General features: G+C 40.9%; 6 protein-coding genes, 1 long non-coding RNA gene and 3 other non-coding genes across 13 annotated transcripts; 6 read left to right on the top strand and 4 right to left on the bottom strand.

Moving 5' to 3' along the window:
- The first annotated feature begins 2,328 nt into the window (after positions 1-2,328).
- Positions 2,329-28,928, top strand: fam124a (family with sequence similarity 124 member A). Of its 2 annotated transcripts, none has more exons than XM_030757621.1 (4): positions 2,329-2,607; positions 6,854-6,885; positions 17,438-18,204; positions 27,876-28,928. In XM_030757621.1, exons 1-4 carry the CDS (start codon positions 2,552-2,554, stop codon positions 28,683-28,685), a joined length of 1,665 nt encoding a protein of 554 aa, XP_030613481.1. In that variant the 5' UTR covers positions 2,329-2,551; the 3' UTR covers positions 28,686-28,928. The 2 variants fall into 2 exon arrangements, with proteins under 2 accessions (XP_030613481.1, XP_030613480.1); XM_030757620.1 differs by having other exon boundaries at positions 2,330-2,607; positions 17,432-18,204.
- Positions 28,929-38,642: 9,714 nt separating this feature from the next.
- On the top strand, positions 38,643-44,380 carry serpine3 (serpin peptidase inhibitor, clade E (nexin, plasminogen activator inhibitor type 1), member 3). The gene is made up of 9 exons (XM_030758744.1): positions 38,643-38,970; positions 39,572-39,901; positions 40,966-41,166; positions 41,864-42,106; positions 42,524-42,722; positions 42,837-42,937; positions 43,048-43,134; positions 43,209-43,292; positions 44,164-44,380. Exons 1-9 carry the CDS (start codon positions 38,907-38,909, stop codon positions 44,214-44,216), a joined length of 1,362 nt encoding a protein of 453 aa, XP_030614604.1. The 5' UTR covers positions 38,643-38,906; the 3' UTR covers positions 44,217-44,380.
- A 100-nt stretch (positions 44,381-44,480) lies between these two features.
- Positions 44,481-64,772, bottom strand: ints6 (integrator complex subunit 6). 2 transcript variants are annotated; one of them, XM_030758755.1, is made up of 18 exons: positions 64,352-64,772; positions 64,135-64,212; positions 63,391-63,540; positions 58,872-58,961; positions 57,727-57,910; positions 54,420-54,545; positions 53,926-54,077; positions 52,513-52,665; positions 51,636-51,768; positions 51,177-51,271; positions 50,938-51,048; positions 49,006-49,221; positions 48,529-48,655; positions 48,251-48,393; positions 47,960-48,146; positions 47,167-47,538; positions 46,561-46,654; positions 44,481-46,206 (listed from the first exon to the last, which is right to left on the bottom strand). In XM_030758755.1, the coding sequence occupies exons 1-18, from the start codon at positions 64,460-64,462 to the stop codon at positions 46,113-46,115; spliced, it is 2,616 nt and encodes an 871-aa protein (XP_030614615.1). In that variant the 5' UTR covers positions 64,463-64,772; the 3' UTR covers positions 44,481-46,112. The 2 variants fall into 2 exon arrangements, with proteins under 2 accessions (XP_030614615.1, XP_030614616.1); XM_030758756.1 differs by lacking the exons at positions 44,481-46,206; positions 46,561-46,654; positions 47,167-47,538; ... (8 more) ...; positions 53,926-54,077; positions 54,420-54,545 and having other exon boundaries at positions 57,737-57,910; positions 58,838-58,961.
- Positions 64,773-67,736: 2,964 nt separating this feature from the next.
- wdfy2 (WD repeat and FYVE domain containing 2) lies at positions 67,737-90,237 on the top strand. Its single transcript, XM_030757807.1, has 12 exons — positions 67,737-68,016; positions 70,134-70,201; positions 75,666-75,739; positions 76,853-76,907; positions 77,925-78,075; positions 79,707-79,819; positions 81,728-81,854; positions 82,223-82,328; positions 83,362-83,463; positions 86,170-86,300; positions 86,402-86,510; positions 87,385-90,237. Exons 1-12 carry the CDS (start codon positions 67,880-67,882, stop codon positions 87,412-87,414), a joined length of 1,203 nt encoding a protein of 400 aa, XP_030613667.1. The 5' UTR covers positions 67,737-67,879; the 3' UTR covers positions 87,415-90,237.
- Positions 90,238-90,754: 517 nt separating this feature from the next.
- On the bottom strand, positions 90,755-94,859 carry dhrs12 (dehydrogenase/reductase (SDR family) member 12). The gene is made up of 10 exons (XM_030758299.1): positions 94,535-94,859; positions 93,634-93,767; positions 93,414-93,496; positions 93,240-93,332; positions 93,068-93,149; positions 92,534-92,595; positions 92,326-92,430; positions 92,146-92,236; positions 91,918-92,055; positions 90,755-90,904 (listed from the first exon to the last, which is right to left on the bottom strand). The coding sequence occupies exons 1-10, from the start codon at positions 94,588-94,590 to the stop codon at positions 90,792-90,794; spliced, it is 957 nt and encodes a 318-aa protein (XP_030614159.1). The 5' UTR covers positions 94,591-94,859; the 3' UTR covers positions 90,755-90,791.
- Positions 94,860-94,964: 105 nt separating this feature from the next.
- On the top strand, positions 94,965-95,073 carry trnal-caa (transfer RNA leucine (anticodon CAA)). Its single transcript has 2 exons — positions 94,965-95,002; positions 95,028-95,073. It is a non-coding gene; the product is annotated as a tRNA-Leu (tRNA).
- Positions 95,074-95,799: 726 nt separating this feature from the next.
- LOC115801315 (5S ribosomal RNA) lies at positions 95,800-95,918 on the bottom strand. The gene has a single exon (XR_004021736.1). It is a non-coding gene; the product is annotated as a 5S ribosomal RNA (ribosomal RNA).
- Positions 95,919-96,235: 317 nt separating this feature from the next.
- trnal-caa (transfer RNA leucine (anticodon CAA)) lies at positions 96,236-96,345 on the top strand. The gene is made up of 2 exons: positions 96,236-96,273; positions 96,300-96,345. It is a non-coding gene; the product is annotated as a tRNA-Leu (tRNA).
- A 7,636-nt stretch (positions 96,346-103,981) lies between these two features.
- LOC115801133 (girdin-like) lies at positions 103,982-105,753 on the bottom strand. Its single transcript, XM_030758853.1, has one exon. The coding sequence runs from the start codon at positions 105,593-105,595 to the stop codon at positions 104,324-104,326; it is 1,272 nt and encodes a 423-aa protein (XP_030614713.1). The 5' UTR covers positions 105,596-105,753; the 3' UTR covers positions 103,982-104,323.
- A 541-nt stretch (positions 105,754-106,294) lies between these two features.
- On the top strand, positions 106,295-109,168 carry LOC115801115 (uncharacterized). Of its 2 annotated transcripts, none has more exons than XR_004021712.1 (7): positions 106,295-106,409; positions 106,750-106,965; positions 107,164-107,349; positions 107,453-107,546; positions 107,892-108,021; positions 108,334-108,533; positions 108,616-109,168. It is a non-coding gene; the product is annotated as an uncharacterized LOC115801115 (long non-coding RNA). The 2 variants fall into 2 exon arrangements; XR_004021711.1 differs by having other exon boundaries at positions 106,750-107,005.
- Positions 109,169-134,083: the final 24,915 nt, after the last annotated feature.

Genomic DNA, 134,083 nt, shown 5'->3' with positions numbered 1-134,083 from the left:
TATTAAAATAAATATAGCGTCCCTACTTTTCACTTATCGCGGGTGGTCCTGGAACGTAACACCCGCGATAAGTGAGGGATTACTGTACTGCAGGCCGGTGAACCAGAGGTTGAGAGGTCACTGATTTCTTTACAACGGCTCCACCTGGAAGAAAGGACTCATTGCATTTCTCCATCCCCTCTGCTGATGGAGCCAAAGCAGCGCTTTTGTTGCTGTTGCCTTTGGGTGCTGCTCGAAAATGCTATGCAGGAGCAGCCTTACCAGCCCCACGTGGATCGTTCATCCTGTGGCAGAGTTTGGGATTTTAGCACTAATAACTAAATAACGACAATGTAAATACACCAATCTGTGATTGATATTTCAGCTTGATATTTCTGACATGAAATTAAAGATTGGGGAGCAGTAGTTTGAAATCTCAATTAAGTCAGAAAATATATCCACCCCCTCATGTCTTTATATTTTGCTTCCAAGCAGCCAGACTTTCTTGAGGTTTTTGCAAAGTGGTCTTGAGCAATAGTTCTTCAGGCTTTGTGAAGGCCTTTCAAAGTTTTTCTTTTGACATTGACTGCTTTTTTACTCACCTGAGCATTTTCAGAGGAATGATTTTCTTGTTAAGCCACTTAACACTGACCTATGAATTATTCAAACACCTAACTCAAGGCCCTTTGTTACTAGCAGCCTGTTGTAGAAACACAATTTGTTTCCATTTCTTTAGTTGAATCTATGAAAAATGGCATTAAAATGGTATTTTTACACCATCAAGATGCTTCTCAAAGAACGATTAGCTGAAAAAAAGTTGGTATATCTTGGCATGGTGCACAGTATATCCTTAAAAATTTGAGATAACTGGACAAGTGGAGAATTAAAGAAGAAGTGGCAAGCCAAATAAACTATCTACAGCAGATAAACAGTATCTGAAAGTAATATCTTTAAGCAATAAGAAAAGAAAAATCCAGTAAATACCCGGCACAGGACCTGATAAATACATCTGGCCTTACCGGGTCTTATGGAGTGATGAATGCAAATTTGAAATTTTTGGTTCAAAGGAGAGGCCAGCAGTGAGTGTCTGCAGCCTTCTGTAAAAGACAGAGGAGGCTCTGTCATGGTTTGAGGCTGCATTTCAACCAGTGCAGTTGGAGATCTTCTCTAAACTGATGGGATTGTGAATACACCAAAGTACAGTCAGATTTTGATCTGCCGTGCAGTACCATCTGGAAAGAATCTGATTGGCTTCATTATTCAGCATGCCAATGCAGCAAAAACATACCTGGATAGAAGAAAAACACACAAAGGAAGACTATCAGTCATGGATCAGCTTCCCCAGAGTCCAGACCTCAACAATATTGAGGCAGTGTGGGATCATCTTGACAGAGAACAGAACAAAAGGCAGAAACATCCAAAGAAGAGCTTTGAATGTCCTTCAAAAAGTCTGGAGAACTATTCCTGAAGACTACTGAAAGAAAGAAGAAAGCTGCCTCAGAGAGTTCAGACTGTGCTGAAGAATAAAGGTGGTCACATGTTAATTTTCAAGCTCAGTAGAATTGTAAAAACTCTGTTTTGGCCTTATATACGGTATTTCTATGTATATTTGCACATATTTCAATAAATTGCTGGGCCCAGGAGTCGCTCAAGACTTTTGGACAGTACTGTAGGACTTAGACTGTGAACAATCAAAAATCTGTCTAACCTTCATAACACTGTTTTCTAGTTACAATCCAGCATTCTGACTTGTTTTCTAGGTAAGACAGAAATTGGTGCATATCTGGATTCAGTGGCCATAAAACTAGTAACAGTGTGATATTTGAATCAGGAGCACAAATTTAGCTTATAACCACGTTATTGCGAGTACTATCATAACTTAACTTACAGTATCATGAAATATTCTAATAATTCTCCAACTCCAAGGCTTTTCCTAACGTTTTAGTTTCTTAATAATGAAGGATTAAAATGTGAGCAAGTGAAAGAACAATCTGCTTTTTTAAAGTTTTTTTAACAGAATCCAGAACTTTTTATTTTAGCAATAAGTGTCCGAATCAAATAAAGTGGGACAAGCTGTAATTTTCTCGCTACACAGCCTGTGTGCATTTTTTTTTCTTGTTTTAGGAAACAATACTTTAAGGGCTCAATTAAAGACAAAAATAAATAAAAATCACTAGTAAGATTTATATTTTTACAACATGTGAAACTGGCATATGCATGACGCAGCAGAAAACGGACACAAGTGAGGAAAATCCAACCTCCTAAAATGTTTTACAAGTTTGCATACTGCGAATTCGTCTGTCTCCTGTCTACACTTGTAGTTGGCAAATTTCCCACGGCCGCTGAAGGCATCCCGTCAGCGCGCAGCTGACGCAGGAAAGTCAGCCTGTTGCTCCAAAAAGTTAAACCCCCTCAGGTCGTGTGTGGACTCAGATACCGGCGGGGATTCAGACCGCTTTCTGTTCGTCTGTCTCGGCGTGTTCTCTCCGAGCGTTGCCGTGTTTTTGAATGCTCGCTTTTACGGCTTTCACTGAAACAATGCAGCTAACCGCTCCGCAGCCCACCCTCTGAGATGGAGAAACCCCTGACAGAAGATGACTGCGTGGATTCAGGAGCCGAGACTGGAGGGTGAGTGAAGCAGAAATAATAGATGCAGAATATTTTAGTTTTTTTTATTATTGTTATTATTATTATTGTGCATTCTCGGTTTTATTAAAGATATGAGATAGCCCACATTTTAAATTAGGTTTGGCCGCCCAACTCACAGCCGCTGCAAGGGAAGCCCCAGTTTGAGTTTTTGTTTTTCAAAATTCATATATCACACAGGCTACTGACACAGGCTTAAGCGCAAGACAATATTCAGAAATGTTGTGTTATTATTATTTCTAGTGGAAGGTTAAATCTTGAAATACCTAACTCGAAGGTGTTCGTCAGGAAAGCGAGTTAAATTAACGCTGTTTACTCCTTTGCAGCCAATAAACAAAGATGTGCCTCGGTATCTCCTGCGGTATGTCACCGATGGATGTTGTGCTATAGTGAAGGCTTTACTAGTGTGTTTCTCTATGTGTGTCTGTGTGAGTCTCTAAGTTAAAAGCCAGGTTAACGGGTTTTTAAAAGTCTGTTTTAATACCATAAACGTGACCGTCATTTCTTCAAAATCTTCAGCTGATCTTTGGGATCCAGTCTTACAAAAAAAATGTATTTGTCCAGGATCATTAGCAGATTAAAATTCTTACTGGCTGTGGTGAGTGTGTGAAGTCTGCCTTCAGGGTTTTCCAGAAAGGCTTTCTGATAGAAGCGTTTATCAGCTTGATGAAGTGAGAGGGCAAAAAAACATATGGAGAAAGCAGGATAAATGCTGGATAAATGGACCAAAATACAGGACTTTAACCCAGGAGACGGAGGTTAGAGTCCTGCTGGTTTTTCTTTAAAAAAAAAAAAAAGATGAAGTTAAAGTGTCTTCAGCTATTTTTGTTTTGTTTTGTTTTTTTTCTCCACTTTTCATTTGCAGCTTGGTTAGTTTCAGGAAAGATAACTCTTTGGGTTGGAGTAAACCCTTTCACAGAAAGCCTTTGTGCCTGGAAACCCTGAAGTCAATCTTACATGTGTAGAACAAACCAGAGGAATGATTGCAGCAGCATGAAGACTTGGAATAAAAACGTGACTATGTCCAGTCCTAAAGCTTTTAAGGACGTCATCAGAGCCAAGAGTTTGTCGTTTTTCACAGCAATTAGCCACAGGGCTGACTGCACTGCACATATGTTACTGAGCATCCAGATTACGCCTCAGATTACTGTTTAAATGCACATTTGGGCCAGTTTCTGTTTCTTTTCGCCCTCTCCATTGTATTAACCATGTCCATACATATCCTTGATGTGATCCCTCGAGCAGATATGTGGAATAAAGAAAAGACTAAAAGTCTGGTATGCAATCAGGCCAATCAGCATGTACTCTGCATATTTTTTATTACAGGATTTTATTATAGAGATAGCAGAGCAGTGTCACTTCTTAAATAAAGTAGTTCAATGGTGCGAGCACGAGTTTTTCTTTGATTGTGTAACTGCAGATATTTAAGAAAATATAAGCCAATCATGTCAATGAGTCTAGCTGAAATTTTAAAATTAATGGTTGCCACTGTCCCCGGGCTCTTAGTTTCTCATAATTTAGCCTGTAATGTTTGTTTGTCTTAAACTGACCACCTGTGCAGTTAATATGAATATGTAGCTTTCATATCGCAAAAATTGTTTCATTAATTCACACATAAATGTGCCAGACTGCAGTGAAAAAGTGCATTTTCCTGTGTTGTTAATAGTTAAAGACACCATGACAAAATAAAGACAACATTGTTAGAATTACAGCAGTAAAAGTACATAATTATATATGTGGACTAAGTATGAAAACCATCTTTGGTAAAATGTTATGTAACAAACTCCTAAAAAGTTAAGAAGACAGCAAAATATAGTTTCATTAGGACCAAATGTTATAATCTGTAAGAGAGCATCTCTTTCATTTGGGGAGTAAAAAAAAAAATATCATGGACACCCTGGAAAGTGCTGATGTGAAAGGAAAGCAGGGCCATCCACCTTCACCTGGTCACACACCCCCCCCCCCACCTCCCATGCCTCATTCCACTTCCTGTTCATCCACTCAGTGTAGAGCTTCTGCACACCACCAGTCCAGCTGAATAACATGAATAAATATTTTGTTGGTCATGTCCACCTTAACCTCCCTACATGAAAACTAATACAACTCGGTCATGTTGGTTGTGTAAAATAGGCCACTGTCCTGGGGGAAGTAAGACGATAATGTTATCATCTTATTGGATGCAGACTTTCCATCTACCATCAATCATCTCTGATTTCTTTTAGGATTCTTCATATAACCAGAGCCCAGCTTTAGAGGTGATAGGCCATAAAATGCTCATATGAGTCACTGGAAGTCAAACATATGACGATTCATTGCTTTGTGTTTAGCTTCTTTGCACCTTCATCCCTTTGTTGTCATCTGCTGCCCCTTTTCATCTCTCCCTCTGCGGGTCAAACAAGCTTTTTATACTCACTTTGGAGTGCATCAGGTCACCCTGCGCTCACGTGTGCGTATGACTGGGCTGCTGCCTGTCTTCGCTGCACTTTGTGTTTATTGTTTTTGGGCGCAGATGAAGAGAGTCAGCGCAGCCAGACTGGGAACCGCAGGCGGGATGCTAGCCGGCACTGTTGGGGTAGTCCTGCCAAATGCTCACACCCAAAGGAACCATCAAAATAAACCCACTGGTGTGCAGCTGCACACACTACTACCTCCAGCTCTATTTCAAAGAGTCATAAACCTTTAAAAATAAAAAAATGAAAAAGTGGAGGGAAATTTTTTTTCCAGAGATGACAGTCTGACTCTGTGTCCTTTTGCTGCAAGCTTCAGCTTGTTTATATTATTCATTATATCCATCTTTCTATCTACGGCAACAGTTTTGTGTCTTCAAGTCCATCATCTTCTTACCTCTGCGTCCTCACCCCTGCTTTTCCCCTCACTCACACCCATTCCTTTCTCTGCACCACTAATGCCCAGTAGTTAGATTGATAACCTCCTGCTGCAGGAAACAGACTTCTCTCTCTTCTCTTCTGTTTCCTGCAGCTCCAGAGACCTTATTAGTTTAGAGATGGACACACAGTGTGTGTGTCTATGTGTGTGTTTGTGTGGAAGAACAGTGCTCTCTGTCTGTCAGAGGACTCCTGTGGGACTAATATTCTCAAGTTGCGATGCATATATGTGAACCTGGGTTACACAGCGGTTTCACCAAATTGTTAAGCGTAGGATGTGCCGTAGCTCCTCTGTCAGTCTTATTATATGTGAGCAAACATGTCTTAGATGTAAGTAATTACATAAAATGTCAGAATTTGACTCTAATGTCTGGTGATCAGATTAGCTGAATCTAATTCTCCATCTCCTCTCTGAAGTTTGAGAGTGGATAAATCTCCAGAAGGTGATGAACCAAGACCCTTTACTTCAACAGATACATTTCCCAAATGCACTTATTTCCTTTCTTATAAAGAGCTCTGCTTAAAAATGGATGCTAACAAAAACACTGGAGCCTGGACATGGTTAGTGCTGCATATTGCAAAGATCAGAAGACCAGATTATCTTGACTTGGCCTTACTTACATTATTTCCACCAGCCTTGTAGCCACTTAATTTATGTACCAGTTTTTGCAGTCATTCATATTTGGTTTGGCTAGAAAAACCAAACTAGTAAGTTTTTAAGTTAGTTTAATCAACTGTATGACTGTTAACATTATTTCTATTTACATATAGTAACTACCAGTGAATGTTTTCAGTAGTTGTGTAGCTCTTTTCGTAAGATGTATTATTATAATTCCCAATATGTGTGAGCATATTTTCCACATTAGTTGTTTGTATTTGTCATTATTTGAAGTTATATGACTCAAACACAGCGTATAACTTCAGCGGTAGAGCGCGATCATTGTAACTTTTAAAAACAGGGGGGTTTTTATCCAATCTGTTAATTGATTAGAAACATGCAGTAGTCAGTACTCAAGTAGAATACAAGTGGCTAGAAACTGTACTGGATCACAGTAGTGGAAGTAGTACTTGAGCAAATGTCTGTGTTTTATCCCTTCCACTAGAAACCACTCTGAAATATGTGTGTGCATTTTTGCTGACCTTCCAGCTGGACCTCTCCTACTGTTTAGCCAGATGTCAGCACTTCATTTGAAATAGGAGCGTGTCATTCTGTAAATCATGTAGATTGCTGTTCGTACTGTAATATAAACTTCTGTCTCCTCTCTCTGTGTTTTGTCCTCTCTTTCTCTCTGTCCACATGTGCTCTGTCTTTTTTTTTTTCTGTTTTCTTTTGTCCTCTGCAGGTCTGATTACAGTCCCTTGTCCTCAACCAGCAGTAAGTAAAATTAACAGTGACACGAAGTATAGCTAACAGACGCACACACGCACACAGGCATGCACACAAAGGCACAGCTCAGGCTGTGTCAGGCGGGGCTTTATCTCCCTAATGTACACTGACTAAATAAATCCACTCACAGGCGAGGATTGTGTTTGTGTTTGTGTCTATGTGTTTAGCACGATCCACAGCAGATTTTAGTCTTTGTATAGCAGCAAGCTGCTTGATTGAGTTTTTCTTCCTTCATCGCCCTCAGTGTGCATAGTAGGCATTACATATGACACAGTAGATATACTAATGTTAGCAGCCACAGGGTCAAATTAAACATTTGTATTGGTGGGGTAAGAAAAAGTAAAAGATAAAATGGGGGGGGGGGGGGGGGCTTTGGAAGGAAGATGATAAAAATCTTAATGTGATACTAAAAAGGGGGGAAACAAATTGCACACAGTTGCATGAGATAAACAATGCAGTGATTTTCCAGGATAAACAGCTGCACCCAACAGGTCCAGCTGTTCACATATGACAAGAGGCACATCTAACCAAACTGAGTAATTTCAGCTAACTATTACATTTGTAACACATTTCTACAGTTGGATAATTTTCTTATTTTTTATATTAATATTTGGATCTTGTTTTGGTAGATTTGGCCATATTTTTCATTCATTATGACAGAGAGAGAGAGAGAGAGAGAGAGAGCTTGTAAAGCAATCAGGTCATTGATCCAGTCACAAATTTATTTACGCGTACACACAAAGTTGGCTATGTGAACACACTTTGCCTGAGCACTGAAATCAGTCCTCACACTGAGGTTTTGCAGACACATGATCACTCACCACATGATGTTAACTTTGTCCACCATTTTGGGCCTGTGACATTGTAGGGTCGAGCGAATAAGGCTCAAGTCACACAGGCTCCTGGCAGCCCACGAGGGGGGGCGAACTGCAAATGTTCTCCATTTCCAGTTTGCATCGTACTTTTTCAAGCTTCACTACAGTTTGCCTAGTAGCAAGCAAGTGTTTGGAGACAAGTCAGTGTGTTCTATGCAAACTGTGGGTGACAGCAGAAATCTGGTAGTGACCAAAGCAATCCCACAGAGGTGTTTGGTGCAGCTCCTTCTTTGCGACCGATTTCACCTAGCATTAGCCGGTAACCTCCAGGAACCACTAGCCAACCAACAGGGCGCACATGACATGCAAGAAACTTCTGTATTTAGCATTTGGTGATTTCCTAATAATGAGGTGATCCGGATAATAATAATTTACACAGTCTGGTTAACCAGTTGTTTTCCATACAAGCTGTTTGATCATCTCAGTGCCAGTGTTTCTTACTCCATTGGATTTTAAACAATGTCACCGCTTTACCAAATCTCAGAAATAGCAGTGAATTATAATAAATTGTAGATATTATTAGATAATAATTCAGCATTTGGACAGAATCATCTGTGGTGGCTTTTAAGTTGTATCTTTGTAAGAATGATATTGAAATATCACTGATATTGAAATTACACCTTGGTATTGATGATTGTGATTGAGGTTAAGTGGCTACTTGCCCATCTTGTACATTTGTACACAGTGTGAGTGTCTGCGTAGTTTTCTTTGAAAGAGTTTGATTGTGAAGGTCTGTGTTTGCAGAGGTCACGGCCTGCCCTCGGGCTGCTTGCCAGGTCTCCAGGCTTTTTTACAATGGGAAGATTATAGCCAATATTAGCCCATTAATCTGGTCTACAGGAAGCTGCGTTATCCCACTCACACCACACCCGTAAGCCAGGAAGCAGTGAAACACACACATACACACCCACAGTGATCCAGCAGAGAGTGTCTGGTTTGGTTTTCCCCTGTTGTTTCCTGTGTCATCACTGTGTCAGATGAGCTTCTGCCCACCATTGTCATTACTGGAGGTCAGAGCTGGAACAAAATGTGCACTGGCGCACTGTCCGAAAACACAAGAACTTTAAATACATGCTGTAGGAGAGAGTGTAGCCACATTCACAAAGGCACTGCTGGACCAGAGCTACCAGTGAGTGCACATACACCCTGCATGTGTTCATAGATGGATATACAAGCAGAGGAGCTTTTTCAAAGGAAAATTATTTCTACTATTTGCCCAAGAAGACATTTGTTTCTGATTGGCTGACAGCTGTCTGATTACTTTGTCTAATAGGACATGATATATAGTTCTGTTTAAAACAGGCTGTTTTGCAGTAATTCCAACAAATGTGGTGATCAAGAATCCTTTATCCTTTCTGTCTGGTACTCATCTTTAGCATGCATGATAAAATTTTGCATGCAGCATCACTGTAACAGTGCAAGGAGTAGGGATACTACAATAAAAGCTGATATCTTGTAATAGAATCTACTCCTAAGACACTATCAAGGTAGCCATCTTCTACTGCAGTGTGACTGACTGTATGTTAAGCCTTTATCGTGCTCCAGAGATGATGTTTTGCATAAGGTTTGTAGGCAGTGTGGATTTTCAAGCTGAGGTTTTGCAGAAATCAAAGTGTTGAAAATTGTGTCCAGTCTGTCTGGATGGCTGTAATCATGGGAATGAACAGATCGGCTGCAGAAACTACAGAGAGAAAAATAAAGTTAAAAAAACAAAACTCCCAGCTGCTGATAACAGCTGACAGAGTGGCACTGCATGCATATGGTCTACATGCCTGAGTCTCCTCTTTGTGTTTTGCCTCCACAGAAGTATATTTAGTTTCTCCTACAGAACTTTCTCATGTTTTAAGTTGGGTCTTAACCCCTGACCTTTGACCTCAGCTAGCCATAAAGCCCTTGGAGATAGATTGATTTCATGCTAAACCACAAAATCAATATGACTGAGTATTTTTCTTTTTTTTACAGTAAGATCTTATGAAACAGAAACTAGAACTTCAGCTGGCAGGGTCTTGAAATGGAAGCTTTTAAAAATATTCAGATTTAAATTTAATCATAATAAAAGTTGCCAGTTGTGAATGAGAGTGAGTCAGTTGGTTGTAGAAAGAAAAATGAGGGGTTACATTAAAAAAAAAAAAAAAATCTTAAGTAGTTTTTAGAAACTGTAGTGATGAGTTTCAGTGCTAAAAGGACAACTCCAGCTGAGGCAAATCTTTCAAGAAGTTTTTACAGAAAATTAATAAATAATGGCAATTAAATCAATTAACATTGAGAACATTGAGAATTAAAATGTAGTTTAAGATTAAATATTATCTCAGCCAATCTGGAAAATAGTGTCAGCACCCACCTCTCCCTCGCTGCAGCCATGCCGGTAATCATGCATAACTGTAAGCCTTCATAAAATTAAGTCAAGACCAAAGTGGTTTCATGCACCAGGCTGTAAACATGTTTATTCCTGTTTTAACGTTGTGTATTTCAGCACCGACTCACTTCTGGAACGTTGCTGCTCAACTGTAATGACTGAAATGTTATATGAATTATTTTAAACTTTCAATATCAGAATCAGCTTTAAACATCCAAATGTGAGCTCTCTGTCACACTGTATGCTTTTGTAATGGAGAATGTGGTGTTTGCTGCTTCATTGCCTTTAATCTGCATCATCTTGGATTCACACTCAAACACTGGGGAAGATGATTCACCGCTCTGTGCGAGTATCCTTTTACACAGCAAACCACTTACAGCCAAAACGCTTTCAACACAGTCAGTTTGAATAGCACCTGATGGGTCAAGGACCACCCATAACAGATCAGCTTATAACACACACACACACATATATATACACACTCACACACAAAATTGTGGTGGTTTCTCCCTGGCTGAATGTGTGAAATCCAGGCTGCGCTTTAAGGCAGCTTGGATTAAGTGTTACCAAATGTGCATCCTCCAGAACGAGAGTTTAACCACGAGGCCAAGATCACCTCTGAATATGCTGCAGTCGGCTTTTTGTTAATGGTTTAATTGAAGCAGTTCTGTCTGTCGGCCTTGTTGTGATAATGAATGGGTGAGCGTGTGTTGATTGAGTGCGCAGTGAAGTAGGACAGTTATTATTGGGTACTAGCTGTCCGACGAGACAGAATGAGAACAAATACAACTGTAGTCAGTTTGTGATGATGTTAAGCATGAGTCAGCTTCATTATGTTGCCTCTGGTACAAGGTCAAATATATTTAACAGTTAAAAAATATGTTTTCTGTGGTGTAATTTGGGGCTTGTGAAAACCGGGACAATGGCCTGTTTTTTGTTGTTGTTGTTTTTTTAAAAGTCTTTCCAGTGAACCACATCAGGTCTAATTCTCCCCAGATCCTTGAAACTGAAAGATTTAAGTTGGTTTTCCATGGATCCCTTTTGGATCACGTCCACCATTTTGAACCTATGAAAACGCAGGTTGCGGTGACCATATTCAGCATTTAATATGCTGCATAATCTACATAACTGTTAAGATTTAAAATCGCATATTCCTGGGTCATCGGCACGGACTGTGATCTGTTCTCTTCATGTCAGGCTAACTGCACGCATTTGTCAATCTCAGAATAAATGGAGAAGATTTCATGTAACACATATTAGTCACTGTTTTTCAGATTAAACTTTTAATGCAGAAACCAGTGCTGGAGAAGTAGCTGTTTTTGAACATGGACTGAGAGTACTTTGGTTTTACCTTGTGATGCAACCGTCTTTCCTCTGGTTTTTATAAGACTGTCGCACCACTAATGTTGCAATCCGAAAATTCCCAGTTGCCTTGTTTTTGTGCCTCTTGTATGAGAAACTCGTTGTCTATAAAATTCAGTAAACCACTAAAACAAATGTCGCTGTCCACACACAAAGTGATGATGTGCTTGTGTTTGAGTGAAACAGACATCATTCATGTCACATCACTTCGTTGCCTGTTACGCCCTCCTAAGCCAATCTGCCTTCTTCCAGGTCTGTTGAGACAGTGAAGGTCACACGACGGTCATGACCCTGGCTGTGGTCTCTTCACTAAGCTCCTCTTCTAAACTTTGCCTACATCAGTCTATTGTAACACATCTAATCTATCTTCTTAAGTCTGAATCTAACAGCAGTTTTAAGCCAAGAATAGTGTCTCTGCATTTTGGTCTAATGGCTTTTATCTTCTGTGAAACTTCAGGGTTGGCTGCTTTCACATATAGAGCCCTTTGTATATTCCGCTCTGGGAAAGGAAGTCGGCAATTCCCTTTATTTTCAGGTCCTTTGCTTATGTTGCACTTTAGAAGTGATATAGCCATGTCCTTTTGTGTCTTCGAGACAACAGAGCAAACAAGCTTGTTTTCTTTCTCACTGCATCAACTCATGCAGTTTAATTTAATTATGTGAAGAAATGCAGACTTGCAGTTTTCTCTCATGTATATCAGACCAGAGTGTGAGATCAGCTGACGAGCAGAGATCCAAACAGAAGCTCGAGCTCTTATCTCAGAGGACAGCAATATATCACATTAACCCAGTCTTTTTATGAGAACTGCTTACGTGATTGCGGGTGGGGTTATTGACATTTTTTTCTGGCAGAAAGTCGCATGAAAAGACCAATCGGTTTCAAAAACGCTTCCATATGTTTTATTAGTTTATTTTTAAAGGCTGAAACACCCGGGCGCCGTAGCTTTTAGCAGCCATGAACACAAGTAAACAGTGCTGTCACTGGGAACTGTTCTCTGCTTCAAATTTGGCTCTCTGCATCCGTTACATTAGAGGAGACTGCCCTTTGCTTTCTACATCTCATTGGTGCCCACTGTATAACTTTAATTTAAAGGGGTTTGGCCGTCACACGCATACTCAGCGTGGTTCAGACACGATCAAATAAGCCTGGACTTAGAAAATTAGAGACAGGAGCGAGTGAGATGAAAAGAGAGCTCAGCGAAGTGGGCAAGGCTGAGAAAATGTAAGTAAACTACTACGAACTACTTGTTAAGTGAAAACAAAATTGGTTCTCAGCAGGTTTCATGAAGGTTTAACTTCCTCCTGAGCTGGCTTATTGATGTTGTACTTTAATGAAAAAAATGTCTAAACTGTTGTTGGGACATGACAGATCATAATGACTGATGATGTGAAAATGCAGTATCAACTAATAAGCACAAAAATTGCTGTGACCAGCATATCCAGTCAAGTCATTTCATATAATTTTCTTGTGGCCCATTAGGAAGTTTTTCGAGGCTCATCACACACCAGTGAGAACACTGTATGAGGATTCAGAGTCACAGGAAACATGGCTGGTGCGATACATTCATTGTTGATTTTTGGCATTTTCATGTTTTTCATCAGCAGTAAGAAAAATTAAAGAATATAACCAGACTGGATCCTGGGTCCTATCTTTAAAACAAAAAAAAAAAAAAAGGGAGGGAAATTTTATCTCCTCTTCCTTTAAGTCAGCTTTCTTTTCATTGGCTGCTGCTTGCAAACACGAGGCTGAAATAGTGAGTGGGTTTTGCTGAGAACTGAGATGTATGCCTGAGATGACCGTATTGATATACGCAGGATGTGCGCTCTCTTTGACGTCATGCAGGTGGAGAGCTGAAAAATTGTTAGACAGCTTATAGACTAGTCTGACGCCTGAGAATCCGGCTCACAGTGCTTCTGTTAACACTGACCTCGTTATTTAAAATGAGCATCCACCACTGTAACTGTACAATACTCTATGTTTAACAGAAAATGGGGGGGGGGGGGGGGGGCAAATATGAGACTTTAAAAAGGATATTTGCCACAATCTGAATGTGAGAACAGCTTCTCTGTGTGAGTGACACTTTAAAATGACAGAAAATAATAAGTAAAGATTTTACTAAACTGAAAATGTTTACGTTAGTGTGAAGACCTTAACATTTATAATGTTTTGGCAGCAGTCAGTCAAGTGATGTATGAGTCTTGGAACTTGCATCTCCCTCTTTTCTCTTTTTTCTTTTTTACCAGACGACAAAAAGGGGCCCACAGCTTGAATTTCCAAGTTCAGTTGTTTTGTTTTACACTGAAGGCCCAGCTAGCTAAAGCTGTGACTGGGGTTCGTGTGCACATGCACACACAGAAACACACACCAAGGCGAGGTTGAGTTTTTGCTGCTAATCACTCTCATATGTGGAGGGGCCGCTGGAAGGCGTGTTGTTTTATCTCACATCGTCATCTGCGGGTACGGCAGCAAGCATGTGTTCCTGGTTAATATGTATGCACAGAGAGAAGGTAAGAGTTTCTGAGAATTAGACAAGACAGGCTCCTCTATAAATGTGTGTGTGTGTGTGTGTGTTTGTGTGTGTTTTGTGGATGTTATGCGCATGCATGAGTTGTATGTAGTCAATCGAGTCAGTTAGCTTGAAGACTCAAGTGGATTAAGAGCTTAGAGACACACTTCTCCAGAGCTTTACCCACAAACACCCTACATTCCCTTCACAGGATTGGGGAGACTTAATCTCTGATTTATTCTCCTGTGTTCCAGCTCCCCATTAACCCTGATTGCCAAGAAAAGTACTGCTTTGTACAAAATGTTGGAATTTTATGTTTAAGAAAAGTGGTCCCAAAAAAAAAATGCACCTTGTCTGTGAACTTGCCAAGTTATATTTCAGTTGTATTCAAGATGGAGACATCTGTGAATCTAATGAATTAGATTTTTAAATTTACCTCGACACCGGACAAGACACAGTAAACAGCTCCTCTCATTGGTCAGAGCTGTCTCCATTAATACAGTTGAATCAACCCTCTCAGTGTCAGCCTCACCAAAACTTGAACAGTACAATCTCTGTCAGGATTGTTGCATCCTGACCACACCACCTCAAAAACAATACCTTTTAAAAAAAAAAAAACCTCACATTAGCTAAAGCTGCAGAAGTAAAAGGAACACAGCAGGTTGGCAGCACTGTTGACTTTTTTCCATCGTCCTCTGTGGCAGCACCGTTAATGCGCCACAACTTTTTAATTTTGATCAGTCACTGCTACAGATACAAGTCAGCTGGTGCCCAAAGTGAACATGCATGTGTGCCTTTTAATGCCTGACAGAATAGTTGAAGGCAGAGAGAGACGGATGAATTCATTTGAGATTCGAGTGTCTGTGTAGGATTTCAAACATCCATTTGTAGCTGAGTCATAAAGTGTTTCAAACAGCAGTTTCAGTTAGCTGCCAAGGAGACAGACACTGTTTCTAATACGATCAGACAGAAATAAGCAGGGTGTCTGGCACTCAGTGTGTGTAGGAGACTAAATTGATGCGTCATTCTGTTTGTGGCCTCCTAAGAGCTTTGGGTACATGACAAAGTATAAGATGAAGCTGTGTTCACATATGCACTGGAGCCTGAACTTTTCCAGGACTTACCAAACAGAAGCAAGTCCGATGTGACCTGCCAGCTCCCCAGTATAAAGTGTCTGCTTGGTTGTGCCTGTGTGAGAGAGAGCAGTTAATATTTCAGTTAATATTCCATTCACTGCGTGCACGTCGGGGTGTGCTCCCTCCCGCATGCTTTATCCAGGCAGCTCCCTCACCTAAACCACATGCAGTATTTCCATTAGTGAGAACACGGCCGAGCCATGCTGTTTCCTGCTGTGTGCTACATGTGAGAAAGGAAAACTGTGGAAAATATCCCGACCTGAATCTCCCAAAATTGTCCTCTGCGAAAGTGTGTGTGTGTGTGTGTGTGTGTGTGGTGGCAGTGGTGGTAGGGGCTTAAATTTTCAAGTTACAATAAATGACTTTTTTTTTTTGAAAACAAGATGAAATTGTTGACACTTTTCTGTTTTACTGTACTTTTTCTAATGAGGCAGACAGGATAATTAGGACAAAGGTTTTTTTTCCCTGATTTGCTCAATTTAGTTTGGACTCATGAAAACTGATACTGTGAGAGGTGTGTGTGGCAGGATGTAAAGTGTAAAGAAGTCAAGCTGTCTGTGTGACAGTGCAAAGTGCTGCAAATAGCCTTAAAGATCCCTGTCATCCATGTGTTTGATGTCTTGATGCCAGCTACATGTTAACAGTGATTGTAATGGGATCAGGCTGATGGTAATGACCGCAGTGGTGTCTTTCTTTCTGTGTGTGTGTGTGTGTGTGTGTGTGTGTGTGTGTGGTGTGTGTGTGTGTGTGTGTGTGTGGGTGTGTGTGTGTGTGTGTGTGTGTGTGCGCGCGCGCTCCGCTTAAACCTGCAGAGGAACATTCTTGATCCGGATGTCATTACCTCTTTAGACAAACGGAGCTATTTAAGGACACTTTGGGTCAGAGTTGAGGTTTGATGCCATTTTATCAAATCTAAATTTGCTATCAAATCTGCTTATAGAATCTTATTCCTTTTTAAATACCCTGAATGATCATTTTTGGTTTGTTCCAAACTGCCGTTTTCAACATTTGTGTGACAAATGCAGCAGAAATAGCCATTCCAAGCAGCTCACTACCTGACATTGGTAGAGAGGCAGGGTAAACCAGAGATAGGTTGCCAGTCTAACACAGAGAGACAGGCAGCTGTTCACTCATATCTTACGGCCACTTAGAATCACCAGTTTCCAAGTCTGTGGACTGTGGTAAACCAGAGCACAGAGGGGGAAAAAAATGAATGAAATATGCCTGAATTTATAGGAAACACTTGCCATCATATCTTACTTTTACTGAAGCTATTAATATTTGATAACAACATGTCATTACACCTCTAATGGACACCTTTTAGGAGTGTTTCATTGTAACCACAGAGTGACATTTAGAAAATGTTACCTCTTTGGTCAAGTTGAAACTGTCCTTTTACAAAGGCCAGCGGGACTCGAAAGACAAAACCTGTCCCCGTTTGGCCTCTCAGTTTCATGGAGGGTTTTGGCAATGGCAAAACAGTACGTTGTGTCGGGGACAAGCAGACTGTGTGTCCTTTCCCAAAGCACAAACAAAATGGGACAAGCCCCCTGAGAACTCTGATTAAAGACTGTAGCGAAAGTTCTCTGAAAACAAAGAGTGAGTGTACATGGAGATAACAGGCAGTAGTGTGAGTTTGTACATGTAACATACAAGAAAAAAAAAAAAAAAAAGCTAAGTTAAATGTATCAGCAACAAGGAGATGTGGGTTTGCAGCACCTGTGTCTTGGTGCCAAGCTTTTCCAGGTCAGAGGTTCAGGGAGAGGCTGCACCTGAATGCATCGCTCCTGCTGTGGTCTGGAACATTCCTCTGGGTTTCAGTAATGACTCCTAATGGCACTAATGAGCCTCCACAGAGGAGCCCTACTCCACATGAGTGTGGTAGAAAGGAGGGAGGGTGAGAGAGGGGAGAAAGGTAAACATCAGAATTGTAAGAAAGATGGAGTTGGATGTGGATGAGTGAAATGGAGAGCTGGGATCTAGAGATCTGTGGCAATAGTGAAAGGGAGAGAGAAAATATGTGAAAACTTAAACAAAGAGGTAAACAAAGGAAAGAGGGAATGTGTTGCAGGAAAAATAGTCCCAGTGTCCAAGGGAAAGATGGCTGTGGCGGTTTGGGGGTTTTGTTTACAGGCAACATAATCCTGTTATTTAAGCAGTCACATTGTTTTAACTTTTTTATTGCTGTGTCTGTAATAATGAAAACTTTAAAAATATTAATGTTATCTCATCTTCTTCCTGTTTTCCACACCCCATTTTGCTTCCCTGTTTCTTCTACTTTTTCTTGCATATGTGCTGGTGGAGGTGAGTTATCCATGGGTGAACTCCAGGATCCCTTCCTCGTCAGCGTCCACCTCATTGCTGACCCCGGCGAGGGCAAGTTCTTGCAGCGTGCTGCCGATGCCGTGCTGGCGTGGGTTCACCCTGAACTGCAGCTCTTCAGAGTCTCAGAGCGGGCCTCCGTGTCTCAGCGATCTCGGTCGAAGCGGCATCAAAACGGAAGTCCAGCTTCAGCCTGCCAGCCAGCCCTGGCGGTCATCCTATTCCTCCAGGAGGCATACGGCGGTGATGAGCACATACTGATGCTGCATCGCGCTCTGCAGAGGCCGCCTTGGCACTACCACCACACTGAAAAAGTCAGCAATGGCCGGCGGATGCTACCTCTGACCCCATGCAGTCAGGACTTTTTCACTCTATCTCCTGGCACGCCACTCTGGGCCGTGCGGCAGGTTCACTATGGGAGGGAAATTGTGCGATTTACAGTGTATTGCCGGCATGAAAATTATGTTGACATGGTGCGGCTGTACAAGCTGCTGCTTCAGCGGAGGGTAGCACAGAAGAAGGATGACTTTTGCTTCTTTGTGGTGTACTCCAACCCTGATATGGAGATCCAGCTGTCCTTTAAGAGGCTCCCACGAGGCCACAGTCCCATAGTGTTGGACTCAGCAGTAATGGAGGTGAGGGTCCGGGATGTTGGAGTACTGGTGCCCCTGCTGCCACACCCCTGCAGCCCAATCAGTGAGGTGCGCTGGCAGACGGAGGACTATGATGGAAATAAGATCCTACTGCAGGTAAGAGTTTGTTTTTGTTTTGTTTTGTTTTTTTAAAGATCTGTGCCTTAAAAATCTCAATGCCTCATCTTAATACCTGCCTGCATTAGCCTACGTACCCATTTAGCTATCTCATACACGCCGTGCTTTAGTATGCCCACAGTTGCTGCACATCTGCAAGACACATTGCAGCCCACCTCCATTTAAGGCTTTTTTTTGTCACACATTGGAGTTAATAATTGTCATATCTATTTGTTAGTGATGCCTGCTGTGTTCTGCATTGGGGGTCTTCTTGCTGCTGGGTCCATCTCCACTACATATGTATGTGGACAGGTGGGAATGTGTCAGAAAAGAGACATGCTGACAAATGTAAATAACTGCAGATGGAAACATTAGTCTTCTTTTGAAAATAGTGGCTCTGACTGAACTCTAACTGTTGCATAGGAAAACTACAACTCAGTGCATAGTGTGATTTATTTATTTTTTTAACAGTAAAGAATGTGTGTGACATGTTTTTATACCTGCAGATATACGAAAAACTACGTGAGTGATTTCAATTAAATCTGATGAGATGATGCAAATTTATAATTAGCTGGTCTCGTGTAAAGGATTCATATCGTTGCTCAACTCTTGAAACATGATACTAAAGAGTGATTCACAAGTCCTTCCTTGTGTAAGACTGTTTGCTATTTAAAAAGTAAAAAAATGGGCTGGGCTTGCAGTGTTGGAGTCTGCGTTTAATTGTATAAAAGAAAAGCAGACAAGAGTGGCAGTTTTATAGGTGGAAGAAAAAGAAGAAAAGTTCAAACCAATTCTCAATCCAGAAATAACAAGCTCATACAGCCAACAGAGAAGCATTAAATGCTTCTCTGTTGGCTGTATAGATGGATTAAATTAATGGCCCTACATTAAAATAACTAAATTTTAGTTATTTTAATGTAGGGCCATTAATTTAATCCATCTATCCTTCCATACGAACGGTGTGGGAAAAGCTCGTGCGTTTGAATATAGATGTTCACACAAAGACTGACATGCACCACACGGTCCTTGTTGGAAGGGTATCAGTTATCAGGGGATATGTGTTCAGGCGGTGGGAGATAAGAAGTGTTGAAAGTTCAAGCCGATTAAGCTGCAGTCCATTACTGGGATTGGAAAAGCACTGAGAGAAACAATCAGCTAATAAATCATGACAATGGACCATATGCATGATGCTTAACTGCCACCTGGAATGAAGTCATGTAGACCTTCACGTAGTAAAATTTACTTTGTATTACATTATTCATTTTATATTCCCAAAATTATTCACTCACCCATCCACATTATTGAATTCAGGTGTTCCAGTCACTTCTATGGCTACAGGCGTATAAACGAAGCACCTAGGCATGCAGACTGCTTCTACACACATTTGTGAAAGAATGGGTCGTTCTCAGGAGCTCAGTAAATTCCAGTGTGGTACCGTGATAGGATGCCACCTGTGCAACAGGTCCAGTCATGAAATTTCCTCACTACTAAATATTCCACAGTCAGCTGTTAGTGGGATTATAACAAAGTGGAAGCGATTGGGAACGACAGCAACTCAACTATGAAGTGGTAGGCCACGTAAAATCACAGAGTGGGGTCAGTGGATGCTGAGGTGCACAGTCTGCAGAGGTCACCAACTTTCTGCAGAGTCAATCGCTAGATTAGCTCAAGAACAGCACACAGAGAGCTTCATGGAATGTGTTTCCATGGCTGAGCAGCTGCATCCAAGCCTTACATCACCAAGTACAATGCAAAATGTTGGCTGCAGTGGTGTAAAACACGCCACTCCTGGACTTAAGATCATTGGAGACGTGTCCTGTGGAGTGACAAATCATGCTTCTCTGTCTGGGTTTGGTGGTTGCCAGGAGAACGGTACTTGGATTATGGTGTGGAGTTTTCAGGAGTTGGGCTCGGCCCCTTAGATCCAGTGAAAGGAACTCTTAATGCTTCAGCATACCAAGACATTTTGGACAATTTGATGCTCCCAACTTTGTGGGAACAGTTTGTGGATGTCCCCTTCCTGTTTCAACATGGCTGCACACCAGTGCACAAAGCAGGTCCATAAAACATGGATGAGCAAGTTTGGTGTGGAAGAACTTGACTGGCCTGCACCTGTCCTGACCTCAACCTGACAGAACACCTTTGGGATGAATTAGAGTGGAGACTGTGAGCCAGGCCTTCTCCTCCAACATCAGTGTCTGACCTCACAAATGTGCTTCTGGAAGAATGGTCAAAGATTACCATAAGCACTCCTAAACCTTGTGGAAAACCTTCCCAGAAGAGTTGAAGCTGTTATAGCTGCAAAGGTGGGCCGACATCATATTAAACCCTCTGGATTAAGAATGGGATGTTACTCAAGTTCATACGTGTGTGAAGGCAGATGAGCAATACTTTTGGTAATATAGTGTACATGTTTCAGTCTGAAAATTGTTTTACATCTGATTCTGAGTTGATTTATAAAACAAGTCTCTCATGTCAGCATCATTAACATGAAACTATGACAGACTAGCCTGTCTTAGCATAAAGGCGCGGGGGGGGGGGGGGGGGGGGGGGGGGGGTATTAAATATGAAACTAGAGGCCAATCAAACAGCGGTAAAATGATATGAACAGAATAAATAATCTTCCAAAACATCAAATGGATTCTGTAAAAATACTCATACTGATATACAGATTGGACTCTTTAATTTAAAAAGCTGTTCTACACCTTAAACACATGTGCAAAATGCATATTTTGACAGACTGGCCTGTGATAATGGCATCACCCAGCTCTTTAAACCAGAAAGCTTTAGCCTCTTGGAAACCTGGTGCAACAGATGCAGCTGTAACATTTCAGGATAAAACATTCTGACATGTTAAAGTAACGCTGGAACTCTGTCAGACTTAATCCTGCCTGCTTTTGAAGTGCTCGGTGCAGTCTGCGTGGTGGTTTTTACTTGTCTTTTCCCTCTAATAAATATTGAAACATACATACAGTACTGTGCAAAATTCTCGAGCCATCCGGATTAATTGAAATGTATAAAAACATGGAAATGTAGAATATAAGGCAAAAACAGAGTTTGTGAATATACAAGAATAATTCTCCAGGCTTCTTGAAGTGCATTCAAAGCTCTTCTTTGGATGTTGGCTGCCTGTTGCTCTGTTCTCTGTCAGGATGATCTCGTAATGCTCGGGGGAGGCCAGTCCATTACATGATAGGCTTCCAGTGTATGTTTTTCCATCCAGGTATGCTTTTGCCACACTGGCTTTATACTGTTACTATAAATACTATTTTTGAAGCAACAATTTTGTTTTATTCCTGTCAAACTTTGTTTTCTTTGGCATTTTCATATATTCAACTCCAGAAATGGGCACAAATTATGTGTTTTTGTGACAGGCTGCTAGTAACAAAGTGCATAAGATACAATTTAAAATTAGTTCTGCTAAGTTGTCTGTTATATCTAGACACAGCAGGTCTAGATGTGGTTCATTCACTGTCTTTTTTAATGCTTGAATCACTCATAGGTCAGTATTAATTGGCTTAAAAAACAAACAAACAAATAAAAATTTGTCTGAAAATGTTCAAGTACAAGTACTGGAGGGAAAATGAGTGAAAAAGCAGTCGATGTGCAAAGAACAGCTTTGAAGGACCTTCAGAAAGCCTGGCTCCTTGGAAGCAGAATATAAAGAAATGAGGGCTGGGTCAAGACTTTTGCACAGTACTGTGTTTCTTTGTTGATTTGTATCCATGTGTTGCAGTGCATCTTTGTTGCTGCACCTGCGCTTGCCACATGTTATTATTCAGTGTCTCCAGTACCTATGACTGCTATAGGAACTTAAATACATTCGATACTTTAAAATCATCAGGTTTTTATAATTTTGGGATTCACTTGTTATGAATACAGCCTGATTCTACGATTAGTGAAAGGATATTTCATAGCACAAAGTGCTTCTTAGGAGATGCTTTTCCCTGCTTAATGTGTTTTTATATTTAGAGTTTTTATTAAAGGAACATATTCTCCTGCTCAGTCGTTAAACGTTTGTGTTGATGACCCACCAAAAGTTTTCATAATCATGCGAACTTTAAAAATGCTCCATGCAGCATTTTCAGAATTCTGCATGTCTGGGAAAAGAAATCTTCCGGCCTTATTATCCAGTTCTGTTTTCTTTAGGCTCTGAGGAACAGGATCATGAAATGAAAGTCTGTTTCATAATCTAGAGCATTGTTAAGCCATACATTTCTTTGAAAACCACGGTCACGCTACCACACACGAGCAAAATGCTGATCATGTGAAGAATTATGTTTATAAACTTTAAATACGGTCCAAATTTGATGCTTTCCACAGCATTGTTGAGAATTAGTATTCTGTTGTCATAGTTTTGCTTTGGCCAGATATCCGGCTGACCTGGCTTATCCTCAGATAGCTAAAGCTTACAAGTGTAAGGGTCTGATAATCACCATGTCACCAGTCTCATTACCCAGCACCCCCTGCTGTGTCTCCTCACCAGCATTGTGGCATTTTGTCCTCACAGAAAACCGGACTCGTGCTGTCATGTATTAATAGTAGACAGAGATGCAGGCTTTCGCCCAAACAGGCACAAAAAAAAAATGTTTTAGTAAATAACGAATGTGTGCAGCTGTTTGGCACAAGCCTCAAATGAAGAATGAGCAACTGCTGGGAGATGTACATTTTTATTTACTTCTTAGAGCCTCTTGTTTATCATTGAAATGTGTCAGCAATGAGAGAATCACACCAAATGAGCCAGTAGAATACGTTGGAAACGCTAAACCTGTCCCAACAATAAGATTAGTGTTAGTATTAACACATTGTGCAGCTAGTGAAGCTAATATTACCCTTTTTATTGTATGCCCACAGACCAGAAATATATCAGAACTGTAATACTGAGGGAAAACAGAAATTATGGAGGCTTTGAGACCAATGTGAACCTATTAAAAACAGAGAGTCTAAATTATTGTGTTTCTATGTCACCTTTTATACTACAGTGCAGTCTAAACTCTTTTATTGTCAGCGTTCACTGATGATACCCATCTCTTCACAAAGTTTTATAAACTTCAGCTTGGTAGATTATGCTCACAGACAGAGAAATGTAGCTGGAAGGAAAAAAAAACTGCTCCACCTTTGTCTCATTTAGTGCTTTATTGAAGGAATGAATGGTCATAATGCAAGGAAAATGTGACGCCACTGCTTGAGAGCAGAAGCAGAACACGAAAGACAAAGAAAAGAAGAGTAAGAAAAAGATAAACAGGATGAAGTGACTGTAGCAGAGAGCAGGATGGAGACAAGGGGGAAACATGGTTTATAAAAGAGTCAACTTTGAGACACTGAGCAGGGAGAGAGGAAAACACCGGGGGCTTGTTACACTCTTTTACTCTTTTTACTTACACACACGCACTTGCACTTGTGAGGACCCTCTTTGGCATGAAACGGTCTCAAAGCCCTAGCTCCAATTCAACCATAACCCTTTAAAGCTGAAGGATCAGAAAGGGATTGCCCTAGCTTTGTGAAAATCTCATACAGAGTTTCAGTGTAAAATCCTTCCTCAGTTCAAAATAGTGATTTACCAAATTGAGGTGCATCAGTAAAACTCCTGAAATGTTACTGCTAATGAAGTCTGCAGTGATTAGTGCTAGAAAAACAATTCTCTCCAGTCTACAGCCATGCAAACAGGATGCCACTGTTGTGAAGCATATGTTGCTTCCAGAAATTACAGTTTCAGACGTGCAAAATAGAGATGCTCATGTTTCATAACTGTAATTATTGTTTTATTGTATAAAGAAATGCTGCCTGCATGCTTAGAACTGTGTCGTATTTTTGTGGTCTGTTTGCATTTAATTATGTTGAGTTAGTATTTACTGAATTAATCAAATCTCAGTTTCAGTTTTTAAAAACTATTTACAGCTATGTTAAGGTTCTTTCATGAATGAAGCATAAAATCAAATTGAAGTTTTACTTCTTCACAAAACAGTATTTAACAAGTTAGATTACACTCCTGTTACTCACCCGTTTCTTTGTAAACACAATACATCAGCTTACATTAACTTTGTCACTTTGTTGTGACAAAACATATTTTTTATAATAAACTACAGTACACATTCAGTCGCCAGTTCTAACCAAATGATATTTCATATAATGCAATGCTGTATATTACAATCAACAAGAAAACCATAATATTGCACTAATTATTTGTTCAACTTTCTCATATTTGAAAATTTCAATAAAAATTTCCTAAAACTTAAAAGAACATTTTCCAGTTATTTGTTTATTTTAACCGAACAACATATTATGTATATTATGTCTTATACACTGCTCCAAAAAATAAAGGGAACACTTAAACAACACAATATAACTCCAAGTAAATCAAACTTCTGTGAAATCAAACTGTCCACTTAGGAAGCAACACTGATTGACAATCAATTTCACATGCTGTTGTGCAAATGGAATAGACAACAGGTGGAAATTATTGGCAATTAGCAAGACACACTCAATAAAGGAGTGGTTCTGCAGGTGGGGACCACAGACCACTTCTCAGTACCTATGCTTTCTGGCTGATGTTTTGGTCACTTTTGAATGTTGGTGGTACTTTCACACTCGTGGTAGCATGAGACAGACTCTACAACCCACACAAGTGGCTCAGGTAGTGCAGCTCATCCAGGATGACACATCAATGCGAGCTGTGGCAAGAAGGTTTGCTGTGTCTGTCAGCGTAGTGTCCAGAGGCTGGAGGTGCTACCAGGAGACAGGCCAGTACACCAGGAGACTTGGAGGAGGCCGTAGGAGGGCAACAACCCAGCAGCAGGACCGCTACCTCCGCCTTTGTGCAAGGAGGAACAGGAGGAGCACTGCCAGAGCCCTGCAAAATGACCTCCAGCAGGCCACAAATGTGCATGTGTCTGCACAAACGGTTAGAAACCAACTCCATGAGGATGGTATGAGGGCCCGATGTCCACAGATGGGGGTTGTGCTCACAGCCCAACACCATGCAGAACGCTTGGCATTTGTCAGAGAACACCAGGATTGGCAAATTTGCCACTGGCGCCCTGTGCTCTTCAGAGATGAAAGCATGTTCACACTGAGCACATGTGACAGAGTCTGGAGACACCGTGGAGAGCGATCTACTGCCTGCAACATCCTTCAGCATGACCAGTTTGGCAGTGGGTCAGTAATGGTGTGGGGTGGCATTTCTTTGGAGGGCTGCACAGCCCTCCATGTGCTCACCAGAGGTAGCATGACTGCCATTAGGTACCAAGATGAGATCCTCAGACCCCTTGTGAGACCATATGCTGGTGCGGTTGGCCCTGGGTTCCTCCCAATGCAGGACAATGCTAGACCTCATGTGGCTGGAGTGTGTCAGCAGTTCCTGCAAGATGAAGGCATTGAGGCTATGGACTGGCCCGCCCATTCCACAGACCTGAATCCGATTGAGCACATCTGGGACATCATGTCTCGCTCCATCCACCAACGTCACGTTGCACCACAGACTGTCCAGGAGTTGGCGGAGGCTTTAGTCCAAGTCTGGGAGGAGATCCCTCAGGAGACCATCCGTCACCTCATCAGGAGCATGCCCAGGTGTTGTAGGGAGGACATACAGGCACGTAGAGGCCACACACAATACTGAGCCTCATTTTGACTTGTTTTAAGGACATTACATCAAAGTTGGATCAGTCTGTAGTGTGTTTTTCCACTTTAATTTTGTGTGTGACTCCAAATCTAGGCCTCCATTAGTTAATAAATTTGATTTCCATTGATGATTTTTGTGATTTTGTTGTCAGCACATTCAACTTTGTACAGAACAAAGTATTCAATGAGAATATTTCATTCATTCAGATCTAGGATGTGTTATTTGAGTGTTCCCTTTAGTTTTTTGAGCAGTGTATAAAAAGCAACATTGCCGTACATTTGAATCCTTGTGTATATAAACAAAAGTCCCTCAAATGATGAATTAACAATCATTTTCTGTCAACTGATAACTGATAATTTCAGTCTTAGACTAAGATACGCTTAACAAACACTTTATGAGGTACACCTTACTGGGTTGGATCCCCTGTTGCCTTCAGAACTGTGTTATTTCTTCATGGCATAGATTCAAGAAGCTGCTGGAAAGATTCCTCAGAGATTTTGGTCCATACTGACATGGCATCACACAGTTGCAGCACATTCCACCACATCCCAAAATGCTCTAAAGGATTGAAATCTGGTGACTGTGGAGGTCATTTTAGTACAGAGAACTCATTGTGATGTTTAAGAAACCAGTTTGAGATTATTTGAGCTTTGTGACATGGTGCGTTATCCCGCTGGAAGCAGCAATCAGAAGAAATCCAGAGGTGCTCTTCTGCATACCTTTGTCATAACGAGTGGTTATTTGAGTTACTGTTGCCTTCCTATCAGTTTGACGACGTCTGGCCATTTTCCTCTGACCTCTGACATTAACAAGGCATTTTCTGACAACTCTCTGTAAACCTTAGAGATGGTTGTGTGGGAAAATCTCAGATCACCAGTTTCTCAAATACTTCGACTTGCCTGTTCAAAGTTACTTAAACCTTAAATTTTCTTTCCCATTCTGATGGTCTGTTTGAACTTTAGCAGGTTGCCTTGACCATGTCTGCATGCCTAAATGCACTGAGTTGCTGCCGTGTGATTGACTGATTAGATATTTGCAATAACAAGCAGTTGAATACCTCAACCTAATAAAGTGGCAATTGAGTTTATATGTGGTGGATTCAAGCCATCGTTATCAGACAGAATATTTATTAATGTTAAAAATAGAGACTTAGTGATTTCCTGCACAGACTGTAGTTTGTTGTGAGGAAGCGGTAAATCACAGTCAACCTCATCATATTTATTGTTCAACATATGGAAATCTGCAGACTCCCTTCGATCCCTGTGCTGTTTCAGAAAATTGTCTTGGGGCTGCTGTGTGGAAAGTTATTGCTTCTGCCTGTATTGTCTGGTTGGAAAGCTGGATGACAGAGCTGACAGGAGATCAGAAACATGGAGAAACTATCAACCAACCTGCGGATTTCAATATATACAGAGGAGGAAATCATAGATGAAACCTGAACAGACAAAGCAATGAAATGAATACTGCAGCAGCTGCCTTACATGTTTAAGACAGCGTTTATGTCAGAACAGGGGAATGTTGCATCACGTGTTTTCCTGCTTCTATGTGGATTATAATTGCCTTTTAGATTTGTAATATTTTTTCTAAACAGCACTCTCTGATTTTAGGATTTTTTTGCTCCATGAATTGACATATGTACACGTGGGACTCCTCTGGATGCTGATGACTTCTCCAGCTGTTGATGTGATTCACAAAGTGGCCAGGCTGAGAACAGGGGGGGGGGGGCTTTTGGAAACCCCGGGTTTCCCCTTGTACTTCTCCCTCCTTCACTTTACTGCCTCTATGTTGTGTGAGGAGTGTCTCATTGCAGAGTAGCTCCCTACAGAGGGAAGTTAATAGTCTTGAACCCACATATCTCATGTGAACAAATATCTCACCACATGTACAGAGCATACAGATAGTCTGGTATCACAGTAGGTAGGTAAAGGGAGGCTGTTCATATACTATAACTTGTTTTGCTGAGCTACCTATCCCACATGGTGATATGAGCCTTGACCCAAAATGGAATTTCTGAACCTGTATTTTTACTGATTTTTCTTTTCCTTCTTCTCAGGTCCAGGGTGCATACTGCAAACATAGACGCGATCCCTGTTACATATCCACTGTCACTGAATCAACCTCAGCTCCATCCACCTTCGCCCGCAGCGCCACCTCTCACAGGAACCGGCGTTACCATCAGCGGGTGACATCCCGTCCAAGAGTCCAGCCATCCTCCCACTACTCCATCCCTCTGGCATGTGAGGAGCCAGAGGAGCAGGAGCAGTGGCCGGACCAGCACCATCTTGACAGCTGGAGGTCCCAGTGGAGGGGCCATCGATCCGGATCCCTCTTCTCTCTACCCAACCTGGGCTCAGCCAGCTCCCGCTCTGCCTGTTCCTCTCCAGGGCCTTGTCCCAGTCCCCATTACAGGAGCCACTCCCTTCACCGGAGTTCTTCACTTATCCCACCCTTCCGGCTCAATGTGGATGCTCTGATCGGGGCAGAGGAGACAGATGTGGATACAGGGAACAAAGTAAATCCAGGTAGCAGTGTGGACCTCACAGTTGTGTCTGCATACGTCAAATCAAGCCTTCCACAGACTCCACGGCCATTATCGGCCCCACCAGAAGACATCGGACCCCGCCTCTCTCCTGTCATCCCAGAGGGCGGCTACAAATCAGCCACACTGGGCTGGACTCCAAAGAGCTTCTCCATCAAAAGCTCTCAATCTGCCTTGCAGTTGTCATGTCCCCAAAGCATCAGTGCGAACACCCTGTCCTCAAGTGTGGCGTCAGTAAACCAGTCAGACGGCTGCAGCATAATTAATGCACCAGCTGAAGAGAAGGACACGGCAGAAGAAGAAGAGCAAGAATTCTACATCTGATCTTTTGCTAAAGGCTGAGCGGACTCACTCCGGCCAGTAATGTCAAATCTTAGTGCTGAGACAGACAGCTCTACTCTGCTCCCTGGTGTTTGATAGTAAAACAACAACAAACTGAAGCCACATTTTTGTGCATGTAGATATAAACTCTGTAAATGCTATTTCACATGTAATTCCACACATTTAATGGAGCAGTCACATATCTGTGTACAGAAACACTATTCAATAAAATATTTCATCCCTTTCGAATGTGCTGCTTGCCACTACATAAAAGTTAGGGTGTCACATTTTCTACATCACTGGACCTAACCAAGTACTTTGGTTGCATAGACCTGTACCACATGACAATAGAAAAACTAATATAAGGTTAAAGAAGGCTTCTGCCACTAATGCTTTCACCTGGGAGTGTAGGGCTTTAATCCTGTGTGAAGACAGACCTTTTTGGCCTATGAATCTGCCTGTTTGTCTGGTTCAGTTTGAACATAAAGAGTAAGGGTAAATGTGTCCAGATGTGTGAGTATAAAAAAAGATGTTCAGGAGATCATGTGCAACTAAAAAACTGCTTTTACAAAAAAAGAAAGTTAAATAAAATATATTGTTCGCAAATCTAAAATGTAGAAGAGGTACAAAAACTGCACTAGAGAATATCACATACATTTCAGAAGTGTATAAAGAACCCATTTTAAAACTAACAAAAAATTAACAAAAACTTTTTGACCTCCACGATATTCTTTAAGAAGATTTTCTTGGACTATCCCAGTGGTTCTCAAATCCAGGCTTCGTGGCCCAGTGTCCTGCAGGTTTTAGATGTGTCCCTGATCAACACACCTGAATCAAATGGCTGAATTACCTTCTCGGTATGCAGTCAAGTTCTCCAGAGTCCTGCTAATGACTTCTAGATTTGACTCTGGTGTGGAAGCAGAGACACATCTAAAGCCTGCAGGACACTGGGCCACGAGGCCTGGATTTGAGAACCACTGGACTATCCCAACTGTAATAAAGCATTTTAATACAATCCAATGCTGCCCTCTTGTGCTGAACTTTGAGGTTAAAGATATAATTTGAATGCAAGAAATTCACTTCTAGTCATTACCATTTAAGAGCTGTGTCTTGGCTTTTAACTAATCTCTACATGAGTAAATTCAGCTAATCCCTCCACAGGTTTTCCAGGACTCACTGAAACAGTATCTGCGTGCATCAGAGCCGTTTTCGCTGAGGTCTGTAACTCTCGTCTGCATCTTGGGAAATCTTTAATGGGCTCTTGTTTCAGCTCGAACTGTGAAACCTGTTTCTCTGCACTGTTGGACCGCTTAAGCAGGTGTGAGCCTGCCTGTGTGGTCCACAGTCTGAAGAGGAGAAGCCAATAAGAGTGGAACATTGGTTGTCATGGTGAAATCTTGCAACCCTGAAGAGGTGATGTCATCATCCACCAATCAACACAGGGATTTGTATGATGTATTACTGCTTCAGTGCATGGAGAAGGCTGGAAAACAGATCAGTGTGCAAGCTGAGATCCTGAGGTTCCTGACAGAGCGTGGCGCTGGGTTAGATTTACAAATGTCAAAAGTGGCACAAACTGAAGGAAATTTTTTTTTTGATTATTAGGATAAAATAAATCTTCAGTAGTTATAATACTGGGACCTTAAGGGCTCTGCAAGATCTAAAAACCAAAACAGAACAATCTGAAAGTTACTGAAGTATAAAGAAGACACGATGCTGAGGCAGGATAAGGAAGACCGAAAACGGACACTGGATTTTTAAATTGGGTCATAAATATAAAAACCTGATTATAGGTCTGACTGACTATCGATTACCCCATTGAAATGTTATCACTTAACTGAATGGACGTCATCTCTGGTAAGCAGCCGCATAGATATGGGTTAGAAGGGCCCTTCTACAACTACTAGCAGGTTATAATGTATTAACAAGTATCCTTCATTACAGTATTTTTAATAAAGCTAATACCATAAAGGACACATAGCATCATTTTCATTAAGTTTGTATTCATTACTATGTTAATTATACACTTTATTAGGCACACGTATTCATCTGCTCATTCGTGCAAATATCTAACAGCCAACACTGAAACCAAGCATCCGAATGGGGAAGGAAGGTGATTTAAGTGACTTTGAACGTGGCGTGGTTGTTGGTGCCAGATGGGATGATCCACTGGGATTTTACCACACAGCTATCTCAACGTTTTACAGAAAACGGTCTGAAAAATATCCAGTGAGCAGCAGTTCTCTGGGTGGAAATGGTTTGTTGATGCCAGAGGTAAAAGGAGAATGGCCGGACTGCTTTGAGCTGACAGGAATGCAACATTAACTCAAACTTGATACAACCAAGGTATGCAAAAGAGGATGTCTGAATGCACAACACAAGCAGATGAGCTAAAGCAGCAGAAGACCACACCGGGTGCCACTCCTGTCTCGATGTCTGCTGTGACATTTAGATGTTCGTGTCAGAATTTGGCATAAACAACATGAACGCGTGGATTTATGTTGCTTTATACCGTAAGTTCAGGCTGGTGGCAGTGGTGGTGTAATGGTGTTGGGGTTATTGTCTTGGCACACTTTGGCCCCCCTTTGTACCAGCTGAGCATTGTTTAAACAGCACAACCTATCTGAGTTGCTGACCATGTCCATCTTTTTATTAGCACAGTGGCTGCTTCCACCAGGCTAACGCACCATGTCACAAAATTCAGATCAGCTCACAATGGTTTCTTGAACATCACAAGGAGTTCACAACCAGATCTCAGTCTAAAAGAGCACCTTTGGGATGTGCTGGAACGGGAGATTCACATCAGGAATGTGCAGCTAACAAATCTGCAGTAACTGTGTGATGCTATCATGGCAATATGGACCAAAATCTCTAAGGATTTTTTTGGCACCTTGTATTCTGAAGGCAAACATGACTTTACAACCTTGAGAAGAGCTTGTATTAACTGGCAGCAGATGGTGCTGTAGTGAAACACAAACCGGTTTTAAAAGTTAAAACTACAATTGCTTTTAGTTCATTTATTGTTTCTTAAAAGCCTCACAAATGATCCATGTCGTGCACGCTTTATTTCTCTGTTGCAACATAGAATATTTCCTTAAACATTTGTGGTATGCCCAGTTTCCTACGTAGTATCTGCTGTTTCCACACTCAATTTAAATTTTTTGAGCTTCAAATAAAAAAATACTGAGATTTTTTTTCCCATGGTGCTCCATGCTCGCTTCCACGATGCTCACATGGGACACATCCCCTCACGTCGCCTCTCTCCCAGTGCCAGCACTAGTGGCTCTAATCCGCCGTGGCGTACCTGGCAGATCGCTCTGGCGACACCGGCATTGTTGCAACCTGGCCCGGTCCCACACACCCGTATCCCCTAATCCTAATGAACTGCCCAACGGCCCCAGGGCCTGAAGGGAAGTAGGCCACTGGAGGTGAAGCAGAGTGAGGGAGTCAGTCAAATCATTTATACAGCTGTATAAGCCGCTTTCTCTCATTCCTTTGTTGTCCTTGGTCATCCTCATTTTTGTCTTCTTTTTCTCTCCTCTGTAAGAAGCTTTGGTGTTCATTTGTCAGCTCTGCACATCTTCCTTTAGTCTGTTTTTGTTCTGTTGCTCTGTGTCTGTTGTTGTACTACATGTTCTTCCTCTGCTGTTATTATTTTTCTACTTTCTACACTGTGACCTCAGATCACTTTTATTTTCCCTGCAAGGGCAAAGGTCATTGGGTGGAGAGGGGACTGCAGTGAAGGATATGAATGGAGAGCCTGGGGATAGTTTCCGCTAGTTAGGGATTAAGTTGCTGCCATGTGGAGGAAGGTGGAGACATCACAGAGTTGCACAAACACTCATCAATGAATGTAGCTGCTTTTGGATGGAAAAACCTTCACAGAATAATTCTAAGCTCTTGGAAACACAGGCTGAAATACATGTGCACATGCGCGTTAGTGTCACTGGGCATTATTACTGCCATGGACGACTTACTGAACAAGCCAACTAGGTATGTGCCCAGGGGCCCAAGGGAGCATATCTTACATATTGAACTTATTATATATTATATAATATAATATAATTTATGTGCAGGCAAGTGTCAGGTGGATCTGCTGCAAATGATGGCTTTAGACAGGAATCAAGCAGCTTCTCTTCATCTCTAGTTTTAACTACATGTAGAAATTCAGCTGCAATTTTTTAATCAGTAGCACTACTTTTGAGTTCTGCATAAATAGGTGACCAACAACCACAAAGAACTATAAAATGACCACAAAGAAACCAAAAATGACTGCAAAGTGTGCGTTTGTGTGTGTGGATAAATAAGAAGCCAGCTGTAAAACATTTCTCTAATAATGTGGAATAATGTGATCCAAAAGCTGAGGTTTCAGAAGGCTCAGTTTCCAACAGTTTATTCTATTCTTAGAGATCTATGAGGTCAAAGAGAGGGGATAGCCTTACTATGGCCCTCTCAGACACACAAACTGTCATGTCTGCAGTGTGAGAGGTGGAGATGGACCCAAAATGCAGGACTCTGGATAAAGATGTTACTAAAAAGGTGTTTAATGAGAAGGGAACGAAACAAAGAAATAACAAAAATCCTTCTGAGTAGTTGGATGAAGAGTAGAAAACCAAAAACAAAGCAAAGGAGCCAAAAACCACACAGGCACATCAACAACACGACAACAAGCAGCGAAAACACAGGACTTAAAAATATCACAGGATAACAAGGGAAAGTGGAAACAGCAGGTAACACAGCTGAACACAATGACACTGAGGAGACAAGGGGAAGCAAAACCAAATAACTACACAAGAAACAAGACATACCAAAATAAAACAGGAAGTGGGACAAGGGCACAGAGATGAAGACTTGACACCAAACATAACTAGAAATGAACCACAGACCAAAAACAAAAGAACAAGAAAACACTGGGCCACCGGCCCAGGACCATGGCACAAACCCAGCTGTGAGCACAGCAGCAGGTCACCTTCTGTTCAAACCAGAGACTGCATTCAAAAAAGGGCCATAGCCACTGTGACTTCACAAATTTGTTTTGGTGAGGTGAGAAAAAGTGAAGATACTGCAGAAGTGCCTTAAATCTGCGTTCTTTTTAAAGGCCACAGGGGGCAATATTTGTGATTGCAAGAAGACTTCTAGTCTTATAGAAGCCTATAGAGGAAATGGCCTTCAGCCGTGACCTGAGTAAACACTTTCCTGCTGAGTTTATGGTCTAAGTCACTCATTTTGGGTCACACTGTAGAAAACATTAAGCCCATTTTGTAAATTTTGGTCATTCTGTATCAGAAAGGAGGATTATCTAAGATATGACCACTGGCTAATGACTTGTGACTGACAAGTTGTTAGTAAACAGTTTGGGGCATATTTTGAAGCATCTGGATTTGAGTTTTGGCCAACGCCATGTTGTTTTTTTCACCACCGTCGGTCTCTTGTTGCTTGTGCATGGTTCCTGTCTGACATACGGTCATGGTTTCTGGGTTGCTAAAACTGAGTTTTATATTTTGGACTCCTAAGCCTTGTTTAGTTATCTTAAGGCTGCCCTGGCACTGTCTGCGAGCTACAGCATTAAGCCCGACCTTTGAGTTCATCCTTCGTCTCCTGCATTTGGGTCCTAATCCTGCCTTCACCACTGCCGAACTGGGACACATATTGGGTGTTTTCATTGGCTGATCTCAGTTATAATGACACGGTTTTAACTGCAAAATGTTTAAATATGATGTCACTGTGATGGATAACTTTGATGTTCATATGTGAGCACTGGTCACTACACTGCAGTAACACTGTAGAGTAAGTTGACCTGCATCTTGAACTCTGAGTGGAGCAGCAGCTTGCTTTGCAGCTTGTCCAGGGATCAGAAATGGAGAGCACAAACCATTATTTCTACTTCACAAATGTGAACTTCTAACATAATGTTCCTCCAAAGGCCCCTTGTCTGCCAAGATGAAAGCTACTGTTTATGGTGGCATCTTTTCAAATAATTGTCTTTGGTCAGTCACTGTGCTGTCTCATGTTCTACAACAAAGTGCTTAAAATTCCAAATTCCTGCCTTCAGAGTCGGAGAGTTGGGTTTTAAAGAATGTGGTGACTCTGGTTAATGAAGCCAAGCCATGGCTTCACTAATTAGTCAAGTCCAGTAATGGCTGGAATCCACTGTTAGACAAAGCAGCCAAATACCTGATGGCTACCAATCATGCTCTGTCTTCATGGGAAAAATACCCACAATTTATTTTGCTGACTCTCATTTCTCCAATTAAGAGGGACAGTTGAGGGGTAGATCACTCCAGAGCAGACTGATTTTAGGTGAAATAAAGGGCATACCACGATCAAATATTTGCAGTTCTTCATGTTTTGTTTTTTTTTTTAATTCAAATGGAATAATAGTGCAATGGTGGATGTTATTAATAAGACAAATATTTTAAGCGTGTGTAGTCTGTACTGCAGTGGTAATGTGTATGTGTAAGGTTGTGTAAGAATCTGTTTTATAACACTAAGACACCTTTAAGCTGACATTTGCAGTTTTAAGTGAAAAATGATTAATTACCATTGAACTTTTGGCAGGATTTGGGTTCAATTAAGGAAAAAACATTCTTGGTTTAAAGCAATAATGTTTTGTCTTCTAGTTTGGTGGATGATTAAATACCTGCAAAACTAGTAACATTTCCCTAATCAAGATAGATCAATATTTGTACAGATATGGCCATTTATGTTTTTTGACTATAATATGTTTAACCAATTAAATGGAAGTAACCCAGTTTGGAAATAAAAGAAATCCAAAAAAACACATAATGTTTCTTGAAGGCTGAGGTGCTGTTATCCATCACACATTGGAGCAGCAGCACTTCCACATTCCACAGAGTGATACCAATTAGAAATGCTGACGCAGTAGCGTGACGCTAAAGGAAAAAAGTCTTTTAATCATCACAACAAAAGGCCAAAAGACTTGTATAACAGAATGGATGTCTTATTGAGTGTGTCTCTGTAGCCTCAAACAAAACAAAACAAAAAAAGCAGGAAGATATTATAACTCCAAGATAGATATTGTATGATTTAGTGATAGTATAATGTGTAGTACTGTGCATGGAAAATGAGAAATAGGTGCAGCGATATATGAAACATGGCAAACACACATGGAAATACAGCATATGAGGCAAAAACAGAGTTTGTGCAATTCTAAAGAGCTTGAAAGTCAATATTTGGTGTGACCACCTTTATTCTTCAGCACAGTCTGAACTCTCTGAGGCAGCTTTCTTATAATAATTTCTTTAAGCACTCTTCAGGAATAATTCTCCAGGCTTCTTGAAGGACATTCAAAGCTCTTCTTTGGATATGTGTTAACATGATCCCACACTGCTTCAATATTGTTGAGGTGCAGGTTCTGGGGAGGCCAATCCATGACTGATAGTGTTCCACTGTGTGTTTTTTCTATCTAGGTATGCTTTTACTGCACTAGCAGTATATTTGGGATCATTGCCATGCTTAAAAATTGAAGCCATGTCCAGCCACATGCTTTCCATTTTATGATGAATTAAAATCTAATGATATTTTTCTGCATTCATAATTCCATCAATTTTGACAAGATCTTCAACATCGCTGGCTTAAATGCAGCCCCAAACCATGACAGAGCCTCCACCGTGTTCTACAAATGGCTGCAGACCCTCACCGTTGTACCTTCCTCCTGACCTCCTCTGTACATGCTGTATATTGATGACCATTTGAGCCAAAAATTTCAAATTTCATCACTCCATCAGACCTGTTGTCACTGATTTTCAGTCCAGCTCTTGTGTGATGCTGCATACCTCAGCCTTTTTTCCCTGCTTCACTTCCTTGAGAATGACTTCTTGACAGCCACCCTTCCACTGAGACCATTTCTGATGAGGCTTCAGTGAGCAACTGAAGGTCCAGATGCCTTTCTCAGGTCCTGTGTCAGGTCTTTGCTGGATTTTTTCCTGTTTTTTAAAGATGTGACTTTCAGATATTGTTCATTTGCTGTAGATATTTTTTGGGCCTTCCACTTCTTTTGTTCTCTATTTGTCCTGTTTCCTCAAAACTTTCAAGGACATATGCTGAGATATGCCAAGTTTTCAAATAATAGTTCTTTGGGAATCACCTTGTTGGTGCAAAAATATTATTTTATTCCTGTCAGACTGTGTTATCTTTGGCTTTTTTTTTTTCATAGATTCAACTCCAGAAATGGGAACAAATGATGTGCTTTTGTGACAAGCTGCTAATAAAAAAGTGCCCAAAGATATAATTTTGAAATTATTCTTTGCTAAGCTTTCTGTTATGTATAGATACAACACTGGTTCGTCTCTTGTGTTAGGTGCCTTTAGGTGCCATAGGTCAATGTTAAGTGGCTTAACATTCCACTCAGACTGATCAGATATAAGGACTAGATTGAAAAAGGGTGAAAAAGCAGCAACTGTCCAAAGAAAAACTTTAAAAGACCATCAGAAAGCTGGGAGAACTATTGCTCGACACCACTTTAAGATAAAGAAATGAGGGCTGGCTCAAGGCTTTTGAACACTACTGCAAATTGGGCAATTTGGTTTGTAAATGAGCTAAAATTATTTAAGTAGTAAAATAATCTTTGGCTTTAAGTTTTACTTTTTTACCTGGCTGGCCCACCTGTTTTGTAAAAGGGCTCTGTGTCAAAATTCAAGCACAGTTCAATCAGCTCTGTTGAGCCGAGCATTTCATGAATTTCTTCACAAGTAAAAATTTTAACCTGCAGCTTTTGATACTGTTGACCTTCATTTTTATGTTTATTTTATATTACAGAGATTAGAGCATGCCATAGGTATTAAGGGTACTGTGCTGCAGTGGTTTGAATCATATCTATCAAACAGACTCCAATTTGTTCATGTAAATGGGGAGTCTTCTTCATGCCCTTAATTATGGAGTTCCACAGGGTTCTGTGCTAGGACAAACTCTATTTCCATTATACATGCTTCCCTTAGACAGTATTATTAGAAGGTGTAGCATACATTTTTCATTGCTGTGCAGATGATACCCAGCTTTTTCTACCCATGAAGCCAGATGACACATATCGATTAGTTAAATTGCAGGAATGTCATAAAGGCCGGGATGACCTCCAATTTCCTGCTTCTAAATCCAGAAAAACTGAGGTTATTGTATTTGGCTCTACAAATCTTAGAACCATGGTCTAACCAGATATTTACTCTGGATAAGGCAACTGTTTGTTGTGATTTGTCTGGTCTTACTTTAATTTTCTCTCTTTTCCTTTAGTTTGTGTTATTGTGTGTGTGTGTGTGTCCCCCCCCCCCCCCCTTGTGTCCCCCCCCCCCCCCCCCTTTTTTTTTTTTTTTAACCTGTTATGATGTCAAACTTTCTTTTGGAACTCGCGGAAATCACTATTCTTCCAGGGTTTCTTGAAGAATGGTCAAAAATTCCCATAAACACTCCTAAACCTTGTGGAAAGACTTCCCAGAAGAGTTGAAGCTGTTATAACTGCAAAGGCTGGGCCGACATCATATTAAATGCTGTGGCTTAAGAATGGGATGTAACTCAAATTCACAGATGAGCAAACAAACAAAAAAACTGACCCTACTGAATCAGGAAGCTAAGGTGAAACAGAACGAAGTATATATTCATAACACTTTAAAGTTTTCGTGTACATTAAACCGTAATGATGAGCATAAATGGTTGCTAGTAGGCAGTTTTTTTACTTTTGGACAGAGCAAGGCTAGATGTTCAGATATCCCACCAATTATGCTAAGCTAAGACAGATACTTCAAACTTGTTATAATAATGCTGCCTCGATCCCCGACTTATTTATGATCATTTCGAAACTATCCTTCAAATTACTATGTGCATTTTGACCTTTAATATTAGTAACCAATTAGGAGGCTCTACAGTTACATTTTCAGATGCATGTCTGTGCAGTGCACTCGTGTGTGGGTGTTCTTTCCCCTCTCTGCCTGGTTTGGGATTTGCTGGTCGGAGACATGCCTCCCTCCGCCTGGCTCCTTATAGCCCCGCGGAGGTAGGAATCCCGGACGAGTGGTACGGACATCGCCGACGGAGACCGCAAATACGGAGCGGAGCGTTCCCCTTTAAACACGGTCTCATGACTACAGACCGCTTCAGACTGAACCAGAGGCTGACAGCCCAGAACAGAAGAGGGGTTACTCAGTGACAGGAAGCCGGGCACACAGTGACTGACAGCCGGGGAAAGACGGGACACAGCTCCACTACAGAGGCTGAATGGTTGGTGTCCAGCCAGAGAGAACAGCTGGAGTTAAACGGATACTACCTCACCTGTCCGCAGGTAAACAGCTGCACCGATAATTATTATCAGAGCCATCACATTAAATGCATTCAATCACCCAAAGGTGTAACATTGAACTGGTTAGAGAAAGAAGAAATGCAACATCTTGGTCTTCTAATGAAAGGAATTTCCTGTATTAGTGTAAATCTTATATTAACAAAATATACCTTTATTAGATTATTTCTAGTCATGCATTGACATGTGAAAATAATTTTAATGTGGCAGTTTGCCAGAAATGAACCCTAACTACTAACATGGTTAAAACAACTTTTCACTCATGCTTGCCCTTACATGGGTAGTGCTACAGTGAGCATCATATGGCAAAGTAATAAGATTAATAAATCTTCCCTATTTGAGTAGTGCAGGACTACCTACCTGTATACCAGCTCTGCACAGGCTGCCGCATATATAACTGAGTGAACCAAGCAGGATGGAGAACTAATAAATTCTCATCCCAGCCTGATCAATGTGGATCCATCTGGTCTGGGGTTTGGAAATCCCCCTTAGAGCGATTAAAATGTGCACCACTCATATTGTTCGATTTATTGCTTTATTGCTTTTTTTTTTTTTTTTTTAATAATCCTCCCTTTTCCTTTCACAGGATTGAGTTTTTTTGGGCCACGTGTTGCACCCTGTGGACGCTTCCTCTCCTGCAGCACTGAGGAGATGTGTCGCCTGCCAGTGGCTTCACTTGTCATTTGCTTCTGGTTGGTGGAGAGAAGCTACTGCAACAGCAGCCTTCAGGACAGCATGAGAGAGCTGCACGCCAGGTTCGCCGTCAGCCTCTACCAGACACTCACAGAGACGGAGAACAACTCCAACTTGATCATGTCACCAGTTAGTGTCTCCTTGTCTCTTGCGCTGCTGCAGCTCGGTGCCAGGGGAAATACGCTTGCTCAGCTGGAGGGAACACTGGGGTACAACGTGAATGGTAGGGTTCACCATTTAAAAAAAAAAAATTAAATATGAGTGGAAGGATTTATTCAGGTAGCATTAGTGGTGCCTTATGCTGTGAGAATGAGGCTGGAGAGGGTGGCCCTCAGTGCTGTTGGTACCAGGTGGTGTGGTGCAGTGCTCCTGCTGCTGTTCACCCTGCAGAGCATAGTGGTGTCTGGAGCCATAATGCCTGCCTCTACACCAGCTCTAATCTCATTAACGACTTCTTCAGCACGGCCTTTTGGTCAAGAGGTCAGGTGTTCAATTACAAACAAAATGAGAGTTACAACTGGTGATTAATTTACCTCCAAGATCAATTCCTATGACTTTAGGCTTAAATTTAGCGAGAAAATTAACGCAAGACCAGGCTACAGTTGTCTACCTCTGTCAAAGAAAGCCAAAACCACCAGAGAATCCTGAACTGAAATCTATGTGAGAACTCTGCAAGAAAGCACAGATGCCAATAGAGATATATAATTATAATATTCTATGCGTGCATATTTTCATGTCCTGGTGACTGTTACAGTGAAAGTTCATTCAGGTAATGCTTCAGCAGTAGGTACCCAAATAAAGCATTTTGAGATCAAGTGGTGAGACTCGTTTCTATTTACAGTAAGGGCTGAAAAACTATGTTTGACTTGTGCATAGATCAGTTTAAGTACAAATGTTGTGGTTGTATTAGCTGAGAACGTCCCAGTAGTGTGCGGTGCTCACCAGACTGAAAGAACAGGCAAATTTCAGAATTAAGTCAAACAAGCATTGATTTGTACAAAGTCCTGCAGTTTGTTAACAAGTCTGTTAAAATGTTGTTAGAGGGGTTTCACTGTAGCTTGCTATCAGTTTTTAGCATGGCATGAATGACAATGAATTAAATAACACTGGATGTTAACAGTGTAGCAAAGAAATGCAAATAGCTGATAGCTATTGAAGCTCTGCAACAATGTTATCCAGATAAACAGCTAACAAAGTGGATCTGTTGAGAGCCTTTCTTGTACTGCTTTTCTTGCACAGACTGCTCAACTCGAAGCATAAACATCTCCGTGTCTTCCTTCTCCGCAGATGCCCAGGTACAGGACTTCCTGTTGCACTCCCAGGGCAACATGAACAACAGCAGCCAGGGCATGTGGCTGCAGCAGGCCTGCACATTATTCGTCCAGAGTGGTGTCCAGCTCCTGCCCGAGTTCACACAGCATGCAGCAGCGTGGGCCAACACCAGCGTGGTCCGAGCCAACTTAAGCCAGCCCAATCAGACCCACCAGGGTAATCCAGACAGGGCTCCACTAAGTATTACTTTCATACTGACATTGATTACAATAGCATGGAACCTCCAGTAGAATAACCATCGTTATGGAGCTTTTCGGACTGTTTTGGTTTAATGCACATTTCCTGTATGGTTCACTCTGCAGCAGGCATTTCATTTGTGAAAGCAGTGTGCAAACTCATTGCACACTGACCGTGCAACAGCAAACACACAAAGTGTGAGAATGCTTGGTGAACAGCAATGAATATTTAAAAGATAAGCAAACAGAACAAGCTAAAATTCAACTCCAGTGAGATGATAATGGTCCTGCTTCTGCTGCATGTGACGGCTTCCCCATATGTCTGCAATAAAGTCTTAAGTGTGATATTATTTTAGGTTGTAGAGTTCCTCTGCCCCCTGGTGACAGAAAGTCTGTTAACAAAACTGTAACTTCCCTGATTCTAATTATCAGAGCAGTGGTTTCAAACTGTTTTGGCTTTATGAGCCCTTACAAGAAAAACAAATTTCAACTCTTTCAACTAAAGACATTTAAATCAAATATTTGTAACTACAGTGTATCAGTTCACCTGTAATAATATTTTATGGTAATCAGTTCTTTTATTTACACACGTTATCCTCTTTTCAGTCCTCCAGACCCTGTGAGTTAACTTCTAAGAGATGGCTTGTATATTGACCTTTCCTTGCATCTTTTTTCAGATGAGTCTTGGCATCTGCAGGCGGGAAGCGTCAGTGGCGACCTGTCCGGCTCAGGCGAGGCCCAGGCAGAGGCTCTGTGGTGGGGACACCGGCTGCAGGTGGCGCTGGTCAACACAGTGGCCTTCAAGGGCGTCTGGCAGAAGCAGTTCCTGTTCACCAACACCCAGAACCTGCCCTTTGTCCTCTCCGATGGGAATGTGATCAAGGTGCCCATGATGCATCAGGCCGCAGAGGTTAGCTTTGGTAAGAGGCGACATTTCATCAGCACTTAAATGTTTTCGATCCCTCTCGGTTCTCCTATCCTACCTTGTTTCCAGGTGCTACAGGAAACAATTCTTAGTGGCAAAACAGACACAATGAATGACCATCTGGTGACCATAACAAAGCTTTTAAAAGACGTGAAGAACTTTGAACCATTCCTTCTTTATCAAAAAAAAAAAAAAAATGCTATCACAGTAATGTACTTGTTCTTTCAGATCCAACATAATCAATAAAGTTTTAGTTCAAGACTAAAAGAGTTAACATTAAATAGAGGTTTGTAAAATCAGGTGGAATTAGGCCCAAAACAGCAGCCAAGTGAAGGAGCTAAACACAGCACGTAATGGCAGTAAGAACTGGTGGATAAAGTTGTACCTGTGAATTTGTTAACCTGTCTGGCAGGTCAGTTTAGGACGGCATCAGAACAGCGCTACACCGTGTTGGAGATGCCGTACCTGGGCCGCTCCCTGTGCCTGCAGGTGGTCCTGCCCAGTGAGAGGAAGACAACGCTGTCCTCCCTCGAGTCCCAGCTCACCGCACGCCAGCTGGCATCCTGGGACAGTGGCCTGCGGAGAACCAAGATGGACATTTTCCTGCCAAGGTGAAGCAGATCATTCGTGCGGATTACAGATTTGTTTGCTTGAAAGCTTCTTTAGGTTTCGTTTGGAATAAATAAAATATGGTGAATTACAAAGTCTGCGTCTGCCTTTTACAGATTTAAAATGCAAAACAAATTCAACCTGAGGTCGGTGCTCCCCGCTATGGGCATCAGTGACGCCTTTAACCCGACAGCAGCTGACTTCACTGGAATATCAGGTCAGTTTGCACGTTCAGAATATCTGTTTTAAAAAGCTGTTTTTGTATGTTTCGGTGCAAATGATTGCTGCGGCTCAACAGCTCAACTTTTATTCTTTTACATCCTGCAGTTGAGGAGGGTCTTTATGTGTCCGATGCCTTCCATGAAGTAAGAATAGAAGTCACAGAGGAGGGGACAAAGGCAGCTGCTGCGACCGGTGAGCAAAGTCTGTTGCAATAATGAAACAAAACTGAGCTGAGTGATTTTAAAATGAATTTTTTACTCCTACAGCTATGGTGCTACTCAAAAGATCCCGTGCTCCCGTTTTCAAGGCGGACCGGCCGTTCTTATTTCTGGTTCGACAGATTAAAACAGGTATTTATTCTTGGGGTTTTTTTTTTTTTTGCACATTTTCGCAAAACACAAATAATTCACACAGTATTGCAAATCAGATTGTTTCTGTAATCTCCAACAAAAGCACTATTTACTCATGCTTGAGCAACATTTTCTTTTAAACAAGCATGGCTGACAAACAAAAGCCATAACCTGGGGTCCAATCTGGCCCGATGGATGGCTTTGCAAAGTGGGAAAATTGCAGACAATTAATTAATAATTCAAAATTTTCAATAAAATGCACTCTTACTCTTTTTTGTGGTGATGCCAGCGTTACTGCAGTGGAAGCGTTTTCAACGTTAGAAGCTTTTTTAAGGACTTGGCAAGTTTAAATCATGAAGTAGTAAAAAAAAAAAACTTGTATACATGTGGAGGTTTTGTGCTGTGCTGCAGTGCAGTCGCACTCAGTTTCTTAGACATGTTCATCATCGGTTTGTAAAGATCATGAAACGTGAACGTGTAAACACTGCTTATACTATTTACACTAAAAGAAAGGGCAGATTTATTATGAGCTCAGGATGCAGTAGTTTTACTGGTCCAGCCCCCTTGAGATCAGATTGGCACTGTATATAGCCCAAGTGAACTAAAGAGTTTGGCAGGATAGAGAAAATTTGTATCTCAATCCAGTCTTGCTGTCTGCATAATAATACAAATGTGATTTGAATATATTTGATATGGCAACCTCTAGTGGTAGTATCAAAAAACACACAGCTTAAGGCTAACAAACTACAGAGGCTGCATCAGTGCAGTTTAACCAGATATCTTTTTAATTATTATGAATGTATAACATTCCACAGGATCCTTTCCATCAGCGAGCCTTTAATGCAAAATATTCCTTTGTTCTCCAATTCAGGATCCATCCTCTTTATGGGCCGAGTAATGAACCCAGCAGACCAATCATCTTAAGGCTGTTCTACTTAAACCACCACTCGTGTTCACATCCACTTCTACAGCAGCCCGTTTCACTACCGGTATTTATTTGTGGACCAAAAGGAGGCTCCACGGACACTTCAGGAAGAGGGACGTTATTTTTTGTACATATCTGTAAATAAAATTTTAATGTTTTTACACTTTGGGTGTTTCGATCCTTGTTTTTGAAGCCTCGTTCCATCTGACACGCCGTTACCGAGATGACCAACGCGTGTAAATGAAACCACGCAGAGTCAGAGCTTTACAGAACACTTTATTTACATGGCCCTTCACAGTGTAAAATAGAAACTTTATTCATGGAAATACTTACAAAAAGGCCATTTTCCACTGAACATTCTCTTTAAATAGTACTCTAGGGTTATTTACATCTTTACAGTGTATTCAAAATACTCTTTTGGTAGCGGCCTCTTCACAAACAAAGACAAGTATGGCAGATTTTGGTCCCTGTCCAAGGAGGGAGGGAACGGAAGAGGGCTGCCCTCTGAATCTGAAATCAGCTCCTGACCTCTTGATATTATTTGAGTAAATTTGAGAACATTAAACAAATCTGGCACAAAAAAAAAAAAAAAGAAATTGGGTTTAAAGGCTGTATTTTCTTTTAACTTACATAAATAAAAATTCTCAAATGTACACAAGTGCATTCATGTTTAAGTGGCAAGAAGTTGCTTTGAGATCCATGGCGGAAAGAGGGAGTTTGGGGGTGGTCGGTTAAGTTATTTGGCAGCAGCCAGCATGTTGGGAGCTGGCATCCAAGACCTCGGTTCATCTACACTCCAGCAGACAGCCGTTTGTGTTGCATATCAGCTGTTTCAGGCTAAAATAAAGAGAAAGGGCAGAGAGGAGGGCGCCAATGTTATTGCTGATTGTGATGCATTAATGTCAGTTCCTGAGTTTTTTTTTTTTTTCCCCTCGCCCCACGTCGATCGTTTTACTTTGCAAAAGACAGTTTTTTTTTAGTGTACTGCCTCCAGATGTAACGAGCACAGTGGATCTGTTTTCTTCCCTCAGAGGGAACAGGAACTGTTCGTTTAGTCCAAAAGTTAAGCTACTACTCAATCGTGTCAGTCTGTTAGGAAGACCACGTTATCAGATTCACTGTCCGAGCTCAATCGTTCTGATTCAAGCACAGCAGTGGAGTTCTCCATTTAGTGGAAAGTCGAAGGTCAAAAAGGTTTAACAATCAGAGAGAATGCCAGACTCTCATCCTCCACAAATCAGAAATAACACGAAGGGAAAAATGAGTCACGAGTTGAGCAAAGAGTTTCATGAGCATCTCTGCTGGATCCCATTTGACCCTGAGTTGTCAGAAAACACAACCACACACATGTGCTGAACCCTTCCTACACTATCAGCCCATTGCACTGACTCACTTGTATCACATCCAGGCACAAGCTGTCACCTGACCCATCTCCAGAAAAGTCCTTGTTTACTTCAGCCCCCTGTTTGAGAGATAATCACTCTCATTTATTTAAAAAAAAAAAAGAAAATCTGATTTTTGGGTGACTTATTAAAGGGCAAGATCTGAGATGGGTTCAGAAAGCATTCATGTACACACTGTCTACACAACAAACATCTCATTGCATAGGCCGACACTTATATGCCTCCTCGCTACCTTTTTTTGGAAGTCTGAAAAATGCTCCTGCATTATTCAGGGTCAGTACGGTCTTTAAGTATGATCGTGTAAACAACAACCATCACTAATGTCAATTAAATGAATGAAAGAGTCCACAGAAGAAGTGATGGTTTGAGAGCTGGAGGCTGCCTTGTCTCATCTTTGCAGGGGCCCTGGTACAGTAGGAGGGGTGGTTTTAGAGGGACGTGGAGGGTCGTCTGGTTCGTTACCAGTAAGTTCAGTTTGGGAATGAGTTTGTATTAGAGCGTGTCCACGTGGTTCATGTTAGTGGCTCTGTTGTGGATCTCTTCGAGGAAGTTTTCCAGCTGTTCGATGAGGACGCGCTTCTTGAACCTTTGCAGAGAAGCAACAAAACAAACAAACAAACAAACAAACAAAAAAAAAAAAACGTTAACGTTTGTATTTTAAAACTCACTGTTGCTAAGGAGACAACAAACAGAAAATTGAGATCTTTTTTGTTTCTTTGCACTTCGTTTGGTTCATGAAACTGCAGATGTTTTAAATGGGGACTCCTGGTGCTAGGATACGATTGCCTTTTACTTTAAGAGAGCTGATAGAGAACGACAGCACCCCGACACTTGTTTCTCTCTTTCTGTTTGCAGCTCATTTATAGAAAGAAAAAAATAAATAAATCAGGGGAGCGATAAGAACGCTGTGACATCAGAGGACGAGGGCTGAACTTTGTACCTGGCCGCCTCTTTGATTATGTTTTGGAGGAAGATGAGCCGGGTGTCCAGAGTGCCCTGGATCTGTTTCAAGAGGAGGAAAATCTTCTCATAGTCTGAAACAGAAAGAGCAAAGCAAACAGGGATCAGTCAATTCATTACTGCATCGTTTCAAGGAGAGCACGTCCTTATTGAAATTCTTTATATGTACAGCTGAATGTTAAAAAAAAAAAAGGTAAAAGGCTGTTGTTCTTCCTCAGAAAAAAAAAATAAAAATCTGGTGATCAAGGTGACTTATTTTTACATAATCGTTTAATCTATGAAGGAAAGTAGAAACAAATTCTACTGCAAGTTTCCAAAGTTTGGGGTGACATCCTCAAATCACGTTTGGTCACATCAACAAGAGAAATATTATTAAAAAAAAAAAACAACTGAAAAGCTTCAAACCATCTCATCTGAGAGGCTGGAGTCAGGTAACATTAAAAGTCTTTATCCCTAAATTACTTACATTATTTTGAGTGAATTTTTTGTGTTAGTGAATTGCAGCTGATATTAATTTATTCCAGTCACAGTGATATTTGTGTATGCACTGCCTTTGTGAGCATCCTCAGTTTGCTTGGATACATACGTCTGCCAGGTTTTCTGATCTCCTTGGTGATGAGCGCCCTCAGCTCATTGTTGACCTTCGTCGTCTCCGTGTGAATGTGCTTCTTCAGAGCTGAAGGTGAAAGGTAGTGCTGCACCTGGTCGTCCATCTGCACCATCTCCGCTCTCCCCTCGCTGCCCAGCGGCGGCTCACCAGGACCGGGTCGCCCGTTCTCGTCCTCATCCCTGTGCCTGAGGACCTGGGGATCCGCAGCCGGGTGGTTCTCCTGAAGGTCGGAGGGACTCGACGGATCATCCACGTCCGAGTCTGAATTCCCGTCTGAGCCGTAGTGGTTCTGATTCACGTGGTTGATGATCAGGTCTGGTTCTGAAGTGCCGTCGTTAATGTCCATGTCTAAAGGGTGATTACATTTGCAAAAGAAAGAAAAAGTACTCATTTAAATTCTTCACCTGATAAGTGACACTCTCATCCAGATGGGCTGTGTATGTATTTGCATGAATATGATTTGGATACTGAAGGTATCTTCTAGCTGGAAACTGGCATTTACTGTGTAACTCCCAGTTCAGTGTGATTCAGCTTTAATATGATGCTTTTCCTGCCTTAAGTTTTATCTTCTGTGTGTATTTATGTTGAATAATTCCCCTAAATTTATGAAAAAAACGCTTTTTTTCTTAAGCTCCTGTAAACTGAATCACTATCAGGCGAAGAGGCTTAGTTTTACGCTCAGCAATGAAACCATGTCATCAGTCAATGACAGAAAACTGAGCAGCTACACAGTTTTTAACGGGTGTCTCAGTCTTGATACAGATCTTACCTGCTGCGTGTCGAGGGCTCGCAGAGGGGGACACCGGAGGGGTGTAGGCTCTACCCAAACGCAGCAGAGGCGACATGCAGCGGCCGTCTCTTGGACCCCCACCCGGCAGGTTGTTGCTGTCACCTGGTCTCTTGCCCTTGTTCTGAGGGCCGGTCACAAACTCATCGGCCTCGTCGATCATCATGCCCTGTAAAGAAAGTGAGGAAGATGGTGAAGTTACGCGTTTCTCAGTTATTTTTCATTTGTCATTGTTAGTAATTAAAAAAAAAAAAAAAAAAGAATCAGGCTTGCCTTCTTGTCTAGTTTGAAGGGGTTGCCGAATGTGTGCAGCCGTTTGGGCTGTTCAGGGTCTGCGTCTCGAAGGGGCTGGGGAGCAGCTTTGAGGAAGTCTTGGTAGTTTCCCATCTGGGCGATTGGCACACTGTGGAGCTGGTCTGGAAGAGAAACGGATTTGTCAAAATGAAGAAAGCAAGCTCAAAAAAAGCAATTCATAACCAGCTGAAAATCATTTTAGCAGGTACAACATAGCACATCCAAGTGTGGGGAAAATGATTTGCGTAGGGACTTACCTGAGTCGTGCCCTCTGAGGGTGCAGACGCTGGTGTTGAGAAGGTTTCTCCTCATTCGGCTGAGCTGGTCGAGCAGGTGGCTGCGGGGGATGTCGTACGGATTCCTAAAACTCTGAGGCTTCAGGCTCTGAGGACGACAAGACAGATGGAACTTTTTCGGGTGATATATTGCTGTAGTTTCGACATAGTGGATATACAGATGCATTCTGAGAGTGTGCACCATTTTTCAAAAGCGGAAGCCCTCGAGCACTCAAACCAACTACATAAAACACAGCAATGCTATAACCCTCAGGAGGGATGCTGGAGAGAAGCCAGAAAAATCTGTGCAGAAAGTGAGATTTCAAGAAGGAGCTGCTCTCAAGTTGAAAACCTAAATAGTCACTCAGCAGCGATGCTAACGTGTGCAATCATGACAGAACAACTCCGGCTGATAAAAGTGATTACGCTGAAGAAATGTGGATAATAATCCACCCTTACCTTGTTGAGCAGTGCCAGGTGGAAGCCTTGAAACTCTTTGGGGTTAAGCTCCATGGGCAGAGCTGGGGCCTCTCCCGTGAGACTCTGCAGCTGCTGGATGAAGTCCCTGCGCTGGGCTAGAGAAATACTTCCACCTCGCCATCGCACCTTGAGCCCAGGCTCTGGTGCCTGCTTCTTTCCAATCAAGCCGATCAGACGGTCATACTCGATTTTTGTCTGGAAAAGTGGGGAAATTAGGAGTTCTGGTTAGAAATGCTTTCCTATTTCATCTGGCATCTTGATTAATGCAGCAGGAAAAGGGGGAAACACTCGTTTACTATTTATAAGCAACACATAAAACTGAAAAAGATTTAAAACATGCTATAATGGAGCTATAAAGCACTCTGTGTTTATGCTTTGGGCACTTCTACGTTGAGCGAGTGTGTAACAGAAAATGACTGATGCAGTAAAACATGCTTGTGTAAAATAAGTGACGCCTAATAAAAAATTAAAATGTAACAATTTAAAATGTCTCTATAGTCACTTAAAATAACAACATATTAAATTATAAATTGAGGGTGTCATGATATAGTTTATAGACAATAACTGAAACAACAACTGAGATCCACCCCAACAAACTAAATATGTTCTTCTTCCTTCATAAAATTTCGTCTTTGGAGCTGAATCAGCTGATTGCTCCAACAAATAAGTGTAACTGTTATTTTTGTGCCTTTCTCACTGTTATGGTTACAGACACTCTCTGCAGCTCTTCTGAGTGTAATTCAAAACACGGAGTAAATAAAGTTAAAGATGTTTTTTTTTTTGGGGGGGGGGGGGGGGGGTATGATATCATGACAGCCCTATTATAAACCATTTGTGACATATTTTTATACTTACAAATGCTACAGAGGACCTAAGTTAAACTCTTAGACAATACAAATACTTTCTTATGTATACACTCACCGGCCACTTTATTAGGTATAGCTTGCTTATACAGGGTTGGACTGCATTTCCTTCAGAACTACCTTAATTCTCTGCAGCACAGATTCAACAAGGTGCTGGAAACACTCCTCAGAGAATTACCACATCCTGAACCTACCATCCAAATGGAGACGCAGACGTCGAGACTCCTCAAACCAGGTAATGTTTTTCCAATCTTCTATTGTCCAGTTTTAGTGAGCCTGTGTGAGCTGTAAGCCTCAGTTTCCTGTTCTGAACTCTGCTGGTCATCTGGTTAAAGTTTGGCCTGCTGTGCATTCAGAGACGCTATTGTTCACATCTCGGTCCTAACGAGTGGTTACTGTTGCCTTCCTATCGGCCTGAAGCAGTCTGACCAGTCACCTCTGACCTCTGGCATCAACAAGGCATTTTTGATTTTTCTCTTTTTGCATCATTCTCTGTAAACGCTAGAGATGTGTGCAAAAGTCCCAGCAGATCAGCAGTCTCTGAAATACTTAGACCAGTCTGCCTGGCACCAGCATCCATACCATAATCAAAATCACTTAAACCCCCTTTCTTCCCCATTCTGATGCTCAGTTTGAACTTCAGCAGGTTGCCTTGACCACGTCTGCATGCCTAAATGCACTTATGTGCCGTTTTGTGATTGGCTGATTAGATATTTGCATTAACCAACAGTTGAACAGGTGTCCCTAACAAAGTGGCCGGTGAGCGTATAAGTGTCAATAATGACTTATTTCAACCTAAATGTTCATTCAGATATTTAAAATATTAATCAAAATCAGATAAAACATTTGAACTAGATTTTTTTTTTAATTAAGAAAACTGGAAAAATAAACAATCCAATACTACAATTTACAATAGAAAAATCCATCAATAAGGGATTAAACAATAAAATGGAGGGGGCTGCAACAAGTACAGCTTTATGGAATAAATTTTATATTAATTTACGGTTAAGTTCCCACAATAAAAACACCTAAAAGCCTAAAAACTAACCTGCTGACTGAGCTTTTTCAGGTAGGAAACCACGCTGTAGCTCAGACCGTACTCCATGTTGTCAGCGAGCAGGTTTGGTGCTCCCATGATTCTTAAAGCCTTTTTTAGGGACTGTGAAAAGGACACATCAGTAAGAACAGTGCAGCGATGGCCTTGTATGTTAACAAAAATTAATAAATCAATTTTTTTTTTAAAAAGTGATTTATAAACAGCTGAAGAATGATAATAAGGCCACTGACCCCAATATAATATGGAGGCATCGTCTTCAGGTAGTTCTCAAAGGACTGCCGCCATTTAATGGTGGGCTTGAACTTGTGGACTTTAATCAAGTCATCTGCAGTAAACCATCAAAAACAAAGTTACACACAGAAAAGAAGATCGTTCATCTACAACATTTGTTTTATCAAGAAAAATAAATACAAGGCGCTGCTGATTTTTTTTTATAGTCAAGAAAATGTAGCAGATTATTTTCTACATTTTCTAAAGCCTGTTCCAAATGTTAATGAATAATATATAATAATAATAAAAAAAGCTATGACCCATAATCGGACTTATTTACAGGTGCTACAAAATGTGGTGGAAAACTCATGATCCCCCCCCCAAAATACTGACACCACTATCTAAAACATTGGGACACAAGCAATGATTCCCCATCAGCACCTGCAGTGAAAGCAAAAATGAGGTGGTATGGATCTTACCCAGAAGTGGAAGAAGTACGGGGTAATTGTAGGGCATTACAAACAAATTGACGCAATTTAGAGCCGTGCTGGCCTTTAGGTAACCAAAGGGTTGCCCCAGGTCGCTGTATTTGGCACTGTTACACACAAACACCTAAAAAAGGAAGAGAGAAATCGATAAACGAGTGGTGACATTTGAACCCTTCAATCGACAAACAAAAACACAACCTGCAGAAATCTGGGTTACAGTTTTTGTTAAGTATCAGCACTTGTGAATAACTCAGCAACTATCCTTTAAAAAAAAAATTAATTAAATGAAACAACTTTGCTTCAAATGTTTGTTTTTTTCAGCTCAGCTGAATCTCTATAAAGTCCTTCAGTATCATAACACTGCATCTGGTCAATGCAACTACAAGAAAATGCTTCCACTGCGCATTTCTTGTAATTGCTTATATGAAAGTAATTATGAAAGTCTACAACCAACCTACCCATGCTAAACAAGAAGATCAAAATAAATAAGGGGACAACTTTTACTTCTACTTTTCAATTCTTACTGGAACCTAGATAAAGCTGGATGTGCAGGTACCAGCAGAGAAAAGATGTTTTGATCTAATCAGATGCTCTAAAACTTAGTCTAAGCATGCCAACGTGTAATCAAATCACTGCTTAGTTTGCTGCTACCCTTACATTTTTGTGGCACGCTGAAAACCTGACATCATACACTGTCTCAATATGTCTGAACATCTAATGAAATATTTACTACATTGCTGTTGTATACATGTAACATGTTTCATATGAGAGACACTAAAATCTTTGGTAACCCAGGTGTAAAGGTCAAAAACGTGGATTTCTGCTTCACCAAGTGTTATTTTCAGCTGTATCTGTGATGGTGCTGTACCTGCCAGCAGATCTGCGGGGATTTCCTCTCCAAAATGTACTGCGTGAGCGGCGAAGGCTCTAGCTCATACTTATCAAAGGGCACCTTGTCTATCACCATGGGTTCAGCAGTCACACAGGAGAAACGGACGTGGGGGTGGGCCGAGCGGGGAGGCTGGGAAAGTACAGGGTCAGAGGTCCACAATGTTATGTTAAAGGTTAAAGAACATTAACAATAACACTTACTGCAGGCGGTGTGTCTCTTTTTCCCACATTTCAGTAGGACCTCTATGTTGAATATTTATGAAAATAAAGTTTTATGCCCACTTCCATTCCCTGGTTGGATCTTTACTACCTTATTTACCTTACAAGGTTAATGTGCATGGGCACAAACACATCAAAGTCAGCCCCGTGAATACAAATAACATACAATACTTAACGCATTTCTGCTTATGATATTAAAGGTTTCTGTCTGTCCACTGAAACAGTAGTCCTCCTAATCTACAACATGAAGGTTCTGGGTGTGCAGAGGAAAAGCTCGAGCACTTTCTTTCTTTGTTTCATTATGCGTACAGCTCATTTGCACGTGCTGTTCCGTATCCGTGCAGCTGTGAATCACGGCTGCAGGGAGTAGCTGGTTTGAAGATCATCCCTGCGTTATGGTGTTACGGTGAGTTAGTCACTGTTTGCCATGGAATAAATGGAAGCTGATAAGAGTGAGGCATTGTTACATTAGTGTGACTGCTTGTTCTTAAACAAATAGGAAAAAGAAAAGCGGTTTAGTAAAAGTGACGACAGCTGAAAACTGCAGCTCATGCGGAAGTTCCAAAAACCCGCAGTTCATCTAATGGCCACTGAAGGCGCCCTTTAATAAACATTAAGAAGTATATTCATCAGCGAGTGCCCGTATTTAGCTTTTTCTTATGTTTTACTGAGACAGGGCACCTTTTATATGTTTAAGAGTCAGAGTTGAGCATGTTTGTATCACTGGAGGCTGCTTCCAAAAGCGCCTCAGTCCCCATACACTCCCACTAAAATGCCTAGCATTAGCAGTAAAATTAGGACATCTACAGCTTAGCACAAAAAATGGTTATCCCCTTCATACTCTCTGCTAGGCCTCACCTCAGCTAATTCAAATCAGTGAACTGGAGACTTCAGGAGCATCTCTGTTAGGTTTTGTTGAATTTTAAGATTATTCTGCTGTTACTCAAAGTCATGAGTAAAACTGTCGGCTTAAATATCCAAACTATGAACACAAGAAAGAAAACGTAGAGCTTCAAAGCTCACTTTGTCATTTTTACCTTTCTGGGATATTTTGTTCTGTGATGCTCTATTTTTTTTTGGAGCTACGTTGTTTTTCAGGTTTTGTTTGCTATAACACAGGAATTTCTTAGTTTGTATTTCTTATCTCATATTTTGTGTTGATTCCTCTTACCAATGTGGGCGAGTTCTGGTCTGGCCAGAAAGCTTCGGGGATGGGCCAGTGCCCAATGGGGACGCCGGTTTTAGGGTTAGGTCGTACATAGATCAGCTTGTGACAGCAGTGCCAAGGCTGCAGACCAGATTTCACCGCTTCAGCTGGCGTGTCTGTGCAGGAACATAAGCAAAAAAAAAAAAAAAAAAAAGATTAGAAATTCAGACAAGAAGGTGTTTATGAGATGCAGCATGAAACACAACAAAACGGATCTGACAAATGAGTCTGCAGTTAAATATGAAAGCAGAGGTTTATTAAACAGTGACACCCACCAGCTGCTTATGAACAACAGGAAAGAAAAGCCAGAGTGGATTAAAACAAACAGCAAGTGGGAGAGAGCAAAGCGCTCCTCTACGCAAACAGATGCAGCAAAGCAGAGGTCTAAAAGCTCCTTTTATAAGTAAAGTCAGAATTCAACTTAAGCAAATCTAAACAAATAAACAGGGGTCTCTTACCATCTAGCAAAGGTGGGTCAGGTCCCGTCTTCTCGAAGTTTATAACAACTCCGCTCTGGATTTTCTGCACCAAAGACTCCAAACACTGATTCAGCATACGCTGAGAGAAGACGCTGTACGAACGTCCTGTAACACAAAGACACACACCTGTAAGTATTAAATGCCACAAAACAGGAGCAAGTTAAACAGTGTTGTTGAATTCATGGTTTTTACTCAGTTTAATGTGGATCTTTTTACATTTATTTTGGTTTAGCTGTTTTAAAGCTCGATTAATAGGATTCTTTGGCCACAGAAACAACACAAGGAGCATTTTCACCATACTTTCACATTTTGTCAATATCCTAGTATAAAAGCTGAAAACCTTTCCAGTTAGATCTTGACTTCATAATATGATTTATTTTCACCTAATTAATAATTATTCAACATCTGCTCTATGTTTTAGAGCAGATACTGGAAACCAAAACTAAAAAAAAAAATAACATCCAGCTTGAATTTTGTCTTCTTTGCTTTGTTTGCTGCTGCACAGACATTATACAATGGGTCTATTAGAGCTTAGTGTTTGCTAAAAGGTGCATGCTGCTGCTTAACAGGGTTAAGACTGAATCACACAGTAAATGAGCAATAAGAGAGAAAGACTGGAGACTCCATGAAACTCAAGAAGACTGATAATTCTGTTGATTAGCACTAGGTTAAAACAGGACAACAACCTTGTTGCAACTAAGGAAAGAAAAAAGGTTTTTGCCAGGTGATTTCATTGAATTTTTTTTTTTTTTTTTGGCTACCAACTGGTCATCCGGAGGTTTAGCGCACAACACCCTCACCCTCTGAATCGTGACTTTTGACCGCAAGGTGATTGCACAGGTCGTCTGGTGGGAGGCAACCTGTCTCAAAACAGTCGCGGTCCAACTCGGACTGACCACTCTTAGACACTACTGTCTAATTTCTTTATTGCCCACAGGTTACAATCAGTCTGAGTCATACTGCTTCAATAAACAATAATCAATAGACACAACTTGTCTGCAGCATGTCTCTTTGCAATAGGGGACTCGACTCAACTGTTTGCCAGCTGGTTGCATTGTGGTTATATCGCTATATAAAAGCAAGACTGCTGAGCGTCGGTGTCATTCTGCAGTTAAATGACGGTCCTGCAGCAGCTACATCACTGCTTGTGGAGGAATTTCTGTTTCAAATCTGAGGTTCTGGATGGACTCTAATTCTAAGCAGGCAATATGAATTTCTTGTTTGGCGATGGCAACAGATTTCTGATAATCGGCGCATTATCAAACATTTCAAAAGCAAGTTGATTGCAATCATTTTTGGTCACCACTCTTTTCCTTAGCGTCACTGTAGCATAAGTAACAAAAACTTATATATACACCTTAAAAATTTTCCAAAACTGAAATTTCCTAGACACGGATTAAGCCAAGACTTTAAACTTTTTTTAAAATGAGATCTTCAGCGAATTGTTCTTTTACTCTGGGACTAAGCTTAATGTTTGTCTGGGAAACTTACAGAAACAATTTATAAGTACAGATGAACTAAAAGTTCCCACTAAAACTTGTGTTTAAAGCACAAAAAACCTGTGAGCAGCAGTTTGGCATTTATGTAATGCACCTGAATGTCAGAGGAATCAAATGGACCAGAATGAAATGAGTCAAGGAGGATCACTACATTATGAAGTGCTTTACTATTGGCACAGTGCGATTTCAAGAGCTCTCCTCTGTACATATCTTTGTGGAGCCGCACCAGCCCTTTACACTGCATGCAAATAGTACATCTGCATGAAATGTGACTCTGAAAGCTCTGAATCTCTTAACTTATTCATCACAGCATCAATTACATGTGTGAAAAAGTCAGAAAACCCATCTTTCAAAGCTACAGCTGATCAGTCTAACTTTGATTCCTTCCTGTCATTCAACTTCACCTCTCGTGACCTCGTTATGCACCCATTCACTCGCTCATTTCAATAGGCTGCGGCTTTGTGTCAGGTCTGCCATCAGCAGTAATGGAAAGGCAGCATGTACCGTAGACTGTCGGTGACAATGGAGCTGTGTCATGTTCTGCATTCAGCACCACCGACTGCGACGCACAGCTTTGGAGTCCTCTGTTCTCTATATGTGTATGTGTTAATCTTAACCTGCCATCAGCATCATTCTAGTCTGTTCCTCCTGCCAGCTGCTTCCACAACAAAGCAACGTGAGGAATGGAGACAGGAGGGATAAAAGTCTGCTTCTATAAGTGAATGTTCTGGCAGCTGGACTTTGGCTTATTTGTAGATGGGGGGGGGATTACAGATCAAAATCGCTGGCCAGAAAGTATCCTGGCGGGTCTTAAGCAGGACAAAGACAGTCCAATCCTGGACCAGGTGGGAAAATCCGGTCATTCTAACCTTAATCAACAATTACTACCCAAGTATGCTTAACAAAGCACTTAAACCGTTCCCCAATAGCTTCAGCAAGGGATAAAATAAGAGTGCACTGTAGTTGTACTGGGCTGTTAAAGGTAGCTCTCTGGAAAACCTGTAAGCACAATTCTAAATATTGAACAAGACAGTGCTGAGACAGAGCTCAGGGCTGTCCCCTGTTGAATTGGGCTCTGCTTTAGGATTTAGGCTTTCTGACACTCCCAAGAGGAATAGATCTGATGGGTTTATTCACCCAAAATAAGGAGCCTTTTGTTCTGTAAGCTAAAATGTAATAAATTACAGCTGAAGCAGTAAAACGATTCTATTACTTTTCAGGCTATTCACAGTATCGTTTCAAATGTGTAACACCTAAAGTAATGTGAAAATACTGCTCTTCATTTAGAGACACTAATCAATAAATACAAAGAAACTTTAATTTATTTAAAATGGGACCATGTGCAAGATTAACATAAATGTTACCATTTGATGCACTGTACCAGAGTTAGCTTAAAGCTAATTTGTGTCTGCAGTCCCTTGGCAGACAACATAGTGATTTACAATTGCCTTCATAAACTACTGAGAGATGTGCTGAAGACTATTTGAAAAGTGCCAAAAAAAAACCCCACTTCAGACTGCATTACCCATGATGCAACTCAGCAGCATCTTCCAAAGAACTTTCCCTTTCTTTAAATGCTTTCAAATCATCCTTTAAACTCCAGCCCTGTATATAAAGCAGGTACGCTGTCAAAGCTCACAGCACGTACTTGCCAAAGGTCCTCCAGACACCACAAAAGGCAAACCGAGTGTACTCAAAGAACAGGAAGTGCTTTTCAGAGCCGCGCAGACTGATCAAGTGCACACATTATATGCAGACCAAACAGCAGCTTGTTTCAGTCCACCTACCTCCAGTGACCTCACACATGGGGGTGATTGGAGAATCATCAGACGGGACGCCACCGAGGGGCTCGGGCTCCACCGAAGCGTTGCCTGGGATACGTAGCACCAGAGCGAACAGGCGCTGGTCCCAGCGAAAGGGCTCCTTTGTCAGCTCACTACCCGGCAGCGGGGTGGTCAGAGGCAGATGGAGCTGGACAGGGAACCAAATCATAGGATGAGATGACAGACTTATGTCTGCGTTGTTTTTCCTCTTTAATATCAAAGGTTGTTTGAGACTACTGTGGGAAAACGTTGAAAATAAATGAGCAAAACATTTATGGCAGTACTGATAAAGTGCCTTAATTTAGTTGGCATAAAGTAGCAGTGAGGGCTCAGCTCACACTGCTAACCTTGCAGTTGTACTCCATCATAATTAGGACGCAAGTAATTTAAAGTTATTTGTAAATATTTGCAAGTATATTTTTTGTTTGGACAGGCTGCAAACATGACTTTACTTTATAAAGAAAACAATCCAGTGTTTTCATACGGAGCAATGCGGATTTTCTTCTCTTGTTTTCTGACTTTTTTTTTTTTAATGATCAAGTGTTTAATCAATTAGTTAAAATAGGCATAGCAATCAATGAATTAAAAAAAGAAATAGCTGTTTTAATTAATTCAATTAAAAAAAAATGCCAAAAATATCACTGGTGGTGAAGTCTCAAATGTGACTCTTCATTGGTATTCTTATGAAAGTAAACTGAGGTTTTCTTTGTTTTTTTACTGCTGAAATAAACAAGCACACTGAATGTGTCAGCTAAGGCTTTGGGACGTTATCTTCCTTAATGTTTTAGGACCAGATGATTAATCAATAAATAAAAAAAAAAAAAAAAAAGACTAACAGTTAAAACCCTAAACACTTTGTCACAACAAAAACAGAATTGGCTTCTCTGTTTCTGAGACGATGATAACAAAGCTGGTAATAACATTTCTAAGCAATAAAAGCAGCATGTGATGCTCTGACTGGACCATATGATAACCTGAACTATAAAACACACTTTAGCCCCCTAAGTCAAAGTTTTCACAGCAGAAACGGGTTTGGGAAAGTTAGATGCGAACACCGAGCTGTCACCCAACCAACCAAAAATCTCTCCTGATTGGAGATGCAGGCTGACCTCGTCTTGGACTCCGCTGCTGCTCGTCAACTTGTTGCCGTCAGTAATTGCGATGATGATGGCAGGTTCAAGGAAAAAAGGATTCCTTCCCTAGCAACAAAAAAGAAAAGAAAAGAAAAACAAGACATATTCAAGACTAAATGAAAAATGAAAGCATGAAAGTCATTTGCTGAATTAATTCAGCATTCAGACTCTTAGAGGAGACTCAGGGTCACGCTGCACAAAGAAATAAGGAAAAAAACAAGCTATAAAAAAGTGGTGCTCTCACATCTGTTAAAAGTGTGTTTACAAAAGACATGATCACCATTAATACTGGTATTTAGCAAGTCCGTATTCACGGCTTTCTGCAATCTGACACATAAATAAGCACCCTGAAGTCATCATTGCATACAGTAGATAAATTACAGAGGCCTTATTTGAGAGAGTGTGAAACAGAGAACCTTGACTCAAGGGAAAAACAAATAGAAACAGCAAGAGTTCAGTCTATAGCATCTGTGTATGACTGCAGCATATGCTCACTCTATACTCCACAACAGCAGAGCACATTATCCGAGGAGCAATACGACACCTCTTTTCTGCTAGACCCCATGATATTTCATGACATCAGCACTCCACACTGATGAAATTAAACTGGAGCAGCGCTGCATTTATCACTGTGCATCAGCCTTGTGGGATTCTCCACAGAATAACTAGGCGAGGCAACAGCATAAAAAAAAAAAAAAACCTCAACGAAGACCGACAAGTGCTGTCAGCAAACAGTCAGCACGCTGGACTTCACTGCAGAGTCACACAGACTCCATAAAGGCCATCCTGTCCTGACAGCAGCGCCATTATTAATGGAGGTGGACCCACAGTGTTTGGACTCTACCTGTAGGCTGCGCTTTTTGCTGAATGATGGATCTGTCCGGTCACATAAACGGCCCAAAGTAAACAGAGCGAGATACTACCAAGACCCCCTGTGCTGCTGGTATCCATGGCAACCTGGCAACTTTCTTCCCCCTCCTTCCTCAAAAATTCCTTTATGATACCGGGAACTTTGCTGGCATGCTAATGAGCTGATGATCAGGCTAACTCGCCAGACGAGTGATGAATTGTGTCGTATCAGCTCCCTTAGCTTGTACTCATGCTTAAATAAAGCCAAATGCAGCTATTAAAAATAGATGACACATAGCAACAGCCTACATACTACAATCAAAGGGGGCAGTGTAAGCATAAAGCATTTAGGCAACTTCTCAAAATGTGCCCACCTGCCTTTCATTAAAAGTAGACTGTAACTATATATTTTGGGTTAATTGAAAGATAAAACGAGCCATCTGATGACATCTCTTTGAGCTTTAAAAAACACTGGTTGGCAAATTTTTTTTTTTTATAACTGGTTAATGAAGATAATGAGCTATTACATTAATAAATGGAGAAATAATAGGTAATTCATCATGCGCAAGAGCTGTCTAAGCAGTCCGTGGCTGCTACTCTGATGTGCTTCCCACAATGCCATGATAATGGAGATCCATTAAAGCCCTGATCATCACTCCTGCTGACACCCCAACTTACCAAACATCATTGGCCATATCATTTCTTCACGTTCATCCTTTCTTCTGCTCTTTCATTGCGCTTAATGAAACTGATCAGTGTCAGGATTACCCGCTGGCTGTCTCCCCGTCTACTTCCATACCCTTCTTTATCTCCCAGGGGAGAATCATTTCAGATGCCTGGCAACCTGGAGGGCTCTTTGTTACTGTAGACTGAAGCACTTCAGGGCAATATTAACTCCCCCCCAAAGGCTTTACTCCCCTTTGTCTTCTCCCTCTTTGGCCCTCCTCACCATTGGATGTCTTATACTTTGACACTGAAAAAATCTAAATCGATTTGAAAAGCAAAGCAAACGATACTGAATATGATACAAGGCCCTGTAAATAAGAAGCCACCAAAACACAAGCAAGTATATCACTTTGGTCCTTAACAGCTGATGAGGAATCATCAGGGCTCTGGTGAAACCTTCATCAGTTTTATAAACCCAAAAGAAAAGAGATTCACCTGAAAAGCCTTAGACAGCTTCACCGCGCGCTCACTTGAAATGACAGACTTTCAGCTCATTTTTGGACAAGGTTTTTGAACAAATTTATAGTGCTGTGAAAAGACAGCACACACAATAGCTTTAGATGTATTTTCATGTGGAAGTGCACTTGTTCTAGTTCCCTTGAAAAATATTTCTGGTAAATGGGTAAACCCTCACTTAAAGGGAAACGGTAACTAAACAGAAGACAAAAACAGAAAACAGCTTACTTACAGATATTGTGCGCCACTGCGGTTGTGTAATCAGTTAGACAATGTACTGAAAAGTGTTCAAATTTTTCCTACATTTATTGATTTCTCTAGCAATAAAATCAAACTTTTAGTGTTACCAGCAGCTCAAACGTTAAGATTAGCTGATTTTTGTTATCTTAAATGTGAATATACTCTGGGAGCATCAAACAGTCATGGTGGGCTATGGGACACTGATGCTAATCTGTAGCACAAACTGTTTAACAATAATGCTACTTTTGTAAAGGGCATAATAAGCATACACAAGATATTAGTCACTGGCATGTGTTCAGAAACTGACCTCCTCCTGCTGTAAATAGGGAGAGGAGAGGGAACTGGTCATTAAATTACAGTCACTGTCAAATCAACCTGTCATTAGAGGTCAGCAGTGACCGGTGCAGGACGCAGTAACCTTGACCTTGACTTGTGTGTTCAAAGGCAATAATCCGTATTATATCAGACAGTCTGACAGTGTCGCTGAGAGCGTCCGGCATGCATTATGTATGCTGCATGTATGCATTACCTGGGGTGGTTGGGATCTTCCATTTATTACCCAGGAAATGCCTAATTAAACATTCATTACTGCTCCCATCCTCCCCACTTACCTCCACATAGGAAAACAGATGTCCAGATTCTGTATCAACCACAAGCATGCAGATTCACCTACCACTCAAACTGGATATGGATTAGACTTTTAGGCTTACATTAACAATGATCATTTTGTTTCCCTGGCACGAAACTGCATTTCAGTTTCAACACTGGCCACAAGACAGGGAAATCTCAGAAGGTGAGATGCTGAATCTCAAGCAAGCTGCTTTCTGTTTGTTTATGCCCCCCCCCACCCTCCATTTTCTAATGAGACTAAACCAAAGTCGAGTCCCTCTGGTCACTTTGTGCAACTCTGCATGGCAAAAAGAACGATGAAAGAAGATCTTAACATCTGTTATAGATAATTCAATGGGCTAGCATAAGAGTAATGGTCGAAAACTCTATCTATTACACAACTTTACCTTTAGCTACTATTACTGGATTTAAATTGAAGTTGGAACTCGGCCAACATCACGCTGTATTAGCTCCAGACTTTGTGGGCTTGGAGAATATTTCTTAGCGAGATTCAGTCTGAATGAGTTTTATGTGAATGTGAGCTTGCAGCTATAAATCAGGCCCACTCTGTCGTTAGGCTGTAATACGGAAATGTTTCTAAGATGTGCAGCAGATCTGAAATAACATCAATAATTTTTAACGTAAACCACATCTCTCCTTCAATTTGTATCCAGAAGCTTTTCTGAATATCCTAACCTTCATGTTCTTGTGAGCACTCAAAGCACTTTCTACTACACGTCTCATTCACCCAGTCATACAGTGCTTTTATCTGTACCTAAGCATGTCTTTCTAACATTTGCACGAACACTCAAACGGACGCACCGGGGGCAACTCGGGGTTCAGTATCTTGCCCAAAAATACTTCCACACATACACAGGAGGAGCCGGGGATCTATCCTCCAACCTTCCGATTGGTAGAAAACCCACTTTACCACCTGGCCCAGTAAACCATCATAAAAGCACAAAAGTCCTCAGACAGGCCTGAAGCTACACTTTTTAGATTTATATACTTAAAACCATGAAAGCTCTAAAATAAACCCCACCTTGATTAAAATCATGTTTCGCTTTTCTTTTGAAAGTTGTGCTTCACTTATATCAAGAAGCATCCAGGCCATTTATGGACTACATATTAGAACCACCTTTCAGAATAATGCAGCACATTTTAGCTGACCAATAAGGTGAAATGACACAATCCTAAACCAGTTTAAAAGAAACTAAACTACATAAAGAATCTAGTGCAGACCTGTTAGATCAGACTTCATTACTTGCAGGTGAGTTTACCCAATAAAACAGCTTTTAAAGTGTATATCTGTGCAGACCGAGCCTGTGAGAGATCCTTAGATTTTAAATACATAATGCATTTTCATGACTAAAAGCTCATTTTCAGCTCTAATAATCTCCACGTTGCTCCTGTTTCTTGGACTTCGTTGCTGTTATGATTGTGTCATATGACTGAGGATGTGTGGGTCCACAATATGAAGGTGGTTGATGCTTGTAAGACTGGGGATAGCAGAAAGGGGAGAATGGGGCAGGTGGGTGTGGGTGAAGTGGGTCTGTGTGGGCATTTAGCACTTTATGAACCTGATTTCTTCTCTGCCTCTTTCAGTGATACATACCTGTCCATAGTTGTCTATCCCAGTCACTAATCTATTGAGATTGAGTAAATCAAAAGCGTTCCTCAAGGACTGGCCAATAGTTGTGAGTCCAGTTGCTTGGAGGTTCCTCAACTCTGTCATGAATGTGGCATGGCTCTCTTTCCATCCAGCCTTTATAAAACACAACAAAACAGCCAGTTAATAACAAGCATAAAGCTAGATAACTACCCCACCACTGTGAACAGCAGGCAACTTCTAAGGTTAATGTCAATGTTTTTATCCACAATGTGAGCTGATAAGTATCTAAATAGGTCGCTTCCTCTCTATCTGCCCAGACTAATAATTTGACAGCACTGCAGCCAGGTCCTTGATCCCTTTCTACCAGGCCTGGCTTGGCATCAGAAATTACAAAGTAGCAAAGTCGCAATTTGTGCAGTGGACTAATGGCAATTTGGTCTAAACAAGTAAAGTAGGCTAGTCTTGTCAAACCCCCCCCCCCCCCCCCCCATCCTCCTCTTCCTCCTCCCCTCACAACACCCCCCCCCCCCCCCCCCCCCCAGATATCACCTCGCTGTATAAATAACACCCAGAGTTCCTTGCTGCTCACATTGAAACAAATGTCGGCCATGTTTTAAAAGGGGTATGAAAGCTCCTCCTGAAGATTTTCTCTACACAGTTGATGTAGTGAGCACAACGTGGTGAGCGATGGAAGGACAGTCAATCTGCGCAATGTAAAGCTGGACATGACCCGAAAACAAACTCTACCTTTATCCCGAACGGAACATCTTCAAAATTTACCAACATATACCGGTCCCCTCGGCTCGCCGGATCTCTCCCTCTGAGCTGTGGAAATAGTAGAGAATTATTTACGGTTATCGAGAGATCAGGTTTGACAGGCGAGCTTGCAACAGCAAAACGATGAACTGAACTGCATTCCCTGCTCGGGATCTCTCAATATTAATGTGTCCCGTGGTTACAGTACCTTCATAAAAGTCTCAACAGCGCCTTTTGCTATGTCCAGATAGGTAGTGCCCAGATGGGTGCGCTGGTTCATTGAAGCGGACGTGTCTATCAGAAAAAGTAAAACGGGCATTGTGATGGTAATGACACGTTCTGCATGGACTTGGTGTCAGTACAACCGGCCAAAACGCAAAAAAATCTTTTGTTCTCCTGCCGCCTGTATCACCTCTCAGCTAGCTAGCTAGCTGGCTAACTGTCTGCCTCACACATTCTTTCAAAAAATGTAAGAATAGTGAGTGTAGAAGCCCTTTGCGGGCAAACTAAACTAAAAACCTCAAACCCTAGGGGCAGGTTATTGATTCACGAGGGATTTTGATAATTTTTACAATATTTTGTAAATATTCCTAAGTTTCATAGTAACAAAGTTCCCCCTCACAGTGAGTCCCTGCTTCTCCCTACACTGAATGCGCTGTGTCTTGTCCACTGGTTTTAACCTAAGCTCCGCGCCTGACCCCGCCTCCCAAGCGGTCTTTCAGCGTCACGTGTATCTACCCTCTCTCCTCATTGGCTGTCTGAAGCCACTCATTACCATATCCAAATAAGGCCAAAGCGGAGCGTCTCATGCGCATGCTTGCTTGCCCGAGAGGCAGGAATGCAAGGAAAATATTCTGCACATACATTGTGCGATAAAGAATCCAACATATGTGGCGATTCACTCTTTTTTTCGGAGCGTTGCCGCTTTTATTGGGGTGATATTATTCAAGAATGAACATGTGTCTGCTCTTAGAGCTGATTACATAATCAACATTTACTTCATCCTATGCGCGGGCGTGGGCTAGTGTGAAAGACAACCCTTGAAGACTATAGAGAGAGAAACTGAAGACACAAATAGACACTATCAAATAAAAAATAACAACAACCACCCCGGAATGCACCCAGGGCAAACAGAAACTACCCGCGGGTGTTAATGGCACTTGGTTTTCATGTGATGACCAAATAAAGACTCCCTTTTCTGTGAAGCGATCTGAAGGAAAACAGGTTTAGCTGAATAGTCGCTGGGATTGACATGCGCGCACACGCACTCACACACCCTGCAGCTCTAAAATGTCTGTACTTTGTCCTTATTTTCCATAGCCTAAGAGCAACATACTTATAGCTAAATAAAGACATTAAAACTATTATAAAAAAGATGCCGCTTATAACAATAAGACTTATACTGTTGCTATTGTTGATCTGTAGTTATGTGAGATAATGCCTCACTGCACAAAGACTATCATTTAACATGTTACGCATAACCCTCTTGACTGATTAGAGTTCACTCTTAATGCTACATGACACCCAGACACACGCGCACGATTGTGCAATACAATTTGCATAATGTAGTTCACTGGAAAATATCATCACTTCCGCAAAAAACAAGACGAAACCATCCGGTGGCTTGCAATAGCAAAGCGGAGGAACATCTATGTGCCTCTTATTTGATCTGAAGCAACACACACACACACACACACACACACACACACACACACAACTCATTTTCCGGTGTGTCAGTGACGTTTTTCACAATAAAATCTTTCATGTGGTTGGGTGATCATAAAAGCACCCAAGTGTCACTGTAGTAACCGTTATTGCCATTGTAAACCAACTATTTACAGCCAGTACAGTAACAAGTTAAGTACCAGCTTGAGATACTTCTACTCTGTTTGTGCCTCTCTGACTCTGTTACTTGACTGATCACTTAACTTTCAAGGTTAAAAAGTTACATGCAAAACCCACAGTTATCTTAAGATTGATGCAAGTTTAACTAGCCAGCAGCCATCCAGCTAAAACACGTTTCCTATACAAAAACGCCTTAATGCTGGTACTAACGCTAGCTTATAAAAACATAACTCTTGCAAATGGACCTTTCTGAAACTCTGTACGGGTATATCCTTACATTTTTATCCTTATCACACTCTTGCAATGTGTATTAATTTGCTCAGAAAATACTGAACTAAAAAAAAATTGGTTAAATTTACAGTTAAAAAACTTGTACAACGTTAAGAAATGTGACTGCAAATAACTGATTTTGAGATTTAGGCTTTACTACCCTTCATAAACAGCTTCCCAGCATTATATATCGCATATGTCATGATGTTAGCGCAAAGCGTAACCTCTAAACATAATGTATATTGATCGTTAGGGTGGTGATAAAAAGCTAAAAAACAAAAGTTACCCAACCATTGCCTATATTTTCTGTGAGAGTTTTACTATGAAAGTCAGAACCGGAAAACAATATTTTACTATACAGGAAACTTGATTACAGTCCGTGACGCGTCAGGAAAATATGTTAAGTTACCTGGAAAAGCCAAACACAAATTTCCGGTCTATGTCTTTTATGCTTAATACAGGAAGTTGTTGCTCTATTAGTACTTTTACTTTATGCATTATTATTATTATGCTATTGGAAATGCTGGTTATAGCTTTTCACTCAGTAAGTTTAGAAAGTTACAGATTTAGTGTTATGAGTATGCTATGCGGTTCTAATAAACCACAAGTGCAACTGAAAAAGTAAGTCATTAACAGAAAATCGTGGTAGCGGTTAATAGAAGTCCACAGTGAGAAAGGTTTATAAATTGTTAATAATTACATTTTTTGATCCAGGGCCCCTGCAGCCCTTTCCTGGAAAGTAAGTGGTTCATTTTCAAAAGTCTGGTGATGGAAAGCATGCTATACAGAAAAAAAACAAAAACGTCATACTTGAAGAGTTTTTTTCTCATCTGGCTTTTCCGAAGTTATTAACTGAACTTTAGCAATAAAATCAAATTAATTATTCATCGGTCATTAATTCAAAACAGGCTTTCTGAAGTAAACAATAACATTATACATATGCATATATTAGCATATCTATGATGTAAAAATAAATGATGTAACCAGTTTGAAGAAAGTTGCATTACAGAAAACAGGCTTTGTGTTTGAGTCATGTTTGGAGTCTAAAAGTCATGACAGCTCAGCCTTCGCAGACCTCACCGCGGCAGCCCTTTATTAAAGCCATTTGTCACATTTTTACGAACGTTTGGTAATAAAATCTGGAATAACATAATGATAGTTGCTTTAAATATTTCTGCATTTGAAACTGCTTTACGTCGAAATGATGAACTCTCTCCTGTATGGCAGAGGTTGTGCTAGTGTGAATGCCTCATTAGAAAGAGATTTTGTAATACTATTGTATTAGTTTTGATTTATGATAATAAGACTTCAGATATCGTCAACGCATCATATCGTTTTATATTTGCATAAAATTTTATCGCCATCTTTTTTTCAGTTTCAGGAGTTGACGCTTTTATTGTGAAAATACGACAGCGGAAATTAACTGAGGACTTTATTTTGTTCAGAGGAAGTGCTGCATGTGTCCGTGTTGTCAGCTGACTGGCACCTCCTCTTCCCGCTGTCACAACACAGCGCTGCTTGCCTGACAGCTAGCTAGCAGCCGAGGCTCTGATGTCGGACCGCCGTGGGTAATGTTTCTCGGAGCCAGAACCGTAGACGGAGGTTTGTGCACAACCAGCTCATGGCGGCTGAAATTCAGCCTCAGCCGCAGGCTCGGAAGCCTTGCCTGCTGAGCAAAATCGAGGCTTTCCAGGAGGTTGTGAGCACAGCAGTAATAATTCCCAAAGAAGACGGCGTTATCAGCGTGTCTGAAGACAGGTAAGCTGCGCTCTGCAAGATGGCTAAACCACTCCAAAAATAATATTCGACGTAATAATGCCCCCGCTCCTGTTAGGTATTGATCGGACTCATTGAGTGGACTCCTACCCCCGTGTCCTTCAGCAATTCCAAGCATGCTGAAACAGTCCAAGGGTTCAATAACATTTTTACAAAAGTGTCAGCTGACATAGTCACACCATTACATGCTGTAACGCCTGTAAATCAGGCTCAGTTTTGTGTTATCACCAAGTATACTAAAGACAATAGAAATGTAATTTAATGATGTAGCGTGCTAGTATTAAATCTAGTTGCACTAACATTAGATAGATATAACTGCAAAAAGAACCTGTGCACAGATTGGGTTTTTGGAGTGTTTCACATATTATGGTACCAAGAGATGCCTTACTTAACACAATTTCCAAGTTTTGAGGCATTAAATCTCCTGTAGTTGTCCCCTTACTCTCTTTGTTACTCTTGCCTGGGGCTGTTTTGGGATACCAAAAGTGCGCATCCAGCAAACTGACATCTGCATGAGGGAGATGGTGAGCCTGTTTATGCTGACGCTGTATGTTCTGAAGTTTTTATTCTTCCTTTAGTCCTATATGCCACCTAAGCTATGTGGTGCGTAGTCCTGATCCAAGGCAGCTTACCTATTGTAGTCCTGCATGGCTAGCTACTGGAGCATTTAAGCAGAGGATCTGCTAATTGAATTTGCTATAACAAACCACATGTAAGTACCGGGTCTTCTTAGGCACCAGCAGAGATGGGAAAAGGAGGTGGTAAAGTAGAGGTGTCATAAAGCTTTGTGCCAGTGGCCATGTGGAGTTTGGGGAAATGAGCCTTTCAGTGATTTCAGTGACTGAGTTTTAAGCACAGGTGATTTTAGTCCTATTACATTTCACCCAGAAATATATATCAGTCCTAAAAAGAGCAGTGCAGACAAATTGCTGTAATGTCAAGCGTTAAGTGGCACAGTAAAAATTCAAAGTGCATCCATGAGGTGACTGTCAGCCATCGTGGACTTGATCTGCTGTTGGTCTGCTGCTGCTCAGTGTCATAAGAGAAAGTTTTTACTGGCATTCACTGCAGAGCGAACACATTAGGAGCATGGATATATCGGGACATTAAATAAATAGTTGGAATTTGTGGTAAACAGTGCAGTGCAGACTGGCAGGTGTCAAGACCTATGCAAACCTGACAAGAACCAGGTCTTTATGACCAGATAACTGGGTTAGCACCTCTTTCTTGTGAGGGGCCTACCAACACTGGGCTGAAAAGAAGCAAACCACAAACCAGTGGCAGGATGTGCTAGAAGTCTGATCTATAGCAGGTGCAACTTAAAGGAATTAATGGATCTGCTGAAGTCTAAGCAGCGTGTTAAGCAAGTCATGATGTTTTGGCCATCGTGAATGTATGTATCCTTTTGGGGAAATTTCAGTGCTTCCCCTGGTGGAAGTGACAGTTGGATCTGCTCACGGCTCTTAGTGCACGTCCTCCAGAGCATTTGAGAACAGACTGACTTCCTTTTCAATGGCTGTGAAACATATCACATGCACTATATTGCCAAAAGTATTCGCTTGTCTGCCTTCACACACACATATAAACTTGAGTTACATCCCATTCTTAATCCAGAGGGTTTAATATGATATCGGCCCACCCTTTGCAACTATAACAACTTCAACTCTTCTGGGAAGGATTTTTACAAGGTTTAGGAGTGTATTTATGGGAATGTTTGACTTCTTCCAGAAGCGCATTTGTGAGGCCATCCCCAAACTGTTCCCATGAAGTTGGGAGCATGAAATTGTCTAAAATGTCTTGGTATGCTGAAGCATTTAAGAGTTTCTTTCAGCGACCCATTCTTTCACAAATGTTTGTGGAAACAGTCTGCATGCCTAGGTGCTTGGTTTTACACCTGTGGCCATGGAAGTGACTGGAACACCCAAATTCAATGATTTGGATGGGTGAGTGAATACTTTTGGCAACATAGTGTATCTCCCCATTTTTACAGAAATTTTTGGCAAGCTAAAGTTGATTACCTGCAGAGTTAGGAAGGATACATCAAGAATGTATACATTCAGATGCACTGAGGGCTAATATCTGCTGGTTTCATCCCACAGGACTATTCGGGTATGGTTGAAGCGAGACAGCGGTCAGTACTGGCCCAGTGTCTACCACACAATGCCATGTAAGTATTCTTACCTTCCTTTTTTTTGTCTACCTTTTATATTTGTACTTTGTTGTGTGTAGGACAGTACTTCCACATATACGTAGATATTTCTAAGTACTGCCAATACATTGTCAGCATGTTGTTATATGCTAAAACAAAGGCAATATTTATTTATGAATAAGCTGGTTTCCTGGCTTGTTTAGTGTAATCAGATAAATCATAAATAGTATGAGTATGTCACTTGTTTCAACAGTTATGCAGCTGACACACTCTGCTCTGACAGTGTTTCACTCCCGTTTTTGTACGTGCTTCCTCTGTGAGCATACTTACTCAACATGATGGACATAATGAATCACGCTCCTCCTTTCAGAGACACTTGAGAATGTGGAGGTCACTCCACTCTTTTGATGAACCAGATTTGATGCTCAACATTTTTCAGATTATCAGTTCTTGTTCTTATTTCTGCTGATTCCCGATTAAAAACAGATTAGCAGTAAAATGTGCTCTTTTGGCTCACAGGCAGCTGCCTCTCTCTGTTGTCATCATTGTGTGGTCTCAAGCACAGCGCTGTCAGATTGGTTACATTTCATGTGTAACAGCCTATTAACACTAAAGGGTTGTAGACTGGAGCAGTCTTGGTGACTGGGTGGAGCTGTGTTTCAATGGTAAAGGCACCAACATGTTGTAAGCTTGGGGGCTGAAAACTAAAGCCAATTTGGAAGTGCCAAAAAACTGCAGTTCCTCCAGTGGCCACTTGAGGCTCTGTCCAAAATTGAGTCAATCCCAGTTGTTAAAATGTCCAATACCAGCAATGACCCTAACATGTTTACAGGCTGATACAATGAATGCTTTTTTCTTCTCTTTAGTTTATTTAACCCTTTATAAAACAACCCCAAGTTCAAAAATGTTGGGTTTTCTGTGTAAAATGTAAATAAAAACAGAATCTCATAAATCCATATTTTATTCACAATAGAACACAGAACACATCAAATGTTTAAACTGAGAAAATGTACCATTTTAAGAAGAAATATTCTCTCATTTTTAATTTGTTGGTAGCAACACATCTGCGTTTACCACTGTGTAGCAGCGACTCTTCTTTTACCAACAGTCTGTAAATGTCTGGGAACTGAGGAGGGACCAGCTGCTGGATTTTTGGGAGAGGACTTTTGTGCCATTCTTGTCTGATCGAGGCTTCTAGTTGCTCAGGAGTCCTGGGTTTCTCTTGTTTCATAATGTGCCAAATATTTTCAGTTGGTGAAAGATCTGGACTGTAGGCAGGCCAGTTCAGCACCTGGACTCTTCTACTGTGATGCCACGATGCTGTAATAGCTGCAGTATAAAGTCTAGCGTTGTCTTGCAGGAACATGCAAGGCCTCCCTGAAAAAGACATCATCTGGATGGGAGCATATGTTGCTCTAAAACCTCTATATACCTTTCAGCACTGATGGCGCCTTTCCAGATGTGCAAGCTGCCAGCTCCATTGGCACAAATTCACCCCCATGACATCAGAGATGCAGGCTTTTGAACTGAGTGCTGATAACAAACGGGACGGTCCCTCTCCTCTTTAGTCCAGAGGATGTGGCGTCCATGTTTTCCAAAAATAATTTCAAATTTCAGTTAATTTGACCACAGAACAGTTTTCTGCTCTGCCCTCACTTTGTCCATTTTAAGCCAGCTTAGCTCAGAGAAGACGCCAGTGTTTCTGTATCCTATTCACATATGGCTTCTTCTTTGCATGACAGAGCTTTAACCTGCATGTGTGGATGGCACGGTGAACTGTGTTCACAGTCAGTCATTTCTGGAAGTGTTCCTGAGCCCATGCAGTTTTGAAGATTGGTGAACCTCTGCTCATCTTTGCTTCTGAGAAACTCTGCCTCTCGAAGATGCTCAGTCATGTTACTGACCTGTCGCCAATGAATCTAATTGGCTGCAAAATGGGGTTAGTGGGCTTAGGTTAATTGGTGATTCTTGCCTGTAGGTGTGAATGTGAGTGTGAATGGTTGTCTGTCTGTCTGTGTTAGCCCTGCGACAGGCTGGTGACCTGTACAGGGTGTACCCTGCCTCTTGCACTATGACAGCTGGTAAAGGCTTCAGCCCCCCCCCCAACCCTGAACAGGATAAGCGGAAGAGAATGAGTGGATGGATGGATAGCTGCAAAATGTTCCTCCAGCTGGCTCTTTTTAGGACCACTTACTTTTCCAGGATTTGTTCCCCCATCCCAGCGTTTTTGTGACATGTTGCCGCAATCAAATTAAAAATGAGCTGATATTTTTCATTAATGTCTCAGTTTAAAAATTTGATATATTTTCTATGTTCAGTTGTGAATAAAATATGTTTATGAGTTTTGCAAAACACTGGATTCTGTTTTTACTTACATTCCCCAGCATTTTCAGAACTGGGTATGTAGTTATACAGATGCTCAATGTTTTATAACTCACCCCTTTTGTTATGGCTTACAGTTAGTGATTGGCTGCTTTGATTAATGGGTGTGTCAACACGGGCAGCTGTTGCCTCCAGCTGTAAGTTTGGCCTCACCTCTGCTAATCTGAGTTACTGAAGTGCACCTCTGTGGTGCCATTTGGAGCATTTTTAATAGAATTATTGATCAATATTATGGATTTTTTTTTTTAAATGACAAAGACATTACAACAAGTTTGTGCTTTAGCTTTGGTGAGTGAATTCTAGTATTTTATGCACCTGCTACTGCACTAATCAGCAGGTATCTGTGTGTTGCACCCATAGACAGTAGCTACTGTGACGTCACCCATAAGTTTCTGAAGTCCAGTTTTGAAGCCTCAAATTGAGTGTTTCCCCCATTGGCATCTTGATTGCAAAAAAAACCAAAACAACAAACCCCCCCAGTTATGACATTAAGAAGAACCTTTGACTGTGAAGCCACACACTTATTGGCTAATGGCTTGTGATTGATAACTCATTAGCCAATGAGCATGCAGTTTTATGCCACAGATAGTCCTCTGTTTTGAAACATAGTATGACCAAGATTTACAAAACAGTTTTTTATTCCGTATCCAAAACGAGCGGCTGTGCGAGGAAATCAGGAGAATGTTTAGAGGTCCAGTCAGAAAAACATTTTTCCATAAACTTCTACAGCACCGAAAGTCTTTTTGCAACCACAGCTATCACCATCTGGTGGCCTTCAGATAGAATGCATGTTTAAGCTACTTCTGTATTGGCTTCATTTTTCTGACCTTGAAGGTCCATGTTTTATATTGCTATGGCTGCACCCCATCAGTTTGTGAATGCAGCATGCTAACCAAGCTTGTTAGCTTTAACTGATAATTATTCATTCACCCTTCTGTCCAAATATAGTCACTTGTAGCAAAATGCAACATGGCAGTAGCCAAGGCGCTAATGTTTAGGCTTCAAAATATAGGGTCCACAAACCAATGAATGATGTCCACAGTGGCGATTCCATCTTTTATATACAGTCTGTGGTTAGCAGATTTTGCTGAAGTTGCAGTAGCTACCCAGGTTTCCCAGTTGTGCTTAAAAAAAGAAAAAAGCTGCATAGTGCACTTTGTTGTTGTGAAGTACAGCTAGCCATAATGTGATAATACAGTTAATTCACGTACAGGTGGTATGCAATAACAATTATTTTAATTGTTATTATAAGAAAATCGCTTATTGGTCTCCTTGACTGCTAATATTCAGTATTGTTTCAGTGCTGTGGAGCAGCATTGATGCATATTTGTGATGGTTGGTGACAGTTTTCTTTTTTTTTTTTTTTTTTTTTTTTTTGCTCTTGTGCAACTGAAGGAACTCTCATGCTGTGATCAGCAAGATCTGTCCTACATAGCAGTGCCAGAGGCTGTGGTAGTCAGATATTTGAATTTACCAGTACTCGACAGTATCGTGATGTCAAGTTTTTCACCCAGATATTTGAATTTACCAGTACTGACATGAGTTTTCACAAATTGGACAGCAATCACTGCCACAGAAGAGAGAATTATATAATAAATTGATGCATCCTTATGTTGCTTTCCAGCATTTTCATTTTTTATTGTGGTTTCTGGAAACTTAAAATGAGATTATTTAGCAGGACTTTGGTTACACATTTTTTTTTTTTTTTGCTTTGAAAGCTTTCAGCCAACACTTCTAGGGAATTGCAACAGCAAACTATTTTCCAAAGTAGTTAGACCATCACTGTAAACGTTTACAGTACATTTATTCTGGATTCATTTCCCCTGGGTTAAATAACACACTGAGGGTTTTAAATTTGTACATTTCAATTTTCTAAATGAAACAAAAAAAAAACCTGCTGACCTCCCCGCCTCTTACCCGGTGATGGCTAGGAAGGCCAGCCCCCTTACCAACCCTGAATTAGGCAAGCGGTTAATAATATGGACGGCTGGGTGGAAGAAACCTAAAATAATATTGTGGTATTTGTGCAAGAGACAAATTCACTGTGGTCTGCTCTTTTTTTCTTTTTCTTTTTTTTAATAATAAATAAACTGCTACTTGATGTCCTGACAGTAGTATTGTTGTTGTTCTTGATAATACAAAGATTCTGCTTTTCTTTTTTTTTTTTTTGAGCTGAAGCTGCCTGATGACATCTGGCATTTTATGTCTGCTCTGCCATATTTAAATGTGAAAATTGCTGTTTTTGAAAACATTATAATGAAGAATACAGTCGTTTGTTTCCTTTTAATTGTAACGCTGTTCAAAAAGCAAGATAAGAAATGAAAAGAAAATGTTAAATTTAAATGCGTGAAACTGGTGTTTTGTGTTTCGTGCAGTAGCCATTGTTCAGCTCTGAATGCTGAAGTATTGTTCATTTCAGAGGGAAGTCAGTTCAACTCTGTGGTAGTTTGGAAGCCTTTGAACACAATGAAAATGATTCATGTACAGCACCAGTCTAGCTTCATAGCTTGAGGATATGATTTAACAATGTTCCTGGTTTAGACTGCATCAGACGAGAGATGCATATTAACAAGTGATCAGGACAAAATCAGACCTCATGAAGTTCGTTCTGTAGTAAGATTAGACTGATCTGGCTTGTATCATCGGCTGTTTCATGTGTATATGTCGACTCATAAGTAAAAAAGAATCACAGTACAATAGTGTAGTTTTTTGTTAGCTTAGATTCCTTACTGAGAGAATGAGTCCTCTTCAGTGAAGTTTGCCGTGTTGCTATGCCAGCTTCGCAGACCAGAGTAAAATGGCATATTTTTAAAATGAAATGGCAGCCATTGTAGTTCTCCTACACACTAAACACAGGAGGACTGCGAGGCGAGGGAATTCAGTCTGTATCTCAGTGCTAGATGGCACAAGTTTCTCTTACATGTATCGTCCTCTGGACTCGCTGCTCCTATCTGCCTCAGAACTTCAGTATTGGTCATATTGAAGGAAGACTGTATTTTCTTTTTTTAACATGTAAATTGTGATGTTTTGATAAACTTCACTAACACAAATGTAGAAGCTGAATGTTCACTTTTATTCTTGTATGTGTTTGTGTCTCCAGCGTCATGCTCCTGCATGTCCTTTAATCCTGAGACCAGGACGTTGTCTGTGGGGATGGACACTGGAAGTATCTGTGTGAGTCCAGCCAACATCCTGCTTCCTCTTTGAATGCAGACGGTGGACATTTCTCTCCCTTCCTCTGTTGGAGAACTGTTTCATTTTCTTCCTGTTAAAGGTTATAATCAAACGAATGAATAGTGTATTTTTTTTTTTTTTTTAAAGTAAAATGTCAGTGCCCTAGATTACAAACCTGATCTGCTTTGATGGTGTTTTTGAAGTTATTTATCCTCCCCTTAAGCATGCTGTCTGTCCATTCAGCCAAGAATCTGTTAAATGGGAATTCACCTCTTCCAGAGGGTCATCCTTATAGCTTTTCATTCCCTCTGACCTTTCTTAAGGTGGCAACAAAACAGTGGAAAGATTTCCTTCAAATCTACCTGTCATATTCATCCTTGTGATTTTGGACAATCACAATTTTTTCCTAAAGTGCCTCATAAAGTTCAAATGCCATTTATAAGGAGGTTCATGGTTTCCAGAGGGCGATACTCTTGACTACCTTTTAGCCCTTTTATCTCTTACAGTTAACCTTCAAAGCTCCAGAAAGATACAAAATAACCATTATTTTGTAATAAACACGGCGGTCTTTAGTGACACAGCAGTTTCATTTCTGACCTGAAGCAATGCAGGTCACTAAGATGCAGCGTTATTTGCTGTCACTTCTTGTTTTGTTGTTAAAGACGTCGACAGAGGAAGCTGCTTGTTTTGGAACAAGCTGCTTAAAGTCAGCATGTACTGTAATGTGAACTTTTTCTTGGAAATTCATCTCAGAACAAGTGTTTTTCTTAAGGGTGGTGGCCTCAGCTGAAACTTACGAACAGGAACTTTTATCTTTATTGATCTATGAACGCACTGGAGATGTCTCATTTGTCATTTGTCTTTACATTTTTGAGGAAATGGTATTTATTTCTCACTAGGTGAGAACTTCTTCAAAGGTTTATACATCCTGTGCAGCACACATAGTGATAACAAACATAAATGCTCTGACGTTCAGAGAACTGTTCAAGTATTTATACAAACTAACATTTAAACACAGCAGCATAGTTTATTCCTCTGTTTATTAACTTGCTGGAAACCTCAGTCAGTGACCTCAGTCAGGTTAACCATTTATCTCCACTTCCTGTCTTTCAGGAGTTCATTCTGTCAGAAGACTACAACAAGATGACCCCAGCACGCACCTACCAGGGTGAGACAGAAAGAACAATTGCCTTTTGAGACCTGTGGCGATTTATGTATTCAGAAGGCAGAGTTTTTGATGGCTTGTACCAATGCCAATACCCAGACACTCACTAAGGTCTTGGAGTAATTTAAAACATGCTATTATTCCCTCCCCCCAATAAAAGACAAACACAGGGGCTTTCCCCCCTATGAATAAGTTATGATTTGCCCCATTAAAAAAAAAAAAAAAAAAAAGTCAGTTGCCTATGTCTGCATCATATAGATATTTTTTTGTAGCTGGTCTAAGAATGTATTTAATACAAACTCTTTAACCTTGTGACATAAAATGACAACCACTATTGTTGTCATTGCATTGAACATATTATTTTAAGCTTTATTTCTAAGTTTTTGCCACCATTTATTAATACTTATTGTGTTATTACTTTGGCCAATTTTGGGCAGCTTACTGCTAATAAAGTCCACTCAGTTCCTTGTACTTTAGGCTTTTCAGCCTGAGGAACATTTGCTCTCTGGCTGTGTTCATAATTCATGTCTCTCTGTGGAGCATAACTCACTAAGTGTGGACCAGAGCACCAGTGATCAATTTCTAGATGGAGCCCTCTACAGATTCCACTGTACTGCATGTTTTTATTGTATGGGTGCCCAAAACAACCCGTAGAAGATTGATTTTTATTTATTTATTTATTTATTTTTAATGAATACAGTGAGATATTTATAGTTGGCCTTTATGATATGTTTCTCTGATCAAATCTAAAGATGAGTTCTTGGGTCATGTGTGGCTAAATGTACTGTGCAGCTGTAACACATGTATAAAAATATCTCTTTATCACTGTCAAGCAGCAGCTTCCTCTTCATTTTCTGCTTACTTTCAAGAAGGCGGTAGTGCTTGACCATTTTAATAAATAAAGCACTCTCCTTCCAAATTGCTCCATGATGACGTGATTTCTTGTAGACTGCTGCACTTTGATTAAAGTGACTGAAAATAAATCTTATATATGTTTTTTATTTATTTTCATGTGTATAGCTCACCAGGGCAGAGTGACGGTGGTGCTGTTTGTGTTGGAGATGGAGTGGCTGCTGAGCACAGGGCAGGACAAAACTTCACCCTGGCACTGCTCGGAGAGCGGCCAGCAGCTGGGGACATATCGCACCGCAGCTTGGGTCTCAGGACTACAGTATCCTTGAAACACTCAGCTTTTCCCTTAGAGTGGATCATGTGGGAAACGATGAGCCAGCTTTGACTCTTTAGCCTTTGTCTTTTTTTTTTTTTTTTTATTTTATTTTGATGACACAGACTATTTTAAGGTCACTGCAACAAAAAGATAGGGCAATTGAAATTAGCCTTTAGTTAGGTTGTGCTAATGGGAAAGGCTAACAATAGGCATCAGTTCATGCTGTTGTCAAGGAACGGTCTGAGTAGGTTTCTGTAATGGCCACATGAAAGGCTGTGAGTGCCTCAGCAGCGACTCTGATCCATACCAATGAGCCTGCTATTAGGCCATCAGACTGCTGGTACCCTCTTAGCATCAACATGCTAACGTGTCTATGTAACATGGCAAGAGATCCAGAGCGGTGGTGTTTTTTTTTTTGTTCAGGGATTTTAGACGTGCTAACAGTGTCCCCTGTCTGTACGGTACAATATGGAAAAGTCTAAATTTAAAAGTTAGTGTGTTTTGTTTTGTTTTTTTTATAGCACTTTAGCCCTTAAGTCTAAAATCCCCTTTTTAACCACATCTACATTGATTTGAACTAAAGGAAGGGCTTTTGATACTGCGGCAAAGAAAGAGTGCCCTCATGCTGTTTTTAGAGTGTTACAGGAGCCATTAGATAGAAAAGCTCACGTTTTACTGTAGGTCTGTTAAAAATAAAGTAACAGAAAGAGAGGCATCTTATCCTGCTCCCAGGTTTATTTTCAGTGTAGCGTAATAAAGGAGATGTAAGAAGAGTGTCCCAAATCCACAAAGATGCAAGAGACTGATAATACAGATCATGCAGAAAACACTCATTTCATGCTACTTTAAGTCATTGATGTTAAAAGTGGTTCTACGAGCTACTGGCTCATTGGGTGCACTTAGTTTTTCACACACTGCTTCTGCATTTTGGCTTAGTTAATATTAAATAATGGCACAGTGTAATATGTCAAGTGTTGTTGTTCATCTGAGGCTGTATTGACCTCATTGCTAAAGACCTGATTATTTTTTTATTATATCCTGATATGTAAAACCTTAGAATTGACAGAGATACTTTCTTTGTAGAATTAATGTATTTGCAGCTTTTCAGTTCTAAAACTTTATTAGATAAAAGTTTGGACAAAAGAAACGTCACACTACATTGAAAATAAACCTGGGAGCACCATAAGATACTTCTCTTCTTAGGTTATTTTTAACAGACCCACAGTAACCTTTTGTCAATCTAATATTTCATGTAGAGGACATGACATGAAAACATATATGACATGAAAGAAATGCATTGGATGGGATAATTAGGTTACTGTTTGCACAGTTGGTTTTCCTCATCTTCTCTGTAGACAGTTGTAATGATTTGGTTCAGTCACGACTTAACCAGGTCAGCCGAGGGCTCTGAAGGAAGCCGGTGAAACAGCTGAGAGTCCTCCAGTGACAGTCACTCTGTTCCTGCCTCTGCATGCCTTCATTCAAACTTTCCACGTAGTAGTTTACACAGAGTTGGCTCTGGATTTTCCTAAGCAGTAAGATTTATGGCTCTGTTGTGAATTTGTTTAGTCTGTGTGACAGAATCTGAAGTAATCCACGTTGAGCAGGAAAGTTTGGCCTTAATTTTAACCCAGGTTCGATGTGGAGACCAGACATGCCTTCGTAGGGGATCAGTCCGGTCAGGTGACCATCCTGAAGCTGGAGCAGGACAGCTGCAGTCTGGTCACCACCTTCAAAGGACACACTGGTACCCACACTGTACACACAGAGCAGAAATAATTACTCAATAAATCAGCTGATACTCTCTGATACTATCACTCCTAATCTGGTGTTTGGATTGATTTTTAGCTCGAGTGTTTCGAACAAGAAGTCGAGCTGCTGTCGTAGTGTTGGCGGCAGCATCTGTTCCACGGTAGCTTCAGCGTTGGCCATAACTCGAGCGTGATCTCACCTAGAATGTTCAAATTTAGATTTCAGTTCAGTTCAGTTCAATTTTATTTACATAGCGCCAAATCACAGCAAACAGTCGCCTCAAGGCGCTTTGTATTGTAGGTAAAGACCCTACAATAATACAGAGAAAACCCAACAGTCAGAACGACCCCCTATGAGCAAGCACATCTACTAAAAGTCCGAACAAGTTTGAATATTGGCGACCTTGACCTAAAAGGTCAGAGGTCAAGTTTCTAAAAATTTTGTGAGCGCGTTAACTTGAACGATGTTTAATTTCATACCATAGATGTTCAAGCTAGACCCTTCAAACTTCTCACACTTGTTCACTGACTTTACAATAACAACACTTTGACCCCCCTCACCCCCCCCCTCCATCCCCTTCCACCCCACCCCCCAAAATATGAATCAAAAACAGCCGAGTGTCGGCACCCGCTCAGCGGTGCTCTTGTTAAGAGATGACACAAAGCTGAGGGAAATTTTCTTTGACATTTCCCAATATTTTGTAGCATTTTAGAGCCTAATATATGATTTGTTTAACCAATAAACTATTCAGCTGATTGATCAAAAATGAAAATAATTGCTGGTTGCAGTCCTAACACATTAATGAAACTCTGAACCGTTGCAGGCTCTGTCTGCTCCACAACATTGTTAAATATTTATTCCAATTTTTGTCTGTACAAATTGTCTCCCAGCATGTTTTGGATCATTTTCACTCCGTGTTCTGCTTTCAATACCCTCACGACTCTGAATATTAGTTTTTGAGAACGCGCAAGCATCTTTCGCTTGTGTGCCTCGTGGTTTGATTGTTTCTTCACTGATCTGAGGGAGAGAGCGTCTCCTCCAGAATGCAAATTACGCAAACAGACATTTTAAATATTTGGTGATGATTACTTTCTGTCTATAAACTTTAAATTAAAACCAATATAAAACAATTATGTAGAGGTAGAGTAACAGCTTTTCTTTGTACCATAATTAAATCTTTATGTCAGAATTATGTCTTTTGTTTTCGGGGAACTTCTCATAAATAGAGTTCATAGAGCAGCTGCAGTAAATTCACATAATATCCACCTTTGTCTTCCTCTGTTGTCCTCCAGCAGGTTGCAGATTTATTGAAGAAGCTCAGCATTGATTTTTAAAGAGTTGTAAGTCCCTGGTGGTCTCGAGTGTTCGAGAAAATCTTTGGCAGCTGTCACGATGTAGTCTGCTTCAACAGAAAAGGCAAAAAAAAAATGTGTTTTTGCCACGTAAGGATAAAGAGACGTCTGAATTAGTTTAAAGATGAAAGGCCCAACAACAGTGACTTCAAATCAGTGGAAGGATTTTTTTACGTCTAGATAGTTCTTCTCAAATGTAAGAAAAGCTGTGAAAAACAGATAATGGATGTTATCGCTGATGAGCTGAGTCCAGTTTCAGGTTCCAAGTTTTTAAACCAAATTAAACAAGTCTCATGAGAAACCAATTCACGAGAGCCCCGGGCACACCATCAGTTTGGTTTATCAGCAGATCACGGATAATTTCAGACAAGAGCCACCTTCAAATCCTGGGAAATTTTCTGTGCGGCTAGATTTGGCATGTTGACGTGTGTGCTTGTTTGACCTTTGCCTGCAGTGCGTAACAGCCCCAGCCTCCTGTGACTCCTGCAGGATAATGTGGGTATAGCTGATGGAGGCACTTGTGTCTGTGTTGTAATTTTTTTTTTTTTCAGGTAATGTGACAGCGCTGTGTTGGGACCCGGTCACGAGGGTATTGTTCTCCGGAAGCTCGGATCACTCCATCATCATGTGGGACATCGGCGGACGCAAAGGCACCGCTATCGAACTGCAAGGACACAAGTAAGGATCTCAAAGAGGAATGAAGAGCATGAACTGTTTTTATGCACAAAGAAATTTATTTACTATTAAAAGTTTAAAGCTGCTAAATAAATGTTTTTCCCGTTAGATCATTCTATAAAAACGGTCCTTACTTGGAGTTCAAAAACAATCACATTAATAGTTTTTCAGCTTTTGAATAGCCATCTGGGTCCCAGTCAGTGGGGTCGCTGCCTTGTCTTTTAACTGTGTCTGAAAAGGCTCCCTTCTGTCTGTCCAAATAAAAAAATAAAGGGGTTCATTTGACGCAGCTGGTTGAAGTTTAATGCAAACCACTCATGGTTATCTAAGTATACTGGGACAGCCGCTTCACTCTTGTGTTCTCCCCACAGTGACAAAGTTCAGGGCTTGTGCTATGCCTCACACACCCGTCAGCTCATCTCCTGCAGCTCAGATGGAAGCATCGTCATCTGGAACATGGACGTAACACGGCAAGAGGTGAGACGCAGCGAGAGAGCAGACTGAAGCGGCGTGACGTCAGCGAGCTTGATGTGTGAACTTGTGAACAAATTATGAAAAAATATGGAAATATCACGTGTGCTGTGTAATGGCTCGCCGTTTCGCAGAGAAGCACGTTCTGTGATGCACATCTGTGCGGAGGGTAAACTGCTGATGTTTGTTCTTTCTGCTTCCCTGGAAAAAAAATTCCCTTCAGAGCTCCATGAAAGGTCAACCTGATTAGCAGAGTTTTCTCTGATTTTCTGTTGTTCAGATGCACTCACAGTCTCGATTCAGCGTCTCCCTCTTTGCTCTGCTAGTCTCCGGGCTTTAATTGCTTCTACTGTATATTCAATCAGAGCCACTTTCATTCTGCCTCAGTGTTCTTCTGTTATTTGGCCCAAACTTTCATCTTTAAAGTAACAGTATGCTGCAGTTGTACCACATTCACTCAGAGCTGGTATAAAAACCATTTATTTTTCACTTCATTCGGCACACATTTAAGAGTCAGAGCTAAGTGAATGAAAATAAAGTGAAAGTTCAGCAGTCATACGATTTGCTTCTTCGGCTGAGAGTGAAATGACCCGATTGATACCTTTTCCCGTGTCTCTGTGGCAAATGCAGAGTCAGGACATACTTATCCAAAACCAAAGTTTACAACAACAGCAAACAAATAACAGCAGTATCCTGATTCCTGATATCCTGTTGTGAATGAATTTGGCAGATTTGTTTCTGTTGAACAGGTAAACATATATAAACACTTTCTTTTCTCTAAGACTAGAATCTGCCCTTTTACACTTGTATTTGTGTAGGAAAGGAAACAACCAAGATCCACTGAGCAAACAAGACATTCGAACTAGGCTAACCATCTTCTGACCCTTTATTTGTAGAAATGTCATTTGTAGAAAAATAGCTGTCATCCTTTTTTTTGGGTCTGTTTAAATATTTCCCCTATTCTTTATATTGGCATTTTTATTTTTTTTTTAGGGGACTTACATAAATTAAACGAGTTTTGAAATGTGTGTGTCCACAGACCCCAGAATGGCTGGACAGCGACTCCTGTCAGAAGTGTGAGCAGCCTTTCTTCTGGAACTTCAAACAGATGTGGGACAGTAAGAAAATTGGCCTACGGCAGGTACAGCAAAACACCTGATAGCCGTGCCCCTTTTTTATTTCCAGTCTGTAAAAAAAAGTTATTATACACTCCCCTCTGAAAGTATTGGATCAGTGAGGCCAGTCTTTTTATTTTTGCTGTAAACTGAACATTTGGGTTTGACCTAAAAAAAAAAATCAGACACAAAAAGATCAACACCTCAGCTTTATTTCCAGGTATTTACAGCTGGATCTGATCCACAGTTCAGGAGATGGCAGCTTTTGTCTGAACCCTCCTGTTTTTCTTGTATTGGACCAGATAAACTTAAAATAGATTAAAATGAATAAGACTTGATATTTAGTTGCAAATCCTTTGCATTGAGCCTGTGACCCTCTGACATCACTAAACTTTTGCATTCTTCTGTTGTGATGCTCTTTCCTGCTTTTTGTTTTGTTTGTTTGTTTGGGGGGGGGGGGGGGGGCGGGGGTACTCCCTTCAGCCTCCTCTTTAGCAGGTAGAATGCTCTCTAAGGTTTTAAAATTGATTAGGCCAGTCTAAAACCTTCTACTTCCTGCCTCTGAACTCCTTTGTAGTTTTGGCAGTGAGTTTTGGGTCATTATCTCATCAGTTTGGTTGCATCTTTCTTCAAACTGACAGACAAAATGTTTCTGTAGACTGAGTTCATCCTACTGCTGCCATCATGCGTGACATCGTCAGTGAAGATTAATGAGCCCATCCCAGAAGAAGACATGTGAGCCCAAGCCACGACATCATTACCTCCTCTGTGTTTCAAAGATGAGCTCGTATGTTTGGGATCATGAGCAGATCCTTTCTTTCTCCAAACTTCAGCCTTTCCATCACCTTGGTAAAGGTTCATCTTTGTCTCATCAGTCCATAAAACTTGTCCCAGAATTTCTGAGGTTTGTCTCTGTGCTCCAGCCTGGCCTTCCTGTTCTTCTTCTTCTTGCTAATTAGTGATTTGGATCTTCTGGTGAAGCCTCTGTACTCTTGTTCATGAAGCCTTCTGCTAACAGTAGATTGTGATACCTTCACTCCTGCCCTCTGGAGGTTGTTGCTGATGTCACTAACAGTTGTTTTAGGGTCTTTCTTCACAGCACTTAATGTTTCTGTCATCAGCTGCTGTTGCTTTCCTTGGTCCTGTTCCACATCTGTTGCTTAGCACACCAATGATGACTTTCTTCTTCAGGACGTTCCAAACAGTTGTACTGGCTTTGGCCAATGTTTGTGCAGTGGCTCTGACTGATTTTCCATCTTCTCTCAGCTTCACAGTTACTTGTTTGTCACCCACAGACAGCTCTCTGGTTTTCCTGTTGGTTACTCCTCTAACTATGACTGCACAGTCTGCAGAGGCAAGACCCACATCTGAAACTGAGTGCAGCCATTCAGCGCTATTTATTGTTTGAATAATCAATGTAACAGGACACACCTGGGCAACAAAACACACCTGTCAGTCACATGTTCCAATACTTTTGTTCACAAGAAAAATGAGTGGCTTCAGGCAAACAACTATCTTCTGAACTGTGTATCAGGTCCAGATGTAAATACCTGGAAATAAAAGCTCAGATGTTGAATTTTTGTGCCATATTCATCTTTTTAATGTCAAACCCAAATGTTTTCAGTCTACAGCAAAAATAAAGGGACTGGCCTCACTGTTCCAATACTTTTGGAGGTGAGTGTATATCATAGGATACATAGGAACTAGCACCACGTCAGCTTCTCTGCTGCAGCAGATTCAGTGATCTGTAGCTCCACCGCATTTTAAACCTATCCCAAACAGCTTTCTAACAAACAAGTCTCCATAACTCTTCACCTCTGCTACACTAATGGCAAGCAAACATCCTGTGGCTGTTTTATTGCCTCAATTTTAGAAACAGCTTTATGTTGTGGTTACTCATTCCAAGTGTCTGTGTGTATGTACGCGGGGATCACAGTTCAAGGATACAGTAATAGGTATTCTTTTGACTGCACAGCAGTCTTTTGAAACATTGTGTAGAGAGTGCCAAACACAAAACGCTGTAATGTTGGTGTTTCTGAAGATGAGGCCCGTGTTTCTATTTCACTGCACTGGAGGGGGGGGGGGGTGAAAAACACAAAGATTTTGACTGTACACAAAAATGTTCCAGCATTACTGAGGACCGTCTCTAGAGTACTTTAAACTGCATGGAGTTGATGAAGTAAAGCTTCAGTGTCACAACAAGAAAATCAAGAAGGTTGTTGGTCTCACATTATTAATGGTAGCTTCTGGATGAATGCAGATACAGATGTTGTAATAAAAATAGAAATAAAGACTGTTTTGCAGGACATGACCTGTAGTTGTGAAAGGGGACTATTGAAGAGGTGTGTGGCTTCTTGGAAAATGAATTAAGTTAGTCTGATTTTAGCCTGATTCTGTCCTTTGGACATAGGTCACTGTTCTGCTAATGTTCTTCACAGTCTCATCCAGACTTACAGCTGTGATGAAGTGTGTGTGTGTGTGTGTGTGTGTGCCCTACAGCTGTCCGCAGACCTCACACAGTCTCCTAGAGAGAGAGAGAATTGAAAATAATAGAGTATCTTGTTGTTCACTAAGAACATATTGGATGACTATTTCTAATTTGCAGTAAGGCTGACTTTAGCTTTTGAATATACAAAGTTCAGAACTTGGGCAAAAACACCACCTCCATTTATTTGATGAGGAATAAGACTTTTGATCAGTGCAGATGTGTTCATATCCTCCTGTGTGCTCAGCACCACTGCAGGAAGTGTGGCCAGGCAGTGTGCGGCAAGTGTTCGTCCAAACGCTCCACCATCCCCCTCATGGGGTTCGAGTTTGAGGTGCGCGTGTGTGACAGCTGCCACGAGTCCATCAGTGACGAGGAGTGAGTAACAATCAGCTTCTGTTGTTGTCATATACTGATCCTTTGTAGCTCTCTCAGTGCTCGCACGCTGTAACCATTGGCGTTGCCTTTGTGTCTTCCAGTCGAGCACCCACGGTCACCTTCCACGACAGCAAGCACAGCATTGTTTACATGCACTACGAGCCCACCACTGGAAACCTGCTCACCTCTGGCACAGACAAGGTCATCAAGGTCTGGAAACATACAAGCGGTGTCTGTTGTATTTGAGAGTCTCAGATAAGACATGCAGCACACGCAGTAACACTTAGTGCTGTCACTACCTAGCAGAATGTTCTGCATGACTCTCAGAGGAAGGTTATATGTTTTCAGCCTATTTTTTTTGTCTCTTAATTAGTTTGATTAAGGATTAAAGAATTATCCTGCTGAGGGATTTAATGGTTCATGTATCTGTTTATGCTAATCTGCGTTTGTCCAGGTGGTAGCAGAGTCTTAAACAAAACTACCTCAAAAACGGAACAAGTTTCAGTGAAATCTGGTAGAAATCTAGAGCATGTGGAAACCCTATAAAGCCACTGCAGGTACATGGAAAGTATCTGCCATACTGTGACTTTCAGTTGAGTTTGGATGCAAACTAAAGATCCATTGTTGCATATTTAAATTCAGTGGTTGAACCGAGCAGCAAACAATCTGAACTCACTGAGAGGTAAACACATTTGTTTTGGGTCTCCCGGGCAGCTCTGACAGACAAAGTTAGAGACTAGCTGGTGAAGAACAAGCTGGAGAATATTTGCTGCCTAAGACCCAGATAGTTCTCAGAGGTATTGGCAGAGAAAAATACAGAGCTACAAGAGGACTACTGAGCTTTCACACTGTGCCTGGTTGGTGTGTAAGCAGGTAGTTCTTTGCTAACATGTCATCTCAAAATGCACTAATGCAATGTTTGAAAAAAAAAAACTGTAAAGCTTATAGGTGGTGCTACACAATCTATGCCTGAAGAAACTTTTGCACATGTATTTCAACTACAGAGGGGGTGTGCAGAAACGCCCCTTTAGCAGCTGGAGTCTCTGTTTAAACAAACTGATTATTACTCATGTTTTATCTGCAGCTATGGGACATGACTCCTGTGGTGTCCTGAGATCTGTGGACAGCACGCGGTCAGCAGAAATCTCTGTTTGATAACCTGTCGTGGTGGCAGTACCACTTGGAAGAGAAACAGGGAAGGACCTCCAACAGGACTGATGTCATCTGGAAAATATTTAACAGTTATTTGACGACTAGCGGTGGCTGTTGAACATTTACAGTGAGGATACTGCAGGCCAGTGACGCCTGAGAACCATACAGGCTTTGGCTGACACAAGGTTACAGAAAGCTGTTGGTGTCTGCATGTGTGGAGAATGCTGATGGACTGTGGATCTCTCTGTGTATGTGTGTCTGTGCAGTGTGGGAAAGGTAGAGGCATTTCACTTTGTAAGTAATTGGCACACCTCGTTTACTTAATTTCCATGCATTCCTTGCCCAGTTTCATACTGGAAACTCAAAACAGTCATATGAAACCTGTGCGCGCTGCAGGAACTTGCCAAACCCAAACTTTACATTCTGTAGATGTGACGCACGTTGCTAAACAAACTGGCAAAATCAAATGTGCTGCAGATCCTTAACAAAACAGGAGCTGATCATTTTCATAGCAGATTTACATCTGCCAGCCTGCACCAGCAGCATTTCAGACCTGCACGTGTTCTTTGTTTCCCTCTGCAGGCGAAGAGCGTAACTGACACTTGAACCACCTATAAAAGTTTTGGCTACATTTTTTTCTGTTTTCTTTTCACTATATTCCATTTAGCGTTAGAAACTTGCCACCTATTTGCTGTCACAGTGGACTGGTGATTTGAAATTCATGTTATGGTCATAGAATGACGTGTTTTTCATGCATGAGTTTGAACTGGCTTTAACACACTGACATTTTCAGGGGGATGTCCCTCAGACCCTCGTTGTCATTATAAACACAGACTGATAATACAAGTGTTTCTAGTTAAAATAACACCAAAGCATAAGCATCCATCTGCCCATTTATCTCACAGACCTCTTTTCTTTTTTTGTTTTTATGTTTTGATATTTTTCCACATATTTCATTTAGTTTTTTTTTTGTTTTAAATCTAGTTAGTGATGCAGAATGGCACCTGGCAAGTGTCTAAGAGCAGAAAATCCAATATGGTCACAGTAAACACTGAACACTGAGGTGTTTTACAGGTTAACGTGTAAAATATAAAACCTAAAATAAAAATACAGACAAGCAGCCACTATAACAAAGAAATAAGAGCATGTCATTAATATGTCTGCAGGTTTATTGGCTGATCCGTTTCTCAGATGCTTCACGTCACTCACATTGTGTGTGCTTGTTATAGAAATCACATGCTTTCTAAAAGCGTCTGGTCTGCTATCAGTATCTGAGTGAGCGCTGAACCCTTCAATTGAGGCTCTATCTTAAGCTGCTGCTCCTTATGTCAACCACTAGAGGGAAAAAGTAGCCTTGAGACGACATTGAAAACAGCTTTAGTCCACATTTATTTTAAAAGGGTTGTGAATGGAAGCAAACTCAAAGGGAGCGTAGTTCATGTGTTTTTTTTCTGTCTTCTGTACTCACTGTGAGGCTGGTGCGCACACACGTGGAGGCCTTTAGAAACCACAGGTGTTGATGCATTCAGTACAGTGAGGGTTAAAAAAGGAACAAAACTGGATATCGTGCAGATCTTTTGACTTTTTCATGCTGCAAAATATCTCTAAAATCAGGGGGAATGGATGCAGCAGTAAGAATTGCAGCCTCTTTGGTTTGCACTGTCTACTCAAAGTAACGTCACAAAGCTTTGGTATCGTCTCAGAAGTTATAATAAACTGAGAGTTCAGGTTTACTTGAGCTAAAGACTGAGCAAGAAATCAAAAAGCATACAAGGTTAGGTCATCTTCAAGGATACTGATGATAATGCAGACTCTTGTTGTAGTGTAAGTACGCACAGTGTTTATCTAAATCCACTGCTGTGTAGAGTGCACCTTTCAGATTGTGTAATCTAGCATTGAACCAGTTTACTTTTTTTTTTTTACTTCCTGTCCTTTCAGCAGCAGAGCCATTTTCTGAGATTATTTATGATTCTATGTGTGGTTTAAACATTTCTGACATCCAAGAACACATATCAAGCAAAGTGGCAGCACACACACACACACACACACGTACCAGAACTGAAAGTAAGCTAATGAACACGGTTTGCATTGATTTGTTTCCTTTGTTAATGTTTTTAAACACCTCAATACTGACTTGACTTTGTTACTGATGCACTGGAATCAAGAAGCAAAAATATCTCAAATCCATGCTGTGAAGACAAAATATGTCTTTTGTTATCATCACATTTGTGCTTTAATGATCTGATCAGCCTGTAACTATTCTTGACTTTACAACCACAAATAAACCTATATGTCGAGCAGCTGTTTACTCATGAATGTGAGACTTTAGGTACTTTAAAGGTCCACACCAATGTTTCAGCTCTGTTTTTTCTGACCACTTTCAAATGCGTGGCAAGCTCATTTATTCTCACTCCACATCGAAGCTAATGTCATTTGGTAATTTTGATGCCTGAAACAGGAGCACTACAAAAATCCAAAGAATTGCAACAGGACAGCTTGTCTTGCTGAGATCATGTAAAGTGCATGTGGAAATGAAAAAAAATAAATAAATAATTGTTGTAGTCTGATGATGTAAAAACCCAGGCTGCACAGGAGATGCATATCCTGCATGTAGGATATTAAACAGGGTTGCTGCATTCAAAATGAATGAATGCAAGAAATCCATCGTTGGCCAGTGGTCTGTTTTTCTGTCACAGAAACGAAAACAAGCATTGTTGTGTCCATTAATGTGATTGTGTGTGTAAATTACATATTAAAAGAGGAGGTATTTACCTACTCAGTCATATTGAGTGTTTGTTTATTGGACTGCAGCTGTGATTTTGGGGCACTTTCTCATTGTCCAGTTTCAGCATTTCCCTTTGAAGTTTTTGTCTAATATGTCGGGAAACTCCTACATCCACGTCTTCACTTTTAAAGAAAGCAGTTCTACAGTTGAGACGGTAGATTAAAAGTAGTTTTTAAAAAGTTATCAAATAGTATCAAATATCCTGTTTGTGTTATGATCTTTAAGAGCAGGCGTGTCAAACATAGAGCCTGTGGGCTGGAGCTGCTCCACCCTAAAAAAAAAAAAAAAATTAAATAAATTTAACATTCAAAAAAACTATGTGTAGATATATGTAGAAATGTCCACAAGCTTTACAAATTTAGTATGCAACATTTTTCTTTTGATTAGCCCAGGATATAAAAAAAAAAAACTTAAAACAATCATATTTCACTAGTTTTATTTACTTTTTTGTACATAAATTTGTTCTTCAAGCTAAAAAAAAAAAAATGATGTAAACATTAGTAGTGATTAGTGAGGCGTGTTTTTTTTTTTTTTTTTTTTTTTTTTTTGATGTATTAAGGTTTTAACTTTTGGGCGAACTCCTCCAGCGCAGCCAGAAGCTTCTCCTCCTCTTGCGGTGTGGACCGCGAGGAGGCGAGGGGGAGGTGTGTCGCCACTGCTTTACGATCTGAAAGACATTTTATGTGAATATATGAGACAACAAGAAGAGACCCCAAAACTGTGTTCCATTAAAACAGTCAATCATAAAAATACCTTTTAAATGTGTAAGTTTTGCAGTGTCATAGAAACATGAGCAAAGCCTCATCATTATGCTACAATTACTCTCCTACACACATTCTTCCAAGCATAACTGTCTCCATGACTGAGCAGAAGATAAAAATGAATCAGTTTATGGAAGACAAACCTTTTACAACAAATTCTACATAACCTGTTCATACAAAGTGCGTTTACCACAGTACAAATATGAGGTTACATGCTGCTTTATACTTTGACACTCAAGTAATTATCACCTGATAGTTGATTTTTCTTGCTCACTGTGAGTTGTGCAAAACGGAAATTGCTACTTTTTGCTTTGCAAAGTTAACTTTTAACAAGTCTGCTGGTGGTTTTTCTGCACGTTACAATCTTGGCAGCAGAGAATCATCACCAGCTGACAGCTCTACCGTCTGGAGCAAGGTCTGCCGTCCTGGAGGAACCAGGGAGGAAACGACAGTTTCAGTGCTGGAGCTGTTCCAGCAATTGTCACGATCACTGTGGGGAATGTGAGGTGTTTGGACAATAATATGGATGAGCTTGGTGAGCTGATGAAGCGCCAGTGAGAGCAATGTGAGTGGAATTTGATGCATTTCATGGGCTATTACAGCGAGACTGTGACACTCTTACACTTCCCTACCAGCTACCACAACACCTGAATCAATTTTAGATTTCAGCTCCTTATTGTATCACATTTAAATCTTAATTTACTGAGGTCTTCGTCTATTTGAATTTCTATTTACTTGGCTGCCTTAACACAGTAATTTCCCAACTTTTGGGAGAAACAAAATATTTCACATCTTAAACCAAAACTGTCTGCTAATAGAGGCTAAACTGCCTCTGCGATGCTTTAATTCCTGCCTCTGTTACCAAGATTGAAGGCTGTGATCACAGAGAAAATGCTAACAAACAATGTATTTTTCTGACCTTGGAAGAAGAGTCCGCTCGGTTGCTCGGTGGCTGCTGCGGACACAGCAAGCCACACCACAGTGTCCGCTCCCATGGCCTCCGTCCTCAGCTTGGACTTCATCTTAGCGTGGAATGAAGGCATGGAGGACTGGACCGCTACAGAAAGAAAATGAAAAGGTGTTATTCAATAAAATACCTTCTTCTAGTTGTAATGTAAATCTTTAAAGTATCATTCGCTTTGTTCACCTGGTGTGTCTGCCCAGCCAGGATGCATGCAGGAAAAGTGGATCTCTTTGTGCTGAGCGGCCCACCTCTCTGTTAGGATCACCTGCTGCCTCTGTCAGACAAAGAAAAAAAGGCGCATCAATACACGCCGCGACAATTTCCCTACAGATCTCTACGTACAGCGGCTCCCAGTCTCTGTACCTTATTCTGAGCGTATGCCATGGTGCCATCAAATGTTCCCTTCTCAAACTGGAGGTCATCCACATTCAGCTTCTGCGTGAGCATGCCACCTGAAGACACAGTGATCTGGAGGGGTGTAAAAGAGTAGCAAGTGTTTGATTTGTAACTTTCCCGATGCATTTGTGCATCCTGTTATTTATTCATTTCTCGCGGCTGAAACTCAACCCACCACTCTCGGATCTTCAACCTTCTTCAGCGCAGGTATGAGCGCAGTGGTGAGGATGTATGTACCTGAAAAATACGGTTAAGCACAGGAGAGGTTTGATTCAGAGCCAAATGACTACGAGGCGTATTGTTACTAAAATTACTCTTTGCCATAATTTGGTTATTTGGGGTTTCATTTAACCAACAAAACCAGAATATTTTCTGTATCAAATTAGCATAAATGCCACAAAATTACAATACAGTTTGTCAAATAAAGTCACAGTGCTTATTGCTGTCACCTCCCCAGAATACCATTCTGACACAATTCTAACACAAAAATCTGCTGACTGAACATCTAAGCTTTACAAAATGTTTATTTTAACCTTACCTGACATGTTGCCTGTTTTTTACAGAAAGAGAAAAGTGTCTGCAGCTCAGAATACTTTTATACATTTTCTTTTACTCAAAGTTGTTATTTAAAAACCTGCACTAACAGCTAAAAACCCCTGGCTCCCTTTTTATGTTGAAATGTGCTTCAGAAATACTTTTCCTGTCTTACCCACTGTATTTGTGGCAAAGTTCTTCTCCAAACCCTCCTCAGTTAATTCTCTCTGGTTGACCATGCAGCCCGCATTGTTGATCTGAGAAGCACGAGAGAATTAAAATTAACATTAAAATACGAACTGATGTGTTTATTACGCAGGAACCACAACATATCTGCAGCTACCTACCAGCACATGCAGCGTGTTGTTTTGTGAGAAGCTCTGCGCGAATTGCCACACTTGCCTCGCGCTCGACATGTCGACAATGTGGATGTGAACGTTCTGGTAAAAGTTACCACATGATAACCCTTTAAACAGGCATAGTAATAAAAATCTCAGACAGATGCACGGTTAAAGCCTCACCTGATTCTTACTGCTTTCCACGATTTCATCTTTGGCTGCTTCTGCTCGCCCCTTGTTTCGGCACACCATGTGAACCGTCCCCCCTGCACACTCAAAATGAAAACATCATCACCTGACAATTTAGAAGGAACTCCACCATTCACCTGAACCTCTGAACGCAAACACGAGGGATAAAAAACCCCCCCAAAAACACAGCCTTCTGTTAGTGTCAAATGCTCACCTCTGCTGGCGATTTCCTGCGCTGTGGCTTTCCCTATTCCGCTGTTGGCACCTGTCACCATGAAGGACCTTCCATTCAGGTTTACATCCAGATCAGCTGGAACAAAATGCTTCGCTGCGGCTTCATAGCCACTCCTGATATGACCAAAGAGGAGTGCAATGAATACACTACACTGTCACCCACATTTCTACATGCACTGATACAACACAGAGGCAGAGGCGCCTGCTTTTCTTTGCCACACACACACACACACACTCAAATTCTGTTCTGCTTTCTTCCAATAAGAATTATTTAACTGTTTGGATTTGATGGTGTTTTACATCAGAGGAAACTGAATATCTTTGGGATCCTGACATTTAAGAGAGAAACTTTACTGAGCCCTGTCTGTTTACAATTACTAGACGGGCGTTGCTACTGTCTCTGTGTAACCATGTATCACAGTTGTACTGATAATAAAATGAGCTGTTTCCTGCATTACAAAAACTTGTTAAGTATTGATCAAGATGCTGTTTGGTCTGATACACTGTACTGCTCTCGGAAACTTAAAACTCCCCCAAACTTTTGATGATCCTCTGTGATTCACTTTGCACTACAGGCAACAGTGTCATCACTCTTGTATATATAACAAACACTTTTCCCGTTCCAAACACATTTTATAGTGAAAGCTTGCAGCATTGTGTAACCACTAAACTGTTACATGCTGTAGGATACAAACGTGCAATAACTGAGTGCTATCACTAACAAAGCAAACATGTGGTTAAACATTGGCCGGTGTCTAAAGGCACGTCTCGAAGTAAATATTACATAAGGATTATGTAGCCTTTATGAAGCGCAAACGATAATAACTACAAGACAACTGACTACATAATAAACTCAGAGTAGAAGGATTTTCTCCACTTACTTTGTATACTCCTGGAGTCCTTTGACAAACCACACGGCATTCCTGTAAAAAGACATTTTATCACGCACAGCTGATCAGTTTCTCTACACAGTGACAGTGGACACAGTTTCATAAGGGTGCCTGTAGCTTGTTATGCAGTAAGCGGAGCCCTGTAGTGTGATGGGCGGGGAATCACGTGTATAACCACCGGAAGTAAATTTCATAACGCATTTATACTGCCCCTGGCGGTTATCTTTGTTTATTGCTGTTTCGTAAGCAGCTACAAAACAGGCGACCCTTTCAGTTAAACGAACAAATGTAAGCTCAAATGTTACCGATTTAAAATAACCGAAAGGAAAAAGAGCTTTCCGGTCCATTCCCAGCAGTCACGATCACGATCCCAGTGAGTTGTAGCTGTTTAAGGGTTTGTTTCAGGGTCGCTGGCAGAGTTGTCAGGATGGCCGAGTGGTCTAAGGCGCCAGACTCAAGGTGAATCCTTCCTGTAAAACGGGACTTCTGGTCTCCGAATGGAGGCGTGGGTTCGAATCCCACTTCTGACAATACTTTTCCGTTTTTGTTTTTTGTTTTGTTTTTTAGGGCACCGCTGCTTTCTTTCATCGTCCTTACTCTAAGGTTATATTCCCGTAACAAGCCGCTGCTGCTGCTATCTTTCAAGGTACATTACAAAGGAGGAAACGGCTAAACTGTATTTAGTGCCATAAAATAAAAGACACGTACAGAATCGCGATTTATAATCTACCCACTTCACCTTCAGGGTAATTTACTTCCTAATCAAATGTGAGCGTAACTGTATTTAAAATAATACATGTTCACATAGACTATACATGTATGTATGTATTACTTTATACTTTATTTTCATTGCAGGGAGTAAATTGTTGACTGTTAGGTTGTGATGTTACTAGATGTCTGAAACCAAATCTCTGACACAGACAAAAAATAAACCATGTCTCAGTTTAAAGATCAGTTTGAGCTTAAAATGTTTAATTTATATATATTTTCTACTTATCTTGTTTTGTTTATAATATATGCCTAAAACTTGTTTCCCAACATCTATCTATTGATGAATGTTGATTTTCAAATGTTACTTAATAATTCATGTAAGCTTTTTTATACAGTTTTTTTCTCATTCCAATTGGAGTTCATGAGTTCCTTTATTTTTCTACCACTCATTTACAGATGAATATTTCAGAATTCTTGCCAACTGTTTTTCTACAGCCATCTCCACTGATGAAGAAGCAGCAGCGCCCCCTGCTGGAGGCAAGAAAAGCTTACAGCACCTGGTATTCCCAGGCGGTCTCCCATCCAAGTACTGACCAGGCCCGACCCTGCTTAGCTTCCGAGATCAGACGAGATCGGGCGTGTTCAGGGTGTTGTGGCCGTAAGCGATTGCAACAGCCACAAAAACGCTATTTATAGCTATTTTAGCCTAATCCTCAATACAGTTCGGTTTCGCCGAGCTGTGTTTCTATGTCCTTTCTGTTCCTGGTAGTGCCTATATGTTTTTCTTAGTAAGAGAAAAAATACATAAAGACAGCAAATAAAAGCGAGCCGTAGCCCAAACTAATATAAAGTCTTCAATGAGCTCTACGCTCCAAGTCAGCACAAATCCTCTCTGTTTTCTTCCAAACTGAAAGAAAACTCCAGCCATGAACTTTGCTTAGCAGCAGTGAAACAGCTTTCTAAGCGCCGCCAAACGTAGTTGTCAGGATGGCCGAGCGGTCTAAGGCGCCAGACTCAAGGTGAAAACCTTCCTCAATCATGGGGCTTCTGGTCTCCAAATGGAGGCGTGGGTTCGAATCCCACTTCTGACAATCCTTTTAGGCACATAAACCTTTCATGCTTTATTTTTTTTTTTCAACATACAAATCAGCACTGATTTGTATGTGCTGCATTTGACTTGAACATGAATAAAACCCCATTTTTAACAAATGTACTTACAAAGATTAATCTAATAGCATGCTATATATATATATATATATATATATATATATATATATATATTCCTAATGAATAGCTAAACTAATGAATAGCATTCCCTAAAGGTGAAAAATGTAGATAAGGAGGAAAAATATACCAAGAATATACCTCAGCTTCCAGTAACACTGTAAGGAATCTTGGAGTCATTTTTGACCAGGATATGTCCTTTAGTGCACATATTAAACAAATATCTAGGACTGCTTTTTGGATTTGCACAATATCTCTAAAATTAGAAACATCCTTTCTCAGAGTGATGCTGAAAAGCTAATTCATGCATTTATTACTTCTAGGCTGGACTATTGTAATTCATTATTATCAGGCTGTCCTAAAAGCTCCTGAAAAGCCTTCAGCTGATCCAAAATGCTGCAGCTAGAGTACTGACAGGGACTAGAAAGAGAGAGCAGATTTCTCCCATTTGGGCTTCTCTTCATTGGCTCCCTGTTAAATCTAGAATAGAATTTAAAATCTTTCTTACATACAAGGTCTTGAGTAATCAGGCCCCATCTTATCTTAAAGACCTCATATTACCATATCACCCCAACAGAGCACTTTGCTCTCAGACTGCTGGCTTACTTGTGGTTTGTAGGATACTTAAGAGTAGAATGGGAGGCAGAGCCTTCATCTTTCAGGCCCCTCTTCTGTGGAACCAGCTCCTAGCTTGGATTAGGGAGACAGACACCCTCTCTATTTTTAAGATTAGGCTTAAAACTTTCCTTTATGATAAAGCTTATAAGTAGGGCTGGATCAGGTGCCACTGAACCCTTCTTTTGTTATGCTGCAATAAGCCCAGGCTGCTGGGGTGGGGTTGGGTATCCACATGATGCACTCAGTGTTTCTTTTCATTCACCTCTTTTTAATCTGTTTATCCCCCACTCTGCATTTAATCATTAGTCATTTTTAATCTCAGACTAAGCAGTGTGCCTTTTGCCCTGTCTCTCTCTCCTCTCATCCCCAACCGTTCGAGGCAGCTTACTGCCCCTCCCTCAATCTGTCAGAGGTTAAAAGGGAGTTTTTCCTTCCCACTGTTGCCAAGTGCTTGTTCATAGGGGGTCGTTTTGAGTGTTGAGTTTTTTTCTGCAATTATTATAAGGTCTTTAATGGAGTCACATGGTGTTATTTTCCTGCAGAAAAATTCCTTATGTTGCTGTGTGCATTTATTTTTCTCTTCCATTTTTGCTCATAAAATCTGTTCCATTTCTTTCAGGTCGGATTTTTAAAACCGACCTGAAAGAAATGGAACTCCATACTATGGAGATGATTACCATCAAATTCTTTAATCATCCTGTTTTTTTAAGTTTCATCATTCAGTAGCTGACAATTAAAATCATAAAAGTCCTTTAAGAAAACGATGTTTCTGTCCAGCCCAGTGTAGAAAATGAAGTGACCTGTTCTTGTAACTGATCGCCCTCCACTGGTTACAGATGTTAACGGAAACAGGCTGGAACTACGACGGTGTGCAGGCACGTTGTTTGCCCTGCTTTTTAAAAGATTTGTTTATAAAGGGCAACCGTACTCAGGCGTCAGTTTGTCACTGAGCCAAGTCGCATCTGAAACACTCCTGTTTCTGTCTGACCAACCCACCCTAATCAGAATGCAATCTAATATTTGTTAATGTGTTCAAATACATAATTGTTGCAAAAGAAATTGATAAATAATGTGTTAAATACCTAATCATCACATCAGACATGAGCGATTTGGAGAGTTTCATTGGCATGTGATGCTTGTATTCTTTTTAGTGTCTGTGTGTGAAAGCCAGCCTAACACATCTGACTTCAACCTTCAGATATGTTATATCAATTTTACTATAAAATATAGTAAAGAGGTGCTGTTACAGGGACCAGAATGACATTCTATATTTGTGCTTCAGAGAGGTCCAGACCATCAGCAGCTCAGGCCAGTTCCTCAGTATAGCATCCCTGCATCTCCAGTCTGGTTGGTATATACACATGCACACAGGTCAGATTCACTCTGCTCTAAGAACATACTAACACCAGCTCATCTCTGCACACCACTCCACAGAAGCACAGCGACTGTGGTATCACCTTACAGAAGATAGTAAACTGTACATCTTTCAATGGTAACACTCCCAGTAAATCCACCCTGTCACAGTAACCCACGTCCTCTGGAGGATGAAATGTGCATGTTAAGCGTTGGCATTGGCAATATGTTTAAAGACAGAAGCAGGGATTAAAAAGAAGAAAAAAAAAGATTAATGAGTTATGGATCTTTAAGAAGGGAGATCGTAGGGTGTGCTCCAACTTTCGGGGGATCACACTCCTCAGCCTCCCCGGTAAGGTCTATGCCAGGGTGCTGGAAAGGAGGGTCTGTCCGTTAGTCGAACCTCGGATCCAGGAGGAACAATGCGGTTTTCGTCCTGGTCGCGGAACGCTGGACCAGCTCTTTATCCTCTCAAGGATATTCGAGTGTGCGTGGGAGTTTGCCCAACCAGTCTACATGTGCTTTGTGGACTTGGAGAAGGCATTCGACCGTGTCCCTTGGGGTATCCTTTGGGAGGTCCTGCGGGAGTATGGGGTGTCTGGCCCGTTGTTGCGGGCCATTCAGTCTTTGTACAACCGCAGTGAGAGCTTGGTCCATATAGCCGGTAATAAGTCGGATTCGCTTTGTCACCGATTCTGTTCATAATTTTTATGGACAGAATTTCTAGGCGTAGCCAGGTGGCGGAAGGCTTCTTCCTTGGTGGCCTCAGAGTCTCATCTCTGCTTTTTGCACATGATGTGGTTCTGATGAATCAGGGGGGGGCCTCCAGCTCGCAGTGGAACGGTTCGCAGCCGAGTGTGAAGCGGCCGGCATGAGAATCAGCACCTCTAAGTCTGAGGCCATGGTCCTCAGCCGGAAAAAGGTGGAGTGCCCTCTCCGGCTCAGGAACGAGTTCTTGCCCCAAGTGGAGGAGTTCAAGTATCTCGGGGTCTTGTTCACGAGTGATGGGCGAAGGGAACGGGAGATCGACAGGCGGATCGGGGCTGCTTCTGCAGTGATGCGGACGCTGCACCGGTCTGTCGTGGTGAAGAGGGAGCTTAGTGTAAAAGCGAAGCTCTCGATTTACCGGTCGATCTACGTTCCTACCCTCACCTATGGTCACGAGCTTTGGGTAGTGACTAGGGTTTAATCCCGGGATCCGGGATTCCCGGGAAATGCGATCAGAACCATTTCCCGTTTCCCGGGAAACGTTAGACGGGAAACCGGGAAAAAAGTCGCGCGCGTCGATTTGACTTTCAGAAAGAAAAGAAAGCTTCAGAATGTTAAATTTAAGGAAATATTGAGAGAAGGGTTCGTTTAATGCGAAAAGCATTACTCTTCATTTCAGGCACGTTCAGCCTCCGTTTAAGGCTTCAGCTTCATCTCAAGCGTTTTAATAGAGGTATTACACAGTTGTGGTTTTTTCCTCTTTAATTTGTTGAAATCGTAGGCAATGTGTTTACCCTAAGGTATTTTGTATTATATAATTTTATATTATTATATATTGTTATATTGCATTATATAGCCTATAAAATATGCCTGCCCTGAACAATAAAGAAATATCTGTTTAACTTCGAGTGTTTCTTTTCCTCGTTTGCAGCCGCTTACTAACAATCATGAATTAGGATACGGGCCTAATGTGTGAAGAAATTATCATGAAATAGATTGCTTTAACATATTTCGCTTTTAAAATGGAGTTGAGTAAAATGTATATTTTTTAGGCTATAAGGATTGGCCAGTTTTTCAATAGACGATTCACAGCGAACCTACTTTAACCCTCAGACACGGTGTTATAAATTTGCTGTTGCCAGAATGGCAATGACCAAGTCGTAGTGCATTACTCAAGGCCCTGTGTTATGCCATATTATAGTGTAGTACGGTAGTTAACTTTTCAATGACTATTACAGCGTTCCACTGGTGGAGATATAGTGCAACAGATGTCGCCACGACAGCGTGGCTGAGCCATTATCAATGCTGTGGAGATGAACCGTATTGTTTTGCACCAGCAATTGTAAAATAGCTTGGTATAATTCCATGTACAATGGAGGAATATTCGAATTATATTTGTTAAGGGAGTGTTGAGGAACGATACAACACCACATAGCTCGAGCACTCGAATCTCGAGATGTAGGTTTTATTGCGTTAATCAAGCCAACGTTACCCCCTACTGGGCATAACAGGACATAGCTGGAAAGCTACCTCTACAATATCACAATAGGTTAAGGCCGACACAGGCTACAGAAGGCCTAATTAAAAATAAAAAAATAAATAAACTTTTTCCCGGGATTTGATTCATGTCATTTTCGGGAAAAATATTAAACCCTAGTAGTGACCGAAAGAATAAGATCGCGAATACAAGCAGCAGAAATGAGTTTCCTTCGAAGGGTGGCTGGCCTCTCCCTTAGAGATAAGGTGAGGAGTGCGGCCATCCGGGAGGGGCTCAGAGTTAAGCCGCTGCTCCTCCACATCGAAAGGAGCCAGTTGAGGTGGCTCGGGCATCTGATTAGGATGCCTCCTGGCCGCCTCTTGGGTGAGGTGTTCCGGGCATGTCCCACCGGGAGGAGGCCCCGTGGTAGACCCAGGACACGCTGGAGGGATTATATCTCTCGGCTGGCCTGGGAACGCCTTGGGGTCCCTCCGGATGAGCTGGTGGAGGTGGCTGGGGAGAGGGAAGCCTGGGCTTCTTTGCTTAGGCTCCTGCCCCTGCGACCCGGCCCCACATAAGCGGGAGAGGATGGATGGATGGATGGATGGAGTTATGGAACTACAGTTCAGCCCAGGCTGTAAATAAGTTAAAGAAAAGGGGAAAAACAGACTGCCCAGTATTTTTCTGTTTTATTCTGTCTCTAGTAGTGATTCAGTGTTGCCAGTGTACCTTACATGTGCCATCTAGGACATTGCCCAAAGGTGCCACAGGTGGCATAGAGAACCAGAGGAACGTAAACCCCCTGAGAGGCAAACACTGCAGAATAAACCCTGCAGTTAAGCTGTAAACAAGCTTACGTTGTGTGCCTCTTTATTTTAATGCACAGATGGGTGAATTGTTCTCAAAATGACATGCATGTTGTACCATACAACTGATAAGAGTGTTATGAATAAGTGAAAGTAACATAAAATGTTGGACATTCAGTAATGCTGAAGTATGGTGTTAAAGTGAGATGTGGTCATGTTAGTCTAACAGATCTCTTGCTGGCGATTAAAGTAAGCTTCAACAGCAGTAGCTGTGCTAATGAAGCACAAATGTTTGTTTATAGTATATTGGTGCACTTATGCCTGTAATACGGGAAGAAAGGTGACCATGGCCTGAATGAACAGATGCTCATTTATTGTTGTAATAGTTGTGGAGTTAAAGCACAGTTGCATGTGGCCAACAACAAGAACACTGTAATGGCAACTTCTATTATTCTGTTACATCTAGCTGACAAAACAGAGGTGCATTTTTAGCTGTGAATGTGAGGCCAGTGCTGCTGTGGATCATTCCTTCACTGGTTTGCTGTAAGTCTTAGCTAGGATAAATGGAATCCATAATTCTGGTAATTTTCACAAGGACTGGCATAATCATCATTTTCATACTATAAAAATGCTTTTTGGTCACTACAAATTTTATACAAGTTTTATATTAGTGTGGTAAACATTTAGACATCCACAAATTATTTTGATGGCACATGATTGCCTTTTATTTTATTTTATTTTATTTTATTTATTTAGGCCTGAGCCTCACGAAGTGATCGGCGAGGAGCCTATTGTATTCGCTCGCGCGAAAAACGAAAAAAGGTCAAAGTCAAACTTTTACAACGGACCCTCAAACAAGGTAAGTCAGGTCGAACGCTTCTCGAAAACGTATATATGGGGGTGAATGGAGCAGCCCATAATTGAAATCGTTAGCGTCATGAGCTAGCTTGCGCGATGAAATTGGGTCAATGACAAGCGCAACGCGCTCGTCATTGACCATGGACCTCACGACAACGTGGGTCGTGTCGAGACGTTTCCGAAAACGTATATATGAAGGTGACTGGAATGGCGCATTATTGGAATCGTTGGCGTTCTCCATTATTATTAGGCCCGAGCCTCACGAAGTGATCGGCGAGGAGCCTATTGTATTCGCTCGCGCGAAAAACGAAAAAGGCTCAAAGTCGAGCGCAAAGCGCTCGACTTTGACAATGGACCCTCAAACAAGGTAGGTCAGGTCGAACGCTTCTCGAAAACGTATATATGGGGGTGAATGGAACAGGCCATAATTATTATTATTTTTCTTTTCCGCAAATGATCGCAAATTTGACCCCCTGAACATTTACGAAAACGCACCAATTTTTGCACAAAATTCAGGACCGGTGAAAAATTTTGTTTTTTAATATCGCCATTACAAAACTCAAAAAACCAGTGCAACTGCGCCCCCTGTCAAAATCAAAATACATTGCGCCTATGGGAGGCCTTGCCATGTAAAGTTAGCCCAAGAGTCATGAAATTCGGATCAAACGGAGATCTTGTGAAACCCAACAAAAAAATATATTACACCAACTCCGGACAACAAACAGGAAGTCGGCCATCTTGACTTGAAGTTTGTGAAGCGCAGAGTCAGCATTTTTGCACACCTCGTACTTGAATTAACTTGTCCTAGGGCATTAAACCGACTAGCACCAAAATCGCTCAGGAACATCTTCACAAGTTGGGCATCAAAAGATGTGCGAGGTTTTATAGAATATTCAACGGTGTTGGCATGGCAACCGCGTGAATTTGGTCTTCGTTTTTGTCTCTCGCCGCAATTTTGTTTGTGCATTCGTTCACACAATCTTTGGCCGATCAGCCTCAAAATTTAATAACTTGTTTACTGACCCGGCCTGATCCCACAATTAGGGAATCAAGTTTCTAGGTGCAATAGTGCCCCCTACAGAAGCAAGCAAAAGTTTGTATGGAGGTCCACAATTTTAGTTTCACTGACATGCATGAAAATTTGTGTCAACATTCTTGACGTCATCCTGATCAAAAAAGCTAATCACACCCATGCTCTATTTTCTAACACGTTGCCATGGCGGAGCCCGAAATGCCCCATTTTATTCTAATGGGAAAAATCGAAAAATCCCCCATACTAAAGTTTCTGCTTACTTTGCCCGAAATACATGAAATTTGGTACACAGATTGTTGATGTCAGCTTGATCAAAAAAGTCAATCACACCTATGTCATATTTTGGACGCTGTTCCCATGACGATGCCAAAACTGCCCCATTTTATCCCTATGGGAAAAAATGTGAAATTTCTGCGATGGAAAAATGACCCTTGCTTTCTCAAAAATGCATACAAATGCCTGAAATTTGGTACACGCATTGTCCACATCTCCCTGAACATAAAACCTACAGGTGAAAATACTGTAATGTGTAAGGCGTTGCCATGGCGATGCCCAGAATATGGCATCTTTTTCTTTGAAAAAGTCAATACATCCATTGCAGTTTTTCATATGTGACAGCAAAAAAACCCCGGCTAAAATAGACACGGCTGGAAAAGCTGGGTTCAAATCGGCACCAGCACCTGGGCGGCGGCCGGCGAGGGCCTATTATCGCCGCTTGCGGCTTTAATTATTTTTATTATCACTCTCCTCCTAGCCTGTGTTCTCAAAGACGAAGAAACAGGTTGGGGATGACAAGGAAAAAAAGAGTAAAGGAAGGAAAAGAGGAAAGAGATAGAGAAGAGAAACCCCCAACAACCCCCTCTGAGCAAGCACTAGGCGATAGTGGGAAGAAAAATCTCCCTTTAACAGGAAGAAACCTCTGGCCCAACCGGTCTTGGCAGATGACCAGTTGGCACTAGTGTTGTCCAGGTGGAACTGAAGATGCGGTGGAGTTAATTCCAGCAACACCTGAAGCACTTTTTCTTTCTCAGGTAGCTTTCCTGCAGGTCTTTGAGCTGTAATATAAGGTTTCTCAGAGCTCTGACATTTTGGTCATTCTGCTTCTGAAGGTTCATTAACCTTTCCTCAAGGTCTTTTATATTTTCCAGCTTTGCTGCATGCTTTTCTTTCAGTTTCTTATATTTCTGTTCCTGTATTTTCTTTGCCTGGTGCACGTCTTGATGTACTTGGTCACACATTTCTTGTAACTCCTCATTCCTCCTCTGCACTTCTTGGAGTGTACACTGCATGTCTTTATTTGTATGCCTCTGTTGTTGCAGCTTCTTCTGCAGTTCAGTGTTTCTCTGATGCACATTGTTAGAGACATTTTGCAGTTCTGCATTTCTTTTCACCAGTTTTGTGATCCTGCACTGCATCTGTACCTTTTCTTCCTCCATTTTTTCACTTTTGACCTCGAGGTCACTATAAAGAACTTGCAGATCTCTATTTTCTTTCACCAGTTCTGTGATCCTGGACTGCATCTGTACCTTTTCTTCCTCCATTTTTTCACTTTTGACCTCGAGTTCACTATAAAGAACTTGCAGATCTCTATTTTCTTTCACCAGTTCTGTGATCCTGGACTGCATCTGTACCTTTTCTTCCTCCGTTTTTTTACTTTTGACCTCGAGTTCACTATAAAGTACTTGCAAATCTGTATTTTTCCACTTGTTTTGGATTTCTCTCAGGTTGTTTTCCATCTCTTTCAATGTTGGTGGTTGTTTTTGCATTAGTAGCAAGTCTTCAATTTGCTGTTGCATGTCTTTGTGCGTCACTTTCATTTTATGAAGCTTGGACTCCACCGAACTGCACTTACTTTCCTGTTCTTTTGTCTGTTTACGAATTAAATTAAGTTCTTCCAGGGCTTCTTGAAGGATTTTTTGCTGCCCTTCATTTTTTCTCTCAGACTCATTGAGCCTGTGCTGCATCTGTGCACGTGACGCTTTCATTTCACGGTACTTGCACTCCAGCTCTCTGCATTTAGCTTCAAATGCTTCCTTCTCTGCTTTTATTTGCTGGTACGCATTCTTGTACTGAGCTTTCTCCGTTTGGTGTTCTTGTATGGCGTGTGCAAAGTGCTGCTGTGTTTGATCAAACTTTATTTCGAGCTCTTCCATGATATGTGAAAAATGCTGCTTTGTTTGATTAAACTGTATTTCGAGCTCCATGTTGGGCTCGCGCTGAATATTTTCAGCTTCTTGGTCTTCTTGTTCATTTTGAGCCTTCATCTCTCTGTTTTGCTGTATAAGGTTTCCAAATATTTCTTAGCCGATGCCAAGGTGTGAATGCTGTCAAAAGCTGCGAACAAACTGACAACTAGGCTGAAGATGAATTCCCTTGGTTTCTCTTGCCTACTTTAAGGTTTAAAGATTACAGGCTAAAAAGATCAAAGGCTAAGGTCTGACGCAGGAGAGTTCCGGTCAACATTCCATATGCAAATTAGCATGTGCGTCATTTCCGGGGGGAGTAGGGGGGGGGTTTCCCCCCCTTCCAATAATCTGATCCAATCACTATAACCCCCCCCCTCCCGCCCCAATAAAGTCACATCATTTCGATTTACAAAAAACATCTTACATGGATAACATGTTTATTTTCTTTATTCATTATCAATTTTGGGTAAAATACTAGCATGTTAAATCATTTGGTAATGTAACCCCCCTCTCCCCACAAAAACTTGGTATCACCCAACCCGCTTTCTCCACCAATCAGCGTCGTTCACCGTTTGTTCAGTGTTGCCAACTTAGCCACTTTGTTGCTAGATTTAGCGGTTTTTCAGTTTTTCAGCTGTCTCACTGTATCCATAGTAACAGTATACTTCCTGTTTCAAAAATACGTCTATAAATCTAAAAAAAAAATTTTTACACTTTTTATATATTTTTAATATATATTGTAGAACTATTTACTATTTTGGATTCTAATTAGAATATTTTTTTTTAAAAATGCGCCAACAAGATGACCTACTACGCATGCCCTGTGGAATTCATATCCAGCTAGCTAGCTAACCTTTAACTCTGCAGTGCTGACTGTCCGGTCATCTTCTGGGTAAGCTGCAGTGTTTTTGTGCTTGCTAAATTTTCATTATAAATATGCACATTTATACATTCTGAACCTGATGTGCTGAATGCCGCAGTTTAAAGTGGTTCTGCCTGATAGGCTGCTGTCATCCTCTATCCAAATGATAATACTGTAGTGGTAGAGCTGATCAAGCTGGTTAGCAAACTGTTTTCTTTATTTAATTTCAGCAAAATCTGCTTAAATCCAAAGGCACACTGAAAATGCCACCTACGCCCATGCAGGCCTACTGTAATGATTTTATAGTTTAGATTTTCACTGCAGAAAAATCCTGAAATTGTATTTAATGGTTTTATAAATCTTCTCCCAGCCTCCTCACGACCTAATCACAATCTACAGAGTCAATCCTCTTCAAAAGCAAATCCAGACTCTTCTAATTCCACCAGTTCATCAGGATCCAGGAGTGTCAGCTTTAGATTCATGTGCTGACATTCAGGTGCATTACGTTCAGTCTGTGTTTAGATCAGGTGGAGGTGAGGGGAACCAGATCAGAGCAGCCTCCACCTGCAGTGAGGACGTGGAGCAGGTGAATAGTTTTCCTACTTATCATCATGTTTCCAAACCAGGTTAGTGGCTGTTTGCTGTGACACTGACATCTGCCGTCACTCTAAATTTCAACGTCAGTCCTTTTACATGTTTATGTGACCAAGTCTACCACAGCAGGGTTCATGTTTGTGGGATCTAACATTTTGCTTTGTCTCCTAAAATGCACACACACTCACAGTGCAGTGTGATATGGAACAAAAGGACAGAGCGCAACATACAGCATATGCTCTGTCAAATATTCCACAAGCTAAAGATCTCTGCACAAACCTGCATAAAGAAGAAAATGTCTAATATTGGCATGTTCTGTGAGAGTGTGGGAAAGTCCTTCAGTCAGAGCTGTGACTGATCACACACAGACACACCAGTGAGTTCATGACAGAGTGGATGCTAATTTTGTGTCCATAAAGTTTGTGTTTAATGTGCTTACCTGACACATCATTAACAGTCTATATATTTTGTTTTTAAAGGATCAGGAGGTCAGAGCTCCCTGATGGATTGCCAGAGAAAGATGGAGCTCCTTCATTTGTGTGTCAGCAGCCCAGAGTATTCACAAGTAAACAGGTACTTATGCAGTATAATCATTTTTATTGCAGTACTTTGTCGCTCCTGCTTTGTTTTCACTCTTTATTTGCAGGTGTGCCTGTGTGTGTTGTTGGTTTGTATATTTTTCCCTAACAGACCAGCAAAGAGCAGTCTTCTCTGCTGCATGAATCGCTGCCACAGTAGAAGCAGCAGCAGAGTGGACGTCTTCACTGAGAGCTGTACGCTCCTGTGGTAGCTGCTCTTCGATGCTACGATTGACTTTACTTTGGTTTTAGTTGGGTTTTCTCTCAGGGAAGATAATTTGATAGCAAAAGTGTCCTGTGTTGTTTTAATGTAAGGATTGGTTGAATTCTTTCCAAAAAGGTCTTTGATGAGCTGAGGGCTTTGAGAAGGACTGAGGAAGAGGACGCAATCCTCCTGAAAGAAATGAGGCAACGCTGGACGTCTGTCAGGCAGAGGGAGCTGAGTCTGCAGGACGCTGCTGTGGAGGAAGGTAGGAAGAGAGAGAGGATGGTTCAACTTGTTCTAGTATAATTCCTTAAGCATCTGTTCTAAGAGCTTTTTAAACAAGCCAAAATATCCTTCTGGCTCACTGAACTTTGAAAAGGTTGGAGCCATTTATGGTCTTTTTTGATTGGCTGTTAGGTGACTATTGTGGTTTACTTAGCCTGCTTAAAATGAAAAAGATTTGGCTTTTCTACAGGTGCCAAAATCCTGACTATCTCCAGCTTCATTTATGTAGCAGTTTTATCATAAGAAAAGTAATTAAAGATTCCTGACTGACCTGCTGTGCTGTGTGATTCAGGTCTGTGGGCACACTGAGCTCAAAGCTAAACTGCAGATGCAGCTGAAGGTGTCGGAGAGGAACACCTCAGGATCTTCCAGACTCCTGGGACTCGTGCAGAACCACTGAAGGGGCTTCATGATGAAGATGGCAGAGGGAAGAGAGCACTTCAGAAAGCAGTTCTGATGATGAGGATGTGTAACTGTGTGACATCAGCAGAGGTGCATATCTGGTTCTCTGATCATTTGCTAAACTTTTCCCATATTTAATGTTGTAGTAACTTTGATTTGCATTCTCTGTTAGGCGCCTCAGGGACGCTGTCCATCAGCACGACTGCTCTCTGCTGGGAGGTCTTGCCTCCCAGCCGCGAATTCAATAGGCTCCTCGCCGATTCCTTCGGGGGGCTCGGGCCTAAAAAGATTAATGAGTTATGAGTTGTGGAACTACAGTTCAGCCCAGGCTGTAAATAAGTTAAAGAAAAGGGGAAAAACAGACTGCCCAGTATTTTTCTGTTTTATTCTGTCTCTAGTAGTGATTCAGTGTTGCCAGTGTACCTTACATGTGCCATCTAGGACATTGCCCAAAGGTGCCACAGGTGGCATAGAGAACCAGAGGAACGTAAACCCCCTGAGAGGCAAACACTGCAGAATAAACCCTGCAGTTAAGCTGTAAACAAGCTTACGTTGTGTGCCTCTTTATTTTAATGCACAGAACTGCTGGATTTGGAACTACGCCCCTCCCTGACATACACCAGAACGGGGGGGGGCACTTGCATGTGGCCAACAACAAGAACACTGTAATGGCAACTTCTATTATTCTGTTACATCTAGCTGACAAAACAGAGGTGCATTTTTAGCTGTGAATGTGAGGCCAGTGCTGCTGTGGATCATTCCTTCACTGGTTTGCTGTAAGTCTTAGCTAGGATAAATGGAATCCATAATTCTGGTAATTTTCACAAGGACTGGCATAATCATCATTTTCATACTATAAAAATGCTTTTTGGTCACTACAAATTTTATACACGTTTTATATTAGTGTGGTAAACATTTAGACATCCACAAATTATTTTGATGGCACATGATTGCCTTTTATTTTATTTTATTTTATTTATTTATTTTTATTATCGCTCTCCTCCTAGCCTGTGTTCTCAAAGACGAAGAAACAGGTTGGGGATGACAAGGAAAAAAAAGAGTAAAGGAAAGAAAAGAGGAAAGAGATAGAGAAGAGAAACCCCCAACAACCCCCTCTGAGCAAGCACTAGGCGACAGTGGGAAGGAAAATCTCCCTTTAACAGGAAGAAACCTCTGGCCCAACCGGTCTTGGCAGATGACCAGTTGGCACTAGTGTTGTCCAGGTGGAACTGAAGATGCGGTGGAGTTAATTCCAGCAACACCTGAAGCACTTTTTCTTTCTCAGGTAGCTTTCCTGCAGGTCTTTGAGCTGTAATATAAGGTTTCTCAGAGCTCTGACATTTTGGTCATTCTGCTTCTGAAGGTTCATTAACCTTTCCTCAAGGTCTTTTATATTTTCCAGCTTTGCTGCATGCTTTTCTTTCAGTTTCTTATATTTCTGTTCCTGTATTTTCTTTGCCTGGTGCACGTCTTGATGTACTTGGTCACACATTTCTTGTAACTCCTCATTCCTCCTCTGCACTTCTTGGAGTGTACACTGCATGTCTTTATTTGTATGCCTCTGTTGTTGCAGCTTCTTCTGCAGTTCAGTGTTTCTCTGATGCACATTGTTAGAGACATTTTGCAGTTCTGCATTTCTTTTCACCAGTTTTGTGATCCTGCACTGCATCTGTACCTTTTCTTCCTCCATTTTTTCACTTTTGACCTCGAGGTCACTATAAATCACTTGCAGATCTCTATTTTCTTTCACCAGTTCTGTGATCCTGGACTGCATCTGTACCTTTTCTTCCTCCATTTTTTCACTTTGACCTTGAGTTCACTATAAAGAACTTGCAGATCTCTATTTTCTTTCACCAGTTCTGTGATCCTGGACTGCATCTGTACCTTTTCTTCCTCCATTTTTTTACTTTTGACCTCGAGTTCACTATAAAGTACTTGCAAATCTGTATTTTTCCACTTGTTTTGGATTTCTCTCAGGTTGTTTTCCATCTCTTTCAATGTTGGTGGTTGTTTTTGCATTAGTAGCAAGTCTTCAATTTGCTGTTGCATGTCTTTGTGCGTCACTTTCATTTTATGAAGCTTGGACTCCACCGAACTGCACTTACTTTCCTGTTCTTTTTTCTGTTTACGAATTAAATTAAGTTCTTCCAGGGCTTCTTGAAGCATTTTTTGCTGCCCTTCATTTTTTCTCTCAGACTCATTGAGCCTGTGCTGCATCTGTGCACGTGACGCTTTCATTTCACGGTACTTGCACTCCAGCTCTCTGCATTTAGCTTCAAATGCTTCCTTCTCTGCTTTTATTTGCTGGTACGCATTCTTGTACTGAGCTTTCTCCGTTTGGTGTTCTTGTATGGCGTGTGCAAAGTGCTGCTGTGTTTGATCAAACTTTATTTCGAGCTCTTCCATGATATGTGAAAAATGCTGCTTTGTTTGATTAAACTGTATTTCGAGCAGATGACTGTTTTCGTACGTTGTAGATGTGCTGCATACGATCAAATGTTGCAGCTCTCCAGTCTTCTTCTGTTTGAAGCTGCAACAAGAAATCAGGGAATTTAAAGTGTGTGTCTGATTTGAGTTCCAGTTGTCATGCAAGGTGTGGGGACTGATCCCAACATCCCCGTCGAAATTGTCTAAGTGTTTGCTGGCGTCTTTGTCTGTTACTCCACCTCTTTGTATGGCTGTGGTCAGCAGTGCTTGCAATCGCTGTAGAAACTTAGAGGCTTTCTCATCTGAGTTCTGATGGGTGCTTAGAAAGTGTGCAAAGATCTCTTCTCAATCCTCAACTAGTCCATATGCTGATTCAAGAAGTTCAACATCTTCACTGGGGGCTGCATATGGGCCGAGTTGTCTCACTAAGTCAGAAGCGGGTGTGAGCTGTCTTTCTAGAATCTTTCTTCGTTTCATATCAATTTCAAGGTTAACTTGCATCATGAGCTCATTTGGAGGCTTTAGGAACCTGCCTGGAAAAGGGACAAAGCCATTTTGAGCTTTGACTTTGTGTGTTGGAGCTGTCATTCTTAATCACATGCTCCAAAGTAATTTTCTGAACTTTAGGAGGATCGAGACTGTCCATGTCTGGAGTTTTTTGATCATTTGATTTAGTTGGCTCGATTATGTTTGTTCATAGTTTTTTCTTTGTTCCAAAGCTAGAGGTGTCTTGTTCCATAAGGTCAATTTTAGTGTGTGTTCTGGGTACCAAAGGTGTTCTGCTGTCATCAGAATCTGCTTCATTATTGGAGCTTAGGTGGTCTCTGTGATTAAGAGACTGAGGGCCCAGCAGGGCTGGCTTCCTTAGGGGTCTGATTGACTTTGTAAGCTACATCTCCATGCCACATAATGTTATTCTCAGTGCGGGAGTAGAACTGTGGGAGGTAAGAGCTAAGTTTGTAACTGATTCTTCAGATTGAAACTCCACTAAAGCTTTAACAGCAGAACTCTGGCCTGTTTGTTGTAACCTCAACACTTTATTTACAGGCCCAAAGATTGAACAGAACTCAGAAATCTGTTTGTATCAGGTGCAGCAATAGTATGAATGGGTCCACCGTGGAGAAGTGTTTGGGCATCCAGTATGTCCCTGGCTTGCTGATCCAGTAGTAGCTCTACGACCAACCAGTCCAACTTGAATCAGGTGAACGAGAAAAAACAACCTGCATATTCAGGGGAATATTAATGTCACTCTTTCTAAATGAAAAATAATATCAGATCTAGTAATATTCATTCGCAACTGCAAAAATCTATGCAGCAGCTTACAGGTCATTACATAGTGCTATATCACTGGCATTAACAAGATGGCGCTAAGTATCAGCAGCACATACATCACCATCTACTGGTTAAACACAGATACTACACCATTAAACAAAGAAAACAATTTGAACCTCAGTGCATTAAACTAGCTGAGTTCCAACAGGAAACATACTGAGAAGATCCAGGTTGAGCTTTGGATCAAAAGGAGGCAACACTATTAAACGTCACTGTATAATTCACTAATAGGTTCTCTGGTAGAAATATCTCAAATTTAATCATGTTATGAAACCTGTAGTGAAGACAGTTAATTTCATTCATTCCAAAGCCCTGTAACACCACCAGTTTCAGCAGGTCCTGCTCCACGTCCAAGCTTAAAATGGAGATGTAACATATCCCAACAAGTGATTGTTCCCTCTGAGTAAGGGAATTGGACAGATTTTGGCTATAAAGTGACAGCCAATACAAGAGCTGTAGTTTTTTTGGTGGCCATAACACAACATTTGAACATGCTCATTTTTAATCTTCAAGGGAACAATGCAGTAGTGCGTATGCACACATCAAGCACATTTTCCAGAAGTGCACGAGGTAATGGCCAGTTTTCCACAGGACATTTATTGGTGCACAAGCAAAGCAGTATGCGGCAGCCAGGTCATCCCTTATTGTGGAGTTTAATGAGCGCTTTTAGCATTTAGCATCATCTGCAGCTGGAGCTCACTGTGACCATGAGAAGCACAGTTATAACTTATAGCTTCGGAGTGCTTTGAATTAGTGTTGAACATATCTGCGGTGTAAACTTCTTCAAAGGATAACATTCATCACTATCAACACTTATAGGGCAAAACCACAGCTATAAATATGTGGCCACTGGATTTTTTTTGTCTCACACATTTGAATCATCTGTAACTGCTGGTCTTGTGTGTCTGTAAATGTGATGCAAAACTGTTTTCTGAATGATCTTATGTGAAAGATTAGAGTGTTTCATGTGTTTTGAACTGTTAACACACAATATTTCATTACCAATGAAATAACCTGAGGTAATGATACGCTTCTTGGCAATAAATCTGAGAGAGTTGGGAAGCCTGTTTATATCTCCTTAAGCGCTGTCTCACCTGTAATTTAAATGCACTTGTGGGTCGAGCATGTGGCTGTGTATCTTCCACATGCTACTGAGGCCGCTGTTTGTTAAACAGATAAATTGTTCCTTCAGATGTCGGTCATCCAATCCAATAAAACACACCAAACATAAATTGTGTTGCACAAAGATTCAGTGTTTGATTTTTTTTTCCCCATCCAGTTTTTAATTTGTCAAAGATATTTCCTTAAATCATTGACTTTTTTTTTTTGACATTCATGTCTTTCAAAGCTGTCTCAACTAGCCCTAGTTATGTTCAGAGATCAGAGGAGATTCAAGGAGGAGAGGAGGTTTTTCATGACTGTGAGCGACATAAAGGGCTATTTATATAATCCAATCATAATGCTTGCTGTCTCTTGTCTTTACATTAGGACTTAATTTATTCCTTTAAAGATGGCAGCAAGAATTAAACAGTGTTCTAATACTGTAAATCAAATGAGTGTAAATCCAACAGAAGACTTGGGAGCACCAAGAGAGCCAAATTCACAGAAGACCGTTTAAATCTGAAATTGGATCCAATTTTATTTTTATGAAGGAATTAATTATATTGAGAATAATATAAGTATTAGCTATAAATTAAACAGGAAATGTACATTTGATTTATTTGAGCTTGAGTACAAATCCTAAGTGGTTAAGATGAGTTTAGAATTAATTCTTAGGAGGAAATTGGCAACATATGTTGCAAAGAGCCAAAAATGATAAAATAATCATAATTAAAAATGTTAATTTTATTTAACCTGGTCCTTATCTGTGATCCTTCATGTTTTATACAACCTCAGATTCTTGGGCAGATTATAAAGTTCAACATGAGAATCAGACAAGATGTACTCTGACGCTTTAGAAAAATTCTAAGATAGGCTCACCACGTCTGCATAACCCATGTGTTCCTAAAGTAAGCACTGGATGGCAGCCTTTCATAAGTTTTCCAAAGACACAATGCAGCGCAACTGCAAAGTCACTGCATTGATATTGTCTCCAATCAGCCGCTGTGTCTCATAATGGTTTAAAGCAAAGGGGACTTTTTAAACCAATTAAATTAATTTATTAAAATGCATTAAAAGTGTTGGATGGGGGAAAAAATAACAAGTTTCGAGAACCTAGCTGATCCTCATGCTCTGCTTGTCAACAAACTGTTTCACAGTACTGCAGCTCCACTGCCTGAAAACTTTGTACAACTTGCCTAAAAAAAAAAACCCCAAACAAGTCAGATGACCAAAGAACCTCTGCCTTTGCACAATCTGCCTTTCCATTGAAACATAGTCTGAAAACAGATGTATATTTTTGTCATTAGGCACAATGTGGGATTGTTATTGTGATATCACAATATTGTACAATTAGTTAATGTAGTAAATTTCTGTATAATTTGATTGAACTTGCCCTTTTCTAGATCATGAATTTGTAAAAACACCAAACCAAACATTTTACCTATTGTCCCATGAGCAAAATTACATGCAATATAAACCTGCGAAATAGGTTGCTAATGATGCTTCCAATAATGTTATTAAAGTAAATGAGAAAAAAACAAAAGTAATCAAACTAAAACATGGTAAACATGGTGATGTCAAATTCCTGCACAGCAGAGCTTTGTGCAAAGAAGAAGCAAGGTTTAATCAAGTCCTTCACTCAGAGCTCAGTAAGAGGCTACTGTAACTGTGTGCTTAGACTGCTGAAATAACTTTTCTCTGGCAAAGAGGCTGTAAAATGTATCCTGCAGACTTGCTTCCCCTGGATGAGTTTAACAGAGTCACATTACTTAGAAGATTTCTGATCTTGGGATGACACTATAGACTGCATGTAAATGTTGAAGGCACAACCAAACCATCGTGTTACCAGTGGTTAGACACTTGAAAGAATTAAAGAGTGCTGCAAAGCTCGTTCTGGACATCTTATTTGTTCTGTTCCCATGAGCCAAGCTTGCTGTAGGGGTATCCCCCACTGTCCTCAAGTCCTCTCCAGCAGACCAGCGGAGCTACACAAACAAGACCTGGGGTCCAGTCAATTTGTCCGGACAAATGTGGGGATTTGGGACCACTGCAAGCTATGCCGGGATGAGTGCTTTTTGTTTGTGTGCCAAGTAACTCCTTTCAATCCCCTGGTCTCTTAAGTCACTCTATTCACCCCAGTCTTTGTCTGGTGTGTCTTGAACCTGACACATTGAACTAGGGAAATTTTTTTTCGCCCTCAATTATGTTGAAATTCTGTCCTTTGAGAGGTCTGTCTGGACTGTCCAGGTACAAAATTAGATTTTTCTGAATGTTTTGTTACATCATTGGTTCTCTTCCACCCAGCTCTCATCTCTGTGGAAGGAGGGATCACAGTAGAACGAAGGATGTTAGACAGATGGGGTGGGGTGGGCTGTGCCCCCCCCCCTTCCCCCTACACCTCCACCCCTGGTCAACAATGAGATAAGTTCACACTGCATCAGGACAAGTGGCTAAAACAATCTGAGAAAGTGGTTGGAGCCAGGCGTCACCTCAGGCCCCTGTTCTCGACTGGTCCAGTCAGGCCCCTCTGTGCTCTCAGCATGCTGATCAGAGGATTAAGTCCCAGAGGCAGCATCAAGTCAAGAGCATGCTGAAGAAAGGGAAAGGCATGCAGGGAACATGAGTTACATGACAGTTTCACACGCATCCACACAAGAAGGTGAGCAGACAGATATAAGGACCACACACTCCTGTACCTCGGGCAACTTGTTGGTAGAGGGTACCACAAGTCTGTCATATAATGTTTGTACAGGAAAATGTGATAACTTTGGAGCATTTAAAAGAATAGAATGCTTAAAATCTATTATTTCTGCACTAAACCAATTTATTCTAGTCTATTAAGGTGAAACTCACTTTTCGAACATGTGAAGTAATATTCATTCCGTTTCATCCATTCGCTTCTGCTCATCCTGTTCAGGGTCGCGTTGGGGCTGGAGCCCATCCCAGCTGTCATAGGGCGAGAGGCAGGGTACACCCTGAGCAGGCTGCCAGCCTGTCGCAGGGCCATGTGAAGTAATATATGAAAACCAGTAAATATTTAAGTGATTGGCAAACCATCATAAAGTACAGAAACATTTGTTTAAGGAGTTGAGGCAATCTCTGAGTGAGAAGGAAGTTGCAGTTGCAGCTGAAGTTGTGAGGAAAACTGCCAAGAAGGTGTGTGGTGTGTCCTCTGGACAGAGGAAAGAAGACAAGGAGACTCGGTGGTGGAATTAAGCACAGGAAAGCATTCAGAGAAAGATGGCAAATAAAAAGAGGGACAGACAGGGAGGCGAAGAAAGTCAAAAGCTTATAGTGAGTTCCATGTGAGGTTGAACACTATGGAAGGAGAAAATGACGTATCAACTGGGCAGGCAGAGAGATCGAGCTGGATGTGCAGCAGCTTAGGGTCATTAAGGATAGAGATGTAAATGTGATAATGAATGAAGAGAGTGTGCTGAGAAGTGTTTTACAGTATTTTAAAGAGTTGATGAATGAGGAAAATAAGAGAGGAGGAAAGACAGTGAATCAGGATTAGAAAGGAAAAAGTGAGGGCAGTTATGAAGAGAATTAAGAGTGGAGGGGTCCAGATGACATACTTGCTGAGGAATGTCTAGGACAGAGAGCAGTGGACTTTTTGCCCAGCTTGTTCAACACAATCCTGAAGAGTCAAAGGATGCCTGAGGAATGGAAAAGTGAACTGGTACCAGTTTTCAAGAATGTGCAGAGCTGCAGTAACTACAGAAACATAAAGCTGATGAACCATACTATGAAGCTATTGGAAAGTGTTGTTGAAGCTAGAAGAAGAGAGGTGGAGATCAGTGAGCAGCAGTATGGTTTCATGCCGAGAAAGAGCACTACACATTCGCTGCTTTGACAGTGTTCACAGAGAGTACAGAGAGAGAAGGTCAGAAGACGTGCTGTGTCTTTCTGGATCTAGACAAAGAATCTGATTGGGTGCCAAAAGAGGAACTGTGGTACTGCATGGAGGCGTCATGAGTGGCAGAGTAGTAGTATCTGAGGATGATGCAGGACATGTATGAGGACAGTGAGACAGTGGTGAGGTGTGCAGTAAGAGTGACAGATGTGTTCAAGGTGGGGGGTGGGATTACATCAGGGATCTGCTCTGAGCCCCTTCTTGTTTGCAGTGGTGATCGTTGACAGATGAAGAATGGCAGGAGTGTCTGTAGACTATGATGTTCACAGTCAACATTGTAATCTGTAAATGAGAGCAGGGAGAAGGTGGAGAACCTGGAGAGGTGGAGGAATGAAATGTGTGAATGAGAACGAGATGGGTGTAACAGTGAAACTGCAAGGAGCAAAGTTAGTGAAGGTAGATGAGTTTAAGTACTTGGGGTCAACCATTCACAGCAATGGACAGTGCATAAGAGAGGTGAAGATGAGAGTGCAGGCAGGGTGGAGTTGAGTGTCAGGGGTGATTTGTCACAGAAGGATAGCTGCAAGAGTGAAAGGGAATGTTTACAAGATGGTAGTAAGACCTGCTATGATGTATGGTTTGGTGACGGTGGCGCTGAGCTGAAGATGGCCGAGTTGGAGATGCTCAGCTCTTCAGTGGGAGTGACCAGGACAGACAAGATTAGAAATGAGTAGATGAAAGGGCAGCTGAGGTTGATGGTTTGGAGGCAAAGTTAGAGCGGCAAGGCTGAGATGGTTTGGACACGTGCAGAGGAGGGATAGTGGATATATTCGACAAAGGATGCTGAATATGGAGCTGCCAGGCAGGAGGAAAAGAGGAAGGCCACACAGAAGATTATGGATGTAGTGAAGGAGGACATGCAGAAGGCTGGCATGACAGAGTAGGATGCCAGGGATAGGGTGAGATGAGGGAGATGATCTGCTGTGGGGAACCCTAAACTGAACAGACAAAGAAGAAAAACATCAGTTTTTTTTTGATTGTGAGTTCAAGCTAACTTTTATCAGTTTGTGTGTCTATTTTTAATCTCCTGAACTTTTTCATGGATGTGTGCTATTGCTGCACAGTTTTGCAGACCATCTAAATGTTTTAGCCATGAGAGAGCAGTGGAACAACCAGTAATGTCGGCTCCTCCTGTTTGTGTTTGTGTTGGTCAAATAGCTTGGCCCTCACTACCATATTAGAGTCATAAAACAAGACAAGGAATTTTGAAGTGAAGTATTAAAAAATACAAACCATCCACTGTAGCCTTTGCCTCAGACTCTCATGCTGCTTTTTTGTCTTTGTTTTTTTTGAAGACTGCATACAAGTATGTCTGCATAGGCCACGTACCCAGTATCCTTCACTCTGTTTAGCCACAGACCTATGCAAAGAACAAATGCAGTGCCATGACTTCCAGCTTAACATATTACCTTGATTCTAATAGCAACATGTAACCAGTGGATCTCAAATGGGATCATTTCCCATTACTTTCCATTTGCATGAAATTACTACGGCGAGGATGACAGTTCATCAAGAAAACACGTTGCTTAACTTTTTTAATAACATACAGAGTGTAATGCAGCGTTTTCATCACAACTACCTGCCCTGACACTGGAATCATCAATTAATCCAACTCATCCAACTCATGGTGCCACAGCTTTGTGGTAATCACTGTAATAAAAATTGTAGATAAATTGTACATTACTTGTGTTGTGCGTTAAAGCAGAAGATTACTGTGGTTCTTGGCTCAGTAACATTGTGGCTAAGAATAGAAAATATATAGTGGGAAAAACCTGGAAACTGTGATGCAACTTTGTAATAATAGTGAAACAAAATAAACAGAATAACATTTGTTGCATGGATGTACCTGAAACAATTGTGCATGTTTCCTTCACAAGATGTTAATGTTATCAGTGTCTTTCAACTCCTATAGAAAATACATTCACGTTAGAGCCTGACTGATGCAAAACTTACCCATCGATACGGATTGCACACAGATTTCCCTAATGCTTGTGATGAATAGTTGTCTCTTCCTGACCTTGTTTAGATCAGCTGGTTGTTGTGTCACGTGTCGGCTGTGTGGCGGGTAGGATGTGGACCCAAATGCAGGATTTAGGAGACAGAACATGAACTCAAAATGCAGCTTTAATGCTGACGCTCACAAAAAACCCCCAACAAGAATGAGAAGGAGAAAGGAACCTAAATACAAGGAATTTTCAGGGAAACAGAACAAGGGAGCCTACAACCATGAGGGATGAAGGACAACACAAAAATGGTAAATGGGCTTTATACAACACATCCATTCATTCATTCATTCATTCATTCATTCAATGTGTAGAAGCACTTTTTGAATTCATTCATGCACACATTCACGCTCCAATGAATGCATCCAGAGCAACTAGGGTTCAGTTCAGTATCTTGCATGCAGGCTGGAGCAGCCAGGAATCAAACCATCAACCTTCCAATTGGTAAATGACCTGCTCAGTCTCCTGAGCCAGTCACCCCCACAAAATATGTATAAACAAAAAGTGCAGCAGCTCGCATCAAAACCTCTGTTAGGGGTCATCAAGCAGTGTTGGAAGTCAAACACTCACTTGTGGTGGAGTCAGCAAAGACCTGCTACACAACAAATGTGATCCTAACACAACATCAACACATAGCTTCTCAGTCCCAAAGGTTTAAGAGGTAATAACAAACCTACCTAGAACACTGATAAACAATTCATAGAGGTCATATGTGTGCAATGGCTGCGGTAAGCTAGATGAACACGGGATAGTGAGAGGAGAGACAGTAGGTGGGATGCTTGGCTGGAAACTACAGACATGACAAGGCAGGGGAAGTAAATACAACGCAAGATGTTACTGATGTGGATGTTACTGACTGTGTTACGTGCTGTGTGAAGGACCCAAAGGCAATAATGCAAAAGGTAAAACATTAATCCAAAAAGAGGAACCGTGAAAACAGTACAAGAAAATCACTGGAACTACAAGAAAATACAGACTGGGATGCTGCTGCTCGACCCATAAATGCATTTCCCTTACAAATGTGGCACCACTTAAGGTGAAATATCCTGTTCGTGCAACCCGTTCCGCTGGGGTCACATGTATATTCCAACAGTTCCCTATTATCATCTCATGTCCAATTAAACCTCATTCTTGTCCAGTAGCCCACTTATCATTAACTTCAGAGATAAGCTGACTTCAAACTCCACAAATTTTGAGTTTTTTTCAAGCTTAATCTCAAATCTCATACATGTTTACCTACTCACAAACTTGGCAATACTCAGTTTTTTTTTGTTTTTTTTAAGTCTCCACACACTGCTGTGTTTCATTCCAACCATTTGTCCTTGGCTTTTCTACTTGAAATGAAAAGTGTTGGCACAGCGCACTGCGTGGCTGGGTTCCAAAATGTTTTCCTCCCTGTATATCCACCCACCATTTGGACCCCATTATGACATTAACACTATTTGTTAGAGTGGCAGAAACACAGATCAGGAGGTGGATGCAACAGATGGAAGCCAAGGTTTGTGTACATGCAGATAAATGCATGCACATTCATGGAAATAAGTTTGGACTTTTTCACTAAGGAGGACCAAAACTTCTGCAATCAAAAATGAGTAAATGCACTATTTTTATATAACTCCTGAAATATTTTTAGTTTCTAGATATTTCTTTTTACACATACACAAAGGATGAACAAAATAATTAACAAAATAACACAAACTAACCAGTTAACAACTAGATTAACAACTCCCCTGCGAGTTAAAATTAGGTTTTTGTCAGTGGAAATTGCTGGATTTGAAGAAAGCAATATAATATTTCAGTTCCCTGTCACAACAAAACACTGTACATATTCCAAATACATCTATATACATTCAGCCAAAGCTGACTTCATGAAACAAAGTAAATCACCATAATGAAACAGAAATCCATAAAGAAAATACAAACATTTTTGTTTTTAGAAAAATAAATAAGGCAATGGGAAAATATAGTAATAAATACACACACACAAAAAAATACTGAATGGAAAATTAAATACAAAATTAAAATGGGAAGCAAATAAATATACAGAAGCAAATTAAGCAATTTATTAATGCCTTCAATCATTTTATTATTATTATATTTTTACATTTATTTAAATACAATAATATTTTATATAATATTTATTTAGGTGGTTTCTGTCTTCTATGCTTCCTTTGTGGGAAGCTCACAAATACAACATTGCTGCTAATCTGTCCATTAGCTATTATGAAAAAGGTTATTTAAATCAAATTAAAGCACATTATTCTCAAATTAAAAATGATTCTCATTATCAAAAAAAGAAAAATCTCATTAGTCTTCATAAATAGAAATAAACTCTTGTAGTTCATAAAAATTTTCCCACCTCCAGAAAATATCAGATATTGTCAGTCTTTATCTTTACTCGAACTTAAATTCAAGCGCGAAGCACATACTGTATTATCTTCATAATGTCCACGTTATTGACATTTTCTCGCCTAACAAAAATTAGCTTAAAATTTCCTTCACCGTTCCACAGAATGAAAATACAGGAACACACTCACATCAATACAAGTTTCTAGAGTGATAATGGAAATGCTCCTGACAATTTGCTGCTCATTCAAGCTTCTTTTGTTTTGTGTTTTTGGTTCAGCCCATCAATCAGGAAGCAGGTGGCCAGCAGGGCTCAAAATGTTCTGTTAATGTGAAGCAAAGAAAGCGTGGCCTCTTTCTGGAAAGGCGATATCCCAGCCGTAACCCCACGTCTGACCATCCTGAGCCCTGAAACACACGCACTCTTTGGACAGCTTGTTAGACTCTTGAACACGACCGGTTTCAGCCTGCTATATTGTGGTAGGCTGGTTGAAAATTAGTGTGGCAACTGTGTTACACTGTGATACAGTGGAGGGGTCTGCCTGCTTCAGAGCTCTGTGTATCTTGTAAACAGCTGGCTGATTTTTATGTTGATATCCTCTCTTCTGACCAAACTCTCACTGGACGGACGATTACCAATATTATTTTCATAATGTTGTTTTCATGACTGTGGACTCGCCAAACCTTAGGGGAGACTGCAAAGTCTAACTAGTTTAACTTTTTGCATTTCCTGAATATCAGCTCTAAATTAATTGACACCTTGTCAAAGAAGTCATCGTTGTGATGCAGCCAAAAAGTCCAGCTCAACAAACAAAAAGGCGTGTCATCGAAAAACTGCAAACTAACTTGTCTGCATGTCACATTGTGTCAACTTTTGTTCTCTGTGCTTGACGCAGCCAGGTTTGCTTATGTCATGAAGGCTGCCGTATTGATGCTGCCCTGTTTTTGGAACTTACATGATGAGTTCAATATAAAATAATGAAGTGAAAAGGATTTAGTGCACTACAAATAGACGCTTTTATATTTCTATTTATTTCATTTAGGCTCCTAAAGCTTTCACCCACCCTACCACACAACCCCCACAGCTAAATGATTTGTTGAAGATGCCTGATTTCAGTAGATTTTCTTTAGTTAATAGGAGGCACTTTCAAAGCAGGCTGTTGGCTGTCCCTACAGTCAGAGGTTAGAGCTGGCGCTGCTGTTTTCTATGCAGTTTTTCTGTTGGCTGAACAGAAAAAAGTTCTTAACCTGATTGGGTGGGCATGAGACACTTTTGGGTGGGCTGAGCACACCCTAGCCCATAGCTACCACTGACCTTGCTCAGGAAGGGGGTTGCTGGTTCTTCTAGTGTTGACCATGGGGGGCCCTCTGTGTGAATAAAGGGGAAGCAGCAGGACAGTAAGATATAAAGGAGAGTCTGTGCTGTGCATACTCCGGGCCCTCAAAGCAAGTTTATGTCGACAGTAATGTGGATACTTATAAAAAGTATACAAAAAGGATTTACACAGGTTGATAGGACAGGGAGAAACTATATAAAACATACACAAGAAAACTTGTAGAATCACCATAATGTTCTGAATGACACACAGTCTGACCACCACCAACTATTATATTAAACAGAACTTTATGTAAGCAAACAGAAATTAAACCCAGCATCAACATCTTGCCTTTCAGTCAGATTTTTTTTTTATAAAAGAAACAGTCCAATTCACTCTCTGATGATTAAATCATTAAAGAGGTGCATAAATGTATCTGTGGATACACTGTGGTAAGCATTCCTTGTGTTCAAAGTTGTCATTAATTGAGCCTTTAATCATAACACTCATACACAAGTGACAAATATCACTTTGTGGTTCTATTCTAAATGAGGTTATTGTACTTGGCCCTAAAAACTTAGATTATGCACTCTGGATGACATTACTTTGGCCTCCAGTAACACTGTGGAGTCATTTTTGAGCAGGAGATGTCCTTCAACATGCAAATTAAACAAACATGTGGGACTGCCTTCTTTCACTTGCGAAATGTTGCTAAAATTGCTAAGCATTCGATCTCAGAGGGAACAACTAGTTCAGACACCCTCTCTTCTTTTAAGACAAGGCTTAAACTTCCCTTTTCAAGAAAGCTTATAAACTTACCACAAAAACTAATGAAATTTGTGTTTGGTCGATTATTTCTTTGTTGCAACAATGCTTCTCAGCAATAAATCTTAGAGAGTTGGAAAGCCTGTTTATTTCCCTTTAGGCGCTGTCACAACTGTGAGGGACATGCATTTGAGGGTCGAGGGGCAGCGCTGAGTACGTCGCTTGCTCCCACAAAAAACTTGACAAATCTTCTCTGCCAATGTCAAGCAACTTACGCGGCTATTGCCTCTTGTTTTGAGCTTCTGGCAGCCCAGGTGCTGACAATCAGGCTCATCATCACTGGAGGCAGTCTCAGTGCAGAGAGACATCAAGATGAGGTTCTGCATCCGGTGGCAATCCCCTATCTGCACAGTTTGGGACTGAACTCTGTCCTCCACAATTACAGTGCTCTCTCCTGCAGTGTGTCTTTTGCTCTCTTTTCTTCCCCTCACCCACAAACAGTCGTGCCAGATGGCCATGCCAATGTCTTCATAAAAGAGAGGAGATTTTGGAGCACCAGGTAAGGACACGCCCCCTCCCCTCACTAGCAGCTGAACAGGTGAACAGCAGCATAAAGACTGAGACCTCATCTTTATGAGGAATTTTGTGAGGTCAGTCAAGCTCCTGTTTCAACAATACTGAAGAATTAAACTTTTATTATAAATACAAACCTGTCCTGCACACATATTATCATTAGCCGTTTATTTAGCAGTTACCCACTAAGGTAGCAGCTACAAGCTATGGCTAACACTAAAACAGTATCGTTAATGTTGGAGCTAGACAGTAAATGTTGTCGGTTGTGCTTGTTTGTAATGTCAATAAAAGTGTTAGTTTAAAGAGCTAACACAGTTATGTGCGTCTCTAATGTCTCTCTTGAAGTCCCTGATGGAAGTTGAGAAAATGTCTACCAGCAACCAGAAAGAAATGGTAGCTTCACACTACCTTTACAAATATTTGAGCAGCAATGAACATACAGGTCCCAGTAGCACAGGAAGTAAACAGGGCTGTAGTTGAAGCCGTTTGCACGGACCAGTATAGCTCTAAACTTTATTTAAAAACAATTAGGCCTCTTAATTTTGTAATATTTTTTCCCCCCGGTGCTATCAAAAAATGGCATCAAATATCTTCCTGGGTATCAGTATTGAGTTTGAAATTCTAGTATTGGGACAACCTGTTTTTGCATTTTAAACTTCAACTTTTCATAAACGATGCTAGCACTGTGCAAGTTTTACTTCATACCAACCTAAGAAGTAAAAAACATAAAGCAGCGTCTCTTAGCGTAATTACGGCTCGTCCAATATGCTCTTAGGGTGATCTGAAAAATCTTTGTCTATTAATGTGCACATGGCTGAAGACATGTGGAAGGTGGACCAGTTGATTGTCCAGCACAGTGTGGGTCTGTTTGCATGTGCTCCTGCTTTTAGAGTTCCAGGTTGGGCACGCACGGCACAATATGGGCTTTAATTCAGGCCAGCAGCCTCTCTGTCAAAAAGGAGGGGACGGAGCAATTAGCCCCACGGAGGAGAGAGAAAGGAAAAAAAACGAAGGGAGTTGTGAATTTGACACATTAAATAGTGGCCATCATTAGCATGTGGCTCTGTAGAGTTGGGTTGCATTCACTGGCTCCTTGAATGCATATTACTTCAGTACCACGATCATACCCCCACCTCTCTGCCCCTCAGCCTGTCCATCATTCCCATGGCCACCTTTCACTTGTAATCACCCTGTTTGGCCTCCTTTTTCATTCAGTTTCTACAGCTTTTCTGTCGCCTTCGTGGTTTTTATGCCATCATTCTGCTTGGAATAGGCTCCCTGGAATCCTAAATCAAAACAAATTAAGCTGGATAATTAGATGTAGGAACAAATGAAATGTCACATACTAGTTGGCAGGCTCAACACCGCCAACACCGTAAGCTTATCTTTCCAGTGTCACAATATAAATTTGATACTGTTTCTAGAATAACTGACCAGAAACTGTGGATGTTACTCGGCAGTTCCTACAGGGTTTGTGAGGACACATTAAAAACTCGTTTTGACTTGAATTAGTCTTCCATTTATTTGAAGCCTACCACAGCTTCTGTTTGAGCTGACTTTCACTCAGCTTGCTGTCTCAGCTATGCGAGCCTGGAAAAGAGCAAAGTAGCAGGCCCAGTGTGGTGCCTTTTCCACCATTGTGCCGACATCACCTCACGCCAGCTTTCTCCTGTCACATTAGTGCTCATCAACACAGTGAGCAGCGCACAACCTGCACTGTTCTTTGGGTTTGTCCTTATTTGTTGTAGACTTTGAAGTGTTGTATTTTGTGGTGTAGAAAGCAATTTTGCAGGTAACATCCATTTACCAGTGATTATGGGCTACATTCAAGAATAAATACTTTCAAGTAACTGAATTCCTGAGTAGCGAATTGGTGAACATTTCAAGTTTCAGCAGTCTGCACTGAAGAATTTGTATTTTTTTTAACCGATGTGACTCATTTTGGGTTTTATTTTAGGTAACTTCTGATCTGATCCAATACCCCCCTTTTTTAGGTGTGAAACTATATAACTTTATTTGCATCATAGCAATAAAACATTTTGAAAAGGGTCACAAATGTAAGACAGAGTCTTGTAACATCCTCCAGTGATATTCCAGGTTTGAAATTTTGAATTCCTAAGTATTCCACTGAGTGCTCTATCTAAATGATAACCAACAATATGATAAAGCCATAGACTGTATATAAATGATGGAGGACTTTGCGTCTTTGCCTTTGCTATCTTGGTGTTTTAAAACCACCTTGCCAAAAAAAGAAAACCAAACCAAACCAAACAAACAAACAAAAAACAAACAATGCAAAAGCGATTGGATCTCCATGAGTCAAACACTGCATGCTTATATGGCAACAGCAACCCATCAACTGCGTGATAGGCTTGCCCAAAAAAATATACAGCTATTTAAGCTGCCTATACAAACCATAAAACACCATTTTAAGCACTCTAAATAGTTGTGACAACTGCTGTAATTGCAGGGAAAACAAAGACAATTAAGTGGTCACTAAATATTTAGTGGATACATTTAGCTATTCATCTGTATGAGTCCATTAAACCTTTTCTGGGCTTTCTTGGACCAGTACGGTAACAGGATGACATAAAAGGACGAAGTCAGTATTTAGTGTGACTCAGTGATGAGTTTAACAGTTTTTAGCTAAGAGGAATAGCTAACAAAGAATAGCAAAGCTAAGAGGGAGAATTTATCAGGATCAAATTTAATGCACAGGCAATATTTGTTTGAAGGAACAATTAATTGTTGTGTTTTTCATATCAGCCCTTTCCTTTAACGTGGCCCAAAACCAGTTTAGGTTCTTCTCTTTTTCAGATCTTGTTCTCTGGTAATCCCCCTCTTCCAGTGTGGCCCTCAGTCTCCCTTTTCCTACTTGGCCTCCCTCTCCCTGTCCCCTCCCTCTCCTCAGCTTCTGTTAGGGCCACGCAGCCCGAGCTGTCAGAGCAGCAACAATCCCAGTCCATTAGTATGGTAATGAGGCTGCGGGCCGACAGGTGGCCTGGTAGACAGCTCAATTAAACTGCTCATTAAAGAGGGAAGTTAACGAAGCTGCAGCCCGGTGCCAGTACGGCTTTAACACACAATGTGATGTCACAAGCAACAAATTGCTGGTGAGTAGGGAAGTGTGTCAGTCTGCCTGTGCACAGGGGTCTGCGTGTGTGTATACATTTCCTCATATGTGTCTGTATGCGTGCACATGTATTTGAGCGCAGCCTGACATGAGTGTGTCTGTGTGTGGCCAGAGATTGAAATAACGGGTCAGAGAAAGTTAGATGGACGTTACTAATAAGGCAGCGATGCAGCTTAGAGATCAGATAAGATGAGAGACAGGGAGGAAATGTGATGGAGAAAAAATAAGTCACTCAAACTTGGCCTTTTACTGCCACATCAGGCTGCCAGCAGCCAAGTTCTCTACATCATTAACTGGACAAGAACACATTAATGCTCCAATTATTGTGGAAAAAACAACCTAAATTCCCAAAAGACACAATTGATATCACTGTATTTGGATATTCTGAACTATTTAGATATTCTATGTGTGCCAAAAGGAAAAAAACAACTAAAGCACGTTACCAATATTTAAGTTTAAAAAAAAAAAAAAAAAAAAGAAACTTAAATGAATAAAATAAAATTAAATAACAATAAATGTGACATTATCCTCCATACCTGGGCACACTAACCTTGATCACTAACATGTAACCCTACTTCGTTTGGGCAACAGTTGACTGTTTAAGTTAAGCAGCCATGTGAGTGAGACAAAGAGAAGGAAGGAACCACAGAGCTGTGTAGAGAGGGGTCAGGGTGGATGAGTTAGGCGATGTAACTCTGAGGTCATGATCACTACTGTAACCATGACGTCTTATCTAAAACCCAAGTTTATCAATAAGCAAACTATTTTACATAGGATTGTCACAGCATATGAAGCCTTACATCCTGGTCACTGCAACACCTCTGAGCTTATATGGGGACAAATAACTTAAGTGGTGGTTTGGGGTGGAGAACTTAGTTAGCCATCAGGAATTTTTTTTTAAAAGAAACCTTGTTGTGAAAAATCACCACATTGCAGCACAACAATATTTATTATTACGTTTTTAGAAAGTTATAGAAACTGACTCCTATTCAATTAAAGGATTTTAAAATTTTTTTTCAAATTTCTCTAAAGCCAACAAGGACGACACTCCAGAGTAATTGAGGTTATTACTGACCTCTGTAATTATTCATATTCAAATATTTGGGCTAAGATGGACAATGTAAGGTCTATATTTCCTGTGCACTTGTATTAACAGGATTTCACTCACTCGATTTTCTTTGCTTTTTAAAGAACTTAAGCACTGGGAAAATTACATGCAGCTTTAGAAGCAATTAAGCATCCTAAATAAATAAATGATAGTGTAAGTTAACCATCCATAAAAAAATAAACAATAAACCTAAACAGGATGATACTGAGACCAACGGAAGGCAACTCTGTGAATCTGAAGATGGATTTAAAGAGCTCTTATTAATATAAAATGCCTCTTCAAAGGAAAGAAAAATGTTACACATGTTGCTGCATTTGGATTAAATGATGTGGTTGTAATGTTTGATTTTTTTTTTTTTTTTTAATTTCATCAGTTTTTATTTTGATTTTATTAGTCCACTGGGGACGGAGGCAAGAGGGCATCGAGTGCAACATGTTTTAATAGTCGCTCATTGTTTATTATGTATGAGAATAAAGATGTAACACGACATGGTAATCAGTTTGTAACCCGGACCAATTTAGTCTGTAATCCTGGGGGCGTGCTCTCTCAAGTGTGAAAACGGGGCCGTGTGTCTTGCTTTTTTCTCTCTCGTGCATTTGGATCTCTGTGTCTATGACATCGAGGATCATGGGAGTTAATGGGGAAGGACTGTGGTCAACAAACGGGGTTATGTATGGGCACAAACAAGAACACAGTGAGAAAACAGACCTGCCAGATTCGCTCAAAGCTGTCTGAAAGATGTCTGCCCTTATGAATATGCTAATCCCAGTTTAGCATGAACAAAAAATGCTCATTAATTAATCAACAACAATGGCCTCCTTTTAATGACACACTAGCTGTCGTTAGAGACGGAGAGTAGTGTACGTGTATGAGATTGTCTAATGTAAAACAATTAATAATCATAAGGTTTAACAGATTACTGAATATTACACTCACTGTTGCAAACAGTGGTTGAGTTTTAATGAGAAAAATATAAAGTTTAGATGCATAAATCCCAGCAAACTAATTCATAAGGCCTGCAGCCAGACACACATTTTGGACCGTGTTTTGTCTGAATAAGCTGTTTCATAGCGTTGGTTATTAACCTATATTACGCAGATCTCAGCTCAACGATGATGGGAACCAAACTAGCTGCATATGGGACATTCTGACAACAAAAACGGTTAAGCGTAGCGCACCTTACGTATGTCAAGACACAGGTCCATATGTTATAGGCTGGTGTGTGCTTAATCTCTGTAAACAAATATCTGCTTATATATGTTTGCAGAATCTGCAGGCGCAGGACTGGATTTCTGGTTTGTGTTTGACTTGTTTGAATTCTACAGACCAATTACATTTGAGCAGACTGTGGCTGCATGCAGGTAAACAGAGTAAAAGAGGAGCTCACTGGCTAAAATGTGATCTCCAAAACTAAAATGTTCATTTAGCCTTTTCTGTTTGCATTCATACTTGGAAGAGGAAACCGTAGGGACCATCTCTCAAAAAAGGAAGGTGTTACACATGCTTAGTAACATACTTGTTACTTTGTTACTATTCTTTATTAAAGTAATGAAACACTACTTGTTATGGTACTTTTGTGTTACTCTGCCAGATGGCCTGAGATGCACCAGTTCATAATATAAACCCTAGGCTACATGCTCACATACTGACAAAAACCCCTATCTTACTAACACAAAACCAACAACCAGGTTATAAACTATCATAGAGAGTATTTTTCAGAACATTTTATGGCAACAGTGATTCTACTGTAGAAATGGTGAGAAATGGAGGCTGCAGTGCTAAAAACCTGACTGCTGTTCACTGCTATTGTTACCTACTGAAAACCAACTTGTCTTTAACATGGTTCTGGGTTTTGCAACTAGCTGTCTTTGGAGATGCTTTTAAAGAGTCGATGCTGTGTCAGCAGCAGATAGTTGTTTCTAGGCTGGGTGCATTTAGCACTTTATCATCATGTCCTTTTGTGTAGTAAAAATGAAAGTAATGTAAAGTAATGTTTATATTTTTGTATGATGTACAACAAAAGTTGTAGATTTCGCTATAATTTTTTTAAATTCCCTCCACACAGCTTGAAGTCAGTTGATTGGAGAACAAGGGAGCAGGAAGAGGACACGTTCAATGATTCTTTTTTCCTAACCGCCAATCTGCAGATGATTGAAGAACTTATGTAATATTTGTAACAACATAGCTATAATGTGACCACTAAATTAAGTCCAGTAATACTTTACACACACGATGTCAGTTATCTGCCATCCTGATATCCACTTCTTCCACAGAGAACTACAAAACATCAGCTTTAGCCCCCAGAGGTTAAATCATCAGATGATAACAGTTGGTTCCCAGGATTGGTACGGGTATGATGTAAAAGTCTTGATCCACCTCTCATTTCTTTATATTTTGCTTCCGAGTAGCCAGGCTTCTCAAGCAACAGTTTTCCAGGCTTTTTGAAGCTCTTTCAAATATATATATATATATATATATATATATATTTTTTTTTTTTACATTGGTTGCTTTTCACTCATTTTCTGTCTAGTCCTTCTACCTGACCATTTCAGAAGAATGTTCTTTTGGTTTTTTTTTTTTCACACGGGTGTGATTAAATTTCCTGTTATACCAGAAGCTCCACCTTGAATCTTACGCAGAGAGGATCAAAAAGTACAAATGCTAGCAATGTAGCATATTCATGCTAAGAGGCAGAAAGCAGTTCAATCCTTAAAAAAAACCCCACAATGACAAAGAATGAATAAAGACATTCTAGTTTTGACATTGTGTTTTAGGTGTCTGAGATATGGTATTCATCTGTAATATATTCTTGACATGGCAGTATAGCATAACTTGTTGAATTGTTCATGCCACATTGGCCTTCTTAGTCTTATGGCACACAGCAATGTTCACTTTGCAATTTTTGAACTTGAAGAAACTGAAGAATACTTTCTCTTCACTCCAGTTTGTTTCTTCCTTACTAAATTTTGGAGCTTTCTAAATTCACTTTGTTTACCATTGATCTAAAGAAAAAAAAGTAACTGTGGGCAAGTGAAGGGCATCATGGGGACTATTTGATTACACCTCTTCTTTTCCTCTGTTCTTGTCTGCCCTGCCAAATTTACAAAACCTCTCTCTTGACTTTACATCTGCCCTGTGACCCTTCAGCAGCGGTGGATCACTGAGGTCCAAGCAGTCAGCAGTCAGCAGCATGCTGGTCCATTATGCTACTAATTGGTGGCATTAGTAAGATGGCTACAATATCAAAAGGCAGGAAGCAAAGGCTGGTGGGACCAGAGGGGTGAGGAGATGGAGAGAGTGAAAGAAGGAAGAGGGAAGAGCGACAGAGGAGAAAGGGAGAGATTTGTTCTCATTAGAGGAGGGCGTGTTCATTCTCCATGTTAGAGCCAAATTAAGCTGACAGAGGAGCGACAAGTTCTGTGCATGTGTATGTATTTGAGTGTGTGTGTGTGTGTGTGTGTGGGCATGTCACTCAAAGGCGTTTTTGGTAAGAAGCTGTTGTGCATAAGGTGGACAATTGAATTACCAGGTTTGGGAATGAGGCCTCCTGATAAGCTGCTCTTATTACACTGGCTCTCTTGGTGGGAATCAGATTCAAACACTGAACTGTGGGAACTAAAAAATAAAGTAGAAAGGTTCAAACAGAAATAGAAACAACAAGGGAGTTGGCGCACTTTGCTGAGTGACTGTGAGTTTGACTCTGTAAACAAAGGAATACCATGTGCGATCAAAAAAGTCTTGATTTAATTTTTGCCAATCTCTGCTTCAAGGTCATCTTCTTTCCCACCTCTGGAGCGATTTCAGTACTGCTGCTTTCTTTTTCAGATTACTGCCTGAGTCCTGGTTTGAGCACTTGCCTTTGTGCCTCGATCGTCTCAAAATGGCAACCCTGGTTAAATGGGCAGTGCTGCATGGAGGCAAATTTGGTGAGTGGGGTGGGTGGTGAGCCAAGATTGCATTTTCAAGACACTGTGTGCAAGTCAGTGATGGCACTCTTTTATGCACTATAGTTCAGATTTCTGCAGCCAGCTCATGAAGTCAAAACAGCTTTCTGCTTTGACTGCCTGACCCTGGAAGGTGAACACATAGTGTACAACCCAGTTAAAAAAGCCCACAGCAGTACACGCCACTGTAAAACGGAAGAAACAGAAAATCATCTGCACCCACAGTCATCAGTTAATTCTCATACAAATAGCAGAGGAGCTGTCAGACATATGACTTTCCCTCTGGGATCAATAAAGTTCTTCTTCTCTTCAGCCTTCAGCCTTCAGCCTAGGAACCTGTAAACTCATCGACTGAACACTTCGATTTGATCTCCAGATTTTAGTCGGAGACCTGGTTCTCATCACCGGTGACGATTCTCCGTATGATATTTAGCTTACTTTCAAACAGAAGTTGATGTCTGCTCTGTGCATGTTTGAGATCCATGGTGAAATAGAAGAGTGCACTGTGGAAGTACTCAGAATGAGACAAAGATAGCAAACCTCTGAAATCAGTGAGGAGGTGCACAAGAAATCAGGTAAACTTTTTGAGTGTTATTGGTGCAGTCCTAAAACATTAGAATCACATTTTATACAGAGAAATTTTAGGTCTTAGCTGACTGGTATTGGTACTGAAAAACTTCACATTCTACTACGTTAAAGGAACATTTCATGAAGCGTACTTCTCAGCCTGTAAAACCTTTTGCATAATGATTGCAGCTTCAGCCAGAAAATGAAGTTATAATCAGTGTAAATGTTAGCATGCTTGTATATACTTTTTATATTACATTTAAACATTTACAGCATTAACTGTAATTAGCTGTTGCCCAATGACAAAGTCTCCAGATTCACTTAAAAGTCCTTCTTGCATCAGTTGAGTTAGTAAGAACTTGTGATATATGTTGTCTATGACAAATTCTTAATTTATCTGTTGTACACTTGAACAACAACAGCAACTGTGTAAATCTCTCTCTGGGCCCTGAGCTACATGATATCATGGAATTGCACTTTGAAATGTCCACTTTGTGAGTCACTGACATGCTGAAAGGTCAGTGTAAGGGTAAGGGTCAGGATGTCATGTGTGACAAAATAAGGTATCAAACGATATGCCAAAAAATGAATGAATGAATGAATGAAACGTTATCACATGTGAGTACACTTTGACCCTTCACATGTTATTCAGCTTCATGCAACTTTATGCAACTTCATGATTCATGATACATAATCACAGCCATTCATACAGAGTGGTGATTTTGGTCGTATCTTTGCTGGGTGGCACAGTGGTGCAGTGGTTAGCACTTTGACCTCACAGCAAGACAGTTCTGGGCTTTAACCTCGTGGTTAGCTTTCTGAGTGTTCATGTTATCTTGCTTCCTTCCACAGTCCAAATATAGGTTTATTCGCTTAATTGATGATTTTAAAATGGCTGTAGATCTGGATGTGAGTGTGTGGTTGTTGGGACCTGCTCAGGGTGTACCTCATGACAACTACGAAAATTAATGGATGGTATCTTTTCCTCAATTGCATCTGTAGTAACCATTTTTATGGTTAACATGTGTCCATTATCAGCCATCCATCCATGGCAGGGTACACCCTGGACAGGTCGCCAGCCTGTCGTAGGTCTAACACAGAGAGACAGA

This window comes from Archocentrus centrarchus, chromosome 21, assembly GCF_007364275.1.
Source record: "Archocentrus centrarchus isolate MPI-CPG fArcCen1 chromosome 21, fArcCen1, whole genome shotgun sequence".
Classification (NCBI taxonomy): Eukaryota; Metazoa; Chordata; class Actinopteri; order Cichliformes; family Cichlidae; genus Archocentrus; species Archocentrus centrarchus.
Note: the sequence above shows the minus strand (reverse complement) of the source record. Positions and strands in the feature narration are given on the sequence as shown.

Excerpts from the sequence above, each read along its gene's own strand:
- dhrs12 (XM_030758299.1), bottom strand. The coding sequence starts at position 94,590 with ATGTCTTTTTACAGGAATGCCGTGTGGTTTGTCAAAGGACTCCAGGAG. Across the intron at positions 93,497-93,633 it reads GCAGGAAATCGCCAGCAGAG|GGGGGACGGTTCACATGGTG; the intron begins GTGAGCATTTGA and ends TTGAGTGTGCAG. Across the intron at positions 93,150-93,239 it reads ACAACACGCTGCATGTGCTG|ATCAACAATGCGGGCTGCAT; the intron begins GTAGGTAGCTGC and ends CGTGCTTCTCAG.
- ints6 (XM_030758755.1), bottom strand. The coding sequence starts at position 64,462 with ATGCCCGTTTTACTTTTTCTGATAGACACGTCCGCTTCAATGAACCAG. Across the intron at positions 48,394-48,528 it reads CCTCAGAGGGCACGACTCAG|ACCAGCTCCACAGTGTGCCA; the intron begins GTAAGTCCCTAC and ends TTTCTCTTCCAG. Across the intron at positions 48,147-48,250 it reads CCTTCAAACTAGACAAGAAG|GGCATGATGATCGACGAGGC; the intron begins GCAAGCCTGATT and ends CTTTCTTTACAG.
- wdfy2 (XM_030757807.1), top strand. The coding sequence starts at position 67,880 with ATGGCGGCTGAAATTCAGCCTCAGCCGCAGGCTCGGAAGCCTTGCCTG. Across the intron at positions 68,017-70,133 it reads ATCAGCGTGTCTGAAGACAG|GACTATTCGGGTATGGTTGA; the intron begins GTAAGCTGCGCT and ends TTCATCCCACAG. Across the intron at positions 86,511-87,384 it reads GCACAGACAAGGTCATCAAG|CTATGGGACATGACTCCTGT; the intron begins GTCTGGAAACAT and ends TTTTATCTGCAG.
- serpine3 (XM_030758744.1), top strand. The coding sequence starts at position 38,907 with ATGGTTGGTGTCCAGCCAGAGAGAACAGCTGGAGTTAAACGGATACTA. Across the intron at positions 41,167-41,863 it reads GCCCAATCAGACCCACCAGG|ATGAGTCTTGGCATCTGCAG; the intron begins GTAATCCAGACA and ends ATCTTTTTTCAG. Across the intron at positions 42,938-43,047 it reads TGACTTCACTGGAATATCAG|TTGAGGAGGGTCTTTATGTG; the intron begins GTCAGTTTGCAC and ends TACATCCTGCAG.
- LOC115801133 (XM_030758853.1), bottom strand. The coding sequence starts at position 105,595 with ATGAAGGCTCAAAATGAACAAGAAGACCAAGAAGCTGAAAATATTCAG.
- fam124a (XM_030757620.1), top strand. The coding sequence starts at position 2,552 with ATGGAGAAACCCCTGACAGAAGATGACTGCGTGGATTCAGGAGCCGAG. Across the intron at positions 2,608-6,853 it reads TCAGGAGCCGAGACTGGAGG|GTCTGATTACAGTCCCTTGT; the intron begins GTGAGTGAAGCA and ends TGTCCTCTGCAG. Across the intron at positions 18,205-27,875 it reads GAAATAAGATCCTACTGCAG|GTCCAGGGTGCATACTGCAA; the intron begins GTAAGAGTTTGT and ends CCTTCTTCTCAG.